Source organism: Emys orbicularis, chromosome 8 (genome assembly GCF_028017835.1).
Source record: "Emys orbicularis isolate rEmyOrb1 chromosome 8, rEmyOrb1.hap1, whole genome shotgun sequence".
Classification (NCBI taxonomy): domain Eukaryota; kingdom Metazoa; phylum Chordata; order Testudines; family Emydidae; genus Emys; species Emys orbicularis.
The window spans coordinates 93,987,331-94,131,509 of NC_088690.1; the positions used below are offsets into that span (position 1 = coordinate 93,987,331).

The following is a 144,179-nucleotide window of genomic DNA, read 5'->3' on the forward strand; positions in this document are numbered from 1 at the left end:
CTTTCTTCACAACCATGTGTGCTAGAAACTTACTTTAAAAAAATGAAAGCTGAGATTCTCCAGAATCGGTGTATAACATTATCATTATTATTTGTATTACTGAAGTGCTTAGGAGCCCTAGTAATGGACTAGGACCCCATCATGCTAGGGTCCATATAAACATGCAGTCCCTGCCCCCAACGATTTTACAATCTAAATCTAAGACAAGAGATAGCAGATGGATAGAGAGAATAGGGGAACAAATGAGACAATATTGCCTAGGGAGTGAAATCTCCCATCACTGGAGATTTTTAAGAGCAGGTTAGACCAACACCTGTCAGGGATGGTCTAGATCAGGGGTTCTCAAACTTCATTGGACTGTGACTCCCTTCAGACAATAAAAATTACTACACAACCCCAGGAGCGAAGCCTGAGCCCCTGGTTGGGGGGTCAAAGCTGAAGCCCATGGGCTTCAGCCCCAGGCAGGGTCCCGGAGTCCTGATGCCTAGGGCTGAAGACCTCAGGCTTTGGTCCCAGGCCAGAGCAAGTCTAAGCCAGTCCTGGTGACCTTATTAAAATGGGGTCCTGACCCCTTTGGGTTCCCGACCCAGTTTGAGAACCACTGGTCTAGATAATACTTAGTCTTGCCATGAGGGAAGGGGACTGGACTAGATGACCTCTCGAGGTTCCTTCTAGTCCTATGATTCTATTCAGATATAAATTTCCTGTGTTGGATGGGTTGATAAAACACTTTCTTACATTTGTTCCTATAGAAATAACTATTAGACCAAGACCACTGACCAAGCTCAAAACTAGTGTGGCTCTTGCTATTCCCGCTATGGCATATATGTAAGTGGCTGCAAGCCTAAGCCTCAGACCCTAAGCACAGCTGCATCACTGATGCTTATAAACAGCGCTCTGCTCCGCTGCTGCTTCAGCTGAGTTGATAATGCAGCCTCCAACTAAAAGAGGATGAAAGAGCTCACCAGAGCAACTGTCTCCCAGCTGGATGCAGCCATCATGCTACATGGAGTCCAGGATGGCTGCAGTTTGCATGCATGTACTAAACAACTCTCCACACCGCTATGATTCCTGCAGAAGAAAGATCCCGTAATCTCAGTTGTGGGCTTTCCCCACAAACACTGTCAAATGGTAACTAGTTAGATGGAAATTACTTCACTGAAATTTTTTGGCTGAGAAATAGTGATCACAAAACATGGGAGTTTGCACTGCTCCCATATACATTAGCAAAAAGGTTAGTGAAAACCTATGCTATACTAGAAACTTAGGAAGGAAAAACAATGGTTAAGAACTAAACACTAACAAAGCCCCTTGTGAAGAAGGAGGAAATCTGAATATCTAAAAACAGGTTAGTTTTCCCACTTCTAGAGATATTGGGAAGCATACTCCAATTTCGCACCTGCAAAACTGTAAAGACTTTATATGGTATCAATTTTGCCTGCAAATAACAGCAGATGCAAAATGTGGTGCTGGATAGAGGTTTCTATCAAAATCAAGTTTGCTTCTGGCAACATGTTGGTGGGAAGGATGGATAGAACTTGTCACATGAAGGATATGCATTGGAATCAGTGAAGAATGAAAGAACAGCATAAAGCACAGATGCTGACCATACCATCCATTTGGCAAGCCTCTTATAACTGTCATCCACAGAGCTATTGAAGGGACCATAGGAGGGATGTTGAGTGCCAGCTGGCAAACTGAACTCATAGGCAGAAATATGCATCATCAAGTTTTCATGTTAAGTGTAAAACAGTTCTGTAATCAAAATGGGTGCTCCTAATGTTTATCGGTTGGGAGAAATGCCTGCTTACATTAGGACCTTTGTATCTCAGAACCCCTCCTTATATTCTCTCACCAGACAGTCTTAGATTTGCACTCTGAGATGGGAGCATTCTTAATGGAGCAGCCCTTAAATCTGGAATTGACAGAACTCAAGTTTGTTAACTCATCAGGAACTTTACTAGCCCTACCTGTCTGTCTGTTTGACGTGATGGGGAGGTATTTTTTTTATTCCTTGATAGTAGTTCAGCTGATAATTGTACTGCAAGCACATGATCTCATTTTTATTGTATGTGTATCTGGAGGCCATAATAACTGCAATTAGCATGGGAAAATAAATATTATTTTGGGCAAAATATCAGGCTGTTTCCACAGGTTGTTTCCTCTTTTTCATGCACACGTACACACACACGCACAAAATGCCCTTTATCTACAATGTATAAAATAGCAAAAAATCCTGGGTACCTTGGGGAAGGATTTATTGTCTTTAATTATTTCATCCCCTGGTTCCCACAGCAACGCTGATTTAATTTAAATGGTGTTTTTTACATAGATAAGGCTGCCATCTTGTGGAATATTTGTGACCAACACTTTCCTTTCAACTGCACTGTTTATTTTGACAGTCCAGGTGCTATTAAAATGGCTTTTTAAACTTAGGAATCATAGGCCTCATCCAAAATCCACTGAAGTCAATGTAATGACCTTTAACTCCACTGGGCCTTGGATCAGTCTGCAAGAAAAAACAATACATTTTCAACATATTTTACATTATAAGTCTCATGTCACATTAAAAATACTATGGGAAGAGTTTACCTAATATTTGTTCCGTTTAACTTGTAATTTTTTTGTTCCTGTGACCAATTAAATGCCTCAACTCTCTAAGAAATAATATTCATTGGTATTTTCAAAATGCTTACATGACTAAGTAAAAGTCAATGGGATTGTGCTTTTATGTGCTGTTGAAAATCCCATCTGTTCTGGAAAAGTCTGATAAATGGCAAAACCCACATCTGCATATTAGAACATTTTCAAATGTAACACATTCAGAATTGAATGGGAATCTTCTCAATACTGCATCGTGCAACCTTTTTACCGTGGTTGCACTGGGAAGACCACACTTTAAAACAAATTTGGGCAGAACCCTACACACACAGGTTAAATCTGTTGTAGCTAGGGCAAATGAAAACTTTGCACTAATTAACAATCACAGCAGGTTAGGGTCAAGTTTATTGGATTATACTGGTGAATTTTAACATTCTATAAAAGCATCCACAGTAAAAAAGATGTCAGTTGATACTGTTATAAATCAAAATATATACATAAATCAGTATGTCTCCAGGTGGTGGTAACATAAGAACCAGACTCGAGGTGGTGATAAACTTTGAACAAAGCCTTAAATAACATGGATCAGATTCAACGTCGCGGGATCTGATTCTAGCAGGGTGAGCAATATTTTGACAAGCGAGTAAATGATGACTAGCTTTTCCCTCAACAGCAGCATCATGGCAAAGGTGGGTGTGTGGATTTTGTTGCTGCTTTGTCAAGTTTTCATGGCAATTTTGCAATACTGCTTGCACTGAATTCTTCCCTTAGTCACCATGATTCAACTGTGACCTGTTATTACATGCTAACACACTTGTTACCCACGTACAGTTAAGAAAATGGTTTATTGTCTTGCGAATCTGCAAGCCATAGCACAGAACTTGGAACTGAGTCCTATATGCACTTGATAAGCTGATTGTCCAGTCCCCCCAGTAGCACAATACAGACTCCAATTCACCACGTCTTACTGCAGGACACAGAGCTGAGACCTGGCTCAGCGCAGGAAGCAGCTGTAGACCACAGGTAAGTGCACAGTATAGCTACCCTGCCTCTCCCCACCCATGTGAATGGGCTGTCTCAGGGGCATCCCTCAATTTCTAATGGACTCCCCAGAATTCCAGCTTCCCCCTCTGAAGGGGACACTACCACTCCCAGTCCCAATGGTCTTCCTCCCCCCCCCCCCAATTCCTAATGGGTTCTTCTAAACGAGTCACTCCCAATCCCAGCGGCCTCCCGCACCCCCCCGCATCCCAATGGTCTCTCTCTCCCAATCCTAGTGGGCTCTCCCAAACAGGTCTCCCTCCCAAATCCAGTGGGCTCTTCCAAGCGGCTCACTCTCCCCCAATGGTCTCTCGCACGCTCTTCTCGGTTGGTTTGGCCTAGAGCTGTCCCCGAGCCGTGTGTTAGAAGAGCGAGCGCCCCCGCCACAGTATCCCTCAAGCTGCCTCGAGGATGAAGCCCCGTTCTGGCCGGGAGCGCATGCGAATAGTTTACGTGAACAGCTTCGGCACCCACCGCTGCGGCTCCGTGATCCAATATGGCGGCGGCCACAGGCGCCGTGAGGAGAAGGCCGCCGCTTCCGGTGTCGTAGACAGAGATATGTCCTCTACTTCCGGTTTGAGCCGGAGGCGGGGGGCGCCTTGTGTGGGGCTGAGGGGCGAGGCGGGTGCCGTTTCCAGGGAAGGTCGCGGAAGCCCCAGGTTCCCAATCCCGCCTGGCACCGGTCCGAGGGGAGCGGAGTCGTGTGCTGCCGCCCAGGGACCGAGCCAGGGTGGCCAGGCAGGGGGAGCCCCCAGTCTCCGGGAGAGCGGGCCGGGGCTGCGATGCACACAGAGCAGAGCGGGCGGCAGCGCGCAGACACCCGGCAGCCCTGCCCTCGCGCCCCCCGCCAGCCAGCGATACGGTACGCGGCACGCTGGAGAAGGGACGGGCTGAGCGCAGGTGCCCAGTCGGCGCTGCCCCGTGTGCCTGTGGGTTGGTCCCTCGAGTTACGTGGCGATGAGGGTCATCGCCTCTGGCTCTTTGGCTGAGTCGGGAGGTGCCAGTGTGTGTCCCACACCCCGTTGCGTGGCTGGTAACCGCCCGGCCCTTCCACACGCACTGAGGGACCCTCACCCTGCGCCAGGAGCAACAAAACTTGGTGCTGGAGGGTGGGAGGGAGAATAACGTTCTTGGCAGGTGACCGGAAAGTGACAAACCCCAAAAGGGCTTTTGCTCCAGAGACCCCGTGCACTGGTGAATGGCGAAGCTCCCGCCCCCTGTCAGGGGTGAAGGCAGCTTTGTCCTCTCACTGTTCAGCCTTCCACATTCCTCACCCAGCAGAACGGGGACCAGAGCCACTGAAATCCATCCCTAGGAGTTGGCGTGATCTGTCTTCAGCTCCTGGATCCTCTCCGGCCTTGCCTGGTAGACCCCAGATGGAATAGTGCCGTTGGAATACTCAAGCTCACATCCATGCATGTCTCACTGTTATTTTTCTTTGTGTCTGGGCCCAAATGAGATGGGGATAGGTGTCCCTTTATTCACTTTTTAAAAAAAAAACTTTTCCTGGTGTGTTGCTAAAAAGATCAGTTTTGCTGCACAAAATAAATTGGAATGAAAATTGAGAACTTGTCTCCGCTCCCAAGATGAGAGCCTGGGCCTTGAGGGAGATTCTGCGGAGAACTGGGAGGCTGTTTCTTAATTTTACAGAACTGTTAACCCTAGGAAGTTTTACAATGTCCTTGAAAAAAAAATTAAAAACCTTTAAGGATGAAAGATCCAGATTATCCATTACTTTGTATTTCAGAAATAAAGACAACAGTTCTACTAGTTTATTATCTAGTCTATTATTTACTATCACTTACCACCAGTAAGAGCAGTTAATAGAATTTGTGAGAAAGCTCAAATTAGGTTGATTACCAAGGTGAAATCTTCATTGAATATATTTGTACTGGTCTGCCAAAATAGTTTTAGTACTAGGAGCAAGCGAGATATCAGACTTCGGTATCACAGTACTGATTACCATCTTCACTTCAGCTCAAACAGGATTTTAGTGGATACTATCAAGAAAAATGAGAACTAGAAACCAATGGTATGTCACCTGAATGCCTGTCTACACTTTCAATTGTTATAGAGTATTAATCTTTTTCTTAAGCAGTTTGAGATATCAGATGCTAATAATTGTAACGGAAGAAAAAACAAGGTGATAATCAGAATTATGTGATATGAAAGTCTGCCAGTGCCTAAAATGAATAATACTGTTTAACATGGAAGGATGGAGAATCCTCACTAGTTTGATACATTCAAGCTCTTTAATTTTAATTTTTCTTTTAGGTGGTCTTCAAATGAATCAGGCTGATAAGTTTGGATTCCCTTTCACTTCTAAAGTTGTTAATAAAGTAATAAAACGGAAAAAGGAAAAGGTATAAAATATGGGACTAAAATGAATGAAAGCGTTAGCATTTTAGAAGATAAACTCCTGCTTGCACTGTATATGTGTGTAAGAAAGAGTAGGTGTGAGAGATGCAAAAGGATGAAACAATACTCTAATGTTATAGGAAGTTTCACTTGTAGGAATGAAAAATAGCATTATCTTCACCCCTTTAGATTTAGAGTTTAAATCTGCAAGATCTGAGAATTCTGGCCCCAGTCCAGGAAAGCACTTCAGCATGTGCTTAACTTGAGCCCCAGTAGTTCCTTTGATTTAAATGACCCTGACCCAGCCAAGGGCAGCAGGTTTGTAGGAATTTTGGTGGTGCCCAGAACACCCAGAGCCTGCCCCCCCCCCAAACTCCACCCCCCACCTGCCTAAGGCTCTGGGAGGGAGTTTGGGGGAGGAAGGGGGAGCAGAGGGAGGGGGTGCAGGCTCTGGGAGGGAGGTTTGGGGAAGGGGTGGGGGGTGCGATGCTTACCTGAGGCTCCTCTGTGTGCTGCTACCCCCAGGCATTGCCCCCGCAGCTTCCTATTGGCTGCAGAGGTGCTTGGGGTGGGACACACCCACCATGCCCAGGGGTCACAGGGAGGTTGCCGACAGCTCCATGGAGCGAGCAGGTAGGAAGCTGCTCAGCTCCGCTGTGCTGCTGATGATGAGTGGGGGCCCCAGGACATTTTAAATGGCCCGTGGGATGGGGGGGGCTCGAGGGCGGAAGGCGGGGCCGAGGCCTGTGGTGCCTGGGCACCAGGAATATTCCTGGTGCCCAGGCACCATGGGCCCATAGAACTCGCCGCCCATGGACCCAAATTCTGTCCCTACTTATATATTTTAGGTAATGGGGTTGCTTAGGGAACAGATAAGCGAGAGCAACATTTGGCTATTAATATTATATTAGTAGAAATACAAAATTACATTCTGTGTCACAAATGTATTTCTGGTATTGTTGACTAGTTCACCCAATGCTTGAAGTTAAAAAGACACATTTTTTTAAAATGGTAACTCATGAGATTTACCATATGTGAGGTACAAATAACCAGCTATAATATAATACAGTAATGTCACCGATACATGATTTAAAACAAGGAGAAAACAACTGACTTCAGAGGTGAAGCTAACACTTGCTACGCTGTCTCTTCTAGTTCATTAAGTGTTCTCCAAGAAGAACAAGGAATGTATTTTACATTTTAGCACTGAAGCTTGATGAAGAAGGAATTATTAGATTTAAACCAGTGTCACAGTGCATGGTCCAAATATCACCATAACTTTAGCATGTTATAGCAATTTAGATCCTGTAATCTCCTATTTTTGATGTGTTAGCATATCTGAATTTGTTAGTGCTTCAGTTTTGGTATTTGTTATTATGCCAGTTTGAAATGTGCCAGTTACAGAGGGAATTTTGTACATTTTTCAACTGAAAAGGTCAGTAGATAACATAAAAGTAATTAATATTGATATATCAGAACAGGTCAGGTCATTGCCATGCTGGAGTCTGAGTGCTAGGTCTAAATTGTACTGCAGGCAAGGGACTGGAAGGGAATGTGCTTGACCCCTGCTGGGGAAGAGGGGGGAGGGATAGCTCAGTGGTTTGAGCATTGGCCTGCTAAACCCAGGGTTGTGAGTTCAATCCTTGACGGGGGCCATTTAGGGATCTGGGACCAAAAAAAAAAAACCTGTCAGGGACAGTATTTGTTCCTGCTAGTGAAGGTAGGGGACTGGCCTCAATGACCTTTCAAGGTCCCTTCCAGTATCTATGAGATAGGTATATCTCCATCTATTGTAAAAAGGATCATCTTGCATCTCTCTCATGTATTCCCCTTCTGGCTGACCCTGAAGAGACTTTAATGGCCCCAGAGGGAGTCACATCCAGTTCTCCTCCTCTGGAAGGACAGGATCACAGGTGCTGGGTAATGAGAGATCCAGGGAAGAAAGGTGAATGAAAAATACAGAGGAATAATCCAAACACTGATTTTAGACTTGTAAAATAAATGTGGTTTATGTTCATACATCTAGTCAATTACTAGAGTTGCAAACAAAGCAGATTGACTACCCTTGAATGTTCAACACTGGAAAATTCAAAATCCTAATTAAGAGGAGATTTTAAAAACAAACTTTTTGACACTGTTCATTGAGAATGTTCTTCCTTTATTTTTAGTCTGAAGTCTTTCATGGAGTGTTGAAAGTAATTTCAAAAATGCTTGAAGAAAATGAAAAGTTTAGAGGCAGACTGTTGACTTGCAGTCAGTTTAATACTGAAGGTAGGTAATGAACCAATAACATATTACATTAGAGAATACAAATAGGTTCTTAATACATATGCATTGACTTAAGAGCTCCAGATTTGGGGTCCATTAAATTGTTACTTTTGGGTGACATGCTTTCACAACTCACAAATTATGGATTTTATTGCATACTTGGTCATTGTTACCTGTGTTTGAACTTCCCTCTGGTTCCATTGAGAGTCTTGTAGTAAGTGTGTGTAATTGGAAGGGGGTGGTGGCAGTAGCTCTTTACTACACAGTACAATATGAAAAACATGAATGTAAAAGCGAGTGGAGTCTGCACATTTTTCTGACCATGTAAAATATGTAATGAAACTATTGTTCACAGATGCCTGTACTAGTTAAGGGAAATACTTGAAGATGAATAATTTTTTTCACCTGCAGTATAAAATTGGAAATAGTTTGACTTCATGTAACTCATAAGTAAATTAGCTCCCACAAATGTGAATTGTAACCTAATTTAACATAACTAACAACATTCATCCTCAAGTTGAGGCCTGACCACAGCTATTTCATTAGTGGAAAATGACTCAGGAATTAAAGCTGACACACTGAATAGATGCAACTTCAATTAGAGTTGTTGTAGCTGCTACTACAATTTAAGGCAATACAGTATATGCTTACAAACAAAATTGGAATTTCCGGCTTGTCAATTTGATTAGTTTTAGGAAAGAGAATTTATCAATCCATTAAATATTATCAGTTAAATTAAAAGTGGCATATTCTCTCAGTGTGTCTGCTTAGCTCACATTAGTATTAATAGACGTTTTTCTCATGCTGTGAGGACAGGGTATATACTAAAATAGTTGTAAGCCATTGTTAGTGGCTTCTGTTAGTAAACCTTTGCATATTTTATCTATATGAATTTTACACATATATGGTTCCAAAATGCTTCCATAAGACTGTACTCAATATAAAATGCTGCCTTACCATTTATGTGATAAGACTTATTGATGTGTCTGCTTACTTGTTTGCATTAATGTAATGTACACAATAAATATACAACTGTAGGATTGTATTTGACTTATGCCCACTGTCTCTCCTCTTTGAAAACACATGTAAGTGGGCATTGAATATGGGAGTTCGGCAGAGGTCAGGCATAGAATCCTCTTTTCAGGCCTTTGCATTCCCTTTCTGTGGGAGGGGTTTTGGAAGATATTTATTGTTGTTCCACTGGCCATGTCTGTGATAGCTCCATCTTCTGTAGACTTGCCATCGAGGCCAACATAAACCTGTGCTCCTTAGCATGTGAAAGCTGTGGACCCCATACATAGCTTTTCCACACCTTGTCCCTCCTTTTTCACCTGAATCATTGTGGGTGTTCATTTGCACAGCCCTTATTTGGGCTGAAGGATTTGGTACTTATACAAGAAAAATAACTTCCCTAGTTTAATTTTTTTTTAAAAGATGTCTTACATAACCAGGGAGAAGGAGAAATTGAGCATGTAGTAGAGCTTTGGGAGGCAGTCATATGTTAGAGAAAGATCTTGTTGGACTTGGAGCCTTTTAAAATTATGGCTGCTAATTTAGTCTTCCATTTGTGAAGGGGGTGGTGTTGTGAGTTTTCCCAAGAGGCTTGTGTTTATTTCAGGAATGAATGGATATGGGCTGTTTACTTCTCACCTGTGTTTTCCGTTGCCTGTCTCTTTTATCATCCGGGGTTAGAGAACATCATTTATCTTTAGGTATAATTTGCATCCACTGAAACAAACTTTATGCTATCCTCAGTCCTAACTGCAACTTGTTTTTCTTAAGCTTTAATTGTGATTCTCATTAAGCCACATTTAGCTGAAATTCCTTAACCCTAATACCTCCTTTTAAACTAGCAGATTTTGCACAATATTGCCTCAAGGTGGTAAGTCTCCTATTGATCTAAATTTTTCATTAAACAAATAGCAAATATACATTGAAATAACAACTCTGAATCAACTAGCTTCAGTTTTGCTTTACAATTTTTTAAACTAGATTAATACAACCAACAAATTAATCTTGCATTTTATTATCTCTGTGGATAGTTTTATTGAAAGATGAAAGTCTTTTGAAGTTTTAATGCTACATATTTCTTCAGTGGAAAACTAGCAATCAAAATCAGATACAGTACAAATGAAAATGATGTCCCTGTGCCTACACATTGTATTCTTCCACAGGCAGTGATGTGAACCAAAGCTCACAGAATGAGGCTTCCTGCATGGACAGAGTAAGTAGTCAGTTAAATGCCAAACAAGTTCAAATGGCAAAATAAGTTTTTAGTAAAATCAAAAATATATGCATAAAGATATTGTTAAAAGATACAAAAGCATGACATCTTTATAAAATACTGTAGTCTATTAAATATAAAGCTAAAATATGGCTTTTAAGGGTCTAAACCATGCTTGGGAAGAGGAGTAGGAGCATCAGCCACCATCAGCAGCAGTGCTTTATACCTCTGAAAGACTGGGAAGCAGCTCTTGCTATACCTTTTACTGCCTGGTTCATTTCTGCCAGTGTGTGTGTGTGGCAATGGCTGTGACCCATTCTGCTCAAACCCTCTCTGGGACTTCTAGTTTGCTGGTGGTGCTTGCAGCGACCCAGCTCTCTGATGCTGTTTATACATGTCCCTGTGCAGGAGCATGGGAAAGGTTTCATTGAGCTCTTTCTCCTTTAGTGCACCGATAAAGAGTTAGCTATAACACGTTTAATAAATATGGGTCATTGTACTTTTTAAAGATCCGCTGAAGCACATATTTGTAAATAGATAATTGAAGTGCAGAAGCCAGAATTGTAGACATTTTGGAATTATTTTGTTTTACATATTTAGGCTCACTAAATTAATATGAGTTGTCTCTTCAAGGAATTACCTGGTATATAAATATAAAAGTTAAACATTATCAAATGCCATAGTATGTAGTATCAGTATTTTGAATAACATAAGTGCAGTGTCATATAAATATGTATGTTTGTTTTAGTCATAATATTCGGGCCATCAGTTAAATAGATATAATTCTAAACAAAGTGGACTAGACTGTTGGTCTGATCTAGCTCTGTGTAGTGCAGGATCTGATTGGACGGGGTGCACAATGACTTTATCCATATCACTACACCCCTCTAATAATCCATTCTTAATCCCGGGAATGCCCAGAGGTCAGTTTGGCTGTGCTGCAGCTTTGAGCAGCCTCAGAGTTGTTCTAATTTGCATCTGTCTGTAATAGCTCCAAGGGGCCATTCCAGTAGCCAATGATTACAGGAGCATAGCAGCACTCTGGCCATGCTATGTTTCCCCAAACACAACCCCTAGTTTGGGGGCTGTGAAAGAGTGAAGTATAGTGACAGCTATGCTAGTTATATAGCACTGGAGGATTTTAATACCAGGGGAGACCTCAGCAGACCACTTAAACCATATTTAAATCTGCTTTGTGCTGCTGGAGCATTGCAAATGAGACTTAATGTGTCTAGGGATCAGAACCAATATGTATGTGATAAGTCTCTTTATGAACTGCAGCATTTTTAGAATTCTCAAGTGTAAATTAAAGGAATCTGAATAAAGCCTTTAGCCTTTGTCATGTACTATAAAACTAATCTAACTGTTGCATGTATTTTTATATTAAAAGAAATTGCTTCAGTTTTGTCATCTTTTTTTCTTTAGGATGAGTCCATCTTTGGATGGGTGTAGCAAAAAAAAAAAGAAGATTCAGTTTCAAGTGTTGCATTGAATTAGTGTTCATTTTAGATCTGATCTGACATTAATGAAAAGACTAACAATGATTTCAGTGAGCGTTGGATCAGAGTATATAGTTTGTCTGTCTAGCATTTTAGCTTGAGAGCTACATTTTAATATGGGTTCAATTAAACTTTTCAGTTACAGAGTATTGTTTTGTTGAAATCCTTATTAAGCATAATATATCACTTAGTCATTGTTAATTTTTGCAGGCTTTTTAATGAACATAGTGATGGTTTGCATTCAAAAGAATAGTAATATTTTATGTTAATTATATTATGAATATATATGTTTTATAATCAGCAGCTTGTCAGAATTGTTAACAAATGTGTGTTTAGTAAAATAAAATTTCATACAAGATATCTCTGTCTAAAATGAATGAACCACTTTCATTCTATTGATTTAAATATTTTTTATTATATTATATTAAAATAACGTACAATCACCTTTCTGTTCATTCATCCATTAATACACGAATCTCAGCAATTATTTCAAATAAGAATCCAGGTGAATCCTCTCTGCCTCATCATTCATCATCAGGCACATGATGATAGTTTCATAATCAAAATTTATTGTTTATGTGGGTGCCCTTAATAGTAACATGAGGTGATTTTCTTGTGTTATAGAACCTTAAACTTGGAGTTTTGATTGACTGGTGAAGCCTTTTTAATTGGTGAATTGTGTAAATGGAACAAGGAGATTGCACACATAATTTTTCTGTGTGTGTATTTCCTCTCTATAGATAAAACATTTATCTGTCATTCTTAGACCTTTCTTGTTCTTATGAAAGAACAGTTTTTCATTTCAAAATGTCTCAGCATTTGCAGATATTATGACTAGAATTTCAGCAGCATTGAGCTTTAATAACATGCTAGTGGTTGCATCATCAAGCAGCAAAGCACTTGGGAGGGTTTAAGCTCAGTTTTCCTAATGATAAACTGCAAGTAAATAACTAGACTGTACCTTTTTGATTGAGTACTCTGGCATTAAAGTTCTCATTATGAACAGTGATTTGTTGTATAATAATAATTTAATGTTACTCAAAATAGTTGACATTTCAGCTTGGGGAAAGAAAAATATTCAGATAAGCACATGATCATTTTTTCAGGAAGAGTAAAAGTTTGTAAGTCCCTTGATATTTGCTAATTATGCAGTGGTGTTGTAGCTGTGTCGATCCCAGGATATTAGAGAGACAAGGTTGGTGAGGTAATACCTTTTATTGGAACAACTTCTGTTGGTGACTGAGGCAAGCTTTTGAGTTTACACAGAGCTTGAATCTTTCCTCTCTCACCAACAGAAGTTGGTCCAATAAAAGATATTACCTCACCCATCTTGTCTCTCTATTTGCTTAATAGACATGTAGGGTCAGAATTTTTTTTTTATTGTTTATGAGTTGGTCATTCTATTTCTGCAGTTCTGATAATATGAAAAGCTGTATGAAGCTTCTTTAATGTAAATAAATCCCAGATTGTGAGCTCTAGAGTTGAGGTTATTTCTGAGTAAACTACTACTAACAGTTAGCATCCTTAGTGGCACAGACTGAATGGGTCCTGGAGATTAAACCACTCTTTCACCTTTATGATTGGTCTTTCTTGGGGAGGAGAGAAATATATTAGCCTGGTAATGTGAAGGAAGAATGCCCATGCTATTCATGTTCTTTGGATAATAAATATAGGCTTCACTCTCCACAGCTGTGCTAAATTGACTTTAAAAGGAAGAAATTACACTACATAACAATGGATCTGATTCTTCACTATTTTGCACTTTGTGTAGTCATTTATACCTGCCTGAAGTGGGTGTAAATAGCTGCCGTTGTTATCCCCATATTGCACTCACTGTGCAGAAGTGTAATGACTACACAAGATGCATGGTTAGGGAGAATCAGGCCCAATGAGACAGATCGAGCCTTTTGCTGGCACAGGTGTCAATTCAGGGACCGGGGGAAGGTAGTTTGAACCTGCCCTATTCAGGGGCTGTTGGGATGAGCTAGTTTAGCACCCAGTATTATATACCAGTTTTAGTGTGGCTTCTGTGGATCTTTACAGTGACACTAAACAGCCTGGGTTGATGTTGGCTATGGCCTCTCTACCTTCTCTGGCATGCCTTCTCTCTACCTTCTCTGTGCTCTGCTTCCACTCTACTCCCAGATCACTCCAGAATGCCCATTATGCCCAGGGTGGTATGTGGGTGTAGAGCACCCTTGCACTGAGGGTATTCTCTGGGGCACTTTATGCTTGTTCTACAGCCTCTTTGTGTCAGCTTGGCTAGCACAAAGGGATTGCAAGGCAGTGCTGAATATGGCCCAGTATCGGAGCAGTAATGAAGTCTAGCTTCTGACACTAGTGGCCTGATTTCAAATACACTGGTGTAAACAGGAGTAATTCTACTGAAATCAAAGGAGTTAAACTTCTGAAAAACAGGTTTAAAGAAGAATCAACTCCAGTATGTAGACCCAATGCAAAGTGAAATCCACACCATGAACATCAACTCAAACACCTAAAGCACAGTGAACAATATTCCAGTTATAGTATTTTATGTTTCTTAATTTGAAGTGCTAAACGTAAACTGTAGATGAGAGAATGTGTATTGTGTTGAGTAATAACATACCCATGTGAACCAGGCAAATGACATCTTCAACAAGAAAAAAGAGTTGCCACCCACAAGAAATAAATTATTTAAAATAGATTCATTAAAAGGAACAAGGAATAAACAGTGAAACCTCAGGGCAGCAGATCAGAGTTCAGAAATCAAATGACCCTCCCCTGAGATCCCTTAACAGTTACCCCAGAAAAGAGAAGCAAATGCCATTTCATCTTGTCGTTTCTGGGTAGGAATAGCATTTTTCAGTTTTCAAACTACAAATCAGTTACTTTGACTTTTTAATAATAAATCTAGAATGGCGCGTGCTCAGTGCAAGGTGATATATGAAATTATGGGTAATTATCCATATTTGTGTATTGAGAAGCTTGATGCTTTGTAAAAGTTAGCAATTTGTTTTAAGATGGTATAATTCAGGGGTTGGTCTGAGCAGGTACCCCTTTGCATTCAATTTATACTAGTGCAAATGATTACAATAGTTACAGAGCAATGGATCAGTCTTTTGCATTCCTGAGTGAAGTTAATGGTACATGTCTGTTCTGGCTACTAGGGTCAGTCAGCAGGATTCCTCTGAACCTCCATACATGATTCTACAGCCTGAAACCCAGTCAGGATATTAACACTTAGGCATAATGATGTTAATTAAAAATTAACATTGTTAGCTGTTTGCTGATTATTTCAGCAGAAGCATTCAGCTGTTATGGGATTTTGAGCAGACTTTAGGACTGTGAGCAGAGCTTGTGATCTTAGGCAGAGCTTGACTAGAAAAGCAAGGTGATTTTCAACTACACTGGACATTAATATACAGTGAACCATGCATTTAGGGAAACCTCCGGTTGGCAACCTCCCTATTTTAACTTTTAAGTATATCCTCAAGGTTTCCAGTACATTTTGTATGACCTCTAGTTTAGCAGGCGATTGAGTTTTGTTGCTCCTTTCGAAGGTGGCTTAAAGCTGATTTAGCAGTGTATGTAATTTTTTGTGTATGGGTAGGTCCTGTAAGTATGAAAGAAAACAGGATCCAACTATTTATAGTTCTTATAAATATATTTGCAATGACATAAACAAAGTTTGTATTTTGGCTAGTATTGTAGTTGCATAAGTATTTATGTAACTATGATGATAGGATACTGGTTGCACAGTAACCAAGACAGCATTGCCTTGATTTGTTGAGCAGAATAGGTTTTGCTATGGAACCTTATATTCTGGGGAAAAGAGAAAAATCTCTGGAAGAGCATTAAACCCAGTGAGATTTTTCCATAAGTATTCACAAGCAATCACTAATCAGTTGGTGACAGTGCCATGGAGATTAGATCTGATGAAGACAATGCATGTATGACAGTTTTACTACTGCCATTGTAGCCTGTAAAAATCAATACATATGTTTACATTTTCATTTGGCAGTGGCAAAAGATAAGGACACCTCTGAGGAAAAGGGAATTATTATGCCTTGATCCTGAGAGATGCAGAGTGCCTCCTGAGGCCTAAGAAATTCGGAGTGCTTTCACCTCCTATTGATTTCAGCGCTTCTTAGATCTGGACCCTTTTGCTTCTTCCACAGTGTATGTGGCATGTCAATGAGATGCTCTGTTGTATTGCGCTAAGTGTGTCTGAGTAAAATAAGTGGTTTTGCTCAATAGTGGATGTTGCTGGGTTGATTATGAACATGGCTGATTTGTGCATATTATTGGTGTTCATGATGAGAATAAATTATTTTAACTATGAAAGTGTGGAAATTACCGCACATTTGTCATTGTTGTACAGACAAATAATGGAGAGAGATTACAAGAACAGAACTGTTGCTCAAAGGTTCATCAAAGCACTGAGAAATGCTGCTGCTTCTCCAGAATGTTGTCATCTATATTTTAAAGTTAATAATAAATGAACATTTAAAATGGCTTTTATTTCTGCTTTGTGTTTTTCCTTGGTGTCATTATGTGTGTGACAAGAAGTCAGCACTGTTGCTGTAATTTTGCATGCTGGATGAAATGCTCCATAGTTGGGACCACCACTAGATAAGCCTTACTTAAAAACATGTATATTTACTTTTTACTTTAATTGTTACACTGCATTTAAACTAGTGGTGTCCCTTAAACTAATGACAAGGTAAATCTTCCTGACTATAAAACCAAGTAGGCTGTGGAATAAGCTCCCAAGGAAAATGGTAGAAGCCCCATCACTTGGGACGGTTACACTAGACTGGACAAAACACTGGGAAATGTGCAATAGGGAACAATCTTTTAGCAAAGCTTTTTCCATCTATAACATCTGTGGTCGATGAGATCATTTTAGCAGAAACATTCAACTATTCTGGGATTATTATTTTGTTTACATGCTGAATTACCACTTATTTCAGATAGAGGGCCAATTTCATATTTGGCATAAATCTGTTGACTTCAGTGAAATCAGAACAGGGAAGGGATACATTTGGTCTATTCTGCCTCCAGAAGTTCTGTACTTCTCACCTTGTTTCACTTAGCCTCTTGAATCTCTTTCAACATTATTCTGTGTGGATGATTTAGAAGCAAAACTAATAATTCAGTAGAATGGTCTCATTTTTCCCTATGAATTGTCATGTTCTGGCTTGTCTGAAGTTGTTCTACATTTTCAAGATACTATCCTAGGCATGCAGAATTGTGGTTCTTCAGCTCTCAGAGTGCTACAGTGGTTTTTCCTTTCCCTCTCAGGAATTCCTGTTGCCTGTCCACACACCTCCAAACTCTTCCATTGGTCTAATGTGCTCCCAGATTTCCAATATATATTTGATGGAAATAATGTTGCTACATAAAGTAGTGTGCACAACTGTGAAGAAATTGCATTTGTGCATGAAATATATTTAATGAAAGAGAAAATGTGCTTAAACATTAATATATCATAGACCATGGGGGAAGATGGAGATTGAGAGTAGAATGATTTATATCTTGGGACTCTTAAACTGTGTAGAAGTTGGGCTATTTTGTAGCTATCACAAACTTGTTGACAAGTTGCAGAAATTAAAAATGTAGTGAAATGCTACATCTGAGACCCAGTTACAAACCTTAGGCTTCCTTAGTGTTAACTGGTAATGAAAGCAGTAATTCTATTCTGATTTGTTTAGCTGGAAATAGAAAACAATAGCCTCTGGGTCTCTTATTAAAGGAATAAAAAGGGGCACATTTTCTATTGACAGAAGAATTGTCTTGTGTACCCATGGAATTTCCTGTTGATCATATTGCTGCTTTCTCTTATTGCCAATCATTGATCTGCTTTGTGTGGGTAGAAATGTTAGACATTGTATTCACTCTGTAGTAAAATCTGTAAGTTACTGTTTGCTTTGTTGTTTTCAGTTCGCTTTCCCTTACACTGCCTTAATGGTGTCTCTCTCTTTGGATCTTGCTGACAGCTTGAAAATGTCAATTTTCTATGAAGCACCCAGTTTTATAAGCTTATTACTGCCATTTCATATCTATTTGTGAAGATCAGAGTTGCCGATTTTCAAAGAAACATTTTCAAATGAAAATGAGGCTTTTACACTTTCTAAAGTAGCCACAGAGATTTCCTCTGTCTTGTGGAGGAAATTCTGCAATTTCGCTTTATCAGGTTGCCACATTTTTCAGATGATGGCACTGTGGAATTTCATTAGATGCATTCCCTGTGTATATTCACAACCATACCTGCTTATTTTTAGTGACAAAAATGTTTTTACACCTGCCAGTCCTGGAGAGCTAAGGCAGAATGAGGGGTTCTATTCTGTCATGTATCCTCAACATAATTCTTTATTTAGTTCCAGTCAGTTACCTATGGTATTGCAAGGTATAACTTCATGGAATTTAATAAACAATACTATTGGTAAATGCACAAGAAGGAGTGGAGTACAGTGTGCTGCCCCTTATCTGTGTTGGCCCTGATGGGAGTAACAATCAGGAAAAATATTTTAATACTAAAATGTCTGAATATATAAAAAGGGTCAATATGCTGAGTAAGCAGGTTCCATTTTTGTATCTGTATTCTTCATAGCACAAGCACAGTCTCAATGGGTTTGCAGAGGTGGTGCTGAAGGCACAATTTGAAAGGCATAGATATGCACAAATGTCACTAAAGACATCATTTGAAGGCAGTGGGGCTGCTCAGGTGTCACTGAGCACATAATTTGGCTTGCAGGATCTTTACTGGTGTTGATATACAGTGGTGCTGGAACACTTTATATAGTGGGGGTGCTGAGAGCCATTGAACCAAACTGTAAACCCTGTATATGATAGAAACCACTTCAAGACAAGGGGTTCTGCCATACCCCTAGTTCCCTCACCTATGCTGATATATTCAGGGCCGCCCAGAGGGGGGGGCAAGTGGGGCAATTTGCCCCGGGCCCCGCAAGGGCCCCCATGAGAATGTCGGAGGCTCCCCCCCGCTTTCCCCCATCCCCCGGCGCCTCAGCGCGCCGCGTCCAGGAGCCGCCCTGGACAGCGCTGCAGCCATGTGGCCTGAGCTCCTGCCGCTCAGAGCCACGTGGTAAGGGGGCGGGGCTCCAAGCTCCGGGCCGAGCGGCGGGAGCTCAGGTCCCGTGTAGCCACGCCATTGCAGCGCTGTCTAGGGCCACTCCTGGACGCGGTGCGCTGAGGCTCCGGGAGAGGGGGGAGGCGGGAGTAAGCAGCATGGTAAGCCCCTCTGAGCCGGACACCCCCCTGACCTCCCCCCACAGCCCTGACTCCCAGCTCTGAGCCCAGCCCCTCTGAGCCGGACACCCCCCCAACCCCATCCCCCCACAGCCCTGACCCCTAGCTCCGAGCCCAGCCCCTCTGAGCTGGGCACCCCCGACCCCATCCCCCGCAGCCCTGACCCCCAGCTCTGAGCCCAGTCCCTGTGAGCCAGGCACCCCCCGACCCGAGCCCAGCTCCCCACGCTGCCCTGGGCAACAGCAGCGCCACCCCCAGACAGCGACAGCCCATTGGCACCAACCATCACCCAGCGACAGCCCATTATGTAATTGCAAATGTATACATACCATTAAAGCATTTAATGTTTTTAAATAATGTATTTTGTGTATTTTCAAATTATTAAAAATTAATTTTTGAATGTATTTAATTGGTTATTTTTTACATTTCCAAATACATGTTACTATAGTATTGCAACTTTTTTTTATGGAAGGGGCCCCTGAAATTGCTTTGCCCCAGGCCCCCTGAATCCTCTGGGTGGCCCTGGATATATTTGAAAGAGAGGTTTGACTTTGAGATCACAGGGTGAATTTGCAAGCTTGGAAGTTAGAAAAACATCTGTTTGCTTCATAGTACTCTTATCTGGAAATCACTGACACACACTAAACATGGAAAGCCATGATGCCATTTTAAAGGAATTGCTTCTTATAGTAGAAGTGCACAAAAGTTGGTACAAAGTGATTACATTGTTTCATAACCATTCACTTGAGTACGTGGAGTGACTCGCTGGTAGAGGAGCTGTATAATTCCAGTGTGTACTCAGCAGCAGATCATTGCACTAAGCATCTTTAATAATATAATGAGATACAAGGTATCTTCTTATATGTTCAGGTCTGGAGAAAAATTTCAGTGGGCTTTGGATCAGGCCCAGCTATGCAAAATAGTCAGGATTTAACATGAATTCAAAATTAAGGAAAAGAAATGGCCAATTTCTTTTTAAAAAGTATAACTCTTATTACTAGGTCAAAAAAGGGGCATAATCTCTCAGCATGAGAGATTTTTTCCTTTTGCCCCATGCCTTGTTCGTGCACACTATTTAAACCATGTTCTGAAGACAAAATTATTAACTTTCTCATGGGCTTGTCAGTGGTACTTATCACTATAGTATCTGAGTTCTTCACAAACAGTTTATCTTCACAAAATGCCTGTGAGAGGAGGAGGTGGTATTATCCTCATTTTACAGATGGGGTGAGGTGCAGAGAGATTAAGGAAAAAAATATTCAAATTTTGGTTATCTAATTTGAGACACCCTAGGATCTGATTTTTCAAAATACTTAGAGCATTATATAACACTTCATATGTTTGAAGCACAGCTCCCACAGACTTCAGCTGCAGCTGTGAGTTCTCAATACTTCTGCACATCAGTGCCCAAAGTCACAAGGAAAGCAAGGAAATACAGTTAGTGACCGCCTCTGAAAAGTTTGATTTAAGTGACTTAACTAAATTCACACAGGAACACTGTGGCACCGACAGGAATAGAATCCAATTCTCCAGGAAAGCATTCAAGTTGCTTTACTTATTTCACTGTCTTCTCTTCCTGCAATCTGCCTTATTCACTATGCACCTTCCAACTTCTGCAACAGACGGAGGGGTCTCACAGACCCTAGTAGTCTTCACTACATAACCCTGATTCATCCCCAAAGCAGGTCCATCTTGTGCACTGAATGAGGTGGGCATCCTGTGGAAAAAACAGATATGATCATGTATTTAAAACTGCATCATAATGCATATGCACAAAGGGCTGAACTGGGGTTGCACAGACAACCTAATTCTGACATTTCCTAACTGAGGAGTAGGGGTCCACCTAAATTGCTGAGAAATCACACAATTTTCATAGGTTGGTCATGGCATAAATAGCATATTTCGCGGATGTGTTACACAGCCGCAACATTTGCTATTTATGCCACGACCAACCCCCCAAAATGTGTGATTTCTCCTCAGCGTTATTCAAAATAGGGGCCTGGACCCAAAACAGGGTTGCAAGCCTATTAGGAGATCATGTTATTGCCACCCTTACTTCTCCGCTGCTGGTGGGTGGCGCTGCCTTCAGAGCTGGGTGCCTGGGCATCACCTGCCACTCTCTACTCTGCCTCCACAGCTGGATGGCTGGAGACCAGATTTCACAGTATATGATGCAATTTTCACAGCCGTGAATTTGGTGGACCCTGACTAATGAGTGCTTAACTTTGCAACCTTAATAATGTTGTTTAATGAAGGGTTATGTGTGCATAGTTTCCTGTTTGTTGTTGTTGTTTTTGTTTTTCCTTTATAAAAGCAAACTGAGAAAAACAAATTCCATCATGTGGCATCTTATTGACTGCCACATGGGCCATCAGCAGGTTTGGAACCTTTAGATCCACCACATAGACTTCTGACTCTTGAGCTAATGGAGTGGCTGATAGCAGTAGTAGGTTGTCATCCTCTGTGTGGACCAGAACTAGATGCAAATGGGACATTGCCACTGGGTTTCACAGATATTTGCTAACAGCAGAAGAATAGTGAGATCCAGGAATTTGGATTTCATTTCAGCGTCTGGAAAGCAGAGTGCTGTAGTGGGCATCGATCTTCTCTCCTTTCCTCCCAAGCATTCCCTTTTCTGCCCACTCCCCTCCAACCTGGTCTCTGTTCCAATCCTCTCTCTTCACCACACCTGACTCCTCACCCCAGTCCCAGTCTCTTCATCTAGCTGGCCCCAGTCTTCACTCCTTGGACTACTCATCCTAGTCTGCACCTCCTTGCTCAACAAGTCTAGGTCTCTCCCCTACATACTCTCTGCCTCAATCTCAATCTCCCCACAGCTTTCCAGTCCCAGATTCCTTCCTAGTTGCCCTAACCAGCCCTCCAGCTCTTTGTCCCAGTCTCCTTGCCCAGCCAGTCCCATTTGTCCCTTCCTGGCTTTTCATCCTATTTTTCTCTCTGTTGGCCTCCAGTTGGATCCCTCCTGGCCCCTGTTCCCTGACCCCACTGGCTCCCTGTCCCAATCTCCTTCTCCAGGCTCTTCACCCAATCTCAGGGTTTGTGCCCCTCTTCCCCCTCCACCCCAGCTCCTTGTCCCAATCTCTTAGTCCAGCTAATCCCAGTTCTTCCCCTGCATTCTGGTTCTTCATCAGATCCCCACTCATCTCCTTCCCCCTGCCCCACTGATTCCCAGTCTCAGTCCCTTTGCCCAATCAGTCCCAATCTCCCCAAAGCTCTTCATCTGATCTCAGTCTTTCCCCATCTACTGACTCCCAGTTTCCCTCCATATTTCCTTCCCCAGCTCCCAGTCCAAGTGTCTTTGCCCAGCCAGCCCCAATTTCCCTCTCCCACCTCAGCCTCCAGTCTGTCTCCCTGTTCCAATCTACCCTTGCCATCTCCCCAACAGTGCTGGCTCTTGTCTTCTCTGTATTTAAATCAGGCAGTCCTGGGCTCAGCTGGGCAGGGTGCGGGGAAATCATTGATAGCACAGGTGAGACAGGCTCCCTACTCTCAGGGAAGGTGTCTGGACCCAGCAAGCCTTGCAGCACCCCAGAGATACACTTGCAAGGAAAGTCCTGCTTAGTCCTAGGCTTGAGCATGCCCAGTGTGGATGGAATCCTCTAGGAATTTAGCTGCTAAAATCCAAGGAGTGTCGACAGAAAATGTGTGAATTATAATTTTTCAAAAACTTTTTTTTGTCATATTTGGGTGATTTTTTTCACATGGACAGCAAAAGGCACATTTTGGACACGAAGGCCACCTCCTGTCAAATGTCAAGTCCCTGCTCCAAAGCATAGGGGCATTACAACTTTTTGAAGTAAAGGAGGCCAGAATTTTTCATCATGGGAAAATAATGTATTTTCCCTTGCATGTTTCTCAGAAACTGAAATTAAAATAAACTAGAATACAACACAAAAAATTATTCAGCCTGAAGCAGACACCCTGCATGGAAAATTTCAGCCAAAACAGTTGAAGTTTGGTAAAGTTATAAGCAACTGAAAACAGGCTCTTATCATGGGAAGTGTTGGGCACCTTAATAATAGATAGTACTAACAGCCTTGTCTATAATAATTCCTCCCTCAGGGCTTCTTGCACTCAACAGCCATACTTAGCACTTGGAATGAACTCACAGAACTGTAATGAAAGACTTTGTCTTGCCTGTGCCAAGGTGTCACTTAACAGCATTATCACAACTGGGCTCCAAAAGGCCTTCGCTACACAAACAGTTCACATCTTTTAGAAGTAAATTTAGTACTTGTAAAAGATGCCAGATTGAGAGCCCTAGAGACAAAGCTTTATATTTATAATCAATCAGATAGGACATGTCCAGTAACAGGGTTAGATTGCCCCATGTTACTCTCTGCTCCTAAGCAAAGTGCTTCAGCCCTATCCTACAAAGGCCACTTCTTATGATCTAAATATTGTGGTGATGGGTGTATTTGAAATGTTCAGTGTCTGAGCTCAGTCAGTTCTTAGCCTTTGTGCCTGTTAGTACCAAATGAGGTGGTGGTTATGCAATATAGAAACTGAATGAGACCTCCCATCATCTCATTTCACAAAAGGTTCAACCAAAAGACCAGCGGTAGTTATAACTTTCACTCAGTTCCAGTCCTGACTGGATTCGATCCAAGCACTAAGAAGTGAGAGGCGTTGCATCCCAGCACTAGTCCCTTTCTTGTTTCTTTAGGGGGCTAAATCCTGCAACCTCCACTCAAGATTTACTAATTGGAGCCAATAGAAGTTTCCCCTAATTAAGTCTGGAGTGAGGGCTGCAGGATTTGGCCCTGTCTAGGAAAACTCCTTATTGTTAGCGTCCCATACATGAAATCACAGTTGCACAAACAGCAGTTTCCGGGCTTAGGTACCGCCGCGCAGCATCAGGGCACAAGCTGGAATCGTTGCTCCTGATTGTATCTGAAAACTCCCCTCTCGTTCCCTGAGCAGGCTCCAGGTGGCGGTGGTGGGTAAGCGCTTTCCCGGCTGCCCTATATGACTCCAGCGGATTTTTTTCTGCAGCACTTGTGGCCATGCACTGAAACAGCAGGTGGTGCCAGATTCCACATGGAAGCTGCTACCCTAGTATTTGTGTGTGTGTGTGTGTGTGTGTGCGCGCGCGCTGCAGGCTGGCGCTGCTCTCAGCACTCCACTCCCCGCTTCGCCGTCAGTAGCGTTTGGAGCCAGGCGTCTGCAGACCGAAGCGCTGTCCCTTCAGCACCACCTTCCTGCGCTGGGAAAAGCCCAGTCCTGCACAACTCGGCCCGATCCTCCCCAATAAAGCGTGGTTTGCAGTAAGTACAGGGAGATTTGTGGCTATGGGGGAGGGGAGGTGTTTGTTGCTGGTGTGTGTTGTACAACATCCCCGGTGTGCCTGTATAGCTTCACCACCAACAGCAGACAATGAGAGCTCAGCCTGAGTTGCATTGTGCCACTGTTTGGGGGGTGTCTGTCCCGCTCTGACAGGGCTCAAGCTTGGGGGGGTATATTGAAAATCAGAAACCCATTCTCATATAAATATTTTGTCTTCTTTAAACAAAAATAGCCTATAGGAGAGCAGCCTCCAGCCTGTAATAGCAGCCCCATCATCTGATTAACCACAGGACAAGGGGAAACATGCCAGTTTCAGCAGCATTCTTTTCTGTGCACTTTTTATGTTGTCTGCTAACAAGGATTTTCATAGCTCCAGACACCAACAATATACGTGATGAAACAAATACTGGGCCAAGTTTATCCCTGGTAGAAGTCTATAGGCATCAGTGGATTTACAGCAGGGATGCATTTGGCCCGTGTGCAAGGGCTTTTTGCAATGCGGTCCTGATCTGTAACAATATTTGTGGTGTTAGTGGGATTGTGAGAGGTTTTTATTTGGACTCACTTTGGGCCTTTTGAGCAGTTTTTATTTGTTTAATGTACCTTAAAGTGAAGTTGTTCCAGATTTGAGATGCTTTGTCTCTAGCAATCCAGTAAAAAAGCCCAAATGAGCAATGACTGATATGCAGAATTCAACAGAGCAGTGTCAGACAGAATCCTCTTCTCCATCTCCTTTCCCCTTCACCCATCCCCATCCCCTTGTAACATCAGTCATCTTGATTTGTTTTAGGTCTGGAAAGTGAGGTCCAAGAATGGTGAAGCTGGGGAGTAATTTGAGTGACAAGAACAGCAAACAACCATCCAATGAAGATGGTTTTCAGACAGTTCCTTTGATCACACCCTTGGAAGTAAATCATCTGCAGTTCCCAGCTCCGGAAAAGGTAACCCCCCACCCCAAACAAACACACAAAAAAACCTCACAAAGAGCAACCAGGTCTCTGCTTTTCACTGCCCTGTTCCATTATTGGTCTCTAACGGACATTAAAACGCAATCCTTCTACCTTATCAATGCAACACAATAAAAAAGGGTTTTCTTTGTTGGTGTTTTTTTTTTTAACACAACAGACTGACACGTGCAAACTAGAAAATGTTTCCTTGTGATTGCAGGTTGGGAAAAGGCTTAATATATTTTTCCTAAAATTGGCATTAAAATTAAATAGGAAAAAGCTTAGAATGCATCTGAACAACGAAAGAGGCATCATGTGAGCAAGTGAGTCTGCACCTGCATTGAGAGTGATGAGATGACTCTTGTGTAATAAACAAAAGTTGAAGGGTATCTCATTTTAATTACGCAAATCAAGATTTGTTTTCTTAACTGTGGCCTTTCAAGGTCCATTTGATTTTAATTCAGTTTGATTTATCTGACTAGAACAACTGAATTCCCCTACAGAAAATGTGGTAATGGGTCATTCCATGTATTCTTTTTTCCCCATTGGCTTCTGTGAGGGAGCAGCTTTTTCTCCTAGCCAATCAACACTCACAGAATTTAAGTGCTGCACTAAAATGTTCAAAAATGGGCACCAGTGATTGGATGGTGTTTATCAGCTGGTTTCTTTTAAGGTACTGTATGTACTATGAAATCATTTTGTCTGTTTATATACAGTGATGATATATGTCAATAATGTTACAAGGAGATAATGTGGGATACCATTAGGATATTCACAATGAGATCAAATGTCCAAGAGATTCCACTGTCACTGCTCCTTTTGAAAAAAAAAAAAAAGGCTTGCTGCAGTGTGGTGCCTAGATAGCACAGCGATAAATGCCATGTCGATACAAAAGACAGAGTGAAGGAGTAAATCTCATGAGATAATGATAGCAGCAAAATTATATATAGAAAATACATAACAATGTGTATGCATATATTTCTAATACATACACATATGTTACGTATTTATGTTTGTGTGTTTATATATTTTTATATACATATAAGCAGATTATTATTTATTTATTTTCTATAAAGAACCATATATATATATATATATATATATATATCAGAACCGAATTAATTGACACGTTGGTGGAAACCAGATCCATGCCAAAATAGGGATAATGGGCTTGATTCTCCTTCCACTTGTGGCAGCGTCAATGCACCGGTGTCAAGTAAGAGTAACATAATTGAAATCAATAAAGTGATGCTGATCTGAACTGGTGTAAATGAGAGGATAAACTGGCTCTTTACCTCTAGTGCTGATAAACAATCTGAAAATTAATAACAAAATAACTGAAAAAGATTAACATGATTTTTCAGAAATGTCTGAGAGGCTCTAGGGGTAATCAAGGATGCATAAGAGCAACTCATTTTGATGCTACCACAAAGCAGCCGGTCAAGTTCAGGCACTAATTGCCATACAGTGTGGGGTTTAAATCGCTCAGGTAGTGGCTACCACCTGTAAAATTAAAAAACAACATTAAAACTGATGGATTGATAATGAAAACTCTGATGATTACCATATTAAAATTATCTGTTGGTGAAAACCCATTGTAATGTATTGGTCTAAATGGATTCCCAGGCACTCTTTCTGTTTAAATGAATGTGCCAATAATGTGTATTATCTCCATGCACATGTAGTTACTGCACTTGTTAGTTGTGGCTCATACCCCTATGTCTTTTGTCCTATCCTTGCCTGAGGGCTGGAGCACCTGCCAAAGGACAAAGGCCCTGATCCAAAGCCCATTGAAATCAATGCTATTGACTTCTATGGACCTTGAGACAGCTTTTAGGTGTATTATAGCAGGAGTTAGCAGTAACAGAAAATCTGTTATAAAAAAGGAGAAGGTGCTAAAAATCCCCAACAATCCTTGTTACTTTATTATTTATAGGACAAATCCTGAAGGGTGAAAGTCACTCCATAGCAGAGGGCCTTTGTAAGGCCCTATTAATCAGCTGAACCTAAGGTAAAGAGAGTGGGGGTTAAGTGGTAAGGGTGAATTCCACCTTACTCAGTGTTTGCGCAAGCAAAACTCTCACTGACTTCAGTGAGACATTGAGCCTGAGGAAGGACCTTGGGTTGGCCTATATTTATGTTTGAATTTGTTTTGCAATCAGGGAGCAGGAATGTTTTCGATTTTATTTTAAAGGGAATTTTACTTTCTGTCTGTAACAGACGCAGTCTTGCCAGCTATGGATTATGGCTTCTGAGACTCAGAACATGAGCCAGGCTGGCTTTTGATGCCTCTTAAATGAGTGGTCAAAGGGGTCAAAACTAGTGTGCAGTGGGGGCTTGTGCAGCAACAGACAAAAAGTCACTGCTCTCCTCTTCTTAAATGTAAATCAGTTGCTGCTTATTTTTAATCACAAGGAGCAGTGTTCTAGACCTCTGCCTTCCTTTGTTTGCCCATCAGTGCCATTAATCACTGCTCTGTTGCCAGTGTAACAGAGAAGGATATGTTTCGGCATCTTTCCTTTAAGTGAAGTCCTGAAAAACTTCTTTGGTTAATAAGCTCGCCTGCTATAAGTTCTCCTTCCTGAGCTTACCTAGGGTACTACAGTTATTCTCATGTAGGGCACCACAAGTTCTAAGGCTGACCCTGAACTCAGGTCATTGTGCACAGCCTGCAGGAAATTGAGGCTATTTTCAAAGCTGATGGGATTTGGGCACCCAATCCTGTTCAGACCAAGACTGGATTTCTTCCTGGAAGACATGCATTAGCCAAGCACAAGTTATTGGGCTCAATACAGGGCTAACTGGATGAAATTCTATGGCCTGTGTGACACAGGAGGTCAGATTTGATGATCTAATAGTCCCTTCTGGCCATGAATTTCTTTCCCTCCCAAATTCAAGGGGTATCATGGTTTTGTGGGACTACATAGGTCAGCTCTGATGCTGGAAGAAACCTTTCTCCTTGGCAGGAGCAGTACATTTTATTTATCTGTCTTGCCAATACCAAGGCCTCTCAGAGTGAGAGACTCTCCATTATTAATAATCCTGGAAAGTAGTATTTTAAATTTTCATGATTTGCACTTTGCACCACCTGAACTGTAATATATTACATGTGCCTTGGCAGTGAAGTGGGAATTACATGAGGGCTGTGTGTCCTTTTCTAAATGAATAATTTAAAGTTTTCACAATGCCAGTTATGTTAAATGTTATTACTCATTTCTTTGGGGAAAATGCAGAGCTGAAGCACAAATATAAAGTGGCAATAAATGATATTACATTTAGCCAGGCAAAGAAAAGACTTAGAATTCATATCAATTCATTTTCTGAATCTCCTACTTCATCTTTTACAGGAAAATCAGATTTTTAAAAGTTTTAGTAATAAATGTAATGTTTTTCCTTGTTACATTTCACATTTACCCCGCTCCTGCTTAAAACAAATGGTCAAATGGTTTTTAATTTCTTTCTTTCTTTCTCCTTCATCAATTGAACATTTGGAATTCCCAACATTCTCTCTGCTGTTTATTCCCGCCCCCCCCCCCCCCCCAGGATGTAGGTTATAGTTTTTAACATGCACACATAGCATCTGATCTGTTGTTCCTCACCTCAATATACCCATAATCTACCAAAGCCAACACACCATTACGCACAAAGGGCTTGATTCTGGACTCATTGCTGACAAAGATAATTTTGCTTTTGACTCTAGTGGGATGAGGAATAGGCCCAACATAGCAGGTGCATTTAGTTATAGACCTCTGTGACTGTTTTAATAAAAGACCTCATCAGCCAAAATTCTGCTTGTATGCAAGGATGAATATTACCCACAGGAAATGGAACTGCATAGCATATATGGCTCATGCCTACCTACATTGTCACTACTTTTAAAGGCCTAATAAAAACCCATTCTAGAGGGTTATTATTGATAGGTGTCACAGAAGAAATGTGTTTTAAGGAGGGATTTGAATGAAGAGTGAGAGGGTGATTGGTATTCATGCACAGTATCCAAACATGTATGCTTCATGAAAGGATGCACAAAGATAAGAGCAGGGAGAAGAGTCATTTAGGAAGGAGGTTTTGGCAGAACTTGAGTAGCAGAAAGAGGAGTAGGAGAAGCGGAGGGCAGAGATGTCTGTGGGAACTGTGTGTTGCAGGACAGGAGCAGGTGCAGGAGACATTGCAATGCTTCAACAAGGTGTGAAAGGTGATAGGAAACCAGAGAAAAAGAGCAGACTCTGAGGTGACCTAACAGAGGTTTCAGATTATTGAAGCAATTGAGAGGTGACATTTTTCATACTGGTCAAGATGTCAAAAATTAAGGGGAAATAATTCAAATATTAGGAAATGAGATGTAAATATGGCATTTAAGATTAACTAAATTACACAAAGGTTTCTATGGAATAATGGCCATTTGTCCTCTACCTAGAAATAGGGCCTGGAAAATCAGTGAGTTTGAGCTCACAGAATTCCCTAAACAATGTTCCATTTGAGGAGCAGAATTTATTGCTTCTGGAATGGGCAGGAAACTTGGCCTTCTGAAGACACAGACTGCTTGACATCTGCAGAGAATATCCATGGATCTTGGGACAGCTTTCGAGAGATGGGTCATTGGCATGGTGTCTCAGTACCCCCCCACACTGCTTCTAAGCCTTCCCCGCCACACACAGAATAGATTCATTAGGAATTGTGATCCCATGAGCTTCTGTAACTCATATTGCTCAAGTGAGACTCTTTGTCCCCTTCTAAAGGCTGATCTTTATAAGAAGCTAATGAGGATGCTGCAGCTGTCAGCCAGTGGACTTGGTTCTTTAGCTCAAGAGGCAGAGGTTCATGCTTTTAATGGGAGAGTTCCTGGGTTTAATCTCTGCTGGTGACCCATGGTGGGCAGTAGCCATAATCCCACCATGTTCTTGCCATAAAATCCTCCTTTATTTCAATGTGTGGAGGGTGATCTTACACTGCAGTATCCCAATCGGCTTAAGGGGGGCCATGCTATGGAGAGCCTCCGTCTCCCTGGTCTAACTTCCTAGTTCCTGATTCCACAGCATACCAAAGGCTTCCATGTGCTCAGATGGAGTGTGCCTTGGAGCCATTGCTATCCCATAATGTGCCACTGTCCAAGCTCTGCTCCACTTAGCTTTCTGTAGTGGGGGAACCTGAGAGAACATGGGGTGTTTAGAGTAGCAGTGTGGTCAAGTAGGTAGAGCATGGGCCTGAGAGTCATGAGAGCTGGTTTCTATTCCTGTCTCAACCATTGACTTGCTGGTATGACTCAGCAAACCACTTCCCCTTCTCTGTTTCTGATTCCCAATTTGGACGATAAGGAGAATGAATTATGTGCTGTTATGTAAAGCTCTATGGATGAAGAGCATGACAGGCCTGGTAAGCATTATTATTATAAATTGCTGAGTGAAGGTGACTGAAGCAATAGTCTTAGGCTCTGGTCCATCAAAGCACTTAAGGATATGTTTAACTTTGTACATTTGAGTAACCCCATTGACATTAATAGGACTACTTATATGTGGTAAGCACATGCTTAAGTACTTTGCTAGAGTGGGGCCTTAAAGACTGCAAGAGATAGCTAGACTTTTTTCTGGAGAAGGGGGTGGGGTGTGGCAGACGGGATCCAAAGAAAGAGAAGTGCTTCCATGTTGGGTTTGGCAGCTTTCTCCTCTTCCTAAAATGTCTTACAACCTATTTACAAACTTCATTTTGGAAGCAGCTTTCACAGGACAGTTCTACCATGGACACGAAGTGAAGCAAACACAGAATACTTTATTTCTGTCCTCTTTATTGCCTTTGCTATAAACAGCATCGTTCCTGTTTAGATGAAAGATGGGGCCTGGCTGGGAAATGTAGTAAGGGGTTTGTAAACAAGTTATAGCAGCAATATCATTTTGCCTAAAGATCCTCTGAGTTGGCATTTGTCTAGACTCCACCTAGGGCACAGAGCTTGAAAGGGTCACAAAGCCTATAGATAAAGGTATAGCCAGCAGTAAAGCTACACTCTGCAAGATTTCAGTGGGATGAACACCGTGTGTGAAGTTAAGCACATTTGTAAGTCTTTGCTAGATCGGGGCCTAGGCGAACACACACAAAGGCTGACAAGTGTTAAATGGTACTTATTCAGCAATCGCAGAGGCTAAACTGATCCCACTGATTGATAGGCTGAAAATTATTTTTCAGTATGACATCGATGTGCATGTTGCTTTACAAAATGGATAAACATGGATCCTCTGCCACAAAGAGCTTAAGCCCAGATCCTCAAAGGAGCTTAGGTGCCTAACTCCCATTGATTCCCATTGATTTAAATGGGAATTAAGTGCCTAAATGCCTTTGAGAATCTGGGCCTTAGTCTAAGATGCTGAGCTGCAAGCACAGACCCTCGTGACCATGCTGAATCCTACTGAAGTCGAGGCCAGAATGACAGAAGGAAATGAGAACACAGGGAGGCATGTGAAAGAAAAATGAGAGACAGGACTGTGTGGCTTTATGGGTCACTCGGGAGACTAATGCACGTTGACAGGGTGCAGCGAAGACATTATTTATTTCTCTAGCTAAATGAGATTTTGAGTGAATGATTTTTGTATTATAAATGCACAAAGGGCCATAGTTAAGAAACCTCCTAAAAGAGTGGTAACCCAGTGCAGGGCAATGCTCTCTAGGGAAGTTGCCTTCCTCATAACAGACCATTTCCACTGTAACTTCACCAGAAAGAAGCAAGTAGGGAGCCTGGGAATTTCTTTTGCTTCATTTTGTATTGAGATCAAATACACTTTGGGGCCCAATTCTCTATTCCTGGTGTCAGTTAGGAGTAACTGTTGGAGTCAGTGGAGTCAAACTGTTGTAAAATGAGTGAGGGAAGAATGAGGCCCTCTATATTTTCTGTGTTTTATAACAAATAACTGGTGAGATATACGGTGCCTTATTTTTAATTCAAACAATGGGATCCTGGTCTTATGATGGAACTGCTTCAAGGACATGTACAAATAAATGATCTCTGATTACTGTATTGATTGTGGAGGTTCCACTGTGGGGATTTTTTATTATTACATAGTTCTACAGCCATTCGGCTGTAGATTCTTATAGAGTCTGCTGCCATTTAGAGAGAGAGAGAGAGAGTGTGTGTTCAACAAACAAAAATTATAAAAAAAAAAATCACAAAGAATTTCGAATAAACAAAAATCACTCCATTTCTAAACCGGCAGAATGAAAATGATTTTCCATTTCTTTGTGAAAAATTGGTACCATGTTTCAACCAGCTATAGTTTAGACCTGCTCCAAAGACATCACTATAGAGATAGATGCAGAGAGAGCCATATTAGGCAGCACTTGGTATGGTCTGTGGGAGGATTTCCCTGTGACGGGTTGGATCACAGAAATCCCTTTGGGGCTGCCAACTGATGTGCCAAGATTACTTCTGCCCCTGCTTTCCTGCCCTGGCAGCTTGGGACTTCAGTGCCCTGCCTGGTTTGAGCCAGACCCGCTAGCCTGCTGCAAACCCAGATCCAGGTCTGAACCACGTCCCCTAACAGCTGTAGGCTTAACTGAAAGCAGCTTAAGAAGTATATAGAGTGAAACATATATTAAGGAGATATATATATACACACATACAGAGAGCATGAACAGGTGGGAGTTGTCTTACCAACTCTGAGAGGCCAATTAAGTAAGAGATTGAGCCATTACAAACATTGAATCTATCTCCCCTTGTAAGTATTTTCACACTTGCTTCTTATCAAACTGTCTGTACTGAGCTATCTTGATTATCACTTCAAAAGTTTTTTTTTTCTCTTACTTAATTGGCCTCTCAGAGTTGGTAAGACAACTCCCACCTGTTCATGCTCTCTGTATGCGTGTATATATATATATCTCCTCAATATATGTTTCACTCTATATGCATCCGAAGAAGTGGGTTGTAGCCCACGAAAGCTTATGCTCTAATAAATTTGTTAGTCTCTAAGGTGCCACAAGTACTCCTGTTCTTTTTGCTGATACAGACTAACACGGCTGCTACTCTGAAGCTTAAGAAGTGTTCCTGTTTTTAACACTTAGATGCCCAACTCTCAATGGGATCCAAACCCCAAATAAATCCGGTTTACATTGTTTACTCATACACTGTTCGCCCTCTATAACACTGATAGAGAGATATGCACAGCTGTTTATACCCCCACCCCAGTATAAATACATACTCTGGGTTAATTAATAAGTAAAAAGTGATTTTATTAAATACATAAAGTAGGATTTAAGTAGTTCCAAGTCGTAACAGACAGAACAAAGTAAATTACTAAACAAAATAAAATAAAACACGCAAGTCTAAACCTAATACAGTAAGAAAACTGAATACAGATAAAACCTCACCCTCAGATGTTTCAATAAGCTTCTATCACAGACTGGATGTCTTCCTAGTCATCCTTTCCCCTGGTACAGCCCTTGTTCCAGCTCAGGTGGTAGCTAGGGGATTTCTCATGATTGCAGTCCCCTTTGTGCTGTTCCACCCCCTTATATTGCTTTGGCACAAGGCAGGAATTTTGTCTCTCTGGGTCCCCCAACCCTTCTAAATGGAAAAGTACCAGGTTTAAGATGGATTTCAGTACCAGGTGACATGGTCACATGTCCTGTGAGACCCCAAGCCTTCATTCCTCCCAGCCTGACTCACAGGAAGGCCTGCCTGCCAACAGAGCCATCCACAGTCAATTGTCCTGGTTGATGGGAGCCCTCAAGATTTCAAACCACCATTAATGGCCCACACTTCGCATAATTACAATAGGTCCTCAGAGTTATATTTCATATTTCTAGTTTCAAATACAAGAGTGATACATTTATACAAATAGGATGACCACACTCAGTAGATTATAAGATTTGTAATGATATCTTACAAGAGACCTTTTGCATAAAGCATATTTTAGTTACATTATATTCACACTCATCAGCATACTTTCATAAAATCATATAGAGTGCAACGTCACATTCCCTACCACCTGATGGAGCTCATTCGTATTGCTGGATACTGCTAATCTAACCCGAACTGGGTGATTTTTTTCCCGTGTGACTGGGCACTTGGTGAACAAGGTGTTAACTTCAGCTCAACGCTCAGCACCCCTTGCATTGGCTTTAAGAATGGCTGTTTAGGACTAGAGTGGGGAGATTACCCTTACAATGATAGGATCCACACTCAGCCTCTGTCTTTTTTCTGTCCAGTCATTTCACCAGCTGCCTAATCAAGATACTTTTGGAGAGCAAATATTTGACCTTTGGAATCTACCAGGTTGTATGTAATAGAAGAGCACTCCTAAATGCCTCTGTTACAGCTCTACCACACCCCTGCGAATTAATCTGATCAGTGGAGCAATTAGGGCCCCACCCACACAAAGGTTAACTGCTAGAGCAACTAGCAAAGGGGGCTCAAGTAGTTTCTCTGATAATTGAGGACTGGGATTTCTTTTCTTCCTCCTCCTGAGAAGACTGTTACAAAATGGTGCAATGGACTGTTCAGTAGGTAGTATGGGCCTGGCTAGAATTATTTTCAACATCACACTTGATTCCAGGTTGTAGCTAGCACAGTTAAACCCTTATTATGGAGAGGTCCTTGGCTGAAGTAAAGCCGTGAGTAAGAAAACCAGGATGAATAACAAATGTGCAGGAAAAAATATAAATTATACATAGAAACAAGTAAGGTTCTTAATATTTTATTTTCTAGCTTTATAGCTCTGCATTGAGGCCTACTGTCCGAGCATAAGGGAAAACCCTCTTACCTATCATTATGGAATTTATCTACACACAAAATCTACATGAAACAAGTGAAAGGAATTTGAAAGAAGTCAAAGGGATTAAATTGAAAACAAATCAGACACTATGGAAGGAAAATGAACACTGTTGCATTACTTCTGCATTGCTGTCTGCAATTACATGAAAAAATATACGCAGCTGGAAACAGCAGAGTGGAGGGGATCTGGGTATTGTGGACGGTTGGTTTAAAAATAGAACAAAAGGTATTTTCTGAGCACTGGTGTGCAGGTGCTTATAGGTAGTACTCTATCATCTACTGTAGAGGCTTTACAAAGGGTGAAAAGGAAGAGTGGGAGTTAGGGCCCAATCTGGTGTGGGTTCGAGCATTCTCAGCTCTGTTTTGGCCAAAGCCTGAGAGCCTTACTTATTTTTAACCCCATTCTTACTCAGGCACATTCACACTAACTTCAGTGGGAGTTTTGCCTGAGTGATAACTGAGTAAGGACCACACAGGATTGGACCCTTACTCTACTTAGGGTAACCAGACAGCAAGTGTGAAAAATCGGGACGGAGTGGGGGGTAATAGGCACCTATATAAGACAAAGACCCAAATATCGGGAGTATCCCTATAAAATCGGGACATCTGGTCACCCTAACTCTACTCTCCACTGCATAGAAGATGCAGTGTCACTTCAAACCCGCCAGGCCAAATTCACCCCTGGTGTTGCTTCACCAATGTTCGTGTAGTGCTGCCAGGACTCAGTTTGGGCTCACTATATTTTAAAAGGCTATTTTAATATAAATGTGTTTGAATCACTTCTTCTGACTCTTTTAAAGGCTGTTGTGATTGCTACTGTAGCAAATAATATGGAAAAGGATATTATTCAAGGGTATAAATATTAGCTATTAGCTACGTGCTTGGCATTTGAACCCAGAGGGTGGTTTCCTCCTTTTCCAAGTTTCACATGATTTAAGTACAGAAGGAGAATCCTAGGGACACTTCCTGGACCAAATTAGGCTTGATATTCTTCATTTTACAATTACTGGCCAACTTTCTTCAACAGCTTTTTAGGGATTGCCAAGAAATTCCCATACTTTGAAAGACCAAGTTCCTCAGAGTTCCAGAATTTTGTTCCTCACATGTGTCTTTTGCCTTTTTGTGGAAGCCCTCCTTTTAGAAACTTTATGTGCCATTTCTCTCTCCAATAGTGTTTTAGGGTTTTGTTTGTTCGTTTGTTTTGTTTTGAAAGGGATGGAGATGACATCTTCTCTCAATAGCTGTCAGGTTTCAGAGTATGTCTGTCTGATCTTCTATTGGCCAACTCTAGGTATAGTCATGTGTTCAGTGTGTAACATTTATTTTGGTAGGTTTAGTACAAAATACTTCATTTATCTAGTTATTCTTCCTAGATTTATAAAAAGGTTCAATATATCTCAAAGTTGCAGTGTTATTAATTTGACATTGTCCCTTTAAAAACCTGTAGCTCTAGCACCTTGGATTATGTCTCATCATTCTTAAAAGCTAAATAGGAACAGGATTGGTCAGCACTTTATGTGAGAACTTTTCAGGAAAAGGTGGAAAGTGATATTGGTGGCTCAGGGCCTAATTGTGAGTGCTCAGCGCCTCACAGATTGGGCTCTTAATAAATTATGCTCTTTCTTTAGAGGGGCTAATGGGCTGTGCTGTTGCAAGTTCTGTCATTTGGGTGGGATAGAAAAGTTATGTCTTTGGTCCTGTAGCTATTAAAGAGCAGAAGTGATAACCTCAATGTCCTAGCACAACGTAAGTGATTATATATAGTCCATTGGAACGCCTTTTGCAGATTCAATTGGATGCGGTATTCTTTACTGTTGTGTAGTGCTGCAGTTAAATAGCTAATGTTTCATCTCAGAGGTGGCTGCATTTCAATGATGGATGAAGTTATTTTATCTAATCTAATCTATTTTACCTAGTTCTCAAATTGTATTAATGTTTGTAACACATTTGAGAGTGGCCAGTGAAATGGCATATAGAAAAGCAATTTATTTAAGATAACAAAAATGCCTGCTTTGCACTTAAAGCTTAAAAGCGTTGACATTTTTCAGGTGATTGTGAAAACAAGAACAGAATATCAGCCTGACCAGAAGAACAAAGGAAAACTCAGGGTGCCAAAAATTGCTGAATTCACAGTCAGTTTCACTGATGGCGTAACAGAAAGATTAAAGGTAAGAAATGGTCATTGCCTGCTACCTTAAGATGTCAGTTTTATATATTGCAGAATAACTGATACAATGCAACAGTGAAAAATCTCAAAACTTAATGCTGTACTCACTGCTGGGGGCAAAGAGAGTTTTGCCTTTATAAGGATTAGGCTTTGCAGTGTTGTTGTAGCGCGTTGATCCCAGCATATTAGAGAGACAAGGTGGGTGAGATAATATCTTTTATTGGACCAACTTCTGTTGGCGAGAGAGACAAACTTTTGGCTTACACAGAGCTCTTCTGTAGGTCTAGATTTAGGCTGTTATTTTAGGAAAGAACACAGAAATAGCCCAGAGAAAGAGTTTTCCTGTCCTGGGAAAAATTTTGAGATTTCAAACATTTTTCCCCTCTTGAATCATGACCAAATGTCAAAATCTCAAAATTTTTTGCAAACTGACAACCCCAAAATGTTTTGGGTTCAGGTCAATTGAAACATTTCGGTTTTACATTTTCTAAATGTTTTGTTTCTATCTTTATCTTTTTAATTAATACTTTAAAAAACTATAACGAGCTTACATTTTGAAACAAATCACTCTGAACCGAAAAAAAATAATTTCAATGTTTCAACACTTTTGAAACTTTCCCCCCCAAATTTGGATAAACTGAGAAATTCGTCGAAACTGACCCTTTCAGCGAATTGACATTTTCCAATGTCAAAAAAAAAGTCTTTTCAAAAAATTACCAACCAGCTCTACTCACAGCCAAAAAAGAGCCCCGTCTGGTGAGGTACTGAGTGCCCTCAACTTTCCTTGACTGCAGCTGAATTGGGGAGACTTAGCTCCTCCTAAAATCAGACCCAAAATGTGGCACAAAAAACATTAGAGCTGCTCAGAGGAAATATTTGAATTAAGCACTACACAATATGGAACGCAATCTTATAAGGTCTGATCCCGCGTCTAGTAAGGTCAATTACAATTTTGTCATTAACTTACATGGGAACAGGATCTGGCCCCAAAGGGAGAAGACTTGTGTCTGGTCCAACAGCCCTTGTCCCTGAAAAGCTAGGACTGGGCTTGTAATAATGTAAGACTTTGTTTAATTCCTTGCTGTAGATTTCTGGATGTTACGTCACATGCACTCTCTGCAGTCCATTATTTTGCCCAATTGCACTTGTTTCCATAAGATACTGAGACATGAGTGTCTCAGCAAAGTCTGAAACTAAGAACAATGCAGACTACAAGTAGAAACGCAATTTTGTTACAGCTATCCTCACTACCTCAGGAGACAAACATCACTTTGGACATCCTGGTATGTGAAAATGTAATACACAAAAACACGATCCAATACAAATCAGTTTAATTGGTCTTTATTGCAGTTTGGGACTTGATGGTTCAGCTTTCTAGAATGTTCAATTTTTTTAACAGCATTTTTGTAAAACACTGTTGAATTGTTTAATTTCTGCTTTTAATCAACGCACCAAGTAGCACACCTGGGTAACTCCATTGATTTGATCTGGTACATTTAAATCCGTGACTCATTTTCAAGTGGTCTATGAATAAATGTTAGCGGTCTCATTTTTTCAGGAGGCATGTTGCGCTTTGATCTCAGTTAGTTACATGGGGCCATATCATGCTGTTGATTTTTACTGCATTGATATTATCAATGACACAATTGCCTAGAACGTTTCATACCCATTTTCCACCAATGGTGCCACTGCAGTGGTCCCAGCAACAGTGTAAATGCTACTATAAACAGGGCTCAGGAGTTTAAAATCCCGGGTAATGGAAACCACAGCATACATATCCCAGTGTGCATTATGCAAACCAGCAGTAGAAATAGATACTGTACCCAGGAAACAGATTTACGGAGGAATAAAATACAGCATCCTGTTTTCAAGATGTGCATTGTGCTAGAGCAGTGGTTCTCAACCTGCGGCCTGTGGGCCCCTTGCAGCCCAATCAGCACAATGCTGCGGCCCATGTGACATCCTCAGGACCATACAGGTAGTATTGGATGCAGCCCACATAACACATTGTGGGCAACATATGCGGCCCACAATGGTAAATTAGTTGAGAACCATTGTGCTAGAGGCTCCTAATAAATGGAATTGTTGTCATTACTGTAAGTAACTATGTGCTACCATCTATTTAGAGCTCAATCCTGTAGTCCTCAATCTGGAAACAGACAATGCAAGATCAGATTTTAATTCCATCCAAGGATCTGGCCGTATTATTTAAAAAGAAACCAAGAACATTCGATCCTTCTGTTTTACACTTGTTGGAGGCCCATGATTTATTATAATATATGGTTAAAAATATAGTCCGCCTAAGTGTATAAGTCTTGTTTCATCTTCTCCTGTTATGGGTTTCTTATTTTTCCAATTACTCAGTCCCCTGGCCTGCTTCTATAGCTCAGATCCTCCTCTTGAATTTTTTGTGCTCTCATCTTTGTATTTCTGGTCCATCTCTTTCCCTCCCCTTGCCATCTGCTCTTGACCTCTTCCCCTCACATAGCGTAAGTAGCCTGGCCAAGAGACTGGCCATGGGGAAGCAGGCTGTGATACCAACGCCCATGTCAGACACATCAATGTAAACGTTTAAACTGGCTTTCCTTTTGTTGCACTGGAGAGTTGCTGTGGACCCACAGCTTTTCCCATGCAGCCTGGCAGTGCAATGGTTTCTTTTTAAAGCTATTTCCTTTCCCTTAAATCCATATGATTTTCATTTTGTACTTTTCACTGTCACTTATTAATCACTCAGTGGATAAGACTATAAATCTCTACCCGCCTGTTTTTCATGAGGCTTCCACGTATTGTATTAGGTTTGTGGCATTATTTCCTAACCAAAATGAGCTGAGATAATAGATTATATTTTATTGCTTTTGTACTGGATTTTTTTCTATTATGCTTCATTTTTACATGGATGCATGTTTTAGGAAAGTTATTAAAAATACCTCCCTCTGGTTATAGGCAGGTCTATTATCTGATACTGATGAAATCATTTTGCATTTGCTTTCTGTAAGAGAAAAGCACAGTAAATGCTTAACTTTTATTATCTCAGTTTTGGCTAAATTTTTAAAAGGTTTTTTTCCTCCTTCTTCCTTCCTTTTTTTTTTTTTAAAAGACCATATAAATGAGATCATCATTTTCTGTTACTGGCTAGTTGCTCTGTACAGCATTCCAGTGAGTGATGTCTTGGAAATATCATCCACATGTTCTCATTAATGGGCCAATTAAAATTAGAGTATTTGTATACACATGAACCAGATCCTCAGTTGTAAAACTGGAGCAGAATCTGGCCATATGTATCCTAGGCCAAATGAGTCATCCTATTGATTTCAACAGGATGAATGGGGTGGGGAAGGTGAGCGAGCTGTGGGTCAACAGCTGATGTGTGTGAGTGGGGTGAAGGTGAGGAAACAGGCAAGAAGGTAACCAGGAGATTGATCTCCTAATGCTCATGTACATGTCATTTTACTGTTGGATTAGGCACTCGGTAAATCAAGCGTCAACTTTAAAGGATAATAAATGAGGTGTATTGCTTCTTGCTTTCCCCCCTAAGGACAGTATTATCATCAGTTCAGCCAGAAATAAATGTTTTGATAATAAGGCAAAGTGAGACTCTATCATTAATAACCATGAGTGGAAAGAAGCTGCTGGAATTCCATGTGTATGATTGTTACCCACCTGCTGCTGCTGCTGCTTCTCCCTCTGCCTCTTAATGTTCCTTATCTAGTGCAGAGGTTCTCACAACAAATTTTTTGGTGGCCTCAGAGTGTGGCCACCAACACTTGCTGGTGGCTGTGCTGACAATTTTTCCTAAATACTCAATTAACTTTAGGAAAAACAAATAAATATATATTAATGGAGATATCCCATCTCCTAGAACTGGAAGGGACCTTGAAAGGTCATCGAGTCCAGCCCCCTGCCTTCACTAGCAGGACCAAGTACTGATTTTGCCCCAGATCCCCAAGTGGCCCCCTCAAGGATTGAACTCACAACCCTGGGTTTAGCAGGCCAATGCTCAAACCACTGAGCTATCCCTCCCCCCCATGCACATATACATGTCCAAATCATTGTAATTTGTTTATGTAGGGTTTTTTCAGACTCAGTAATAAAAATAATTTACAGTTGTCTCTATTCTTTACTGGACCTACACAGAATAGAAACACAAATAAGGCGCTTTGCATGTTGTCTTTTTGTTGTTTTTTCTTTTGCTTTTTTGGTTGCACTTTTTTTTCTTCTAAGACTTGCTAGCTGGTAAGTCTTCTGCTGTGAAAAGTGATATTTGTATGTTTGTTCATATCACTTTTCACAGCAGACTTACTCAGCCCCGGCAAGCTCTGGGACAAGTTTAAGTCCTGAATGGGGAGGTGGGCAGGGAGGCAGCGGCGCCAGGGACAATGGCAGGGGTGGTGCCTGGGGCCAGAGCCTGGAACCTGAGCCTACCACCACGTGGACAGAGCCTGAAGCCCTGTGGCCGAAGCCTGCCTCCCCTATCCCTGGAAAAGTGGGGAATTCACCAGCTGCCTGCACCTCCAGAGTATTTCTCTCTGGAGGGGGGCAGGGCCCAACCGCTGCTGGTGGCCGTGGGAGAGGGGCCACTGCTTTGCCCCCCCATCCCATCAAAGCCCAGATGACTGTGGCCGCAAGGAAAGGCCCTGGTGGCCACATGCGGCCACAGTGGTCGCATTTGAGAAACACTGATCTAGTTTGTCAACTCCTTTCTCTGTGTTAAATTCCTCTCTGCCTTTCGTCACTTTGGTACGGGAAAGTTCACAGGGAAAGGAGGAGGTTTTCTGAAGGTTTTCATTTTTTCCGAGCCATGTAGTTACATCACACAGAACTTTTTTCCTTCTCTGGGGAAGTTTCAGGACCATATGTACATGACAGTCGAATCCTCAGATGCCCTTTATTTTGCCTTACTGGATATCTTTTATTGAAGACGCTAATAAATTATTAGACAACCCTCTAACATGAGCCTGCCAAAGTCAGAATCGAAGCTTATATATGTGTATCTTTCATCCATCTAGAACAGTACAGATCTGATCTCTTTAATTATCATAAAGTCTGACAGCAGCAACTGTCCCCAGGCGATGATTCTTATTTCAGTCTTACCTCTTCCTGGAATTTTAGATAGTTTCTGTAGCTTGTCACTTCTAATCTATGAGATTGTGTTTCTTTATAGCTCAGTACAGTGTGTCCTGGAACTTTGACCAATTAGTCTTATTCTTCAGCTAGATGAGTCATCTCATCCATAGTTTGACAAATGTTTAAATAGCTATGTGTAGACAGGTTACAAGAAAATGATGTTAAAATAGCATTAAGGTAGAGCCGTCTATACACAAAAGGAATTTCTTTCCTTATTTTATCCTTTGCCCCTCCAGAGAAGAAATGACAAAATGTTTCTAAGCCAGTTGGCAGTGGTTTATGTGTCTTATCCCTTCTGGGCTGATGTACGTTTATAGAGTGCCTCTCTAGGAAGTTTTTGAACTGGCTTAGGCTGCTTTCCTCTCACTCTGTGATACTGAGGTATTCCCAGCCCTCCACGAGATCCCACAGGTCCATCAACGAGGGGCGGGGTGAGGATATAGTGATTACTTTGAAATACATTGCAATTATTTGCCATGCAGTCAGAGTTGTGCTTATTACTATCCCTTTGGTTAGGTAACAAAGCCATGGTGCAGTAGATAAGATCCGGTAGTTAAATGCATGATCATAGAGGTGCCTTACGGCCCTGCCAAGACAGTGTATTGCTTTCTGGATGGTCAGAATGGATCCAGGCCTAGCTATATCTGGTGAGGCTCACCTCTTCTATAGCCTATGACATTGCAGATGATGGCTTTTGAGAACAAGCTGGTGATGTGCTAATATTGTACAGTAATTCTGAAGTGGCCATGTTTGCATCTTTCTACCAAACTCAGGACATGTCAAATGTTTTCCTGGTTTCAAGGCACATTATTCTTTGAAGGTTTTTGACTATTCAGAAGGGCAGTGTCTCCAATGGTTCCTTTTGCCTTTCTACCTTTTCAACCTTCCAGTTAATATAGAAGCCTCTGATTCAGTTACTGTTTGTACCCCATCTCCTCTCTCCCTTATTACAAGCAAGTAATTTCACTGTGTGACCAGTGTGACTTCAGTAATCACTAAACTCTTTAAAAGCTGTGGAGCACTGGCCTTCATAGCTGAGTGGTTTAGTGCATCAGTTGCGGGGATGGACTGTAGATACCATCTATTGCAAGTCTTCCACATTTCTTTGCTTTTTATGGATCCTCCTCGTGAGAAAGCTAAATTCATTGGTCTCCGGACATTGAAGTAATAAAACCACACTCTTGTATCTAACAGAACAAGGTTGAGAGTGGATGGATAGGGGAGAAATGAAGATATTTCAGATGTTGTTTTCTTGTGAGCAATTTATCTAGCTGGAAAATCAGTTGCACGTATTGATCATTGCTTCACTAAACAAGATTGGAAACTTCACCCTTTGCTATAAGGTAGCGAGATCCATTTTCAGAGTTACTGGCTGTGTAATCCGTTCCTTTTGAGAATGCAATCACAATGCATTTCTTATCACTCCAAATCAAAAAAGGTCCAGAGATTGCTTGGAGGAAGGTATTTCTAATATGCAGTGAGATTAATGATTCAACTCACTTTTCAGCAGGTTCCCAAAGTGCAATGGAACCCATTTAAATATGCCTGTTACCTGAATACACATACCAAAGCAATGAGTTTCCTCTGACCCAGAGTCAAAGAAGCGAAATGAAACCACAGAGTCTATTTCAGAGTCATGTTTATTCACTAAAAAGTAAATTGCAATAAAAGCTTTTCCCTCCAAAGGAGAGAGCCTGGGTGCCTCAAGCCAAACCCTGCAAGGCAGACGATGTGATAATCTCTTGCTAATCAAAAGTGTGCATCTATTTAATGCCTTTGGCTCAGAATTAAGACTGGTTTTATATTATGGATTGATGACGGGGCAGGGCCAAACATTCTGCTAGTATAAATGGGGGCAGCTCCATTGACATCAAAGGAGTTTCATCTACTTACACCAGCAGAACATTTGGCCCCTCCATGTCCAAGAGGTAGGTAGATTTTGCAGTGCAAGCACACTCATTTTGCAGGCACAGCATTTCTTAAAGAAAGAAAGAGTGCTTGGCTCATTCTCCTATTGGAGTGAATGGGGGAGTTTTGCCATTGACTTTAGTAGAGGCACATTTGGGTCCAGAATCTTTATTTATATATTTCTGTAGCTGAAATCTGCTGAGATTCCACCAAGAGTTTCTTACACTGCGTGGTGTAAAGAATTTGCTGTGTGAATTTTTGCCTGCCAGAGGCATGTCGTCCAAATTATTGCACCTTGATTTGTATGTTGATTTTGTAACATGTTGCATGGTAACGTGGACAGATGGATGGATCAGCTACACATCCATCCACGCATTTTTAAAAGGGCACATCGCCATTGCATCTGGGATACCAAGCATGGTGCTCTATTCTCCCCGGTGAAATTCTGCTCTGCTCTTCTCCCTCAGAGGTGTGGCTCTCCCACATTGCCCTCCCCCACAAGCGTGTCATTCTTCCACCTCCCCTGCCGCTGGGTGCTGTTCTGCAACACTCCCAGTAAGACATTGACCTGCCATGCTCTCCATGTGCATCTCCATAGGATGGGAATGAATGTGCTCTGCTTCTCCATACGTTGCTGTTCTCCCACGCTTGCCCACAGGGTGCTGGTCTCCCACTCTTCCATGTAAGGCACCGCTTTTCCACATTTCCCTGTAGGACTCTGCTCTGTGCTGATATTCCATTCACTAACCTGCAGACAGATAATCACTTAATGGTCTGGTGTGTGTCCTTGTACCCATTCACTGTAGATCTGTATTTTTAAATAAAAGGATCCTTTAATTACTAAGTTGCCACAGGGCAGCAGTTGGATGGGGGGAAAAGCTTGTGTGCGGGAGCTGTGCAGTTTCCCCTACTTCTTTTTAATAATAATAATAATTAATAATGATAATTAATAACAAAGTTACCATAGCAACTGCCACATCACGTATCAGATATCTTTGAGATGCAGGATGCTGCTGAAAGATCATATTACAGTCCCTAATGCAAATGGTGCTTCGAGGAGGGAACATGCTCTAATAAACAGAGATTTTTCTCACTTTAGTGATAATTGTTAATGCAACTGGATTATTCTTTCCGGGCTGCACACTACACATCGTGCTCTAATGTTCTTTATCTTCCAGGAAAGCCAGGGGCAAAATGAAGAGTTACAAGTGGAGGTGAATGGGTAACATGGAGACAGGGGAACAGCCGGAGTGAGTGTGATAGGAGTGAAATGCAAGCTGAAGTGAAAACTTGTTGTTACTCGGGGTACATTCAGCATAGGTAGTGGCGATGTGCTTTCCTGATTGCTCAGACTGTATAGAATGTCCTGGGTCTCATTAAGCTTCAGGATGTTTCTCTGTTAATCTGAGGTGAAAAACTTGAAATGTTAGAAGGTTTCGCTGCTTAGTTATCCATATTCTTTGGGAGTACTCATCTACTACCAGACTTAGCTGCCTGTCTTTGCAGATAAACCTCCTACCCCAGCAGGCTCTGACTCCCTTCTACTCTATCTGACATGGTGTTGTCTTAGGGGAATTGGATGGTTGCCTGTTCACTCCCTCTGGCATATTCTTTGTGATGGGGAGGCCCCCTACGAATTTGAGTCTTCTTAAGAAGGTGACTAGGTGGCCTTTTCCCCAGGGCTCCAGCCTTAGGCTTTCTTCTAGGATGGCCAGGAGGAATTCTCTTCCACTCCGGTGTGATGGGTTACAGTGCCTCCTTATTGAGTTGGCTGATTCCATCGGCCTCTGATCCACTTTAAGCTAGTGCAAACTAGATCCCGTGCAGCTCTGGGATGAACTTACACTCACACTCAAGGCACATGTACAAGGAAATAAGAAATGTTGCTGATCTCCTTTTTGCCTGAGACCAGCCATCATTCTTCCCCTCCTTTCCCCCGATTGTGAGGGGGACAGAAGAAGACTGGCATATGTGTCCCAGTTAGGGCTGCCAATTTTCTAATCGCACAAAACCGAACATCCTAGCCCCGCCCCTTTCCCGAGGCCCCAGCCCCACTCACTACATTCCCCCCCCCTGCAGTGGCTCACTCTTCCCCACCCTTACTCACTTTCTCTGGGCTGGGGAAGGGGGTTGGAGTGCGGGAGGGGGTGAGGGCTCTAACTGGGGGTGTGGGCTTTGGGGTGGGGCCAGAAATGAGGGATTCAGGGTGTTGGAGGGGGCTCCGGCCTAGGGCAGGGGGTTGGGGTGCAGGGAGGGTGAGGGCTCTGGGCTGGGGTGCAGACTCTGGGGTGGGGCCGGGGATGAGGGGTTTGAGGTGCAGGAGAGGGCTCTGGGTTTTGGGGGGAGCTCAGGGTTGGGGCTCGGGGCTGGGGCTTACTTGGGCAGCTCCTGGTCAGTGGTGCAGCGGGGCTATGGCAGGCTGCCTGCCTGCCCTTGCCCTGACACCGCGCTGTGCCCTGGAAGCAGCCAGCAGCAGGTCCGGCGCCTAGGCGGGAGGTTGGGGGGGGGCAGGAAGCTCCGTGAGCTAGTCTTGGCCGCAGACACTGCCCCTCCAGCTCCCATTGGCCAGGAACCGGCCAATGGGAGTGCGGAGCAAGTGCTCAGTGCGGGGGCAGCCTGTGGAGCCCCATACCCCTCCCCCGTCTAGGAGCCGGACATGCTGGCGTGGCGTAGTGCGGTGTAAGGACAGGTAGGAACTAGCCTGCCTTAGCCCTGCAGCACCGCCGACCGGACTTTTATTGGCCCGGTTGCCGGTGCTGACCGCAGCCACCAGGGTCCCTTTTCGACTGCGTGTTCTGATCGAAAACCGGACACCTGGTCACCCTAGTCCCAGTCATTCTCACACCAAGCACAGAGACAGAATGGTTTAGCCAGTTGTGGCGGTGACAATTCTAAGCTTTGAAGATGAGTTGAATGGGTGTTTGTGACTCACTCACTAAAAAGTAAATAGCACCACTTTTCATATGCTCAGATATGTTAGCCTCATATAGTACTATCAGTCGGGCAACTTTCCATTTGTCTGCATATCCATTTTTCCATATGAACACTTCCAGCTAACACCTAGCTTCCTGTTACAAAAAAGCCAAGCCAGGAACACCCCCATAAAGGTTCTGAGACTAAAATACACAAAATAAACACATTTTGATTTGACTGGATTCTTAGATAGAAATAATTGGGGGCCGCCTTACAGACAAAAGAAACATAGCTCTTTGTATCAAAAGTAAAAACCCAAACAAACACAAGAGTTTACCTCATTTTCATGCCCATGTTCTGCACATAAATTCTCTTGTACCAAAGTAATACTTAAATACCTCAGATGTAGTTCCTGCTTTCAGTAAACATGAACAAATTAATCAGCTGAGCAGATTTAGCTGAAGAGTTTTTTGTTTGTTTGTTTGTTTGTTTGTTAGCAGAATTTTGTGGGGGAGAATGCAATTTCTGTTCAGACAACATGTATGTAAATTGACAACCACTGAGATCAGTGGGACTACTCACATGAGTAAGTGCTATTGGCATGAGTAAGAGTTTGCTGATTTGGTTCCCTGAATCTGCATTCTCTGCAGAAACAATGGAAATCTCAATTGACCCTTCACTACAGTGTCACAAATACAGTACAATTCCTGAATGGGTTTATGTTAAAGGCGAGGGTTTCTGAGACTGGATGGGAGCCCACACAGGGTACAAATTGTAGAACATAATAGCAGCTTCAGTTTAGTTTGAATAATTTCATTAGACAGGGTCTCTTTGTCTTTAACAACCAAATGTAATATTTCCTTCTGGTATCTTCCCCTGGTTATGGCCCCTATTTGTAGAGTAATTTTCTTGTCAGCAGCTAGGGTGGAATAAAATATGTTTGAGGCTGGCTTAGGTTTTTTTCACTATTATAGCAAGCGAGAACTAACGTAATGAAAGGGGCAGAGATGTTTGTTGACCCGAAGCCAAGGCAAAGTTTGTTAACTCTCGCAAAGTGCGTTTCAAGTGCTGTATCCAAACCTCAGAATGCTCAAAATTGGACAAGGGAAACACTTCACCCTAGCTTTTCTGTACAATTTCATTCTACTTATCATAAAGCAGCACAGGCTGCTGACTGAGTCTGGAATAGAACTGAGCTCCCTCCTGTTAACACTTGCAGGCATATTAAACATGTTGGCTCAGATCCTCAGTAGGTGTAAATTGGTGAAGCTCCTTCGAAGACACCAGCTGAAATTTTTTAAAGTAACATTTGTATTTTAATACAGTAATACCGTACTCATTTAAAAGAAAAGAACTTTAAATTCTCCTATTGCCCAGGGGACGCATTTGTGGCCCAGCCAATTTGTAGTAAATGCAGGAATGTCTCTACACTATGTACTATTGTGATGTGTCCACATAATAAGCATAGTTTTGTGAGAGAAATGGGTGAATTGGACCATGAATGCTGGTGCTCTATTAGTTTTATTTCCTGACCCATGATGACACATACAGATATGGAAATACATTTTAGTACCTCAGCCTTCTCAAAGGAAAAAACTATCAATTGATTTTTTTAAACCACCAGGGCGCCCCAAACAAAAGCGCTTTAAAATATGCAAGAGTGGCCTTTGATTTCATTTCAAGTGAAAAGTCCACTGGCTTGGGGTGGGGAAAGTCATCTCATGCATTTAAATGTAACAGCTCGATTGTTCCAAGGATATTTAAATCGTTAAATCAAGGCCTCTGTTGCTATGGAGGATGTGCTAAATGTCAGAGTTGAGTGCAAAATGGAAATGTAAAAAGTGACGGGAGCACAAACAAACAGGAAAAGAAGCTTAGAAGAATATCACTTTGTGATTCAGCCCAGTGAAACAATACTGAGGCTGCAAACCCTGCTTAGGTAATTGCACTGTCCACACATGGCTTCAGCAGGTAAGTTGTGTGAGGTTGCAATTTCTCAACTCGAAAAAACGGTGCACGAAGCAGCGGAGCAGTCAGATTAAACTGATTTGAGGCATTTAGACATGGCCCCAAATAAGGGGTAGTGCTAGGTGCATTGCTCCAGGGGGCATAATCAAGCAAGGATTATGCCTCAGAGGGTTCACTTAAACTAGGGGAATTTTTAAAAACTAGTTATAGCCTTAATGTAAAGCTGCTTTTAGCTAGTTTAAGGATACTGGATCAGAGCACCTTAAACTGAGTCTAAAGAGTGGGGCACGTTCTGTCTTGTGCCAGAGCTTCACTCAGTGCAGGAGAGGAGGAGGCAGCATCAGGGAGCAGGTGCTAGTGCCCAGCTCTGAGATTTGCCATTGGTGGTGGAGTGGATCTCTGCTGCTCCCCCACCAGGCTTTCTACCACTTGTATTGTGCTCCTACTCCTGTAAGGGGGTGGGGGCAGAGGCACCAGGCTTGGGTATGGCTCATTTGTGTCAGTAGGGAGTTCCTCTCTGAGTAGGGCCTTCTCGGCTGGCAATTTGTGGACAGAATCCAGCCCCTTGGCATGTCTGAATTGCACAAAGGATTCAAATCTCAGGAGAGAATCTGGTTTATTGTCTCTAACCATTTTAAAAATCAGTTTAGCTGATCAGGTTTTAACAGCAGTTAGAAAACTTCCCCAGTATCGAAAGGTCCATAAAGCTCTGGCATCATCTCTCTCTGGGAACAAGACAGCTCTGCACTCTTCTAAGCCAGGCTGTCATTAAATGCATGCTCCCAGCAGTGTTGGCCAGCTCCAGAACTGTGATTGTCCCCTGCCCTTTGTGCAGGGTGAGCCAGGTTGTTGTGGGGAGGCTCCTTGTGTTATCTTCCTACCCTGCGCACCTCCGCACCCAGTCCCCATGACTTTTAATCCAGTGAATGCTTCTGTATGGCTTTCCCACTTAGTTATTTAGTTTAGTTTTGTTAAGTATCACCAACAAATTTGCAGGTTATGGCCTGGTTTTCAGCATTGCGGAGCTCCCAAAAATTCCATTAGGCCAGTGGGAGTTGCAGGTTCTCAGCATCTTAGAAAATCTGGACACTGCCTACTAATATCAAATCATACACACATTGGGCTGAAAGGGACCTGGAAAGGTCATCTAGTCCAGCCCCCTGCACTGAGGCAAGATCTTGTAAACCTAGACCATCCCTGACAGGTGTTTGTCCAACCAGTTCTTAAAAACCTGCCACAACGGGGATCCCACAGCCTCCTTGGGAAGTCTATTCCAGTGCTTAAATACCCTTATAGTTAGGAAGTTTTTCCTAATATCTAACCTAAATCCCCTTTCTGCAAATTAAGATGATTACTTCTTGTCCTACCTTCAGTGGACAAGGAGAATAACTGATCACCATCCTCTTTATAAGAGCCCTTAACATATTTGAAGACTGTTGTCAACATATTCTCCATTCCATTATCCAAGTCATTAATGAAAATATAGAATAGTACCAGTGTCAGGACAGACCCCTGCAGAACTCCACTAGATACATTCTCCCAATTTGACAGTGAACCATTGATAAAATTTCTCTTTAAGTATGATCTTTCAACCAGTTTTACACCCGCCTTATACTAATTTCATCTAGACCACATTTCCTTAGTTTGCTTATGAAAATGTCATGTGGGACTATGTTAAAAGCCTTACTAAAATCAAGCTATATCACATTTACTGCTTCCCCCCATTCACTAGGCCAATATCCCTGTCAAAGAAGGAAATTAGGGTGGGTTGGCATGGTTTGTTCTTGACAAATCCATGTTCCTTTTTACTTATGACCCTTTGTCCTCTAAGTGCACTGATTGTTTAATAGCTTGTTCCAGTATCTTTCCAAATATCGAAGTTAGACTGACTGGTCTATAATTCCCCAGGTCCTCTATGTTCCCCTTTTAAAAGGTTCAATGTTTGTTCTTCTCCAGTCTTCTATGAAGTGGATCATGGTGTTTTATGGGGAGAACAAAATTAACATCCAATAGGGTTATCCCAAGGCCCAAACACCATCTAGGTGCTGTTTAGCTGTGCACGTCAATCTATTTTAGGTACATATATAGTCCCACTCACTGTAGTGTCTGAGCACCTCCAATACCCCTGTGTGGTGAGGAAGTACTATTATCCCATTTTACAGATGGGAAGTGGAGGCACAGAGAGGCTAAGTAACTTACCCAAGATCACACAGACCATCTATGGCAGAGTCCTAGGCTAGTGCCCTGACCACTAGACCATTCTTCCTCCATATGTGATAGCCACCATTTTGGCTGACACACTGGGGATTTAACTAAGGACCACAAAAATTAAATGCCCGAGCTGCTACAGTTTGATCTAAAAGGGCAAGACTCCCTTGATGGGGCTGTAACAGACTAAGATCCTCTGTGGATTAGGAACAGAGGGGGACCTGTTAAACATACTAACCAGTAGGTTATGTATTCATCAAACTCTTTCACCTGATCAAATTAATGTTGTTCTCTTACTATTCCTCAAGTGCTAACTGGGAGGAGCTCCTTTCCGAGTGGGTTTGAAATTGAAAATGGTGATTCTGTTTTATAGACCTGATACTGCAGCCCTTATTCATGTTAGCAGATCCCTGGTAGGTTTGGGTCCTCAGTGAATAAGGGTATATGAGTGGGAGTATGACCTCCATGTCTACAGTAATGAATGCTGCTGACAGCTTCACCATGCACAATCCAACACAATATAAACAGGGAAACCAGAGAGAAGATTAAATTCTTGAGAGCGTCCAGTGAGAGATTGAGTTCTGTCAATCAAAGGGTTGGGAGAGAGACATTTTGTTGGTGATGCATCACATTCTCTCTTGCCCTCCCACTGCATTTAAAAGTGCCTTTGGTGAGCTGAGGCTTCTACAGTCAAGTCCCATGTGCAATAAAGGGAATGAAATGTCATGGATGAGACATTGCACAACATGATGGGATGTTATAAGATGCTCATAATGAAAGGTCAGCAATGGAAGGAAGTGTCCTTGTACAATAGTCCATTAATTGAATAACCTACTCATATTAGTGATTTAGAAAGAAGTCACTTCCACTCTTGCTCAGCACCTTTTTCTGAAGGTCCATTTATAAAAACTGTGCGCCATGTGTTAACTGGGAATTTGGATTAGAAAATAAAGTCATTACAGTTGGCATTCCTGAGCAACCAGCAAGTGAGACTGGAAAACGGAGTTAAATTTAAGAGGAGAACTTCATGGTTTGATCATTAAGAACCCTAAATCTGACCTTGGCTGCACTTGTGTAGCTTGCATTGAAATCATCCTGTCCTCTGCACATGTCACCATGTATCTTGCACCATGTATTTCCTGGTGCAAGTGCTGGAGGAACCAACTAGGGGCAGAGCTTTTCTTGACCTGCTGCTCACAAACAGGGAAGAATTAGTAGGGGAAGCAAAAGTGGATGGGAACCTGGGAGGCAGTGACCATGAGATGGTCGAGTTCAGGATCCTGACACAAGGAAGAAAGGAGAGCAGCAGAATACGGACCCTGGACTTCAGAAAAGCAGACTTTGACTCCCTCAGGGAACAGATGGGCAGGATCCCCTGGGAGAATAACATGAAGGGCAAAGGGGTCCAGGAGAGCTGGCTGTATTTTAAAGAATCCTTATTGTGGTTGCAGGAACAAACCATCCCGATGTGTAGAAAGAATAGTAAATATGGCAGGCGACCAGCTTGGCTAAACAGTGAAATCCTTGCTGATCTTAAACGCAAAAAAGAAGCTTACAAGAAGTGGAAGATTGGACAAATGACCAGGGAGGAGTATAAAAATATTGCTCAGGCATGCAGGAGTGAAATCAGGAAGGCCAAATCACACTTGGAGTTGCAGCTAGCAAGAGATGTTAAGAGTAACAAGAAGGGTTTCTTCAGGTATGTTAGCAACAAGAAGAAAGTCAAGGAAAGTGTGGGCCCCTTACTGAATGAGGGAGGCAACCTAGTGACCGAGGATGTGGAAAAAGCTAATGTACTCAATGCTTTTTTTGCCTCTGTCTTCACAAACAAGGTCAGCTCCCAGACTGCTGCACTGGGCAGCACAATATGGGGAGAAGGTGACCAGCCCTCTGTGGAGAAAGAAGTGGTTCGGGACTATTTAGAAAAACTGGACGTGCACAAGTCCATGGGGCCGGATGCGCTGCATCCGAGGGTGCTAAAGGAGTTGGCAGATGAGATTGCAGAGCCATTAGCCATTATTTTTGAAAACTCATGGCGATCGGGGGAGGTCCCGGATGACTGGAAAAAGGCTAATGTAGTGCCCATTTTTAAAAAAGGGAAGAAGGAGGATCCGGGGAACTACAGGCCAGTCAGCCTCACCTCAGTCCCTGGAAAAATCATGGAGCAGGTCCTCAAGGAATCAATTATGAAACACTTAGAGGAGAGGAAAGTGATCAGGAACAGTCAGCATGGATTCACCAAGGGGAAGTCATGCCTGACTAACCTAATTGCCTTCTATGATGAGATAACTGGCTCTGTGGATGAGGGGAAAGCAGTGGATGTGTTATTCCTTGACTTTAGCAAAGCTTTTGATACGGTTTCCCACAGTATTCTTGCTGCCAAGTTAAAGAAGTATGGGCTGGATGAATGGACTGTAAGGTGGATAGAAATCTGGCTAGATCGTCGGGCTCAACGGGTAGTGATCAATGGCTCCATGTCTAGTTGGCAGCCAGTTTCAAGCGGAGTGCCCCAAGGGTCGGTCCTGGGGCCGGTTTTGTTTAATATCTTTATTAATGATCTGGAGGATGGTGTGGACTGCACTCTCAGCAAATTTGCCGATGACACTAAACTAGGAGGCATGGTAGATACACTAGAGGGTAGGGATAGGATACAGAGGGACCTAGACAAATTAGAGGATTGGGCCAAAAGAAACCTGATGAGGTTCAACAAGGACAAGTGCAGAGTCCTGCACTTAGGACGGAAGAATCCCATGCACAGCTACAGACTAGGGACCGAATGGCTAGGTAGCAGTTCTGCAGAAAAGGACCTAGGGGTCACAGTGGACGAGAAGCTGGATATGAGTCAACAGTGTGCTCTTGTTGCCAAGAAGGCTAACGGCATTTTGGGCTGTATAAGTAGGGGCATTGCCAGCAGATCGAGGGACGTGATCGTTCCCCTTTATTCGACATTGGTGAGGCCTCATCTGGAGTACTGTGTCCAGTTTTGGGCCCCACACTACAAGAAGGATGTGGAAAAATTGGAAAGAGTCCAGCGGAGGGCAACAAAAATGATTAGGGGTCTGGAGCGCATGACTTATGAGGAGAGGCTGAGGGAACTGGGATTGTTTAGTCTCCAGAAGAGAAGAATGAGGGGGGATTTGATAGCAGCCTTCAACTACCTGAAGGGGGGTTCCAAAGAGGATGGAACTCGGCTGTTCTCAATGGTGGCAGATGACAGAACAAGGAGCAATGGTCTCAAGTTGCAGTGGGGGAGGTCTAGGTTGGATATTAGGAAACACTATTTCACTAGGAGGGTGGTGAAGCACTGGAATGCGTTACCTAGGGAGGTGGTGGAGTCTCCTTCCTTGGAGGTTTTTAAGGCCTGGCTTGACAAAGCCCTGGCTGGGATGATTTAGTTGGGAATTGGTCCTGCTTTGAGCAGGGGGTTGGACTAGATGACCTCCTGAGGTCCCTTCCAACCCTGATATTCTATGATTCTATGATTCTATCTTAGCAAATCAGCACTGGCACTTGACATATGGCGTAGGATATGTTACTGCGTGCTTCAGCCATATGGAAGGCCAAGATTGAAACCATCTAACACTGACTGATAAGCTTCTGCACATCAGTGGGATTTGCAGCATCTTGGTGCCATTGCTGGGTTGATAAGAGGGCAGAAAGGACTCATTTTTGTCGGAAGGAAAAAAATTAGTTATTTTCCGCCTGATGTACCTGCAGTAAGCTATTTCTTTTGGGTAACAGAGGAGGAACTTTCTAAGGCACTCAATGCAAAATCTTGTAATTAAAGTGGAAATTAATTAGCGTTCAACATTTCAAGCCTCTCCATAGAAAATGGAATTTTAGAACTTCCATAAGAAACAGGGGCTTGCAAACTGAGCAACATATTTTCCGTTCAGGGCCTTTGACTTAGCACAGAAATATGTCATACAGACCGCAGCTGGCACCATGCACATCTAAAGAGATCTGAGGCTATTAGTGCCTAAACAGGCACTAGAAATTATGTTACATGATGGAGACTAGCTAATGTAATTGAGCCAGCTAGTTATTGTGTACATAATTTAATTATTTGACAAATTGCTTGTAATCATGGCGTTCTCGTTCCAAAACCCGTGCTGTGCTCACAGTATAACAAGGCACAGGGCATGGGCAGTTATTGGTGGGAACACATATCTCAGTAGATGGGTGCTTCTTTCTTAAATTACAAAATAAAGAGAGGTATGGCAGCATTAGAGATTGTGGAAACCAGAGTGGTGGAGCCAGGAAAGGAGTCAGAGAGGACTTGACTGAGATGGAAAATTGGTACAGAGATGGTTGATGTTGCTTCAAGTAGATATACTTGCTATTTTAGGGGATAATGTCATGGACATAGTCTCCTCCCCTTTCGTTGGCCCCACCCCATAGGATCTGTGGAGCATTTGCTGAGGGGCTTCCACAGGATCTCAAGGGATGTGGAAGAATGATGGAATAAGCATGGCACATTTTCCCATCCTCTTGCATAGCCGTGTGTCCTCTCTGCTCACAGAAGCCAAAGGGAAGGTAAAGATAATCAAATCTTACGTTTTATGACATAAGTTGACTGCCATAGGGGTCAAGAAGGCTATTTTCCTCCTTGCACTGAAAATTGGTTAGATTCATTTTGGGGGATTTTTCCCTTATTTGAACGACCTGGAACCAGATCAGCTGGACCAGAGGTCTGATTCTGTATACCGAACTGTATATTCCTAAACAGCAACCAAGCAAATAGGAAGAATCAATTGTGGCCCTTCTTATTTATCTTTTTAGTCTGATCCTTTCTTCCTTTCCTTCTCAGAGGCTTCATGTAAAGCAGGAGTAAAATGCAGCTTTTAAAAAATCCTGATAAATGCAGCCAGATCAGTTTTCGCTTACAGAGCCGCTCAGATCATGTGACCAAGAGCATGATGCTGGCCATGGGGGTAGGTGGTTTCTACGTGATTGGACTAGATGTTGTATTAAAATCTAATTATCGGCTTGGAGAAGTTATGGGATGAAGGGAAAAAATTACACTCCTAAATTTTTCAGCGTTGACTGTAAATCCTTGTAATGAAATCATCCTGAGTTTATAGCGAGATGTCTTCATAGCCAAAAACTTCCTACTGACTAGAAGAAGCTCTGGGGATTGGTAACAATTGATTAACAATTTTTTGTGTGTGTTTGTGCAGTGAACGAGGTTGTCAATTGACTTCATAGGTTTCCAAATGGAATGGCATTAATTTGTCCAAAACTCTCATATGGGAAGAGACTTGGGGTTTTTTTGGCATTATGCCCCTTCTGTTAAAATTATCTTGGCAGAAATCCTGCAGATCTAAGTGCTGAAAGTTCCCCTATATAGATTCTTTGTTCTTTCATAAAGGGAGATTCTCAAAAAAAATTAGCTTTTCACGGCTGGGATTTCATGTGAAATATCACATTAATTGCCCAGTGCTGAGTAATGTCATATACTCAGTGTCTTGAAGAGTTGAAAGCTCTGCTTCTGTGGTGGCCCCATTCCCTGGAAAAGTGGATGTGACGAGAGAGATTCAGAGCAGGGTACAGACTAGTAATACTAGGAACTATTCTGTAAGGGATCGCAAGAGGTGTGTGGTCTCCAAAACCCACTGTTCCCAAATCATTCCCACCATGGCTACAAGTACCAGGAAAAAACATGCAGAATTTTCCTTCCCACTTATCCCCCTCCCAGCGACTCTTCCATGGAGGAATGTTGATCTTTCCCCAGGAACTGAATTCTGGTCTGCTGCATAGCAACACGAAGCTCTATGCACTATGCTGGTGTTAACTCATTTATCTGTGATGCTTCAAAGGCTGATTAATTCTATAGGTGGCAATTTCTGTTAATGGCCATTGTTCCTTCCTAATCTGACTAATCTCTGGGCTTTCGTAAACACAAGATTCTGAACATCTGGAAGGGTGTAGGGAATAGGATATCTGTTTGCAAGGTTTAGAAAAAAGTTCTCTTGGTAGGTATATCAAATGGCAGAACAGGTGTTAATAAAGGCCATACCTTCCTCACACGAGTGGAGATGAGTGAATATGTTTTTCTGCACATTTTTGTTCAGATTTAACAGTGAATTTGCTTCAACCACATTTAAGCTATGTGATCACGTTTTACTAGAGGAGCATAGGATTTGCCGTACAGATCAAACCAGTGTCCATTTAAACCAGAATACTCTTTTGGTGGCCAGTGCCAGATGCTTCTGAGGAAGGTGGAAGAAGCTCCATAATGGACAATTATATAACAACCTGAATACGGTTAATTACTGGTTTATGTCCTAAAACATGTTATTTTACCCATTATATTTTCTTGATCCTAGTTTATGCCATTGTGGATAGTATCCATATCAATGTCTAATCTTTCTTGAAATCTTATTAAGGGTACACCAGTGATATCTTGTGGTGTGAGTTCTATGAGTATTTACATGTTGGGTAAAAAGAATTTCCTTTAGTTGTTCAAAAATTGTAGCCTTTCCATGTCACTGGACCATTAGATATTTTGTATCTCTACTCATGCTGATTTAAAAAATTATTAAAGAAAGTGCATTTGAAACGTGACTCTAAGAGCTGCATGCAGTGGTGTTGTAGCTGTGTTGGTCCCAGGATATTAGAAAGACAAGGTGGGGGAGGTAATACCTTTTATTGGATCAACTTCTGTTGGTGAGAGAGACAAGCTTTCGAGCTTACATAGAGCTCTTCTTCAGGTTACAAGAGGAGCTCTGTGTAAGCTCGAAAGCTTGTCTCTCACCAACAGAAGTTGGTCCAATAACAGATATTACCTTCCCCACCTTGTCTCTATAAGAGTTGCAGTCATCCATTCGGGAATACAATCATTGTTACATGACGTGTGTGAAAAATCTGTAACTCCAACACAGCTTGGATGTGAAATGGTAGTAGTGAACAGTCTGTGTCCAGGGCCGGCTCCAGGCACCAGCCCAGCGAGCAGGTGCTTGGGGCGGCCAAGGGGAAGGGGCGGCACATCAGCAATTTGGAGGCGGGTCCGTCTCGGAGGGAAGCACCTGCCACCGAATTACCGCTGAAGAAGAAAGCGGCGCGGTGGAGCTGCCGCCGGAGTGCTGCCGATCGCAATTGCGATCGCGGCTTTTTTTTTTTTCCCCGCCGCTTGGGGCGGCAAAAACCCTGGAGCTGGTCCTGTCTGTGTCCAATCCATAGAGTAAAAACAACATTCAACAAATATTTGCTGGCTCAATTCAAACAGCACATACATTTGAGGGAAATCCATACGGAGAGAAAACTAAATTGTCTGAACAAATTCTTCGTTGTGAATATCTGCCCAGCTCTACATGCTAGTAATCCTACCAGGTTTCATGAAGTTACTCACTGGAGTAAGGCGAGCAGGATTTGGCCCATACTTGGTATTTCCAGTGAGCTCAAATTTCCTAAGTCTCTAAGACCCTGATCATGCAATGAACTCCATGCAGGTGAACAGCTGTGCCCAGCTGGAGCCCCATTGCCTTCAGTGGGGTGCTGCACCAGCCCAGGGGCCAATCCGCAAGAGACCATTGCAGAATCAGGGCCTATATAAGATGCCAGGATGACTCGCAAACCCCCACGCCCATTCAAAAACAAAAGATAAGTAGCCTGATTTTCAGAGATGCTGAGCACACTCAGCTCCCGTTGATCTCAGTTGGGGCTACAGGAGCTTAGCACCTCTGAAAATCAGGCCAAAAGATGGAAGAAGCCACTGAGGAAAAGGCAAGGAATAAAAACATAAGAAATCTTGAAATGTAACTGGTTATTAACAGAATGCCCTGCTGTTTAAATCCAGCAGTATTCTGGGTTTTGCTTTTAAATAAGGCTTTTCACTGTGACTAAAGAGGGACAAAGGGAATTTTTGGTGAAAAATCATGGGCAGCCAGCCCTGGAGACCAGACACAGTACAAAGGATGTTCAGACTCATGGTATGAGAGCCAGGTTACCAGAAACACCACCACAATTAGATATCATCTCACTACGGTAAACCCAATGGAAATCTAGAACGGCTTGTTTGTATTTGGAGGCTTGGGATTCTTTAGCTTTTACACAGGATCTTGGGAAAATGAAGCATTTGTTTTGTATTTGGAAAGGGAGGAGGGAGAAAGTGAATTTAGACATTGATCCAGAGCCTATTGAAGTTGATGGGAATCCTTTCATTGATTTCAGTGGCTTTGGATCAGGCCCTTAGTTTCCAGGGGAATTCTGTGTGTGCGCGTGTGTGTGCACACATGTGTGCATGTGTTTTCTCCTACTTCTATTCCAGTAGAGTGATCTCCTGCCAAGGACCCCTTTTCCAACAGATTTTTGGGATACACGTGTGAGGTGTGTGACATGCCCCAGGGTACAAGGTGAACTGTGGAATTACTGTGCCCTCTTAATTCTCTGACTCAGGGTACCTCTCACACTGCTTTGCTAGTGACAAGTAGCCTCTTCAGGCTTTGTTCTCATACAGCCATTAGCATGTGAAGGCATACCCAAAATTACACAGATACTCTCCCAAGCCACTCATGAACTGAATACAGGGAGACCCCCGGAAATTCCCCCAGCCTTGCATCCCAAAAATGTACATCTTACACTGCTCAAGACCTTCTTGATCAATGCAAGCTCATTAATTAGTTCGCCACTCCATCAAAGAGTAGCAGACATGCACCAGCCTCTGCAACCTGAGCAGACCCCGCAAGCACTTTATACAAACTCACTGGTTGAGATTAAACATCAAAATAAGTTTATTAACTAGCAAAAGATAGATTTTAAGTGATTATAAGTGGGATGCATAAAGGTTAGAGTTGGTTACATAAGAAATAAAAAGTAAACACGCATTCTAAATCCTAAACGTTATCAGGCTAAACAAGATTTGAATCAAACAGGTTTTCTCACCCTACTGGACATTGCAGGCAGTTTTCAGTTCACAGTTCATACTAATTAGAAAGCCTTCTAGTTAGGATCATCAGTCCCCACACCCCTGCAATTCGAGACTTTTCTTTGTCTTCCAAATGGTCTTGCTTTCAGGTGTCGAGATAGGGGAGGAGAGAGAGGCCCCATTGTGATGTCACTGTCCCTCATTTATACTTTTCTCCAGGTGCTGGAAAAATCAATGCTGTGTCATGGGGTTAGGCAGCCCCCATGGTATACGTGAGTTGCTGACCATCCTTCATTATGAATTGCAAATTTTTGCTTGCACCTTTGGACTACGTGAGGTTTGGCACATAAGGCCTCTGTGTTTACAGTTTTTTTGTCCTCTCTGAGGGGTTAGTCTGTGGGTGTTTCCCAGCCTCTCAACATTTCAGTAACAAACATGTAGCAAAATCTCATAACTGCATGGACACTGATGATACATTTCAACAGGACAGTAGTGGTCACTAGATTATGACTTTTCCAATGAGACCTCACCAGGCATACTTTGCACAACATGTATCATAATTTGGTAAAAGCAGTGACCATAATAGTGTAGACTGTTTCACCGCTGGTCAAAAACTTCTCCCATTAGCCCAATCCTGCTGCCACACATGACAGATTCATGCCTGCAGTGCTTGTAGGTTTTGTCAGCTCAGTACATTTTATTTCCCCTAAGTGAGTGTTTATATTGCTTTGAGACTGCTGAGGTTCATGGTATTAATTTTTTTTAAAATGTGGAGGTTTATTAGTTATTGCAGCCCTGTGATTCTTTGGTATTTGAATGTTAATGAAACTTTGTATTTTCTGAAATAACTAGGGAGCTGGATCTTAGCTCAGGCTTGGCAATATATTTGTGGGCGGATTTGTTCTTCTCTTTTTCCCCTAGGTTTTAAAATCTTATGTGACATTTCATCCCAGATCAATTTTACATTATGTATCATCATGTATAATATTGTGTCACACTGTAATTTTGCAAGTGCATGAAACTGCAGCAGAGAGGAAAGTGGGCTCATTTACGCAAGGGAGGGAGAGAAAGGCTAGTACAACTGCCTGGTTCTAGGAGGTTATGAATTGGGTGTTAGCATTTTGCTGCTACAATAGAACGTGTCTAAGGAGAGCCGATTGTCATGAGAGGCTCAATTGGCAGAGAGGAAAGGGACTGGTAATGTCAGAGTATTAATGATTTCTCATATAGCATATACATTAACAGGGCCCCAAAGAGCTCAGATACTGAGATTGGTCTTTCACCCTTAAGAAAAACAAGTAATTTGACCACCTTAGCTGGCTCAAAAGGTTAGAGAGGGACTTTGCCTCTGCCATCCTCATGGCCAGTTTCCAATGTTAGTCTCTAGACTTGGGAGATGATGATCTCACAGTTTTCGGACTATCCCCCCACTCCCATTCTCTTCTGAAGCGGCAAATTAGCCCAGATACTAGGACTGGGCTTGAGAGAGCCTGGTTGGTCTGCCCTGTAAAAGGAGGGTATTGTGCTGTAGACATGGGAGGCAGAGACTGAATGGGCTTTGATGTAGTGAAAGTCCAATGAATGATACTATATCCCTGGTGGGGAAGGTTGTGGGAACTGAAAAATAGGTCAGAGGATGAGTAACCTCTTGCTATGTAGAAACAGCAGGTTGGTTTTTTGACAAGTATGGTTGTCTTAGGTGTATTGATGCACATATTCAGTGTAACTTTGTGTCCTTCTTTGCTCTTACACTTACCCTGATCCCCCATCAGTCCCCTCCAATCAACCCAGAGTAACAGGCTTGGCAAGATTCCTGTGCTATACACTGCAAATAGTGCAGAGCAACAGCGCCATATAGTTCAACACTTCATTCTCAGGACTTCTAACCAGCATCTAGGGCTGCCCTCCAAACACTCATATTAGCATAGCAACATATAAGTCTTGCCGTAGTGCCATCTCGCCAACTTCCAAGGGAGCTCAGTCACCATCATTATCAAACTACCCACCCTCAACACACTGGCAGTTGTGATCATCAGAAGTGCAGGAGCTGTTGTAATGCCGTGGCTTGCCAGAGCTGGGATTTGGTGATTTTTCAGGAAGTGCTGTAAGAGTGATGTTTTCCCAAGCCTCTTGCTGGAGTGGTGGGTGAGGGGAAAGTGGTGGGTTGCAGATCTTTAGTGGATGAGAGTTTTTCTCAGGATACACATCTCTTGAGTATTTATTTGGATGTGTTTTTGTTTCAAAGGTACTGGTAGTACTTTTACATTGCACCTGCAGAATCTGACAGGCAATTGAAAAAGCCAGTTAAACAGATTAGATAGTAAACTTTGGGGCAAAGACCACGCCTGCCTCTGTGTTTGCACAGCACCTAGCACCATGGGGCCCTTATCCTGATTGGCTACTATGATGTCAACCTTTTCTATGCTGCGTCTTCCTTTTCCACCCACTTCCTTCTAGCTGGGATATAGCCCAGACCCCTCCTGTTTAGCAATATGAAAAGGGCAGAGTGGCTGTTTCCTCCAGGCTGAGAATATCTGGGCTACCAGAATATAAATATCAAATAAATTCCCATTGAAATTCATCTGCAAATCCAATTCATCATATAGTAAAAAGAGCCAACATCTTCATAGCTGTGGGTAGTATTTTTCATGCGAACGTGCTGCGTTTCTACCAACCACCCCTGGTGCAGTACTGAATTCCCTACAAGTGATATTTGATTAGGGCTGGCAATAAGTATCTGAATCTCGCCCCCACAGACACCTTGTGCTTACATGACCCCCTTTTCAGCACATCAGGCCTTAAGGGGAAGCTTAGTTTGAAAAGTTCATTCTGGAGGGGGCTATGGCTTAACTAGATTAGGATGCCAGAGAAGGCTGCAGAATTCACTGCAATCCTTGTGTTTGAGTCACCAAACAGTCACTCTAGCCTCTATCTTGCCTGGCCTCATTATCTCTCTACATTTCATTCTAAAACTCTCTAATTTAACAAAGGGATAATTAATCACTGCAGATGAGAGTATTCTTTCCCTCCCCTCTCTCCCCTTTGATTTGGAGTGGACCGAGTTAGATTCCGCAGGGGACATGTGACATTAGCTGTACTCTTTCCATTCAACATTCTTACAACATCCATTGAAAATGTAGCTTTGTATGTCTCGGCCATCGTAGGTGGCATTGCCAGGTTTACTGTAGCAGCATTTAGTATAAGTAATGGACCAGACACTGTGTGCTTGGGAATATACCTCACCATGTGGCACATCTTTCTGGAGTATTTACTAGGCCAGAAGATCTGTTCCTGATTTGCAAGCAAGTCCAACAGCCTGTCTGAACCCAGGTATGGATTCCTATCCTACTGACCCTGAGAACTGCCAGAAAATTAAAGCAGAATACAGTGTGATCCAATAGTCACTGAACGGAACTGCATGGTGCTACTATAGATTCTGAATTGCACAAGCCTGTGCTTTATTGCATAGACTAGCTACCTTTCCTGACAATTCTGTCTATTTTGCCATAGCAAACAGTGCTGTATTTTCTCCTTTCTTAACATCACCAGGCTACTGTGAATAGGTTAAGGGAGCAGCTTCTAGGAGTAGATACTATGGGTGTGCATAATTAGTGGGGGCCCTATAATCCAAATAATAATAAAGTATACAACTTGCATCATTGAAAGAGAGAGATCTGAGTATGTCTCTGTGTCTCCCTTTGCCATAGTAGTAAGCAGGAGGGCAGAACAAAGCTAATTATTGCCTTAACCCTTTGTTTCAGCAATTTCCTTACCCTAGGGTCCCACATTTGCTTCACAGAACACAGAATCTGTTCCTGCAGCAAGAGCCTTACAATCCCTCACCAATGCAGGCAGCCACTCTGCAACCTTGGACAAGCATTAGGCCCCATTTGAGAAGCTGCTCCTGCCCTTTCCAGCCAGCCAAGCAGGTCGGGGAAGTGGCCATACACGCTCTGCCTCCCAGGGGTTTTAAGCTTTAACTTCATTGCACTCCTCACCCCTGTCGTCCCACAGAGCAAGAATGTGACCTCTGCTCTCCATAGTAGTGCAGTGGACAGGGCCAGCTCCAGGGTTTTTGCCGCCCCAAGCGACAGAAAAAAAGAAAAGAAAAGTCGCGATCGGCAGCACTTCGGCGGCAGCTCCACTGCGCCACTTTCTTCTTCGGCGGCAATTCGGCGGCAGGTCCTTCCCTCCGAGGGACCTGCCGCCGAATTGCCGCCGAAGAGCCCGACGTGCCACCCCTTCCCCTTGGCCGCCCCAAGCACCTGCTTGCTGAGCTGGTGCCTGGAGCTGGCTCTGGCAGTGGCCTACATCTGAGCTCCAGGGATGATTATTTTTTAATGCCAATCCAGTCAGCATGATGCAACAGTCTTGACAGAACTGGATAGTCATAGTATTGGCAGCACAAAGGCAGACTGCAGCGCTGAAGCCTTGTTTTGCTTTCTGCTGCCCACCTGCTGAACCCCTGCTAGGAGAAGCAAAACCTTTGGGGGATTAGTGCTATTGCTGAGCTGGATGTTCACAGGGAAACCTGAAACCACGAGAATTCCCCCTGATTTTGGGTTTCATTGCAAACTTGAAACTCACATCCGATTCGTCAGAAGATCGGGGAGCATTTCAGGGCCCAATCCAGGTCGCAGTGGGAGATTTGCCTGATTTAAGACAGCAGAATCAGGTCCTCTGAATGAAGCTGGTAACTCCATTTCAAGAGAACCTGGGTGGTTTGGAGAAAATGGCATTGCACCAGGCAAGCAGAATGGCTCAGGTGGGGTAGCACATTCAGGCATGGGGGAACAGAACACTCAGTTGGGTCCAAAGAGGAGCATTGTGTGTGCTATCGTCAGTGACCTAGCCAGGAGCCAGCAGCCACACAAAGGGAAGAGAAGCATTGGCCTGATCTCCACCAGATCCTCAATCTGCCTGAGCACACTCCCTGTGATCATCACTATACAGGACGTGTTAGCTGGTCCTTTGCCTGGCTCTTAAAACAAAGGGCTGGGTCACCATTCTGCAGCTATGAGCGGTAGGGGAAGACACCCCTTTCCCTCCCACCAGGAAATCTAGGCAGAATTTAACCATGTAACATCAGGCTGAATGTAACTTAGAAGGCATAGAAGTAAAGTGTGTCACGGAGACTTTATTCTTGTTACCCACTCACCTGCCCTTGGTAAATGGAAAAAATAGGATCTTACCAGGGCCAGGAGGCAACCTTGGCTACAGCTGGTTAGACAATGAATATTCCCCTAGTTTGTGACCTCTGATTGACACCAGCGGGCCCTTATGCAGATACTTTCTATTGATGCCAAGATCAGAGTGTGAGAACACAAAGCCTTTTAGAGCACTAAATCTCCTAGCGAATATCTAGAAATGTGTAAGGGATTAAACGTCGAAAATGCAACATCAAAGGTCTTGGGTCGAGGGGGGAAGCATGACAAAATTCAGGGATATTGGATGTAGCACTCATTCAATTACTACGCTTAGTTAAATACAGCACAGGGGAGTGAAGACTGCAGGCCATTCGAATGGTTGTTAATATATGTCATTTAATTGTGAGATTGCTCATATGCCATTTTAACATATGTAGAGTAATATTATCCCTCTTTTGTAGGTCACTATTCTCATAAGTCTGGCTCTTGCGTTCCTTGCCTGCATAGTCTTTCTTGTGGTATACAAAGCCTTTACTTATGATCACAGTTGCCCAGATGGATTTGTTTATAAGGTAAGAGATTCCAGCCAGATAGATTCTATCATCTCTGACAATTCAATTGACTTCATGGTCAGAGTCTAACAGAGCATTTACAAGAATATGTTGAAAAGTGGTCAATGTTTTGGAAAATGTGAACTTCCATCTGCTTCCATCATTTTATATTGTAATCGTCAGGATTAGATCTCTGTGAATGCCACAAACAAATGTTCCTAAATAATCCCTCATGTTTTGGAATGAATGCACTGCAGCTGAATTTTGGGTTTGCTTCCCACAAACATTCAAGTGATTAAGTTTTTCTGGCATAAATGTTCATGCAAGGCAAATTTCAATGGTGCATGCACGAGCGTCCACTGATACTGATTTTGAAATTTGCATGTGCAAGTATTTGAGAGGCATGCTTTTGCACCTCGTCCAGTAGGCCAACAGAAACAAAACCATGTGACTTATTTGACCAATCACAGCTAACCAACAGAGTTTGACTATCAGATAGTCATTGAGAACTGGTTGCTCAGTCCACAGAGTTAAAAAAGTTTGCAAAACAAGTCATTGACTAATTATTTACAGTGAATAAATTCATAGAGGTCCTAATTCTTTGGGGATATTCTATGAACAGGAAAAGAGGCTCAGTTAATTGATATATTGTTCGTTGTAAATTATTCTCTTAGCGTACATAAAATCAGAGAGGAGATGAGTCATGACTTTTGAATTCTGAATGTGAATTTCCTCAGAGTTCATGCACTTTGGATTTAGTGTTCTGCTCTGGTCTTGCCCCTCTTTAATCACACTAGAATGCGGGGGGGGGGGGGGAGAAACTGGATGGCTCAGGGGCATGCTAATTATAAATGGGGCCCTTCACCTCCAGGTCACCACTATCAATCTGAGCAGGTTGGACCAAAGGTTCTTACAATTTGTTGGCTCTTCTGTGGCCTACACAAAGCAAATTGGTTTTCTCAGTACAGTTCTTAGTGGACAAGGGTCCACATTGCAGCAGTAGAGACTAGTTGGCAGCCTCAGCACAGAGGAGGAGCACAGAAAGGGCCATGGAGACTGAACTGGCCACCCATCTCTAGGGCTGGTCTTCCTGCAGGTCAGAGATAAGGCACGGCAGCAGGGTAGCACATAAGAAGCTTACATTGCTTCTGTCTGGCCTGTATCTGTTCTATGGATTAATAGAGAACGTCAGTCTGCAGGGCTGTCAATCCAACGCTTTGTGAGCTAACCAACGTCCTCTTCCAGTACCGCTGCCAGATGCCTGATCTTAGTGCGTTCCAGTGCCGTGCCAGAGCAGCAGGATCCCATTCTGTAATTTTGGTTCTGTTTCACAGAATGAAACCAGTCTTAATCAGGGCTGCCAATTCCAGCAGCTTTTGACATCTGTTGAGCCTGTCTCAGTGCCCCGTGCTATCTAATGTTTCTGGGCATTCCCCAAGCTATTTGTCAATGGAGGAGCACATGTTTCCATTGGCGCAAGTAGCCCAATTGCTATGAACCAGTGAGATGAGTCAGTCATCCACGTGAGAACCAACTGGGAGTTTAAAATAAATGTTAAGTAATGTGACTGCTACTTACTTGTCCTGCTTTTTCCCTCTCTCCAGCATAAGAGATGTATCCCAGCCTCCCTGGATGCCTATTACTCAGCACAGGATTCCAATTCCCGGGGCAGATTCTATACTGTCATAAGCCATTACAGCATGGCTAAGCAAACCAGCTCACGGTCTGTATCGCCCTGGCTTTCTTCGGGATCGGTAAACCATGAAGCCAAGGCTGCCAAGACAGAAGGCCATTAAAACTACTCAGTGGTGACGGGAGGGGTTGGGAGTAGGGAAACAACACCGTGTCTATGAAGTATCGCTCTGCCTCAGAGAGGGCGCTGTGCTAACAGCACGACAAGAAGAAATGAAACTCAAGTGCAGGAGTCATCTCAATTGATATTTCTTTTTGTGCATTGTTCTCGTTGATTTGTAACCGGGCCAAGCTCTTGTACAAAGGCATGTTTGATGTTGACTGTAACTTTACGATGTAAAAATATTTTTAAAATCATTGCTTAAATATTTGTTAGAAAAATAAATGAAAAAACAAAAAAAGCAAATTCAGAAAACAACCAGAGAGGATGGAATCAAGCAAAGAGAATCTCCCAGAAACTGTATCTTTGGTAGAAAGTTGTGACCCTAGAGCAGTATATAATGGAAGAACATTTGAATACCTTGTTTGACATGCAGGGGTAGAGGGGAAGTCTTTTACAAATCACGTCACTGGGCAGTTAAACTTGCCAAAGCAGGGTCCTTCTACTGGCAAACTGAGCTGCACAAAATACAGTATCAGCATTAGTTTGTGGCTAGAGAAGTACACACGCATGTGTGTGCAGTCTGAGGCCTGAATCAAAAACAGAAAGATCTAGGGATTGGGAATACACAGTCATGGTACTGGAGATCTTCAGTGGGTTTGTCAGGATTAAGTGTTTTGGACATAGAGCAGGAGAAGGAAGCTGTTGTGTTTAAATATCTTCAGCACAGGACCGGGAGTCAGGCTCTATTCCCAGTTCTGCCACAGATTACCTGTGTGATCTTGGGCAAGTCACATGGGGCCTGATCCTTTGAGATGCTGAGCACTTCTTTGGAGAGCAAAGAAACAAATAACTTCATTGTAAATCTAGGATGCTTAGCACCTCACAGGAGAGGGTTAGCATTTTAAAGGATCAAGCCCCCTCTGTGCCTCATTTTCCCTTGGTCCTTATTCCATGGACACTACTTATGTGGGGATTGTGAGGGTTTGGTTTGTTGGTGTGTAAAATATTTGGAGAGTTAATGATAGAAAGTGCTATCAAAATTCAAAGTATGAGTTGACTTATAAACCCATGAACATAAAAACAAACCCCAAGCCGAGTCCAGCCCTGTACAGTGTTCAAACACAGCCCAGTATCTAGCATGTAAGTTGATCTGAGCAAGCATGTCTGTTTTGTAAGACTTGAGCAAAAGGAATTTTCTTTTCCAGAGCTGCCACCCAAAACATAGCAGCGTGACAGTTAAAATACTTGTGATCACAGTCAGCTTGAGTTCAAAAGAATAAGCACCAGGAGTAGGACAAGACAGATGTTTGGGTTTGGAGTTTAAGGTTTGCATTTCACCAAGCCTGCTGATCAGATTTGTGGGTATTGCGGGCTCGAAACTGGGAGCCAAACCCACTGGGCAGAGTTTTGTCCTTCATTATGCACATACAGCTCCTAGGGGTTTGAACGGGACTAGCCTGGTGTAAATGGGGGCAGGACTGAGCTGACAGGAGTCATGTTAAGCAATTGTATAGTATAGCTAAAACTGTAGTGCCAAACCCCATCGTCTGACTCCCCCCCCCCCCCATATTTCACCTGTAAATTCATTTCTCACTTGAAATGTACAAACCCCACCACAGAAAAATCAAAACTCCGACAAACGACTGGACAATTTATAATTTTGTGGTGTGCATTTTGTCAGTAGGTAGCAGAGACTGAAGTATTTTTTGGTGTAATTCTTGAACTTTTCTGACAGGAAAAATAAAGCTAGATGTGTCTGAGAGTCTCAACTGCCCTGAAGGGTTTCTTTTGTCTGTGTCCTGCTGTCATGCTGTGAAGAGGGAGCAGTGGGAATGTTTGTGTGCATGGACCTGCTGGGTGTGGTGGTGGCAGAGCCGTCTACTCTGTATTGGTGGAAATGGAAACGTTTGGAGGCTTCAGAGGTCGTTCAGAACTCGCTTGCATTTATTGCTGGTGGGAGGAACCTCACACACTTTTATTTATTTGTTTGCTTGTTTTTCAGCTGAAAAAAACCCTTCAAAACAAGAGGGGCTTGAATCCTTCTGGCTTTACTGTGGGTGCATCTACTGGATCATCTGATTCTCAGTTACATAAGGCCCCCTTTTCACTGCTCTGGCAAAATAAAAGGACAGAAATATCACCTAGGACTGCTGCAGCCTGCATGGAGCTGGCATACGGGTTCAATACCATCCCTGATCCTAGTGTAGGGGGCAAGTCAGGGAGTATAGGCTGGAGGTGGGGAATAGAAAGTGGGGAGCAAGGAGGGGTTGTAGCCAGAGTACACTGTGCTATGGCTATTCTTTGGTGGGCCCTGGGAAGGATTGTGTACTTTAGAGCAGCCCTGTGGCTACTCTAATCTACACCAGGGTTGGGTATGCTGCCAACTGCTTCAAGTTCAGGGAAGGAGAGCACAAAAACATAAACAACCTCCATCCCACTCACCCTGTCCCTCTAATTTCTGCCCCAAACACAGAAAGGAGGAAACTGAGGATAGGGTACAACAATCTCTACAGGTTTGAAAGATATTACCCCCATTTTAAGTATGGAGAACGTTTCTCAGATTGGTAGAATCTTTCAAGGAAACTTTGTCAGTAGTGTACTTTGGCCATCCTTCCATGGACACCTGGGAGAGTGTTGTCTATGTATGTACTGCTGTATTGGGCTCAGTAATAATTAGCAATGTTATAAGAGAATGGTACATGAAACCGTACATACACACATTACAAAAACTAGAGATGGGCTGTACTAAGAGCCTGGATCTGGCCACCCCTGAACTTTGGATCTATAGCCAAACTTTGTGGCTTGGTTTCTAGCAAAAACATTTCCTTAAATTCACCCAGCAGCTCTTTGAAATGGAATGACACTGTCTTTAAAGTTGCTAGTTTCTGCAGGCTCATGAAATGCTTTATAATGTTCCAATAAAACCTCTGGATGACTTCCCTTTTTGAAAAGCTCGGTTGTGAAATTGAGCCACTGTAGAAGAGGAATCACTGGTATTATAGGTCACCACAGAGAACCTGTGAAATGCATTAAAAAAGATATAGTGCTCTCTTCCAAACGGAGTCACATCGTAATTTGACTGGTATTTCTATTGCATCTCTCATGGTAATACCTTAGTCCGCTGTTTACTTTGATCAAAATCCCAGGAATCAAATTATTTGTATTCTAGGGTGGAAGGTATAATTGGGTAACTGAGTCAGTGGCGATAAAAAGTTTTTATTTAATAAAGGAAGAACCAAAATTGTATATGGAACAGAACAAAAAAGGGCTCAAGGGAGACACAGGGGACAGTAAAAGACAACTACAGCTAAAAGTTTAATCATTCAGCTCATTGCCATTGACACGATTACCACAGTCTATGTTCAAGCTGCAATATAAATTCTAAGTTCAGCCACTTATTTTAGTCACAGGAATGGGAAGAGACTCGATTGCAATTGCAGCATCTATCCTCTTGTGTTTTAAACAAAATGTTTAAAAGCTGCCACTCCTTTAGTTTCAGGGGCTGGTTAGAGCATCTTGCTCTGCCGGGGTCAATGGGCTCTCCTTGTCTCAGCACCACACTGCTTGCTGCCCTTCATGAAGTCCAAAGTTCCTAGCATATACCCCGTGTCTCTGTAGAAGGGTGCTTTGTTCTGGGGAAGACCTCCTATGAAAGGACTAGGCCTGCTTTAATTTGTTATGGTAACCTCCACTGTTGTATTTACGCACACAGTTATTTACCTGGGGCATATGATCAGCATATCTGATGCTGCCAAAGTAGCACTGCAGTTACTCTTATCAGTAAACCTGGACTAATTGCCTCCTGGCTAAGTCAGCTGCTCAATATACTCCCCTTCCTGCTGCTTCCTCCATTTGACTATTATTTTTGTGTGTGTTGATTTCTACACAAAATCCTCATTTCTGGGCCCTCTCTGCTCCATGTCCCCAGGCACCTTGCTGGCTACTACTGGGGGGAGGGTCAAATCCTCAAACAAAAATCTTCCTCTGTGTGGGCCTTCAGCCAAGTCTGCCAGCTGTTTGCTGACCCCAGTGATCACAGGCTCAATCAGCAGGAGGTAGGCTCAGGTTTAGCATAAGCCCAATTTCCTGTGAAGTGTCTAGATTTTGGCTAGCAGGGCTCTTACTCTCTCCTGGAGAAACAAGAAGTGGCTGCCTCTGCAGTTCTGGGGAAAGCTGTTGGTTACTGTTTTCCAGAGGGAACTTAGAGACAAGTACCTCATTTGATAGCAAAAGGTGTTTGCAGTATCTTGCATGAGGGCCAGAAAAAGTGGAGGAAAATCAGATGTACCTTTAAAAATGAAAATTTCCCACATACCCTTCTTATTCTCATTTGTTTTGTTTTGCACGTCTACCCTTGAAAGCTTTTTCTAGTTTGCAATAGTATTCCAAATACTAAGTTTAAGGGGCCTACACTGAAATTTCTATAGTCACACTTTATATGATTAGTGTTTTTAAAACACCTGAAGTATTATAGTCAAACTGGATTAGACTGTTTATATACTCGATTTTTGTTTTTACAAAATGGAAAGACAAAATGACAAGGGAAAAATCCTCTAGCCCTCTTTTGGCCTCAGTAATTTTTAAACATCTTGCACTGTCAGTAAGGCTGAATTCTATTCCTTTCAGCTGTATTTCATGACTATGTAATAAAGTCAGAGTTCCTTAGTATTCACCTCACCTGCTGCTGTGGGCAAGTGTCCTTCAAAGAGGCCTTTTGTTCCCCCCCCCCTTGGGCTTCTGACAGGGAGTGTGCAGACAAGTTAAGGTAAAATTATCCTTCTGCCAAAGAAGTTGGATGTTACTTTACTCAGGATTGTCACTGATGAGAAATCCATGTGATACTATCAGGGATAATAATCCTTTGCAGGTTCAAGTACAGGAAGGAAGTGAACTCAGTTAATAGCATTATGTCCTAACTCACACTCACTGGCCAGAGTCTTCAAGAGGATGGACAGGATTAGTGCTGAAGAGGCTTTTGTCCTGCAGTAGACTGAGTATCAATGGCAAAATCAAAGGAGATAGAAAAGGCACAATCTTTTACAGTAGGTCATTCAGTCTATCTTTGCCATGCCAGTGCCTGTTGTTCCACTCCAGAGACGACTGCATTTCAGTGGTAAGTAAAGGGATCCCTTTATGTTGTAATGAAGTGGCTAGGGTGGACCTGCACAACTGTCTTCTACTGATGCAACGAGAACTGCCCAGCTGTGTGAAGGGTGTGTCATAGGACCTAGTCAGCTAACAGAAATTCTTCATTAGCGCAAGTGGCTGAGATCTGTGGATCTGGAGCACGAGAATCCATGTGCACTGACCTTGTAAAGATGCAAGTGGCCATGGTGTGTGCTCTAATGAAGACCCTGAAGATTTAGGTGGCCATTCTTAAGACTATTTACAGCATTTTGCTCACCTAATTTTCAAAGACTCAAGTGATGAGGCTTCTACTGAGCCATCTACGAACGATGATGAAATTATTACCCCTTTCCTGCATGTATATCATGTGAGGACTGATCTCCAAGCACAATCTGCCTTGCCCTGGGTGTGAAAAGTCATTGAAAAATAAATTCTATTAGAATCTGCCAGGTACCTACCCAAACTTACAGGGTTCAAAGAGCAGAGTTCACGCTGTAGGTAATTGTGACACTCCAGTAAACCTGGCTGTCTAGTAAAGTTATTATACAGTAAGCTTTCATTTGACATGTGCCTCATTGTAGCACACACTATCCCTAGTACCCAAGCCAACCTTATGTGAATGGGTGGAGGTAGTAGTTCAGCAAGACAATAGGCTTTTTGGAGCAGGGACCCCTGTTTGTTCTGTGTTTGCACAGCAGATAGCACAGTGTGGGTCCTGGTCCTTGACTAGGGCTCCGAGATGTTAACACAATATAAATACATTTTAATAATGAGGATTAACACTGCCTACCAAGACATGCACTGTGCTGTGGCAATCAGTCGTACCAGCTTGTGCTGCCAGAGCCCATCAGACACAGGTAAGTACTTCGGTGCAAGACCTCCAAAGAACACCTTGCTCCTGCAGGAACCGGGGGTGGTTATTCAGTCATTGGTAATCTTCCCCCAGATTGAGTATTCAGCTACTGCTCCAGGATGCTTTATGGGTGCTGTGATGTCTTTTGAGTGACCTATATAACCAAGGTCATAAAGATCTCAAGGCACTTTTCACAGAAGTATGGGTTTTATCCTGGCTAACTACCAACTCAGGTAATTACATCCTCCTCGCAGCTTCAAATGGAAATATTATACTTCATGTCCTGCCTTAAACTATTGCACAATCTTGCAGTGCAGTTGAAAACGGTTGCTGCGTTTCACGCCAGTGATGGCTGCATTTCAACAGCAGGAAAAGTGAGTTCTGTGTATAGTTTGTATGCCATGTTATTAAAGCACTTTGGGGTTCTTTGGGATGAAAGGCAATTACGTAAACATAAAACCATTATCAGTAAATGCAAAGGGTCAAAAATGCCCTATGGAAATGTATTAGAAACAGCTTCTCTTTTGGTAATATAAATATAGCATTTGGCAGGGTTAATGGACCAGCTTGTCATGTGAACAAGATCCCTAATCCATTTGGAGAAAAACGCTATTTTTATAGTAGGGCTTACAAGTACTTGACCCAATTAGTTCCCGTTCAAGGTTACAACTCCCAGGGTTTGAATTAGGGCAGGTCACATCAGGGCAGTGACCCAACACTGTCCTGTGTCTGCCATCTTGTTCTCCAGAACCTGGGCATTCATTTAAAAGGAAAAGTACGTCTCTAGCTGGCACGATTTCCAAGAAAGCCTTGGAAAAGTAAAGCAAGTGTAACCAATGCAGAGAGATCTGTCAGCATCTGCAAAGCACCAGAAACAATAGCGGCTCCGGCCATCTCAGTGGGGTCAACTCAGATGCCTCATGATGATATTTTAAATAGCAACTTTATTAACTGTTTCACTGTTGATCAAAGGATGTTAGAAATGAGAGGGAGCATCACAGATCTACATAATCTACTATGAATTACATCTCATTTTGGTACCGGAAGTGTATTTTTTTCTTAGTCTGACTCATGGAGCCAAAGGGGAGGTACAGAGTGTGGGGAGCATCTGAGCCTCTCCAAGGGGGAGCCAATCCCACAAAGGCAAGTGACATGCCGAAGACTCTCAACTAGGACCACCACCTTAGAGCAGCTGGGGTCAGGTTGGCTCTGGTTGTGGATGTGGGGTTAAATGGCTTCTGTAGTAGCTGCTGCTCCTGCCTTTGCTGAAGTCTGTCTGCAGATTCAGGCAGACATTGCTGCATCCATGACACGTAGGTCTAGTTTTAAGCTTTTCTTGGCAACCATGATGGCTGGAAACTTTTGTTGTTATTGTTTTAAATGAAAACTGAGGTTATGTCAGCACATGACTGGGGAGCCGGGGCTCTGTTCTGTCTAGGCTTGAATCCAGCCCTGCCTAAGGGTGTATTGGGACCCTGCTGAGAGAGAGAACCACACCTGAGTAGCCCAACAGAATATGCATGATCATATGTTCACCATCCACCCGCTCTGCTGTGAGTGGCATTTCGTTTTGCCATCTCAAGTGGGTGGAACTTGGCTTGTGGATGGAGCATGGGAGTACCATCAATTCCTTCTCCCACATTTCAATCCCTGGCAACTGCAGTCAGTGTTGGTTAGCTGTGTTTTACCTCAGGTTGGTAGGGACTTGGAAAGTATTTTGTTTTTTGTAGACAAAAAACTTCACGCGAATCCTTTAGAAGACATTTTGCTGTCACTTTAAATTAGTTTTCATAATCATTGGAGAGTTAAGATATGCCAGTACATGAAACCCATGATAGCATTAGTTTATACTATCTATGCTTGTCATATGCCATCATTAAAATGTGTGGCGATGATAGGCCACAACCTTAGCTGGTGTAAATTGTCATAGCTCAGTGGAGCTACATTAGCTTATGCCAGCTGAAGCTCTGGCCCCATGATGATAATGTTTTGTACCCATACAGTGCTTGTCATCCGAGGTTCTTACAACAGTGGATAGATATTATTCCCATTTACAGATGGGTAAACTGAGGCTCAGCACAGGCCAGATTTGGATCCCTTTGCTCACACTGATACTATAATTTATTATTTGTATTGCAGTAGCTCCTAAGAGTGCCAGTCATGGATCAAGACCCCATTGGGCTAGATGTGGTACAGACACAGAACTAAAAGATGGTCCCAGCCCCAAAAGATTTACAGACTAAATAACTAATGCCCCAAGTAGCCCCTTAGAAGTCAGTCAATGAACTTGTAAAGCAAAGTGCTACTCACTGTGATCACAATCTGGTGCACAGCAAGTAGTAGAGCGAGGAATAGCACTCGGTTCTCCCAGATCCCAATACTGTTCTATCCCCATGAAACATCAAAGATCATTCTTCACCATCACAACGTTTCAATTAACAGTGAGTTGATAAAGTAGCACAGTAGAAATCATAACAGAGCTCAACCAATAAATGAGTAAACTAGACTGAAAAGTATATAATTCATTCTTCTTCAAAAACTGCAAATCTAATTTAACCCTCCCCCAATGGGTTAACAAAGAGCTTGTTTAAAAATGTCTGACCTAACCTTTAAAAAGAGACGTCGCTTTCTTCTCTTCAGACTAAGTAAACAAAGGGGGGAAAATATCTATATTCTGTTTTCTATGCTGCACCTTTGTTTTCTGGATTTTTTTTCCCCCTGCCAGATTCAATCTCTGTGGCCCAGTGGTGATGGTCTATAATATTAAGAGGGATATTTTTTCTTCTTCTTCTCTTTCCAGTAACATTTTGGATTATTTGTGTTCCAAGGAGAAGGTTGTTGACTTTCATCTGGAGCCATATTAATAATTTGACAGACAGACAGAGCAGGGGAAGAGGCACAGGGGGGAGAGAGAGAAATAAAACATTCAGGTCCTTGCAACAGCTGATATTAGTAGGTATCAGAGGCTGCTTCTGTAAGAAGTTTGAGTCCCATTAAAAATGCAGAAGGATTGGGAACCCTGGAATATTCTATCAGTTAGTCCGACAGAAATAAATTAAGGGTGGCCTACTTTCCTTGGATAACATGTGAAAGGGCATTTGGCCAACCTGTTACTGATCCATTTGTCACACACACACACACACGCGCGTGTGCAAAATTGGAAGGAGACATCTGAAGAAAACACCCACCCCCATTATTATATTAAAGGATATTGGGCCATCTGCAGAGTGCTATAGCCAAGTCTCTGAAATGGATTTCCTGTTACCAGGGAGTCTTACAGCTATTTTTATGGTATTGATTTTAAAGCAGCAGGCATTATAATGTTTCATTCCCTCGGGCCCCATATATGGTATTACCATATGTAACAATAATACCTAGAGGCCCCAGCTGAGATCAGGGTGGGCCCCACTGTGCTAGGTGCTATACAAATAAATTGTAAGAGAGATCCCTGCCCCAAGGAGCTGATGTTTTAAATAGACAAGACAGCTGTATGAGGGGAAACTGAGGCACAAGAGGGGGACGTGGTTGCCCGAGGTCACACACCAGGACAGTGGCAGAGTCGGAAATAGAAGCCTACAGTTGTAGTTTACAGCCCTATCCACTAGAAAACACTGCCTCTCTAAAGTATATGACTCTTTAAACAAGAAATAGGTATCTATGATCTATTTAACTGCCTGATTACCTTGGTACCCAAACACCTATTCCCCATATGTTTTGTTATGGAATGTGTGCCTGAGTCTTTAGTGGCACTTGAACACAAAAGCCAATGTGGTTTACATGGGGTTAGGAATCCATAGGCCTGTTTCTCTTCTCTCACCATTTCTACAATGGAATAACACCACTGATCTCAGTAATTACTATGCTGGTGTGAGTATGATCAGCATCAGGCCCATGAGTTCTAAGCCTTCCTTTGCCAACTGATTTGCTGTGGGGCTTTGGGCAAATGTGTTTCCATTCCCCACAGCTGTAAAACAGGTCTCACAACACCCCTCTGCCTTACGGGATTGTGCGGAGCGGGGTACAGAGGGTTCATTTATTAGCAGACTTAAAGAGCTTTGAAGATGAAAAGTGCTAAGTATTGTTTTTATTATTATTCTCTTCCACAGGCGGGAATGCCCCCAGCTGAGCCATGGTGCTGAACGTGCAGAGGCCCTGTCAGTTCATATTTTGAACCATCCTGGGAGGCTGGGCTTTGTGCTGGCAAATCTGTTTCAAAGTGCAGCTCACCCCAGTGCTAATGATGCATGACGATGCTGGAGTTGTCCCTTTGTTGATGTATACGTTCTTTGCCATGCACTTAGGAACCAGCCAGAAGGAGGCAGAATGGCAGGAGTAGAAATGGCTTCATTATCTCCCTGTTTGCTGTAAGAGGATGTCCGGGTGAAATGCTGTGCTGTGCCTCTAAGCCCAGGACTCTCACAATCAGAAGGGAGGCTATGGCGGCTTTAAGCCACCTTTGTGCCCTTCCGATCCAGGATTGTTCAAGGTGCTGCAGAGCCTCCTTGGGTAGTTTAGACAGCCTTGGAGGCTGCCTGTAATTTCCAAAGCATTTTGTGCTATAGCCCAGCCCTGACGTGCCCTCCCAGCACCCATACCAGGGCCTGGAAAGGGGCGTCCTTGGACAACAGCCATACGGCTGTCCCTGGAGTGCATGTGCAGGGGAATCCTCCCCCATCTGGAACCACAGCTTTTAGGGCCCCTTGGCACCTCTCCAGGCTTTTTTACCCAGTGTAAAAGGGCCAGAGCAGGGGTGAGAATCTCGCTCCTGGCGTTTAGATGCTCAGAATGTTTTCCATTAATAACACGGATTATTCAGAAAAGGCTGAATCCTGGAAATCTGCCCCAATAGCCAGGTGGGATGCCAGGGTTCTCTGTGGGATTGGAAGGAAGACTCTCGCTCCTTGATCTTCTCCCTGTCTGCTAGAGCAGCTCCCTGCACCTGCAGTGTCTCTTGTGGGAGAATTAGGACTTGGTTGAAATGAATAATAAGGGGTTTCCTTCACTGAGGCTGCTGGACACAGACCGATCCTGTGGTTCACTAGTTCCCTGACTGATGGCCTGGGCTGCTTAATGTTCCCATACAGGGTCTTCCTAAATCCTGGATTGAACCAGACTGTCATGGAAGGGATTGGTGTCTGCATCCCCCTGCTCCGCTACTGGTGGAGTAATGTAGAATGCTAGGGTGATGGAAGCAAACGTTGCTGATTGACTGAGCATCCTCCCCAAATCCATCCCCTTGTCTCTCTGCATATGGAGGAACTGTACCTGTTTCTCTCCGTCCGGGGACCTCCTTACCTGGGGGCCAGCGGGCAAAATCTATCCCAGAAAACAAGGCTGAGGGAGTTATTTGCTTTAGTCCAGGAGTCGGCAACCTTTCAGAAGTGGTGTGCCGAGTCTTCATTTATTCACTCTAATTTAAGGTTTCGCGTGCCGGTAATACATTTTAACGTTTTTAGAAGGTCTCTTTCTATAAGTCTATAATATAGAACTAAACTATTGTTGTATGTAAAGTAAACAAGGTTTTTAAAATGTTTAAGAAGCTTCATTTAAAATTAAATTAAAATGCAGAGCCCCCCGGACCGGTGGCCAGGACCCGGGCAGTGTGAGTGCCACTGAAAATCAGCTCGCGTGCTGCCTTCGGCATGCGTGCCATAGGTTGCCTACCCCTGCTTTAGTCCTTTGCATGATTGGCGATCCAACATTCTGCCTTCTTCTCCTTAAAACACCTTGGACTTGACTGCACTGTCACTGCATGGTAAATCAGAAGTAAGCTCCATTGAAGTCAATGGAGCATAAACACAATGTAACTAAAATCAGAACCAGGCCTTTACGATAACTGAACTGATGCATCAGTTCGGAAGGTAGATGACATTCAGAAACACTTTACCTTGCTGCTTACTCCCACTTCTCCCAACCAATATTCCACCTGATTAGAATACACAGAGCTTAATTAGCTGTAACAATTTGTCTTTGTTTATTAAAGTAAATAAATAAAAGGGGACAGAGGAGATGGAGTAGCCTGCTAATTGGTTTTGAGTTGCTGGGAATTGTTTTGGTATGCTACTGTCTGACAACCAGCAAGACTGTACTGCACATGTACTTTGGTGTTGCAGCCAGTCCTCAACACCAGAACATCACTCAGCAGTACAGTAATTAACAGCAAGATGCATTTCCCCCCACTCTCGACAATAATGAGGGAGAATCTAAATACAGCTATGAGTGTTTTTTTTTTCTTCTTCTGACAAATAAAAATTCTGTTGTGAGACTTAAAACCAAACAGGGCTAAGGAGAGAGGCCCGGGGTGGTGGCCAGACCCCAGGACTGCATCCAGGAATTTCTGAGTTCTAATCTTGGTTATGACACTCAATCCCCATGTTACTTTTAACTTCTCTGCCTCAGTTTCCTTATGTGAAGTATCAAGATAACTATTCTCCTCTACCACACGGGATTTGTAAGGAGGGTTAATAAATATATAAAGCATTAGGAAGATGAATAAAAAAACAGAAAATGTAGTGAAGTGAGCCTGGTAGCACATCACTGGATGCCACCTTAAGGTGGAATGAAATAATTGGGACATAGGTCATTTTAGGAGGGGCAGGGACCAGATTATTGCCTGCCCAGCAGTGTGCACAATGTGACACACATTTGTATAGGAAAGTCCTATAGAATATAAGAAAAAAACCCTTTTCTACAGGTGTTTTGGACCATCCTATAGAATGTAACCGAAAATTGTATCTCCTCATACAGAGTTCTGTAGGGTGGCTCAAAAATGTATAGACAGAAGAGATTATTTATTTATTTAGTTGAGTAGATTTGTATTGTAACTTTCATGAAAGCTAATTGTTTTGTTCCCTGTTCAGTTCTATAGGACTTTTTCATAGGGGGAAGTGACAGAGGGTAGGGTATATAAGCAGCAGGATGGTGGTAGCAACCTGTGAGCTACACAGCTATACTTGGCAAGACACAGGGGCTGGGGGCTTCTGGTTTGTGACCAAAGAAGAAGCACAGGCTGTATAGCAGCGGATGTAGGCCCATAAGGCAGAGGGGAGGCTGACAGACAATAGGGAGACCCATGACTCCGGAGGCAGATCCTAGCTCATGCCTAAGGCTTAATGTCTCTCCCCCTCCCCCCCCAGAGAGGGATGGACTTGAAGTGGCACCCTTAAGGACAATGGCAGCTTTGTACTTTCCTATTGGACAGCCTATCTAGGGGCTTAATGAGGAATTATTCTGTACATTCAATAACTACCCACTCAACCTTTGTTCCTAGGGTAATATTACCCTTTGTTTCCTAGCCCTAGTAAAGATTGCCCCTTTACTAGTAGCTGTTTATTGGGACCCACCAAGGGCTGGAGCCCAATGTTTGGAGGATCTGCTAAACCTGTCTTGTGGTACATATAACATGGTAACAGCCGTCGGAAAAGAAACAACATACTATGAACTCACAGTGACACACAGTGAAGTGAGGGGTTGTCTGTGTGTGCGAGAGAGAGATTCTGAGGAATAACAGAATGGTCTCCTCCCCTCCACCCCATGCTCTAATTTCTAAGGTTCTATGACAAGGACAATGTGTAACCCACACACCTCCTGAGTGTGGTGTTCTGTCCCATCTAGTGGCACTGAGACCACTTAGAGAGAGATTAATGAATCTGCTCTACAGCCTTAGCTAAGGGCCATATGGCTTTTAGCTCATGCAGTAGAGGCTCATACACTAAGTTGCAGAGGCCCCAGGTTCGATCCCACCCACCAATGACTGGGGGCTGTAGGCATTACAAATAGGAAGTGCTAAGAATCTGGAGTCCTATGTTGCCTAAGTCAGTAACCCACAGTTCTTCCCTCCCCGCCAAGAAACCTGGGCCATTAGGGAAACCGGTGTAAACAACCCTGCCAGCCCTATGGAAGACTGTTTGGGTAATATGAGTCACAACCCCTATCTGGTGGCTGGACTTTGTCCTCACCCACAACTATTTCACATTTGGGGACAATGTCAGCGGCACTTCAAGTCAGCGGCACTGCTATGGGTACCCGCATGGCCCCACAGTATGCCAACATTTTTATGGCTGACTTAGAACAACACTTCCTCAGCTCTCGTCCCCTAACGCACCTACTCTGCTTGCACTACATTGGTGACATCTTCATCATCTGGACCCCTGGGAAAGAAGCCCTTGAGGAATTCCACCAGGATTTCAACAATTTCCATCCCACCATCAACCTCAGCCTGGACCAGTCCACACAAGAGATCCACTTCCTGGACACTACAGTGCAAATAAGCGATGATCACATAAACACCACCCTCTACCGGAAACCTACTGACCGCTATACTTACCTACATGCCTCCAGCTTTCCTCCAGACCACATCACACGATCCATTGTCTACAGCCAAGCTCTAAGATACAACCGCATTTGCTCCAATCCCACAGACAGAGACAAACACCTACAGGATCTCTATCAAGCATTCTTAAAACTACAATACCCACCTGCTGAAGTGAAGAAACAGATTGACAGAGCCAGACGAGTACCCAGAAGTCACCTACTATAGGACAGGCCCAACAAAGTAACAGAACTCCACTAGCTGTCACATTCAGCCCCCAACTAAAACCTCTCCAGTGCATCATCAAGGATCTACAACCTATCCTGAAGGACAATCCCTCACTCTCACAGACCTTGGGAGACAGGCCAGTCCTCGCTTACAGCAAATACTCACCAGCAACTACACACCACACAACAAAAACACTAACCCAGGAACCTATCCCCGCAACAAACCTCGTTGCCAACTCTGTCCACATATCTATTCACGGGACACCATCATAGAACCTAACCACATCAGTCACACCATCAGGGGCTCGTTCACCTGCACATCTACCAATGTGATATATGCCATCATGTGCCAGCAATGCCCCACTGCCATGTATATTGGCCAAACCGGACAGTCTCTACGCAAAAGAATAAATGGACACAAATCAGACATCAAGAATTATAACATTCAAAAACCATTAGGAGACACTTCAATCTCCCTGGACACTCAGTAACAGACTTAAAAGTGGCAATTCTTTGACAAAAAACCTTCAAAAACAGACTCCAACGAGAAACTGCAGAACTGGAATTAATTTGCAAACTGGACACCATCAAATTAGGCCTGAATAAAGATTGGGAGTGGATGGGTCATTACACAAACTAAAAACTATTTTCCCCATGCTAATTTCCCCCCTACTGTTACTCACACCTTCTTGTCAACTGTTTGAAATGTGCCACCCCGATTATCACTACAAAAGTGATTTTTCCTCCTGCTGATAATACCCCACTTTAATTGAATTGTCTCGTTAGAATTGGTAAGGGAACCCCCAACTTTTCATGTACTATGTATATATATATCTTCCTACTGTGTTTTCCACTCCATACATCCAATGAAGTAGGTTTTAGCCCACAAAAGCTTATGCCCAAATAAATTTGTTAGTTTCTAAGGTGCCACAAGTACTCCTCGTTGTTTTAACCCCTACCCAAGTGTATTTAAATCTGCCTGCCTTCTGCTGCATACAATAAAACGACTGCAGAGATAGCGCCTTAAAACTGCCTTGAGACAAAGAGGGTGAGTTTGGGTAGTTGGGGAAGAAGGAGGGGAGAGAGAAAGCAATTGAAAAACAAGCAGAACCTGTCTACTGAGAATTCCAGTTCAACAAAACAAACGGTCTCTTTACTGCACCTACTTAGAAACAATTACACACAAACCTTTACCGCTACAAAGCCGGAAATGCTGCTGCTATCGGTAAACCTTGGGTTGTTAACGCTGTATCGATTCTGTAAGTGTGTGTGTGTGTATGCGTGTAGCAGTCCCAAGTCAGGAATAAATATACTGAATGTTATAGTTATACAAGGCAAAGGAATAGCCTGATACACAGGGTGCAGGCCTATCTGGCTGCTGTTTGTATTTCACGGTGCTATTTTTGTTCCAATTTCAGTGCCCTAAGGGGCCAACTTTCAGATTTGAGAACTTAAATCAGGATGCCCAAGTCCACATTTCAGATCCTAAATGACACTTCTATAGGGCTAGATCCGCCCCTGCATTAAGGCAGCTGTGCACCGCTTCACCAGAACTAAGATGCCCCAGAGCTGGCTCCCCAGCTTCAGGGGGCTCTCCCCAGTGCAGAATGATTGCTGTGGCTCCTATGTGAGTGCAGGGGGTGTGGCTGGTGTTCCCCCACTCCCTGGAGCGCCCAAATTGCCATTATGGCTGTGTCCCTGTCACCCTTGGTGATACTGACAAGAATAGGGTTACCATATTTCCACACAGGGCCGGCTCTGGCTTTTTTGCCGCCCTAGGCCACCCGCGCCGAGCCCGGCCGTGGGCCCGCAATCCCCGACCGGCCGGAGCGCCGGGGGGAGGGCAGCGAGCCCGCCGTGGCTCCGCTCTCCCCGGCGGCCAGAGCGCCGGGAGCAGGGCGGCGAGCCCGGCCGGGGCTCTCCGCTCTCCCTGGTGGCCAGAGCACCGGGAGCAGGGCGGAGAGCCCGGCCGGGGCTCTCCGCTCTCCCCGGCGGCCAGAGTGCCGGGGGGAGGGCGGCGAGCCCGGCCGGGGCTCTCCGCTCTCCCCGACTGGCCGGAGCGCCGCAGGGAGGGCGGCGAGCCCAGTCGCGGCCCCGCTCTCGGGCCGGAGCGCCCCGCCATGCCGCCCCCCTCCAGGCGCCGCCCCAAGCACATGCTTGGTGGGCTCGTGCCTGGAGCCAGCCCTGTTTCCACAATCAAAAAAGAGGACACTGGGGGGGGGGAGGAGCCCCGCTCTAGCCCCGCCCCTGCCCTGCCCCGCCCCCATCCACTCCCTCCCACTTCCCACCCACTGATTGCCCCCCTCAGAACCCCCAACCCCCCTGCTCCTTGTCCCCTGACTGCCCCCTCCTGAGAACCCCCCACCCTAACTGCCCCCCTAGGACCCTACCTGTCCCCTGACTGCCCCGACCCTTATCCACACCCCCACCCCATATTCACACCCCCGCCCCCAGACAGACCCCCAGGACTCCCATGCCCTATCCAACTGCTCCCCGCCCCCTGACAGGACCCCCAGAACTCCCTACCCATCCAACCCCCTCTGCTCCCTGCCTGCCTCGACCCCTCTCCACACCCCTGCCCCTCTGACAGCCCCCCCAGAACCTCCGACCCATCTAACCCCCCTGCTCCCTGTCCCTGACTGTCCCAACCCCTCTCCACATCCCTGCCCCCCTGAAAGCCCCCCCTGAACTCCCGACCCATCCAACCCCCCCTCCCTGTCCCCTGACCAGGGCCGGCTTTAGCAAGAGCCCAGGAAGTGGGCTGCACTCCGGCTGGAGCTCCGGCTGGGGTCGCGGGGCTTGGGTCCGGGCCGGAGGTGCTCGGCCGGGGCCGGGCCGGGCCGGCACGCTCGGCTGGAACCGGGGCCGCCGCCCTGGGGCCCGAGCCAGGCTGGAGCCACTGGGGCTGGAGCCACTGGGGCCGGGGCTGGGGGTGCTCGGCCGGCACCGTTCAGCCGGGGCGGGGCCGGGGGTGCTCGGCCGGCACTGTTCGGTCGGGACTGGGCCGGCGCACTCGGCCGGAACCGGGGCCTGAGCCGAGCCGGGCCGGAGCCGCTGGGGCTGGCCGGAGCCGGAGCCGCTTGGCCAGGGCCGGAGGGAGCCGCTCGCCAGGGCCGGACTGGGCCGTGCCGTGCCTCCCCGGAGCCCTCGTCCTTGCGTCCCCCCCCGCCCCAGCTTACCTGCTGCTTCCCGCCTGCCCCTGCTTGTTTTCAGACTTCCCGCGAACATCGGATTCGCGGGAAGCAGGGGATGGTGAGGAGCAGGGGGGCGGAGCGTTCAGGGGAGGGGAGGAGAGGGAAGTGAGCTGGGGGAGGGGTGGACAGCTGCGGGGCCAGGCGGCGTGCTAAGGCTGCAGGGGATGGGGGGAGCTGGGAAAGGGCTTTGGCTGCCAAGCAGCGCTTGGCCGCTGCTTTTCGGTCTATAAATAGCCGACCGGGGGGAAATCCCGGACATTTTTAGATTTTTAGAAATCCCCCCCCGGACGGCTATTTAAAGAACGAAAAGCCGGACATGTCCGGGAAAAACCGGACGTATGGTAGCCCTAGACAAGAAGCATAAGTAAGAGCAGCCTGACAGAGGTTCTTTGGCTACATAAGCCCTGTGGCTTGAAGCCTGAGAGTAAGGAGCTCCTAGTGACACCTGTTGGTGGACAGGGAGAAGAACAGCACAGAGTTGCTTGAGAACTCAGATGGACAGGGGGCCCATAGGGAAGGGAGCTGTCTGTTGCCATCTGTTATTGGGCAAATGAAAATAGCTGAATGGGCCAGGCCTCATTTGCATATCTGTGATGTGACAGTTTGGGGAATTCTGGTGAAAATTCAGTTAAGTTTTAAGTTTGGGAGCAGTAAAGCATTATTATCCCTGCTGGGTAATGAAAGGATAAAAGAACTGCACCCGACACGCCCGGGGTGAGGGGTCGCTCTGAGCAAAACTCATGTCTGGCTCAGATGGGTAGAGAAGCCTGGGCAATGCTAGAAAGAGGTAAAAAGTGGTGGTTGTTGACTGTAGGAAGAGTTTCTCTACAGGCAAGAATACTGCTGAGGATTCGATATAGCACTAATTTCTCTTTGAAGACTCAGGAGAGCATGATAGTGGATGGAGTGAAGCGATATACAACAAAGAGAGAGTTTCAAGCTGAGTAATGGTGCTGAGTGGTTTGGGCTGAAACAGACAGCAGTAGTAGCTGCCTAGCTTGGAGGACTCTGGTGAGAGCCTCCCTTACCAACAGGACCAACAACGAAATCACTTGAGCTGGGTCAGGTGATAAGATCTCCTGGAGCAAGCTAAGCAACACTTCCCCTAGGAGCTGGAGATGGGCCTGCCTGAAGTTTGGACTCTGTCAACCCTGGACAACAAACTGTGAGTGGGGAGTAGGGGTGGAAGAAGTGGCTAATGTGAGAATGCATTGCTTCAGTAGCCACTGACAGCCATGAGAGAGGGGTGGAAGTGAAGACTATTGACAAGACACCCTGCGGGGGGGAATTTTCTCTAATAGATATTGTTGGTTTATTAATTGCTGGCTTTCCCAAATTTATTCTGTGCCTTCTCCCTCTTAGCCCCCTCCCCCATGAAGTTATTTGTTTTGGACTCAGTGCTTGTGAGGGGAAAGTATTGCCTATCAAGTGTGTAGGAGAGGTAAGTTAGTTTCCCCAGGTTTCTGGATGGGGCACAAGCTGGTGGCGTTTTCAGAAGGAACCCTTAGATAATTGAACCTGGCACTTTTTGCTGCTGACAACAGGTGGCAGAGGGGTTATACATTCATTATCTTTCAAAAATGGCTTTGTTGTTTGATCTCCCTAACCTGGTATGAATTCATGAGTCAAAAAATATGAATTAGTGATGGGAAGAAACTCATGTGTGTGATAGCTCAAGTGTGACTGGCAAAGATGGTGTCTTAAGATTGTTGCATTGCCAGGGAATGCTGGTTATCTGATTTATCAAACCTGCAAGTGTGAACAAAGTCTTCCTCAAAACACTTCTAAATTTTGCAAAGTTCCTTGATTGGAAAATAACATTGATATTTAACTGGCAAATTTTTGATTGCTTAATGTCAGTTGCACCTTTCCTTCTACTGTATAAAATGTAACGAATAAGGAAAGTTTCTGCAGTATGGACTTGGGCATTTAAAACAAATCAATTTACTGTCTGGTGTGCATTTAAAACCAGAAGGCAAAAACGAAATCTTCAGTTATGTTACTATTGTATCAGGGCTGCCCTTTTATGTTGGATTTATCTGCTGTGGGTATTACTGTTATTTTCAGTAGAGAAAGTCTATCCATAACAACTTGTATAGGGACTAAACGAAAACAGCCTCATTACTTGCAGAGAGAGCCTTTTTCAGCATATAATTGAGTAGAAGGATGGGGGGAAGTTTGATCTTGTTGTTAAAGTGCTGGATGGGGATTCATGATTATTTGTGTATGTAACATATTTTGTGTCAGGGATATACATGCTGTGTGAATAAAAGGTATCACAGTAACTTCAGTGACAGTCTGATGCCACATGCTTTACTGTGGTCTGATGAAAAAAGGACATCTGGGGTGGAAAGGGAAATGTAAATGAAAGGTGACTCTCTGAGGGAGCATTGCTTATTTCCAGGGGGGCTGCAGGACATACTCGGCAATATGCCGATATGAACTCCATGAACCTAGTCAGTTGCAATGGGTGTGGGGAAAGAGGCATGTGCAGAGTCTCTCTCACTGCTGGTAGAGGGTCTGTGTTATTTTTACTACAGTGTCTATAGCGTATTGCCTGCAGGGTGCTAGCGCGTGATATAAAATTTCAGTTTGAATTCTCATCTCTGGACTGTTTGAAAACCATTAGATTCAGCTTCCGCTAGAGAGAAGAGCATTGTAATTGAGATGAAATCGTCCTTTTTTCTGTTTACAGCATGTGTTCATTTGCCCAGGCAGAAACCATTTCCACTCTGCTTTCCGCTTGTTTCTAAGGTCAGTTCTTTATTTTCTTTTTCTGTATTGGTGGTTTATAATAAGACAAGGAGCTCAAGGCAAATAACATGTTTCAAAAGCAAATAGACACTCCAGCCAGTTGAGGATTCCTTCAGAGATATGGAAATGGGGAAGCAAAAGCCTGGAATCTGTGGAGAAAAAAAGCCCTTCCACCTCTGGGACAAATGATCCTGAGAGGTGCTGAGCACCCTCACCTGGAAGGGGAGCCTGCTCGTCAGCTTGCATAGGGCCAGATGAAGCTATTCCAATTATACCAGCTGAGGGTCTGGCCTATAATGTCTCGTACAAAGATCTCACTCAGTGCTGGGCCTAGGACACAGCCTAATGTTTATTTTCAGTACCTTGATTAAGACATGTAGGCTGCATTCCAAGTTCCATGCAGGTTACCTTTTATTAGCAGTTTTCCATCCCTCGAATCAAACAGGAATTCTCTAGGTCTTTTTCCATACGTTTGCACTGGTCCATCTAGCTGGCTAGAGGTCCTGGAGTCCCAACTCTACTCCCACCTTAGGATAAAAAGGGAGGGGATGGAGGTTATGCTCTCATTGGGGGAGCTCTCCTCCAAAGAAGCCATCTCTCTCTTGGATTCTATGTTTCTGGGAATACCACCTGCAGAAGGAGGAGTTACAAAACCCATCTTCCTAATAAAAGGGCCATTTCTTTTTATTTGACCACTTAGAATTTCACCCGCAGTTTAAATCCAGTTTTGGTTGGAAAGAGACTAAGGGCTAGTCTACACTTACCGGGTAGTTCGACGGCTGCGGATCGAAGTTCCGAGTTCGATTTATCGCGTCTGGTGTGGACGCGATAAATTGAACCAGGAAGTGCTCGCCGTCGACTGCGGTACTCCAGCTCAACGAGAGGAGTACCGCGGAGTCGACGGGGAGCCTGCCTGCCGCGTGTGGACGGCGTCTGAATCGCGGTAAGTTCGAAGTAAGGTATGTCGAATTCAGCTACGTTATTCACGTAGCTGAATTTGCGTACCTTACTTCGACTTGGGGGGTAAGTGTAGACCAAGCCTTAGTGACGTTCACTGAAGCTTTTGTGGCAACTATAAAGACAATGTATGGTTAACAAACCTCCCCATTCACTGCTCAGGTTCTGTGTTACTGTGAGATAACAGGAGATGTATAGGCATTATTGGATTAATTATCAGTTGACTCGATCTGTACTATAAAAAGCAACAGCTACTATATAACCCAGAATGACTGTGAGCATCTGCTGACAAATGGCTCTATTCAGAAATAAGAGGATGTTAGTGTCTGATCCCCTTAATGCAGGGCACACCAAGGCTATCAAATTTCTCCAAAAGTAATCCTACCTTGAGACTGCTGTAATGGAAAATTAGGATTGGTGAGGCATATAGAAGGGAATGGAGCTCTGGTGCCCAATGCTCTGAAGAGACAACATCCATAACATATGCGATCAGCTGGTGTTGTGTTCTCGTTTTTGCAGTTTAAATTTGGTCGGCAATTTCTAGGAGGGTTGAAAGACAAGCATTTCAGATCAGCTGTTTGCTGTCTCATGCTCCATGTGGAATTAGCACATAAAGTTTCCTGAGATGAACAGATACAACTAGTGTGTTTCTTTACAACTAGTTTGGGAAGGACGTTCATTTCACACTCAGTATAATCCCATTTACAGGCCTGCTCAAATTGATTTACCTTCATGAGCAAGGCTGCAAGGAGAACTTGGGCAGGGTTTAGCCCTGCACCAGTGGCACCTTTGTGATACAGAAAAAAATCCTCCTGGCTTTAAAGCTCGTGATCTCTCAGCCCTACTGGGTCTGGAAATCAGTGGCCAGATTTTCAAAAGAGGTCAGCATCCACTAATGGGGCCAGGTTGTAAATGGGAGCTGAGCTCTTTTGAAAATCAAGCCCAGTAGCTTTATCCCACTGGAAAGAGAATATTCTCAGCTTCCCCGTGGAACACACGGCGTTTCCTTCTAACGTTGGAAGGGCCCAAAATCATGATCTTTTGTCAGGGGGTGAAGTCCTAGCCCCACTGAACTCTGTGACAAAATTCTTATTGACTTCAGCGTGGCCACCATTTCACTCATGATGTCTTTAGAATAGAGTTTATTTTAAATCTTTGTTAGATGTCTCAATGGCTCCCTCTGAGCCCTGTGAGACTGTGCTCGTGGTAACTAAGAAACCTGGCTTTACAGATGCAGGGATAAAAATAAATAGTACCAAGAATATTTTTAACTCTCTCAAACATTTTTCAAATTTGTTTTTCTGTAACATAGGTAGCACATCCAAGATACATGATGGAGTAAGGTGGTATAAAGGTATTAGCCTGAATTTTGAATAACTCCCTTCTCACCAGTACTGAGTAATACACCCATTCCCAATTCATGGTGATAAACTTTTGTACCACCTTGCATTCCATACCTATTTGTCTCTCCCACCATATCTATAGCGATCTACATCACACAGGCATAATAGGCCATGCATCAATGGAGGATCTGGCCCTATATGTTTTAATAATTCACATCACTGTGTTTTGTTTTGTTTTTTACCTTGACTCTGCATTCTTATAGTCACCTGCAGGTTTTCCAAATTACAGTGTAAACTCTGAACAGCTGCTTCACTAGACTGTAGTAAGAGCTATTATTTTAATGCTACTCTATTGTGTTTCTTTCTTGGAGAGAACGGGAACTGTTTATGCCAGTTATAGCACTCTTTAATAGTCTTGTCCATTTTCAGCAATTTTCCCACTCTGGCAGCTGAGCAAACTGAAAGAAAATGATCTAATTTAGTGAGGCATAGAATAAAGAGTAACTGTATTTCTAGTGTCCATTAATATATTTTCTGCTGCCAGTATTTAGATTTTGTCCAAATATCAATGAGAGATACTAGAATGGACATTTTTATCCCCTGCCAATTATACTAATGTTTAAGTTTAAATCTGTGATGCTCTAAAGGTTAGAGTGGATCTTGTTTATTTAAAGGAACATTGATGAGGCCTGAAAAATGATCTTGTTTCCCCTGATCTTGTATCTGTTTGCTAAGTTCATGTGACTTTTGAGTCCACCGTCCCACGTTTCATTCCTGAGGGAAAATAATCCCAGTTCAAGTAGCCAAGCATTCATGAACAGTCCTACAATAACAAAACTGTGTGCAGCTTAGCACTGCTGTAATAACTGAGAGACGGAAGAAACCTTTGGGTAAGAAGCTTTCATTTTCAGTCTGAAGCTTCCTAAAGATCAGTATGAACAGTGGAGGAAAAATAGGATTTTAAAATTGAGGAAGCTGCTTTGACAGTATCCTTTTCACATCACTTTTTCCAAGTTCAGAAAAGTTTAACACTTCCACCCACCCCTGGAGGGGTTTAGAAATGAGTGAAAGATTTTTTTTCGTTGCCTTTGTTCTTAGTTGATGTGCCACATGACTGATATAAGACTTAATGTCTTCCAGCTGTTAATCAAAATGATATACAGGATATTAAAGACCATTTGTGCTGCTGTTAACTACAGGAGGCTCCAAATGCACTGGACCACTGTCTTTTCCAATTAGACTCAAGAGAAACTATGTGCATACAGTATTTCTATCCCAGGATAGCCAACTGATTCAGTGGGTCACAAGGGTTATGGAGGAAGGAAGCCCATTCCATTGAGCTCTGTGCTGTGACTCTGGTGCAGCAGAGAACTAGAAAAGGCAGCCGTGCTGTATCCGTTGCCCTCTTCACCGTCAATTCTTGCCAAAGAAAGCAAGGGGCTTCCTGCCCAAGACTGGCTCTGCCTTTGAGGCTGACAAAGAAGTTGGCTTCAAGTGGCCTTGTCTCTGGGGTGCTATTGTAGCCCATCCATACTTGATGGAATCACCCCACGGAAAAGCGATGGGGGTGTTGCAACACATGCTACAGTAAAATGGCCACCGGAGTTGAAACTTAAAGGAGAGAAGAGGAAGTGTGCCACAACTCACATCTAATCTTCCAGATCGCTCACGTGAAATTGAAAGGTTTGTCGCATACATACAAGGGACAAAATATATCCATGACGTACGGCTATGGAAAAACACACTCAGAACCCACCCCAGGAAATGAAAAAATGATTACATTCTGGTAGCAGCTAGAGACCCTGACTCAGTGATGCTGGAACAATTTATATAGTGGGGGTGCTGAGAGCCTTTGAACCAAACTGTAAACCCTGTATATGATGGGAAACCACTGCTGCACCCCCAGCACCCCCAGTTCCAGCATCTATGCCCTGACTGAGATCATATCCTCACAGCGCTACACACACACACACAGCAACTGACCCAAAGGGCTTACAGTCTTAATAGACAGACAAAGGAAGTCCTATTATAACCATTTTAAGACGGGGTGCTGAGAGACAGAGAGGTTAAGTGACTTGTGCAAAGTTATGTAGAAAGACTATAGCAAAGGCATAAACTGAACACAATCTCTTCAGTCCCAGACTAGTGCCTTAGCCACAAGACCATCCTACTCCTCCATGCTATAGTCAAACACCAGCACTGCACATGCTCTATCCTGCAGTCAATATGACACAGCGGTGTGGAAGCGCAATAAGGATGCTAAGTAAAGCCCTCAAAAACCAGGAAATGCCCAAGATAAGGTCCTGCACAGCCCCAACTGTGCCCTCTACTTACTGCCTATGCAGAACAATACAACCTTTGAGTGCATTTTATCCCCCCCGCCCCGATCTCATTCAGTATGCAGGCAAGATGGTGCATAGTAAATGAGGTAGCTGGTCAATATTTAGGGCTTGTCTACACAGGGATACTTAGGAAAGTAAATCTGAATTAAGTAAAGATGTGAATTTAAAGTGGATTACTTAACCTCCATTAAATCCCAGTGTGAACACTCATTCAAAATTAAAGTGGCCTTACTTTGGCTTAGTTTAATTCACTTTGATTAATTTGGATTAATTCACCTTTAGTTAATTTAGATTAATTTTCCTGAGTGTCCGTGTGTAGATAAAACCCTTATATTTATCCTCAATATTCCCTGTACATCTCCTAACTTATGCAAGGACCCATTTGTGTAGTTACTTTTCAGAATAAAAATGCATTCGGTAGGGAAGTCTGGGCCACATGTGGACAGGCACTGACACTGTACACCTAATTTGCATGCACCGTTATTGGACTTGTCGTTATAAATCAGGTATTTGTTCACATCTAATGGGCTGCTAAATATGGATTTGGGTGTGTGCTGCATTAATTGCACTAGCAAGTGTGATGTGCATTTTTGAGCATGGCACTGGCCTTCTGGTCTTTGAAAATCAGGCATTAGTAGCTGTTCTAGAAAGTGGGATTATCATAAATGGGCAACATGGGAAAATTATTATTCTCATGAGACCTACATATTTGCTTTTCCTGATTTCTTCTGATTCAAATCTATAACATTAATATTACATAACCATAAAGTAGAATTATTATATTTTTATTTTATGGTGAGCAAAAAGAATTCCCCCCCCCCGCCCATTCATAATAATTGCACCATTTAAATAGTTCCCAAATAGTCTTGGATGAATACACTTTTAAGTGATTGGCATGGGAGCTAGTATAATGAACACCATAATAAGCTAACAAAAATAAGAAAGCATATGTACATGCATTTCATGGCAATGCATCTAGTGATTAGAACTAGGGACTGAGAACCCAGGAATCCTGATTTCGTTTCAATCTCTGCCACTGATTTGCAGTGTGAACATTACCAAACCACTCAAACTGCCTGTGCCTTTCTTTCCCCATTTGTAACCTGAGTATAGTGATAACGTATACATGGCTTAATAGAGCTGGCCCCTTCATTAGGATTTTCTCTGGGAACTGATTTAGCCTAAATAATTGTGAATGGTAATGAGTGTTACACTCTGGGGACAGCACTAACAAATTCCACTTTGCAAGGACATATTTGGATAGTGCCATATTGTTGAAGTGGTGTTTAGCCACTTGTTAAAGGACGAAGGCACAGATTCTCACACTTATTTCACATCGTTTTTGGATGCCTGTCATGCAGCATCTAAGCACTGTACAATAAACAACACACAAAATGTTAAAAATAAGTCCGAGTAGCCCACCCACTCCAAAAGCTGAGCGACAGAGATCTCCAGGCTGATTTTTTAAAGGAATAAGAAATTAAGATGAAATGTGGGATTATTTTTGTTCCTATATAAAATATGTAATTTACTCAGTTTAGTCATTTTTTTTCACCATTTAAATAAAAAGATCATTTTAAAAAAAGGTGTAGTCTTTTGGCCCCGATTCAACAAAGCACTTAACCATGTGCTTACGTCAACCTGGAGTCCATTTAACACATGCTTAAATGCTTTGCAGAATCGGTCCCCTAATTCAGATGATAAACTTTGACATAAGTGGGTTCTCCTAACTTAATAAGGGTTCTTTGGGGATTAGTTAAGTATAGCTTGTAAAATGCTTTGAGATCCTCACAGGGAAGGTGATACCAATGCACAGAATATAATTACTCAGAGGCCTGGGGGTGGGGGAGGAGGGGGATAGTTTCTAGCTGCTTGAGAGCGGGGGAGGAGGGGTAAATCAGGTCAGAAAAATAGCTACCCTGGTGAAGCTCACTGTAAGGCAGTGTTTCCCAAACTTGGGACGCCGCTTGTTTAGGGAAAGCCCCTAGCGGGCCAGGCCGGTTTGTTTACCTGCCGTGTCCGCAGGTCCGGCCGATCGTGGCTCTCACTGGCTGTGGTTTGCCGCTCCAGGCCAATGGGAGCTGCTGGAAGCAGTGGCCAGCATGTCCCTCGGCCCACGCTGCTTCCCGCAGCTCCCATTGGCCTGGAGCAGTGAACCGTGGCCAGTGGAAGCCACGATCGGCCGGACCTGCGGATGCGGCAGGTAAACAAACCAGCCTGGCCTGCCAGGGGCTTTCCCTGCACAAGCGGCATCCCAAGTTTGGGAAACACTGCTGTAAGGAAATGGGGAGCTGGGATAGAGCTCCAGACCTGAGGCAAACCACTTGGGTAGTGCTGTGTTGAACCTCACCTCGCATGATTAAATGCAGGGCACAGCCATGCAATCAGGAAAGCATTGTGGGACCAGAAGTGAAGCAGAGATCTGGGAAGCAGCAGAATGTTTCAGAGCAACAGTGTCAGAGGCTTATGGAGAAAGCATTGCTGCCTCTGCCAGTCGTGGATGATGCAAAGGGGAGCCCAGGAAACAGTCCAGACTTGTCTGTAAGGGCCTGCTTGTTTGGTGACTGGGAAGAAAGTTGCACAGGAAGCGCAGATAAGCTGCCCCAAGGAACGCCCCTGCAGAAGTCTTTCTTTACTCCATATTTCCCATCTGCAGCCACGGGCAGTGTGAAATGCAAGCAAAAGCAACAGAGTAACAAAGTTATTTATGTTAACTGAGCCCAGTAAAAACCCAGAGGTGACTGAGATCCATAAGTATGTAAAGAATGTCCACACTGATATTCGTGCTTGTTTGTATTATGACAGCACTTAGAGGCCCCAACCAGGATTGGGGTTCCACTGGGCTAGGCGCTGTGCAAACACACAGTAATAGAGATTCCCTGCCCCAAAGTGCTTCGTCTAAACGTCCAAGACAAAGATGGGGAGGGAAACGGAGACAGTTTAAGTAACTTGCCCAACGTCACACAGCAGGACAAAGGCAGAACTGGGAATAGAACTCAAGTTTCCTGACTATCAGGCCTAATAATTAAGTAACAGAGCTACTAACACAGCTGTAACAAAAGTGGAGAGGATTTGAAACAAAATTAACGGACATAGTTGACATTTAGGGTGTCCCATCTCTCCATCAGTCGGGCGGCACAACTCACTGCTTAGAACACCTGAGTGTCATATTGAAAAATTGTTACCACTGAGGAAATGATTGATTGTCGTATTGTCCTTGAAATGGTTGATTTCATCCATGTAGAAACAGTTTTTCTGGCAGAGCCATTTTGCTGTGTCCATAGATGGCACCCTTTGCAGCCATGCACCCTGAGACTCTGGGAGCAGCTGCCCAGCATTGTTGTAATGAATAGGGGCTTTTGGATAGATTCTAAATTTGAGACATCCCATGCTGGGCTGAACTTAGGAAGAAGGAATACTGTCTGAACCAGAGGAGCTGCCATGCTTGTGGCTTCTGGCCTACAGTATAGGAGAGCACAGCAAGACTTGAGATGAACATCTCAGAAAGACTTGAGCGGAAGACTTCATTGCAGCCAACCAGTGCTTATAAAATAGCCCGGACAGTTGCTGTTTGAAGAGAAGGTATTGTACAAGCATTGTAAGCTCAAAGCACTCTAAGCAATAGTTTGTTGTGGTGCCTTTTCATCTAGTGTGGACAGGGCCTTTGAACAATATCCTCCCTCAGTGAAATATAATTCACTCTAACCCTCTTCCTGCCCATGACAATTTCCCTGTGTTAGAAAGAAACCATATGATCTTTTCCCTCCTCAGTTCCGTTGTTACAATCTGTCCAGCCCATCAGAGCCAAGCACCAGGATTGTACTTGCAAAGACACTAAGCATCAAAGTTAACAGTGGAGCTTGGAATTTCAAAATGAAAATGTAAAGCATTCCCCTGAAGCTTTCAGGATACTGAACTAGGAGCATATGGGTTTATCTCATGGTCACTTTGATTGTTTTCTTTAGAACACCCAATCCTGTGAGGTGCTGAGTGCATTCTGCTAGGAACTGAGGGTCTTAAACTTCCAGTGAAGCTGCTAGGAGCAGAGGAGATGCTCAAACACACATAATGGGGTCCCATAGTAATAATTTTGACATTCTAAAGAATTCTTATAGAGAAATAGCCTTACAAGGTAATTGACAGATCGTAGGACCTCTTGCGTATTAAAAGCTCAAAGTACCTGATAGACCAAAGGGCTATAAATTCAGCCACATCTAACATAAATCTGGTGCATTAAAATAAGAACCGAGAATAGCAAATGGGTTTACAGTCTCTCACACAATACCTCTGTGCAATCTTTCCCCCCTACCTTCTGAAATCTTATTAACCTAGAGATTTTTCTTTCTTTTTGATTGTTTGGTTCCTACCAAGTCCAAATAAGTCTAGGATGTGCAATGTCCCAGGAAACCCTTTGGAAGTATTTCATATACGCTGTTTAAAATACTTGCATAGAATAACTGCACAGGGCAGGAAGAAAGCATCTGCTGGCTTTCTCTGATTTTGATTGTTCACTAGAAAACTTAAATTTATGCTAGGCTCACTTTGCATGAAAATATTGAAAGAGAAAAGAGAAATTCTCCCATCCTTTGTCCTGCCTATTTAGATTGGGTGGGGACCGTCTCTTACTATGTGTATGTACAGTGCCCAGCCCAACAGAGCTCTGATCTCCGTTGGGCCTTCTTGGCATTATTATAATAATAATAATTTCAGTTACATTGAGATAAAAGTAGCTTGTTGAAATTGTCAAGGAGCCCGACTTTGCATTGCAACACGTAGCCATAGTTCCACCTGAGGGATTCTGATGATATCATGGTACCCTATGCAGATAAGTGATGTGGCATTCCTAGCTACTCAGTGGCTGAGAGAGGTGCTATTCCAGTGCACAGGCACCCTGTAGCAACACTATAGTCTATTTCCACAAGCCCTAGAGGAGAACTGCCCTGATCTACCCATAGCAATGTGTCTGAGCACAAACAGGAAAGCAGGGCGTGAGTCCATATGCCACCAGGTTCCCAGTGTGGCCTGACCTATTACTATATATTTTGCCTCCCACCATGCAAGTAGGGATTGCCCCTCATTTATCCTTTCCCCAAGCTAGTTCCCCAATCTTCTTCCCCCACCCCACTTTACTTTGTATTGCCTCTTGCTGATGTTCCCCCCGTACCCCTTCCTACCAACCACACTGTAAGAAAGCAAAATCATTCCAGGCAGTCGGAGTTTGCGCACCATTGCTGCACAAGGTCACTGAGATGGCACAAGCTGCCTGCAGCTGTTATGCAGGAGCGCCGCCAGCTTTTCTGCCGCCCTAGGCGGTGGAAGGTCCCACCCCGAAATGCCGCCCCCACAGAGGCGGCGGAAGGTCCTGCCACTGAAATACCATCGCGGTCGCCGCCCCCCAAATTGTAGCGCCCTAGGCGACCGCCTAGGTTGCCTAATGGGTTGCGCCGGCCCTGCTGTTATGGGGACATTTTGCAACAACCTATTGTAAAAATGTCAAGCCAAAAGGAGATTTGTTGTGAATGTTTTAAAGTGGGCTAAAGGACTTTTCTTAGGCAGTCTCTCTGGCAGCCATGCATCCAAGTCATGAAGTTCAGATCCTGACCTGTATCCAAATTATGACTTTCCCCAGAGTTTTTAAGATGTTCTGGTTCAGTCCTTTGAAAAGGTCCAGAGGCTCTGCTTGTTTTCCAGCAAGTAAGGAGTTAAGTTCCTGCTAGGTCCCCTCTTAAAGACAGTAAAAAAGCCAGGGCTGATTATGGAATATCAAATGAGGCTTTAGCAGAAAATACAGGAACTCTATTAAAATTGGTTATTATTTATTTTATTTTATTTTATTTTATTTATTTTTATTTTATTTATATTATAGTAGCCTTTAGAAACTCCAGTCAAGCTCTTTTGTGTTAGGTAGTGCTGTACAAACACGTAAGCCTGATTTAGTTGGGGATTGGTCCTGCTTTGAGCAGGGGTAGGACTAGATGACCTCCTGAGGTCCCTTCCAACCCTGATATTCTATGATTCTATGATAAGCCAATAAGCTTACAGTCTAAACAAAGGAGACAGACAAAGGGCAGAGGAAAGGAGATATTATCCCCATTTTGCAAATGGTGAACTCAAGCACAAAGAACTTAAGTGATTTATTCCAAGTCATGCAGGAACTTTGTGATAGAGCCAGGAATTGAAGCCAGATCTCCTGACTCCTAATCTAGGGCCTTAAGCAAAAGGACATCTTGTCCTTCCCTGATTTCATTCCATTGTCCCCCACACTCATTGCTAAAATAGGCGCAAGTTATGAAATTCTTACTTAATCTGGACTCCCCTGTATTTCAAAGGGGATTCAGCTCCAGTGCACCAAGATCTCTACTTGGGACTAATTATGAAGTCATTACCATGCCTCCATCATAATTATAGGTCAGAGCATCTGGGAAAAACTCCCCATTGATGTCAATGGCAGTTTCACCAGAGTGAGGTCAGAAGGACTTGGCCCTACATTTTTGTTATCAGTAATTCATAAATGATGTATTGTTGTTTGTGCCATGGAAATATTTTTCTATTACTCCGCAGAATCACTTTATCCTCACACAACCAGAACCTCTGCTGCATGAGTGATCTTTGCATGTGTACACTTAAATCTGGAGCTGTGACGAATAGCTGGGAGGGCAACCGGATCATGGAGGAAATTGGTTTTCTTTCCTGACATCTCTATTTTCTTATCAGATGCTCTGGCAATCTTGGTGCATTCAGTGAAGACATCTGTTTGCATGAAATGCTACAGCATGCACCTGTCTCCTGGAATGTGAGTGCGCGCAGATGTCATTCGGATTTGCTCTGTCTCTCCATTAATGGACATTTTGTCATCCATGTGGGGATGAACGATATATTTTTCCTATTACAATGTGCTAGAGATTCAGGGCCAGATCCTCAGCTGATATCAGTTGATGTAGCTTTGTTAGAGTCAGTGGAGCTACTCTGATTTACACCATCTAAGGATCTGGTCCTGTGTTTGGAACTGAGTTTCCAAGAATGAGCAATGAAATAATGGCCAGTTGGCTGTAGAGTGGCAATGCTAACTTCAAAATTTTTGCTTTGATTTTTATTTTTGCTATCTTGGTATTTAAGTTCCAGCTATGGCATTACATACAGGACCTGGATGTAACAAGATGGAATGAGCAATGCACATTTAATCTGATAAATAACCTAACATTTCCGTTTCCTTCTGCAGAATGAAAATCATTAAGAGTTTTATATTTATTTTCAAATGAACGTCTCCTAGGCTTTTCTAATACTCCCATCACTTATTTTAGTATCCAGAAGCCAATATAAATAATCCCTTCTGCACAGTATCTTCATCAGACTCCAAACATTTTAAGAAATGAAGAGAATAAACTAGTTATTGTCTGAATAATCACTGGCTTATTGATGGAGACAAGCACATTCCCATATGATGATTTTCCTTGCTCTGTGGTGATTAGATTATGATGAAACGTGACATTAAGTGATGAATTTGGTACGGCTTTAAAAAAGTGGCTATTCAATTATTTTATTTTTATGTGCTGGTGGAATGCATTAGCCCCATATGAAGGATGCTGAAGAACACTTGAAAATCTAAATGCTGTGAGAGATGAAGGGGTCATGTACACACCCTCAGACATGCATGTCATCTTTGTACCTTGTCCTTACTTTTTGGAATTCATTGGAACCTGAAACTAAAGGAAAGTGGTGAATGAAGGCTGCATTTTGAGTGACACTGGGGTGAATTTACAGTGAATTTGGGATAATTCGTGGGTTCAGGTCAAGTGGATAATATATAAGACTGAACTGATTTTGCATAGTACTGTCAACTACATGTGAGGCCAGATCAAAACTTCAGATTAAGCCACCACTGGGGGGGAGTTCACAATACAAATTATGCTCTAGATCTGAATTTTGAAAATGGCTCATTCCTTTAACCAAAACCCTGGAGCTGATCATCCCCAAATGTTGGGGTGTTAGAAGTTTCTACTTTCAACCAGAAACCAGGACAAATGTGGCCATTTTGGCTGAGTTACACTTTGCTTATTTGGGTTCATTTAAAGTTCAAAATGAAACTCGCAGGATGAAAATTCCACATGGGTCAAAGCCAAAAAAAAGGCTTCCCAGGAGTGAGGCCTTCTGAATCAAACCCACTACATTTACTGAGTTCAAATAAATGTTTGAAAAAACAGCCAGAATCTCAAACCCAACTTCCCTTGAACATTAGGGGTGTTCAAACCCTGATCCAGAGATTAACATCACGACCAGAACACTGAATCCAAACCCTTTTGATGAGCCCTGAACTTTAGGAAAGCTCAGTTTTTGATCTGAGCTTTACAGCCTAGTCCAGTCTCTGTAATGGAACCCTGAATTAGGGGACGTACAGACTCAGAACCAGACTCTGTGCCTCAGGCCAATCCCCTGGAATAGTGCGATTCTATTTAATCTCCATGCACCGTTCTACTTCGTGCACATGCTATAGTCTTGAGATCATCAGTCATGCACTAGTCGCTACAATAATCCTGAATCTCTCACCCCCTTTTTGCACTTTTAAGCACAACACATAAGTAGGGAGACAGCAAAAAAGAGAACAGGAGAAGAAGAGAGCTGTTATTGGGGAGCATTATTCCCATCCCTTTACAATGGCTTCACCGGCTGTGTGCACCATGCTTTTGGAGCTGGATGTTTAATCAGTTCCTGTATCATGCTTCCAGAACTTTTAGCACCCCTCCCATTGGAATTGCTGTCTGATCTGGTGGGGGCTGCCAATCAAAAAGCTCTGTGTTGAACGTAGCAGGTGCTCTGTATGGACCACAGATCCACAGGCAGCCCACATGAGCCACTGGATGAACCACATTGACTCCTCCCCTTGCAGTCCTCTGTCTCAAGGGTGGGTAATCAAGGAATCCTGATGTAATGAACCAGGAAACAACTATTGTGGCCTCCAGAAGATCTCTGCAGCCATTTCCATCTAGTCTGCAACTAACTATTCCATCAAAGAACCAGGCCAGCTTTTCAGACATGTTCTTGTCTATTCATGTAATTATTCTATTTCCCAGCTCTAACCGTTTGGAACAGAAACGGGGTTCAGGGCCAAGCTACATGTTTGATTAGCCAGGAAAGAGCCTGTTAGAGAGCAAAATGCTCAGTCACGGTAGCTTAGCACAGCAGGCTAGAGAGAGACCGAGGGTGTTGGTAACTGGCGAAGGCCTTCATGCTTCTTCCTGCTGCACAGTGAGGGGGGAGAAATATAGCGTAAAATGCCAAAGGCAGGGCAGCCAATGCTCCCTCTTCCAAGCTGCTGCCACTGTACCCTCTGCATCCTTTGAGCTGTACAATAAAAATCAAAGCCCCATCAGTGCTAACAAAAACAAAGGCAAAGTCCTGTTAGAGCAGCTGTTACCAAGAGCTTTAACCTGTATATTCCCATTAGCAAAAACTTCATTTGAAACCAGCTGAAGTTGTTTATAGGTGATGTTCCCACAGTGCAAATCCTGCCAAGCAAGGAAATGCCAAGTTAAGGGCTGCCTCTTAACCATAGTCTGATGCACAGTCAGCACATTTCCATAGTCCATGGCAGACTGTGGGCCTCTCCAAGGCATGTCCTTTTGTCTCCAGTGGAGAAGGAAACACACTGCACACAACACATTCATCTCCCTCAGACTATAGCGCAAAACCTTAACTGAGAGATCAGCAGCATTAGAAGATATTCCACAGTGACACACACATATAGGTTATGTATGTGATGTATTATGAGACTCCAGGGGAAGGCTAGGATCTCCTTTATTAAGGAGGCACAAAATGCATTTGGTGGTGCTCTTCTCCTGGCTTGCCCTGATCTGTCCTAAGCAGCTCTGGCAGGGTGGCTCCTGACCACATGGATGGATGGTACCACTATGCATGACTTTCTGTGATAAGCGCAAGGTTTCACCCACAGTTAGTGGATACTGTGGTAAGAGAGGTGCTCTCATAGGTGATCGGAACCTCCTTTTCTAATAAGCTGTCCCATTGTCTCTTCTAGCATAGCCCTGTTGCTTAACTCCCACTTATCCAATTGCTTAATGAGTCAATCAGACTTGGTGTCATCTGAGTGATTTCAATCATCAGGATTCTTCTGTGTATAAAATGTGAGCTATTGGAATGCAATGACATCATAGCAGAATGCAATGCTGTAGCTGGGGAAGATGAGCCTGTGTGACCAGTACTGCGGGGAACCTTTCAGAAAGGGACAGTTCAGGCATGTCAGGGCACGTGGGCATCCAAGGGAGTTAACACATGCAAACAAGGTGAAACTGTTTCTTTTAAATGAGGGAAGAAATCAAAGGGAACAAGACATGAAATAGATTCTTGATAAGGCAAGTAATTAAATTCTTGGCTGCTGATTGACACATTTTAGAGAAATGCTGTTCCTTGGTTTTCTCCGCTCCTTCCCCTGGCAGGTGGTTGGTGGGGGAGCCAGGCAGCCCGCATCAAGACTTTGAGGTATAAGAGGTGGAGAGACACAGAGACTAGGATCCTTTTGGGAAAGTCTCCTTGTTCAGTGTGGCCCCCCTGCCAATCCCCATTTGCTGATTGAGTTTTGCTCTTTAGAACATGAATGCACAGGACCTGCAGCTCATCATCAAATATTAAGGTACCCCGTTCTTTCAGATTTCTTGGGTATTCAGTTTTTTCCTGGATACCCTGCCATGTCTCAGCTCTCACTCCCCTCTGTTTTCTGCTGGCAGTTCACTGACTGCAGCATTGCAGTCTGCTCTGCTGCAGGGGTCTTTGACTAATAACTGATTACACTTAGCTCCCTTGCTGTTACACCACCTGTGCTCTCCAGCCTTCAGCCTATCAACTAGAAGCTCATACATAACTCCCTGTCTGCAGGGAACTGCCTCTATTTCATGCCCAAACCTCCCAGCACAACTAACCTGTAATTTGCTCAGCCTGTAAAGCTCCCTGAAACATGCTCTGCTCTGCGCTCTTTTGAGCCCTCGGAGGGGCCCCCCATTTTCTGCTTCCTCCACTCGTCAACAAGACCCTGTTCTCACTCTTCAGCCCTCAGCACAGGGTCAATTTCATCTGCTGTGTCCAGGAACATCCTTCTCCTCAGGGCTATTCACAGGAATAAAGGAAATGTGCTAATCAGCATCTGTGGATCCCTTGACCAGTAAATATGTTGCCCTTTGAGTTTTTAAAGTAGCTAGAGGTGTCAAATCCCCTGGAGAGGACAGTCTAGCAGCCATGGCCTTCAGATATGAAAAGCAGCTAGAAGAAAATGCATATTAGCAGTGTAGGAAACATGGAAGGCTGGCAGGGTTTATTTTTTTTTTTTTTACCATAAATATTTTTTTCCTACCTCACTTAATGTTTCTGATGTCAGAAACCTACAGTAATAAAAATTGAATCAATAGCGCATGTGTGGGGAATTTGAGTTGTAAATTACAGCTACTCCTTGTAATGAAGGACAGCCGAGAAGGATGCTACAGTATAGCATGGAATGTACTATCTCTGTCGGCTGCTATAGCATAGAATGTACTATCCCTGCAACTTTCATTGCCCCATGGAATGTACTACCTTGAAATGTATTATAGCATGAAGTATACGAACCCCGTAGCATGTGTTGCCGTATTACATTTGCTATTCCTGTAACTTGTATTAACACATGTGAATGTATCATTCCTGCAACAATATAGATATGGTATGAAATAGCTACCCCAATATGTTCTGGCATGGAATATATGAACCCTCTAACGTGTTACAGAGCATAAATATTTCCTGTCTGATACTATTTTTTCTTAACCTCTATGTTGATTTGAAAGAACAGGAGATACACAGACTCAGAATGGAACACATACTGCCCATCTATGAATGCTGTATATTAGACGTAGATGGGTGTTGATACCTGACTTGATACTATCAAAATACACTATGGGTAATGAGGTATCCCACTTAGTATAGTATTCCAAAGAGCTACAGCTTGGGTGTACTGTTGTGATGCCAAAAGCATGGCTGCATGGGGTTTGAAAAAGTCTGATCTCATTAGCATTCATCACACATGGCCAGAGCATGAAGGAGAAGCGATAAGAGGAGAAGAGGCTTGTTGTGCTCCCACAAAGAACAGTTACTTTTAATACATAATAATAATAAAAAAACCCATTTCCATTTGCAGGTTAGGGAAACAAGAAGCAGGTTGTAGATTACAAGCCTGTTCTGACTGACTGGGGAATTAACTCACACTTAAGAAAAGGGAAAAATAGCGCCTTTTGCTTTTCATGTCCCAATCCCCTCTCTCCAGTTTACAGGGCTCATGTCTTAATTTTAATTCTGCAATCCCCAGACACTTTCTCCCTCCTTTTTAAATATAGGTCTTTTTATGCCTGCTTTCAGCTTTGCATGCATTCCTTGCCCGATCTATTCCCTAGACTCTCTCTTTTGCAGACTTCTCACTGTTGTTAGCTTTCCTCCCAGCTTCCTTTCCTGCAGAGACTCCCACAAGCCCTGGGTTGCAATTCAGGAAATCATCCCTATTCAGCAAAACACTTAAGCACATGCTTAACTTTAAATATGTGTGTAACTCCCACTGACTTCAAAGTAAACCTTTTGCTTCTCTGACTAGGAATGAATTTAAGCATTTGATTAAGTGCTTGCTTGAATGGGAGCCCTTGTGCATTGCAATCATGGGCCAGACCAGTTTCAGCCATTCAACTGGTGATATTGCTTCTCTCTCCTTTTTAAGAGAGATGTGATATAAATAATCAGTCCCCCAGTAAATGAAGCTAAGTGGCAAAGCTTTAACAGTCTCGTGCCAGGCTCAACAGTCCAGTGAGGCACAACATGAGCAATTTAGAGATTATAGTAAACAGAGAGACTGGTAACAACTTTACTGAGCAGACCGGGCTAATACAGCACTGGACTCCGAAGACCTGGGCTCTATTCCCAGCTCTGCTACTGGCCTGCTGGGACACTTTGGGCAAGTCCCTTCACCATTCTGCTCCACAGTTTCCCCATCTGTAAAATGGGGATAATGATACTGACCTCGCTGTGAGATGTACTGGTGAAAAGCTCTAGATAAAAGTTGGTGGTTATTGTTGGTGTTAATAGTGACACTTTCCAAGGATCTCTAGTTGGCTGCTAGAGTATGGGAAATAGCTGAAATACAGAACTGAACTAAGTTTCCAGTTCTGTACTTACAGAGGTCTGTATAGAACTCCTGCAAACAATGAGTTTACCCCGCTGTGTCTATTAATCATAAACGGTGTACTCAGCAAGGAACACATTAACAAGAATAGAAGGAACCAGTGCTGAGTGACCAGAAGTTCCTAGAACTTGTTTTAAGCCTTCTTAGATTATTCCAAGAATTTGTCAAATGTTTATGGCTGTCTTCAGGTCTTCCCAGTTCATGCCTGTATCCAGTAAATTACTTAAGCATGTGCGTAATTTTAAGTGCTTGAGTAATTCCACTGAAGTTAGTTGGGCTACTTAGTTATACATTTGCTAAATACTAAAGATAAGCCAGAGCTGCAGAAGTAATACATGCGAGTATAGTGTGTGTGTGTGTGTGTGTGTGTGTGTGTGTGTGTAAATTCTCTGGTTAATCAATCAAAGCTCCATACTATATAAGGCAGGGGTTCTCAAACTGGGGGTCGGGACCCCTTAGGGGGTTGCGAGTTTATTACATGGGGGGGTAATGAGCTGTCAGCCGCCACCCCAAATCCCATTTTGCCTCCAGCATTTATAATGGTGTTAAATATATATAAAGTGTTTTTAATTTATAAGGGGTGTTGCACTCAGAGGCTTGCTATGTGAAAGGGGTCATCAGTACAAAAGTTTGAGAACCACTGATCTAAGGACAAGAAAATATGAAGTTCTGCAGTCTTCACCAAGAAGTAGATTTCTGTGACTTTTGCATTGAAAATATATACTTGAAATTCATGTATTATTTCATCAGGGTCCTGCAGCTTGCCCTGTGGCAGTGCATGATAATGACAGTGGCAGATCAGGAGAGATTTGTTTAGTCTTTTTTGGAGGAATTTGTGCTAGAGACTTAGAGTTGGGAGGTCAAAGGAAAACCAGCCAACCAATAAATACAACAAACAAGTTACTTTAAGTAATTATCTGCAGAGCTAGGAACACAAAATCTGAGAATGCCTGTGAGTTTACATTGAGCTCTTAATGAGGGGATTTAGTACCAACTCTAGAGATCGTGACACATAGCCGTTGAGAATATGATTAGGCTCAACAGCTACTGTACCTGAGATGCAGAAATTGATATTCTCCACCTATTCAGAGTTATTATCTAGATTTCATTTCATATCATGCCTCTGACCAGAATTGAAAGAATAGGAAAAAATGCTGTTTTAAAAAAAACCCAAAATGAATAAACTAAGTCTATTTCTGATCAGACTGTTGACTCTCTTTTATCTAAATTCCTGTTTATCTCATAAAAGCTGTAGGCTTGGGTCTTAGGAACCTCTTGAAAATTAAATACAGAAGGCTTTGGAAGAGTCTTACCAATTATTTAAATCTCACAACCCTTTGCCTTGTAGAGGGGCCACTGTTATCTCCATTTTACAGATAGGAAGACTAAAGCACAATAAAGTTGATTATATATTTAAAAGCGTACATGCTGGAACTGAGTATGCTAAGTGTTGGGGTTCCCCGGAGACCTCTTCCACTCGGCTAAGTGCCTAACCCAGATGCATAATTCCGAGCTGTGCAAACCTGCAGAGCAAATGTGCACCTCAGACATGTAGTGAATGGCACTGAGGGGTGCACACTTTTGTGCATGTACTTTAACAATGACTTGCCCCAAGTTCACAGAGGAAATTGATGGCAGCTAAGGGAATAGACCCTGACTCCCTGGTCTAATCCACCATTGCACTGCACCTGGTGTAGTCATTTACAATGGTGCAGAGAAAATAATTTGATGGCATTTTACACCCACCTTGCATTCATTCACGCTGGAGTAAATGACTACACATAGTGCGGGGCAATCAATGGTGACTTGGTCCTCGATCTGCCGCTAAAACTATTGCGTAAGTTTCTTTGTGGCGTTGCACTTATTGAGGTAAGAGCCTTTAGAAGAAAATATAATTAAGGTAACATCCATAGGACATCTTAGGCAGTCAGAGGGATGTAAGAAACAAAACGTTGATGCACGGTGAGCTTATATTGTCCTACATTCAAGCTATGGACTCTTCTTGTAGCATTAGTTGTCATGGACTATTTGGTCAATGAGATGTATGACTGCCAGTGGAATGACTCAGTAAGTAGCTGCCAGTTAACTCCACTATCTCTAAGATGCCAATAAAATGTATTCTAGGTTTTAGAGCAGGTGGATCATCTCAGGGGAAAAGGCAGTGTTCTGGGCTTTGTTAGTTGTCTTGGGAATGGAAGCTTTTTCATTGAGCCATGAGGAATAACTGTGGGTGAACACTAAGATGGTGCTGCACATTTAGCCTAGGATTCCATAGAGGCAAGAATATCTAGTGTTTAATGGCCTGGCATTGCCCTTAACGAGAACAGAAAAAGGAGGTTTTGCAGAGTTCTCAACAGGCAAAACAGAGTAAGTACTTTCCAGTGCCTGACTCAGTATCAGAAAGGGGAGATAAAGTATCAGGTATTAGCTCTATCATATTGTAAAGCTCAGTATTCTCCTCTAGGACATTGGCCCTGATTCTGACCCATCTTACTTATGTTGGGAGAAATCTGCCAGGGTAAAACTGTTGTATGTGAGATCAGAATCTGGCCCATTGTATTGAAGGAGAGTCTGATAAGCTCCTACTAGCAGCAAATGGGAAGCAGAAGGGAAGGAAGAAGAGAGAACTTTGTGAGCGATGACAGCAGAATGGGTGGATAGAACTATATATTATGGATCAGTGTGGTAACTATTTTTTTTATAGCACCTTCCACTTGAAGATCTCAAAGTACTTTGCCAACACTAATTAATTCATCCTCACAGCACTCATTCGAGGAGGATTTTATCTCCAATTTCCAAATGAGTAAACTGAAGTACAGAACGTTTAAATGAATTTTTCATTATCACACACTAAATCTGCGGCAGTTAAAGATCGAATCCAGATCTCCCAGTCTTGTGCTTCAACCACAGGATCATCCTTCCTCTATAGTATGTAGGGTATCTTGTAATCCGTATATCCCTAGTTTTATTTCATTTGTCATTAACCAGATTTGTTTTGAGTTCAGTCCCAAGGGATTTGTGGTGCACCTTTTTGAGTACTTTCAAGTGTTCTGATTTATCATGAAACCAACCTTGCTTGAATACAAGCTTCTCCTAAGAAGGCACAGAGCATTTTCTTTAAAATACATTTTCCTTAGGAAAAATGGGAAGGAATCAAAGGAAGCAAGTGAGCAGGGCACTTAATTTGTTCCTGTGAAAACAAGATTCTATGGAAAATCAGAGTCACCAGGAAATGGTACTTTTTTGGACCTTCATTGATGTTATGATTTTCAATTAAGCTTATGGAAAAGAAGGTAAAGAGGCAATTTAATCATGATCTATAAGTGCCTATATAGGGAGAAGATTTGATACTAGAGGATTTTTAATACTAGAGGCATAACATGGCTGGAAGTTTAATTCAGCAAAGATATAATTAGAAATAAGATACTTTTTTTTAACAGCAAGGATAATTTACCATTGGAACAAGTTACAAAGGGATGTGATAAATTCTCCATCATTTGGAGTCTTTAAATCCAGATTATGTTCTATAAAACAAACCAACAAAAAACCCCTCTCTCTATTCATGTTCTTTCTCATCTTACTCTTAGATTGTAAACTCTTTGGAGCCATCTTTTTGTTATTTGTTCTTACAGTGTCTAGCACAATGGAACCCTGATCCATGAATGCTCCCCCCCCCCAGGCGTTGCCACAATACAAATAAACAAACAACAATAATACTATTCAACCACAAATAGCTGGGATCTATACACGAGTCTGGGGGTGAAATTCTATGGCCTGTCCTATGCAGGAGGGCAAATTAGATTAGCTTAATGGTCCCTTCCATCCCTAAAATCTATGCCTTCATAAATCTGTGTTTTTAATTTGGCTATTGTAATGGCTGACCTATGGGTGTGCTGGAAGACTGGAAACAAATAAACCTAAAAGACTTGTTGAATTCTTCTTTGTTAGATTTTATTTGAGAATGGATTGGTACTAATGAAATCGGGGAAACCCAGGAGCGGCGCCAGGGTTTTTGCCGCCCTAGGCGGCAGCACTCCTCCTCTGAGCATTCAGGGGGCCTGGTGTCTTCAGCGGCGGGGGTCCTTCCGCTCCGCGTCTTCGGGGCACTTCAGCGGCGGGTCCCGGAGCGAGTGAAGGACCCGCTGCCGATTTCTGCCGAAGAACCCGGAGTGGAAGGACCCCCCCCCCCACCGCCGAATTTCCGCCGAGGGCAGGAAAATGCCGCCCCCCAAATCCTGCCACCCTAGGTGACCACCTAGGGTTGCCTAGTGGAAGTGCCGGCCCTGGGGAAATCGCAGTGTACATAGAAGGTTGAAGGTTTCAGATTCCCTCTCTATTTGTGTGCTAGCCCTGTCAGGCTTAAGACACCTCAGCATTATCTATGTAGGTGGTTCAGTGGGATGTTAGAATTTAGGAAATGAACTTCTGCCATCATCTCTTCTCTTCTCTGTCAGGAGATTCTGAGGTGTGAAAAGACCTGCTCTACAACTTAGTCAGCCCCCTCAGAGAGGTTATGGAGGAGGCCAGTTGAAAGATGAAGGTGTGAAGTATCTTCACCCAAGCTTCAGAGCATTCTTTTTGTATTTACTCCATTTTGACAGTCTCAGAGCAGTGGGGAGAGCATGTTGGTACAAGTCAGGATCCAGAAATCCAGGTAACATGACAACAGTTTTCAAGTCAGTGTTGCAGTGTTTTACGCTCTTTCTCTCAGTACCCTTGTGAGCACTGACTGATAGTATCTCCCAGAACCTATCCATGCAATGGTAGAGAATGTCCTCTTTAAATTCATCGTTGCTAAGCTTTAAGAAAGAGTTGGCTTTATCCCTTTGGGACCCAGTTTGGAATCCAACCTGAGATTATAAATAAAATGAATTTGGTCGAGTTCAGTCAGCAGGGGACTCTAGCTTGATTGTGGAGCTATCATGCTCCATTATGGCTGGTGGGCAGTCTGAGAACTAGAGGAAGGTTTGAATCCAGTTTGTACAGAAACTGAATTACCCTTCATCTCCTTAAAAGAAAATGGCTTCACCATGTCAAAAACACTGTCTTTGATTGAAGGATGCCACTTTCTAGCATTACCAATCCCTGACCTCTATCAAACACAAATATTTACTTCAGGGGAATTAAAAAGAAAAGGACAGGCTGAATATTTTTTAATCAAGATCTAAACATCTTAGATCACTCTCTGTTCAGAGCTGTTTAAAAGTAAGATTGAATTCCCAAACAGTAGAAAACCACACCACATCAGTGAGTAATTGGGAGCTATAAATCTCCTCAAGGACTTTTTTCCCTCCTAATTCTACTCTCTTCCCATTACCAGTTCTGGCATCTATGTATAGTAGTGATGTAAACACCAATATATTAATGTCAAAGAAGCATACAAAGTGAAATTGAATGCCAACAAGTATAAAGGAAATGCAACAATAGCTTTCCCATTGAATCCTCTGCAGATTCCAGAGAATGGATAGACTGTCAGCTCATAATCAGGAACCCATTTTCACCTGAAATTTGAACTATTTCTCTCTTAAATGGTGATTATTTTCTGATTCCATTACCAGGTTCAGTCTTGACACACTAGTACAATTTCTTTATCTCTCCTTTAAAATGTGACTGTATTATACAGTGTAAATGAGAACAGACACATTTTCCACTGGTGGCTTTTTATGCATGTGATTTATTAAAAGTCCAAGTAATTTTTCAGAGGACAGCAAAATGCTGCTGAATGTGAAACACATTTGTATTGTGCAAGTGCTCCAAACAGATATCCATCAGCATTCCTTGGGCACACATAACAATGTAGCACATGTTAATGGTTAATTGTTAATATGTAACAGAAGCATCTATAACGCTAGGAACAGTTATACAGTTCCAAGAGGTGCTGAACTTGCCATTGACCACCATCTTTTTCTGACAAAAGTGCACCTATAACTTTGAAGACAGACCGTTAATGAGCTGAAACAGAGCTTTCCATTCTGAATTGCTTAAGGCCATCAAACCATTAGAGGCTTAAGTCTCACTCCTTCTGACTCTGATGTGGAATGGTGTTGTTTCAAGTAATGAGAGCTGACCACAGCCAGCTCAGTGAAGGACCTCAGCCCTTCGAATGCCATTCATGGATCAATGAGAAGAGACTCTCAGCAATGGAACTAAGAACAAAACAAGGCTACAGTTTGAGTCTTCAAAGATGTGTTTACTGGGAGCAAAAGTAAAGGCTCAATGAGTTTGACTTTGGAACATCATGAAGTCGTTTTGTAAAAAAATAAAAATAAATAAGGAATCCTGATGGTCGACTCAGCCAGTCAGTTTAGAAAAGGCTGCTGGCAAGCACGTTCTCTGTGTCTTTTATTCAACTTTGTGTTGTTTTTAGGGAAAGGTGGCACCAGCTTGTCCAGTAAAGAATTGGGATGGCAGCATCAACCAGCATCTGCAAGATCAGTTGTGTCAATGGGAAGATCATCTCATGACACTCCAGCTCGGTAATGGAATGGAAAGCTGCGCTGGAGTTAATGGCAGATACACAACATGGTTTCCTATCTCCATGGGAGTTTGGCCAGGCTGTAACCATTGTTAAATATTGGCATTGATTGGTTGATGGATAGGCTTAAGGAGGCAGCTGTTGGTGGTATTGAGCTGAACACCTTGCTGCTTTGAAGTCTCTAATACACCGATGGCATTGTCATGTTGGCTCAGTTTGGTGGATCGCTGAAGCGGATGGCCGATCTGGCTGGGCAAGAAACAGCATGCATTGGTTTGGTTATTAATCAGGATAAAACTAACCCCCTGGCCATTACCATCAAGCAGCCTCCAGTTCCAGAGTACAGCCAGCTCAATATTAATCCAGCCAGATGGGACATTGAACAGGTGGCAACTGTCAAATATCTGGGCATCATCCTAGACAGTGCTGGAGCATGTTTGAAAGAGGTGGATGCTTTTATAGCAGCAGCTGCTGCCATGTTTCAGGCCTTTCAGTGGCCTCTGTGGAGACTTTGTGACATCAAGTATGCTACATAGCTGCAGTTCTATAGAATCACATTTATATCAATTCTGTTACAGGGAAGTGAAACATGGATGCTGAGGAAGGCTGAAGAACCCTGGATCGATGTTTCTGGTTCTTTTTTTTTAATTTGTCAGCTGCTCCATATCCAGTGAAGGACAAGATCAGAAATAAGGATTTTTGAAGCTGAACCCAGTGACCACCTCCATCAACACAGGGTTGGTTTTGGCAACTTTCTTGGTATGGACATATTATTAGAATGGAAGGTTAATGAAGTGTGTATTAAATACTGCTATGTGACTGGCAGTCACATGGGCACTAAAAGCTTCGGTGGTATAAGATTGCTAGTGATGGACCATAAACTGAATGTACAGCCAGACCATCTTAAGGACCTAGCCAGAGATTCATCCATGTGGCACTTGATCCTTTTGGAATTTGCCCTGATGATGATGATGAGGGGAGTTATGCGCCCACCTCCAATTGAAAGTCAGTGCATGGATAGGTACTGATTCATTCATGTCCATCAAAATCCATATTTGAATGCCCCATATATTTAGATCTGGGGCTTTGGTTACCCCTAGTCTAGGGATTAGGTGCCATTTCACAAAATTTGGATGTAGGTTCAGATTATAACCATCTTGAAGGATCAGGGATATTCAGATCTGGAGTTTTGCTCAGGCCCACCCATAAATGTTGTATCCTGTGTACATTTTCTGGGCATAGAAAGAGAGATGACAGGCTGAAAGCAGGTGTGGAACACATCTAGTTTAGGATTGTGTTAATTGAAAGGTTCACTGCAGATTGCCAGCTCTTTGACAAACCTGAGCTGTTTAAAACCATATGAAATTCAGGATCCCTCTTGTCAGCTGTGGAAAGCTTTAATGTTTTGTAGCATGTAGAATTTCTTTCTCAGATCAAAATGTTTCTTAATTTCTCCACCTGATACAATTTCCCTTGTTTATAGAAATCTTTTCTTTTTCTAGCACCTTTTAGATATAATTCAACGCTACTGATTTGGTTTCTCATTTGCCATCATACTAAAATTACCCTAATACTTGGGATTAAAAAAATATACTGTACAAATGCTGGATAATTGACTTTGGGGAACAGTTTTGCATTGGTGGGGAGATGGACCGAGTGGTCTCAGACATTTTCCCATCTCTAATTTTTATGATCCTTTGCCACTGTCTTTCTGGTTGGCCTTGGGCAAGTCACTCAACTGTTCCATGTCTCAGTTTACCTACCAGTGAAATGGATATAATAGTTCAGTAGGATGTTGGGAGACTTAATTAAATATTGCAAAATGGTGAGATCTTTGGATTAAAGGTACTATAGAAGGGCCATTTATGATGATAAAAACAAAGTCTCTCAAGAAGTATGTTTCCACTGAATTCTTATTGGGCACCTGCTAAGAGGTTTGGCTATCTTTACTGTATGTTTGCAATCCTGCGGTCCTCTTTGATGCTGATTATCTGTTAGTACTGCTTTCAGAAAAAGTGCAGCTAAAACAATGTTAGCTGGGAATAAGCCCTTGTTTAATGGCATGTTCTAACAGCAATGACTCACTTAGCTGGAGAACTCTAGCACAAGATAATTGACCTTGACAACACAGTCATGCACCCTCGCCTTTGGTTTGGGCCACATAACTAAAATCATGGTCAATTATAGAGCCTGCAAGAGTGAGCATAAAGACTTAATTAAAGAGTAGCAAGAAGTGGACACATAAGAAAGATCTTTGAAATTAAAGTCCAATAGATTGAGTCCAGTTGCGGTGAAATAAACAAGCTCTTAATTACATAGAGTTGGAATAACGGTCTCCACTGGACTGACAGAGAGTCATTACTTTCTAGTGCCTGAGATCTCCAGGGCAGCGAAGGTAGAGCAGCTCTTTAAATAAATAAATAAATAAAGTAAACAAATTAAATCTGATTAGGTTTTCCTTACATTACAAACATGTGCATTTGCTGAGTACAGAAGATCCGTTTTTGCAGCTACATAGTTCCCTCAGGGTGAGCTCCAACATATGGGTTACCAATGCATGGTTTGGGGACAGCTTATGGCCCTTACATTGTTCACATGGCACAGGAAAAAAAGAGATCAGTACAGCAATGCATCTCTCTATGGGCAGGAGAGAGGGTTTTGTGGTTAAACCAGTGGACTGAGAATCAGGAGATCTGGGTTATACTGATTTCATTTTATTCCTGCCACTTCAAGAAAATTCCTATGTGATTTTCGGCAAGCCACTTAACTAGGTCTCAGTTTCTCCATCTGTAAAATGGGGATAATACTAATTTACCTCAAAGGAGGGTAGCAAAGCTTCACTCTTTAATGGTAGTTTTGAGATCTTAATTAGGAAGGTGCTATAGAAATGCAGAGCAATATGACAATTCCACAAGGGGTTGGTTTTGTTGACTCTGTTACAGAAGATAAAAATTAATAAAATGCAATTCTATCATGCACCAAATGGCCTATAGGTACAGCATTGGATGCTTACAGTCCATGAAAGTGACGTGAAGCATGAAAGGAATTTCTGGATCCAAGCCTTCTTGCAATATTCAAGGGAGAGAGAGAGATGATTTTCTTTATTCAGTGTGACACAGAGATAAATATTCAACCCAAATAATTACAGTCAAAAAATTAAAGTCCAATGTAAAGGCAACATATATGCATGGCAGTTTCATGGAACCATTTTGATAACAATAAACATAATGTGTTCTGGGAATTACAATACCCAATTATTTCAACCAACACCTTTTCAAGGAGAGTGATTTTAATTTTTCCCTGCATCTCCAAACTGTGGCTGACGAATGATAAATATAAAGCAAATGACAAAATTCTGTGTTGTATTCTACTATACTTCTTCACCCCTCCAGCAAGTGAAAATATTCACTACAACTGAACTCAGATAAGCTAGGATCCAGCAAGCCATACTTTTTACAGAAAAACGTGGCGTGTGGGAGGCTACATACAGCATAAGGTGCTACATAATATGAGTAAGAGTGACAGATATTAGCTATGAGTAAGAATTTCAGGATTGCCCCAGTTTTGCATTAAGATGGTGGAGACTGGTTCAGAGTGCTTGAGAAATGGGAATTGTGTAAATTACCGGTATTTTTGCCTGGCTGGAAACAGTATTTAATTGTGGCTATCAAGGCAAAAATACAGGCCATTTACCAGACAGGTCTCTTCTGCTCCTAGAAGAAGGGTGGCTGTGGCTGCCACCCCCCCCTACTATAACTAGCAGGCCAAACCCTCTAAATCCCAGCCAACACCAGAAAATCTATCTCTGTGAAATCTTAGTGTTCTGAATGATCTGATGTAGCTTAGTGTGGGTATTGTGACAAATAACTTTGGTCAGACCCTATTATGCCACCTTCTGGAAGCTTTCACAATGCAATATAGATGGCATATGTTCAGAAAACTCATCCTTGAGTGACATGGTACCAGTGGAGTTGAAATTTGGTGCAGAACAGCAGTTGGGCTTTGACACATAAATATCAGAAAAATGGGAGAATGCCAAAGCAGCGCTAATGAGATCACATGTCCTTCCCTATAAACATCCTCTTCCTCTTACGGACATTCTTGTCATTTTTCTCTGTAACAAAAGAAATAAAAGTTTGCTGAAGGTCACTTTCTTTGTTTACATGGACTAGTACTCTTCGTTTGCTGTATAAAACGAGACACAAGTGTTGGGCAATTTCCATGGAAGAGTATAAATTGCCTACATGTGTGACACATCACCTTCACCTTTTGTGAACCAGAAGACAGACAATGTAAGCCAGACTCCCAGTGATATTTCAGCACTACAGGAGATGTTACTAGGTACTGGGCATTTTTTTTCTGCTATATTAATAAAGCCACAGTTATTAGCCAGACAAGTCAGCTCATATACCAGGCTTGACTGCCAATGCCACTAGCTCCTTCCCCTGGGTTTTCCTATGTCCTTAGTTCTCTCTGGACTTTTTCCAAGGGGCATCTAGATCTTGATCTCTAAAGTGCCAAGTGCCTTCAACCTGTGTTGACATTATTGGGAGTTGAAGTCACTTGGCATTTCATGAGACTGGGTCCCTACTTGCACAAACCCCTTTTCTGAAATTAACATATGATCATGTTTCTTTCTTTAAAAAAAGCCTATGTTTAGACTGACAAGATTTATGTAAACATCTATATAAAGCAGCAGGAAGCCATGCTCCATCCCAGAGGGGTCACGACTGCCGATAGGGTAGTCCAGTCTACTCTCATTTTACATATTAGTTTTTGTTCACCTCTCCTTTTACTATATTATGATCTCTAATTCTGTAGCAGAGAATCTATTTTACCCAACATTGTAGTGAGCATCCTGCGATGCACAAAGTGGACAAGGTCATTACTTTATGTTCACCAGTTTGTCTTAAACAAATATTAGCGAGCACTGCTCCCCTGGGTAACATTACAGCAAGCAGCAATTTTCCAGCAAGCTTAAGAGTAGATTGTTCCTGCAGCATCACTGCGCACTGAGGCACTACTGTATTTTATATGATGTAGGTGATACATTTACTGCATTCAAAAGGGAGGGGAAAGAAATATCCTACTGATATAGTACATGCATAAGAATGTATTAATCTGATAAAGCCTATATCTCCTCTGAACACCTTGCTTATGGGGGTGGTGGTGGTGTCGTCGGGGCTTCCTTTTTTCCTATATCCTTTTATGGAGATTCATGAACCCCCCCCCCTTTTTCATCCCTTATCTCATTTCTTGAAGCCCTTTGTCGTTGCTAGTATCATTCTGGTGAATTCCTCCATTGGGACTCCCTATGGAGCAGATCAAATTTTGCTCCCAAGAGGGTTTGCTGTTGAGAGATGCAAGGCACAATTCCCTTCCAGCTCCGGTTGTATAAACTGAGACTGAATCTTTGGCTCCTACATGGACAATGCAGAGTCCTAACACTAGGCCACAAAAGGGGCAAGCCCATTAGTGCTATGGTTCCCATATCCTCCCACCCACTGCCACATGTGACAAAGTTCCTCCTCTACCTTGGTGGGTCCTGCGCTTATTGGTGGATTTGCTCGCTTCACAGATTCACCCTGTGGGTCAGGAAACAGTCCAGAGACCTTCCCCTCTGGTAGAAGCTATAGTCCAGGTCAATTCCTCCTGTGTTTGATCAGGAGTTGGGAGGTATGGGGGGAATACGGGCCCGCCCTCTACTCCGGGTTCCAGCCTAGGGCCCTGTGGACTGCAGCTGTTTAGAGTGCCTCCTGGTACAGTTGCACGACACCTACAACTCCCTGGGCTACTTCCCCATGGCCTCCTCCCAACACCTTCTTTGTCCTCACCACCAGACCTTCCTCCTGATGTCTGATAATGCTTGTACTTCTCAGTCCTCCAGCAGTACGCCTACTCACTCTCAGCTTCTTGCACACCTCTTGCTCCCAGTTCCTCTCACACACTTCTTCTCCCTGGCTTGACTGGAGTGAGCCCTTTTATAGCATCAGAGGGGCCTTAATTAGAGTCAGGTGCTTAATTGCCTCACCTGACTCTTAGCAGGTTAATTGGAGTCAGGTGGTCTATTAGCCTGGAGCAGCCCCTGTTCTGGTCACTCAGGGAACAGAAAACTACTTATCCAGTGGCCAGTATATCTCCCTTCTGCTACGCTGCTGTTCCCAACTGGTTTGGGTCTATCACACAGGGAAACAAAATCATGGTAAAGTAGGAGACTGCATGGATTGGGGAAAAATTATATGAGATGTTTTCTCTCTGCATAGTTGTTTTCTTCTGTACAATATCATCCAAGCCCACTGTTCTCATGGAAGAAAGCCAGAGAGCAGAGGGGCTGGATAGGTAGGATGCATTCTAAACAACATGTTCCCCCTCCTCCACAGACTGAACTGTGCATAACATTGAGAATTAGTTAATGTAACTTGAAATAGTCAAAATGGGAATCTTGGGGCATTCAGAGAACTTTCTCTGTGCTGTGCTGATTGGCTGTTTGTGCCAACCTTCTCCCTCAATCTCTTCATCTCAGTTCACTCCACACCTGCCCTTTTAACCCTCTTCTCCCTACCCTTTTCCTTTCACCCCCTTTCCTTTAGTGTCCCCTCTCCCTTCACTTTCTTCCCATTTAGCTGATCCCCCTCCTAATTAAATAACCATAAAAACAAGCAAACAAAAACTAACATACCCTCTGCCACCCTGACATAGTTCACTCTGCTCTGTTTAGTCTAAGTAGATCGTAAGCTCTTTGGGGCAGGGATTGTCTGCTACTCTGAGTCTCTACAGTGCCTAGCATAATGGGGCCCTATGCTTGGGTGGTGCTTAGGTAGTATAATAAACATGATAAATAATCCTTCCCAAGCTGTGATGCCCAGAGCACAATCCCACATCCATCAGCTGTTGCTTGGGAACTGGGATGCTGAGGTGAGGTATGTAAGGTTGGCAGGGTATTCACGGGTTGGAGCTAGGGTTTATGGAGGATCCTCAGCCTCTAATCATTTCCCTGTCCACACCTGTTGTCCCTCCTCATGCCTGCCTGGGGACTATGGCAGGGGTGGGCAAACTTTTTGGCCCGAGGGCCACATCGGGGTTGCGAAACAGTATGGAGGGCCAGGTAGGGAAGGCTGTGCCCCCTCAAACAGCCTTCCCCCCGCCCCTATCTGCCCCCTACCACTTCCTGCCTCCTGACTGCCCCCCTCAAAACCCCACCCCCTATCCAACCCCCCCTCCCTGCCCCTAACCGCCCCCCTGGAACCCCACCCCCATCCACACACCCCCGCCCCTTTCGGAATGTGGCCCTGCAAACATGGGCGGAGGATTCAGGAGGAGCAGGGGCAGCCACGCAGCCGGAGAGAAGCGGCGCTTTGAAGGGGAAACCGCCGCTTCTCTCTGGCTGCGCAGCCTCCCGCTGCTCCTCCTGAGTCCTCTACCCGTTCTCCCCTGCCCCCGCAGTGCAGCCCCTCCCCCCCACGGGGGATGCGCCAGTGCTGAGCTGCCCGAGTTCCCGGCCCTGGGTCCCCTTGTTGTTGGGGGGCCCCGTGCCAGGGCACCTTGTGTTCACTTGTAAATCTGCCCCTGAGCCGCGCCACCCGGCCGGAGCCAGCCACGCCGCCGCGCTGCCGGCACGGCGAGCTGAGGCTGCGGGGGAGGAGGGACAGCAGGGGAGGGGCCGGGGCCGGCCGGGAGCTCAGGGGCCGGACAGGATGGCCCCGCAGGCCGGATGTGGCCCATGGGCTGTAGTTTGCCCACCTCTGGACTATGGGGTGGAGGTCAGAAAGCAGCCTATACTCATGGCTTCCTTGTGGTTTTGGATGATCTTGTTTTATGTGCACTCTTTATTATGCAGTAATGGTTAAAATAGCCATACAACACTGTTTTGTAGCTGTTTACATGCATAGATTGCAGCTAGGGTTTCCCTTGCTGCTTAGAGATGACAGACTGATCAATTAGGAGCTGGAGTTTGGTTGCTGCAGAGATACACATTTCACACTAATGAAAGGATCTTCAGGGAAATAACAGGATGTTTAGCAAGACAATTAGTATGAGAGAAAATGAGCAGAAGTAACTGTGACGGTGCATCCCATAAGGCTTTATGGAAATATGCTTATCAATGTATATATATGACATAACTGGAATATGTTTTATGCTACATATGCCATGTAACATATGTCTGTAAAGGTTATGATCTACTGAATCTATCATCCTCTTTGTATGCATGTGTCGTTGTATTCAAAGTTATGAATATTGGCTGTGTACTTGCTTGATTTCTAAGTAGCCTTAATAAAGCATTTGGTCAGCTTCTTGAGAAAGGAATGTGCAAATTAAGTGCCCAGTCAAGAAGCAATTAACAGACAATGAATCTTGGAAGGCTCCAATCCACAGAAGAAGTCTACCTGAGGACGTTTGGGGTAGCATGTAAACAATGGCTGCTGCCTTTAAAAACTGAGTCATGCATGGACATGTGACTTGCCCATGTGACTCCAAAACTCCATCTTGGAGCTGGACTTTGCTTAGGAGAGAGGAGGGGGTCTCCACCCACAAGAGAGAGTCTATTTAAACTCCTGGGAGACCCCTCCATTTTGTCTTCAGCTGGCTAAAGAGAAAGCCTCTCCACCCCCAAGGGTACCTGAAAGAAACTGGAACAAAGGACAGTAACTACAGGGGGTGTGAGTGATTGCTGGACCCAGACTAAGAGGAGACTAGTCTGTAAAATAAAGCTTACTGGAACTCCTCTGAGGGTGAGGTTTTATCTGTATTCAGTTTTATTACTGTATTAGACTTTAGACTTGCGTGTTTTGTTTTATTTTACTTGGTAATTCACTTTGTTCTGTCTGCTATTACTTGGAACCACTTAAATCCTACTTTCTGTGTTTAATAAAATCACCTTTTATTTATTAATTAACCCAGAGTATGTATTAATACCTGGGGGGGGGGGGGGGGGCAAACAGCTGTGCATATCTCTCTCTGTGTTATAGAGGGCGAACAATTTGAGTTTACCCTGTATAAGCTTTATACATGGTAAAACAGATTTATTTGGGGTTTGGACCCCATTGGGAGTTGGGCATCTGAGTGTTAAAGACGGGAACACTTCTGAAGTTGCTTTGGGGCACGTGGTTCAGACCCTGGGTCTGTGTTGGAGCAGACTGGCGTGTCTGGCTCAACAAGACAGGGTGCTGGAGTCCCAAGCTGGCAGGGAAAGCAGGGGCAGAAGTAGTCTTGGCACATCAGTTGGCAGCCCCAAGGGGGTTTCTGTGATCCAACCCGTCACAGTAACGATCCAGGGAAGGAAACAAATGACATTGTTATAAGAGATCTATCTCGCTATCACGTGGATGGCCCCAATCACTGAGGTATCTGATCTCTGGTTGGGGGAAACTTCCACTGTCTAAGATACTTACATGTCCCCCATTACTGTAATATCTGATACCTCACCATCTTTTAACAAATTTATCCTTACAACATCCTTGTGAGACAGGGAGGTGCTGTATTCCCGGTGTGCAGATAAGAAACTGAAGCAAGGAGAGGCTAAGTGACTTGCCCAAGGTCACACAGGAAGTCTGTGACAGAGCTAGGAATTGAATCTCTGGCTAGTGCCCTGCTCATTGGACTCTCTTCCCTCATCTTTCCTCTTCAAAATGCTAAAGATTAAGGGAAAAGATGGGTGTAAGAAGGAGGAGCTTGTGATGGAGGGATATGCTCTCTTATGGGATTTGGAGTGTGGTGCAATCAGACAGCGATGATCAGTCAACTGCTTTTTATTCCCAGACTGCACTCCTTGTACACCCGGCCGAAACTCCCACTCCCAGGAGAAATGAGTGTATAAAGGATGCAGGGTCGGCCACTAATTCAAGTGGGATGTCTTAATACTAGTTTCTAATCAGCTCTGACTGTACGGATGATGATTTCTTGTTTTCAAAGCTTGCAAATCACAACAGGAAAAGGACCCCCAGCATTTCAGATTCATCGTTCGCAAAAGAAAACCCACAGAGTGACCAGATGTTCAGTCATGAGTTAAGTAATGAGTTTAGGTAAAATTTACAGGGAGCTTTGAAATTGGATGGTGCTATATAAATGCATAGTCTTACTGCTATTCAGACTGCTGCCTGTGCACGCTGGCAGACAGCAGCAACTTGCGCATATTTTTGTTCAATACGGATCTTGGTAAGCCTGGGGCTGTGTGTATTATGGGGAGTGGCTGAGCATGTACAGTAGGGTCTGGGTATTGCTTAATACTGGATTGGACCAGTTTGAGACTAGTCTGAGATCAAGTGTGAGATGTGCCTCATTAGCATTCACAACTCATCTGGACTAGAGACTGCACTTTATTTTCATGTAAGAGTCACCAACTGAAAAAGAGAGAGAGGGGGGAACTTTAGGGGCATTTGTAACCCAAGATCCTCAACTGTGCACACATACCACCTTGTCAGCCTTTAGAATGCACCAAGGGGAAAGCTGAAATAAATGGGCTACTAGGACCAAAAGCTCAATCTTGGCAAAGATATTTCATGTAAAAGGGCTTCAACAATATGGAGTCAGTCCAGTTTAAGATCTAGGGTGAAGGATCTCCTATGATACACTCCCAGGCCAGCCTATGTTTATGCATAAGCACATAAAACCTGGGTATCATTCGAAAGTAAGATTAGTGTTTCAAAGCTAGTATGTCTGACATGCTGAAATGCTTCCCCTCCTGCCCTGCCCCCTCACACCTATACCTGCTAGTGGACTGACAGACATGAGGCTTAATTCTGCCAGATTTGTCTGCCCTGACCAAAGAGTCTGATCTTCATACAATTCTATCCATTGCTGAATAATTAATGCCCAGGCAGCCATGCATTTTTCATGCTAAGGTTTTTAAAGGCCACTGGCGTGGTGCATGTAAATTCAATTTCATTTTCTCTGCCCGCTAAACAGCGAAATAATTATTAACATCTGACTCTCAGTATGTTGAGCTGCTGCACCAGCCACAGAATCTGCTGCTGCTTAGACACTGCCCCTCCCGCCCCCCTCCCCGATAAAGGCGAAAAGGGAGTGAGACGATCTGACTTTTTTTTTTTTTTGCGCTGTGGCACAGCACACACATGAGTGCATGAAGCAGAGCAAAGTGACTGGCTTGCGGGGTTGATATTCTTCTGGAAACGTGCTAATCCCTTCCAGAAAAGCAAAGGTGGGGTCTTTACTTGTAGCTGTTGACTAATCTGGATGTCAGAGGCTCAGAAGGGGCTTCTAGGGGCAGCTTTGTCAGGCAAGGGAGTGAAGGGCTCTGAGGGAAGAAGCGAGAAGCTGTGCTGTGAAACAGGAGCTCAACAAACAAGGATAGAAAGCAAATCCTGCAAAATGGGGCCAAAGGTGTGACTGTGAAACCCTCCAGGTTAACTCCCTGGGTCTTGGCGCCACTCTAGCCAGCGTTCCCTACTAGAGCCGAGTTCTTTATGGCGAGGTAGCACTGAAGCACAGAGTCGTGTTCAAAAAATATGGGGAACTTCTTTGCACTAGCAGGGTGGTGGGAGAGAGGATAGTGCTGGGGGTGTTGGGAATAGATGGCTGGTTAGTTTCTTCCATCTCTACTAGAAATCATTCATGAGAGCTCATTAGGAATAAGTGCCGAAGGGGCTGAGTACACCAGGCTAAGCAACCTTTTCCTTGGGAAATGGGACGTAATCCCCACCATCCTGTGGCATGAGATTTACCAGACAATTATGCTTCTCTCTTCCATGAAATGTACCGTCACATAGTCTGCTCCACGTGTCCATTAGACTTCCCAAGCAAGGAGTGCGACTCTCCCGGAGACTGTCACTGTATATGGAAAATACAAATGACCTTAAATACCTTGCAGTCCTTACTCCCAGTGAACTAAATGGGAGTTTTGATTGAGATGTCAGGATCTGGAACAATATAATTGAATGGTTGACAGTTACCATCTATGTGATAAGGACTTTACCCTGTGACATAATATATTAGCTTTTATTCTTTCTGTTTAATATTAACAGGCCTGGTTTTTAAGCAAGTTAGGCAAACAATGGCAGGAACAAAATCCATGCACAATTATGTCTGCAAACTAGGTAATTGCACCTGCCAGGGGCTAATGGTGTTTATTTGTGCATTCAATTTCCTGATTTGTCCCCACAAGATCAGTAATTATATGTGTGAATTGGGGCCCTGATCCAGCAAAAAAAACCAACAACCCCAAGTGCATGATTCCCACTGTAGTACGTTTCAAGGTAAGCACAGGTTTAAATGCTAGGAAACTAGGTTTGCAAACACAGGCCTAACTTGATGAAATTTGAAGCCTAAAATCTGCTTTTAAATCATGATTTAAAGAGCTTTCAGATTTTTCTTTTTTTCTTTTTTTACTCCACTTCTTGTTGGGCCTTTTCATATGAAGTGAATGCATGAACTGACCCCAGAGGTCAACAGAGGTGACATTCTCTTTTTGCATAGAGCTGTGGCTATTGTCAAGGAAAGACTCAGGGTTGTCCATTTGCACGGAGAATCAAATAATATTTATTCAATACTAGGAAGAGGAGGAGGTCCATAGAGATTGAGATCACTGAAGGGATGAATGGAAAGGGGACTGCTGCTCATCTGTCTTCGTTATGCTTGGCTTGGGGAACTGGGAATAAGCAGGAGGTCTCATTTACTAGCAATCCGAGCATGGTATAATCTGGTTTTATGCACAGTTATTAAAAGGAGTAAAATGAATCCACCCATGTAAGTCTAATTTAGCATTTATTCTTAAAGGAGCAGTCCAAGTTTAAAGATTCTGGCTAAAGCCTTGTGTATATATAGAAGCCTCATGTAAATTCATCTGTCCAACTGAAAAAGATCTGAAACAGCTAGTTGTACTGAATGCAAATGCTTTTAAAGGACTCAGAGACATACTCAAGATAAATTATGGGAACGAATTGCTTGCTTTTCCAGATCAATGCAAGGGAATCCCTTGGTGAACAGTGCATAGATCATTTAAAGAACCTCGAGCCCTAAATTCAATAGGATTCTGCTGAAAGGTACGCTGGCTGATGTGAAGTGTTATTAGTAATTTTGGGATCAAGGAATGAGTCATTTGCACATATTCCATGGACTTCCATTGCCCCTTTCATCTGAGACTTTAATTTATGGGCCTGTTTAACTGTAATGTGAATTTAGATGAATTTTAAAAAAATCTGGGGTAAGGATGGAAAAGGGAAAATGCCGCCTATTGATCTTGACAACTCCATCAATGGCATATTTTAATTGACAATGAAAATGATGAATCAACAGATACCCAGGGCCTCCCCTCGATGTTCTGAAGCCATGTGTGAGGTTTTGTACTGCTCTATTCGCACTGGGGTATCCACATCCCTGACTCGCTGGAGAATTGCTTTAGTTGTTCATCTCTAGCAGGAGATTTTGTTATATACTGTGACTAGTTCAGAGCAGTCAACATCATGCAACTCCAATGGTCTCTTTATTCCAGGAACTTCTAACCAGCATCATGGATCATACCCCGGGATGAATATGTACACATTCCATAGGCGGACAGTGGGTTACTATACCTAACTTCCTCTTCTGCTGAGACCTGGTTTCATGTCCCGGCTTAGTACACAAATGAAATACTCTGAGAGAATGCTCTCAAACTAGTCTCGTGAGGGCTGGGTGGTGGTCCTATCTGAATTCAGCACAGTTGTCAATCTGTGCAGTGAAGAGGCTGGGGACTGGGCTGGAAAGGCTGTTTAAAAAATAGCATCATGATGCTTAGCATTTTTTATTGGTACTTTTCATATTTAGATCTCAAAGTGCTTCACCAAGGGAGGTAAATATCATTATTCCTATTGTACAAAGGAGAAAAGTGAAGCCTGGTGAGATTAGTGACTTGCTCAAGGTCACACATTGATTCAATGCCAGTGACAAGAACAGAACCCACGTCTCACTCCCGGGCCTATGGTCTAACCACTAACTACACTACCGCAGTTTGCAGGTAAGGTCTGAACAGGCTGGTAACGCAGTTGAGGCAGTCCTGGGCAAGGTGCATTCCAGGTAATTCATAGTCACCATTCAGTTAGGAGGCAGCATTGTCATGCTCCTCCTAAATGAAGGCTCAGTCCTGCACCCATTGAAGTCAGTGGTGCAGGATCACACCTTAAGTCCTGTCAGGCAGGTTCTCCTTACTCTGAACGTGGAGCTTCTCTGTGTATTAAGAAGGTGAGAGAGACAAACCATTCTGTTAGTGTCCAGTATATATGGATCATTACAAGCGATACTGAAAATGTAGGCATTTTTTCCCCTTACCATAATACCATGCAAGCCCCGCTTTCCCTCCCACTCATGCCAGTGGGACCTCAGCACTCAGGAAAATCAGACCATATATGCTGTCTACATGTTGTACTGAAGAAGAATTGAAAAAAGAAACAAAGTGTAGGTGCTGATATAGTCAATGTTTTACCGTTTTCTTGGGAACAGAATGATACCCCCCCTCCTCCTCACAATCTCCACCCCTCTCCTGTCAAGAAAAGCATGAGTCCTCTCTTCTTCTTTGTTTTGACCAGTGACAGCTTCAAATAGCTGCATCCTGTTGCTAGGTTACCAGTCTGTGTTCTGCAAATCCCACATACCTTTTGTTAACCTCACATTAAATTGCAGATCACATATTGTGCTATTTTTAGTTTGGGGGGGAGGGGAGGGAAATGAGGAATGATGCATATACCCATTCAAGCGCTAAGATACCTCTGGTCATTTGTGTATGTGAGTGGTGTTCCCTACTTAAATAGGTAGCGGGTATGCGGTACATTAATGAAATATCTGACTGGCTAATGAACATCATCAGGTGACACCTTTTGTGCTGTTTAGGGTCCTTGATAATTTGTCTTCTGTTCAGTTAATAGCCAGAATGGGCTGGAAACGGATCTTTGTTATGCACTGATCCATCAGGAAGTCCATAAAGACCTGGCAACAGTGGCTTGGCATTTACACATCCACAAAATGCTCATCCATTACTTGGATTCTGATTCTCTCTCTCTCAGAGATTGTGCATGTGTGTGAGAGAAATGGCTGCAGAACGAATAAAAATTTTTTTTATAGCAAAGGCTGAATTTAATTATCAAATCCCTTTAAAACCTTCCACAGTCAGTAGCACAGGGCAGTGCAGTGATGCTGTTGTAAACTGTAGTTTCTGGGACCGTTGCTGTGGAATACTATAGCAAATGTAATACACATCAGTTAATTAATAGGAATGACAATAATGCCTACCACTTACATATTACATTTAATAATGTTTTAAATCAGAATCTGTCTGCTTGCTACAGATGGTGAAACCGAGGCACAAATAGGCAAACAGATGACTTGCCCAAAGCCACACCCTGAGTCGGTAGACTAGATCCCATGGGCAAAATCCTGCCCCATCAAAGTCAATGACAAAACTCCCATTGACTTTAACAGAGACAGGATATCACCCCATATCTCCCATCTTCCTGTCCTAGGCTCTGCCCACTGGACCAGGTTGCTGCCGAGAAGATCAGGGATAGACTTTGGCGAAACTAATTTATTCTAGAGCTTTCCTCTTCCCCTTTCTACCCCCTGGCATGTGTCTTCTGTCTTTCATATTTTTTTTTTTTTTTTAGAAAAGGGTGCAAAGCAGTGTACAGTAATGGGGGTTGTGCTACAACAATGGGGTATTGTAGAAAGTCTTCTGATCAAGGTGTCTTCAACTCTTTAAAAATGAAAAAACAGCATTATTTTTTAAAAGCCACCCTACCTTTCTTTTGTCCACAATTTTTGCCCAGAGGTAAGTGTGGTCAACATTCTGGATGTGCAAACGAGGCCACGCAGCATCAAATGATCTCATTGTGATTTCAAATCGGGTAGATAGCTGCTTACACGACATCAAGAAGTGGGTGAAAAAAGGGAGCTGGTGAAGGCCCATTTGAAGCTCAAAACCAAAAGGCCAGCTGAAACTCCCAGTAAAGTCAGTGGGAGCTTTTCTATTGGCTTCAAAGAAAGCTGGATTCACCTTTAAGTATTGCCAATTATATGCAAAATAAATGTCTGGCATAAAACTGAGGGACAAGCCTAAACAAGATCTCCTGGCCTCATTCCCTCTGTTCTTATGAACATGAAACAACTTCCCCAGCTTTAGAACTGTCCCCTCCACCTGGCATCAGCAGGAGACTTAATATTGGCAGTAGCACTAAGGGGCTCAATCCACAGCAAAGGGATTACTTCTATTTTCTCAGCAGCGATTTCAAGGGAAATAAAGGTGGAAGCACCTAAGGAATTAGCATTATGAAAGATATCTGAACTAATGAGAAGAAGAGGGAATGGGCTAAGGAAAAGGACTGCACTGACTCTGTGCAGCATTCAGGGAAATGGTGCTTTTTATTGGCTCGCTCTCCTTTTGGAAATTCAAAGGTCCTTTTTATATAGCAACTTATCTCCTGTCTGATTGAAGAACAAAAACACTGACATACTGTACCAAATTGTTTTTCCTCTTTGCTTTCTTGTTTTCAATTGAAGAGATGCTCAAATCTATAATGCGTTTTCCACCTCCCTCCCCAACCCCACGACAAAATAATTAGAGACGAGTTAGAAACAAAAACAACCCAGAGTTATAGACTGTGCTGTAGAGCCCTGGTGGAATAATAAAAAAAAAATCTTCTCTAGTTCTCCCAAGATCAAAGTAGCAACCCTTGAAATTTAATGGTTGGGAACTTCTGAGAAAGGAGGTTGTTAAACCAGTCCTGACTTCTATGTCTGTTTTATCAGCCAGGAGACAGCGACTTTTTTTTGAACTAGATACCAACTTTTCCCCCCACTAAGATGGTGCGTGATGGTTTCTGAACATGTTCCCCAAGGCTAAAGGTCTGTTCTGAGCCTACTAGTGCACTTAAAACGGCACATGCCTCCACAAATACAGGCCCAGGTTTCTCTTTCTGTATTGCTTAAGTCCACTGCCTTTTGTTGGATCACATCCAGCTAAATTTGCACACATTGCAGGCTAGTTAACTAGTCAATTCCACACATTTTCCTAACCTTGTTCTTTGGTGCTTTCATATAGGCCCATATTCATTGTTAGCTGCTGCAGTTGCCTTCTCAACCCTCGTTATTCATGTTTGCTTTCATGCAGATTCAGTTGAGGTTCCAGTGCCAAATTCAGAACTGGGGTAGGCAGGTGTAAATCCATTGGGTCCTTTTACTCCAAGGCTAAATCGAGCCTGGCATCATGTCTGACACACCCATTTTGTGGATTTTTTTCTCCCCACCCCCATTGTTCAGAACACTGTCTTGGGATCTGGAGAACACAAATCTCTTCATGCTGATCTTGTCCCTCTCTACATGGCAAATAAACCTCTTCTGTTTGGTTTTTCTGCTAGCACTGAAAAAGGCCGCCTTGTGTTTATTCCCCCGTGCATTAACATTGGGTGAGTGGAGATGATCGTAACCTCAGTAATTTGCGGGAGAAGGGTTTGAATAAATGTCTCTAATCTGAACTACTCTGGATTTTAGAGACACACTGAAATTAGACATGAAATAGACCTATTGGCCATTGAGTTCCTCTCCCTGAAAATGGTGAAACGCTCCTCATTTTACATTGATTCACTAGTCCTTTGTCTAATCCTATTCTGAATGTGCCAAACAATGGGGAGTCTCCCACTTCCCTGGGGAGAGTATTCCATCAAAACAACCCTCTACCCCCTTTTTTTTGGCCTGACCTATTTAGCGTCCTATAGTTTTGGGAGGGCTGCAAGAGGGGAGTGTGTTTGGAGAAATGGGACCCAAATCTGAATGAATTCTGGTAGTAAGTTCACAAAACCAAAACCCAACTGATAAGGTGTCTCCCCCCCATTCTCGCCAACTCCATGAGTGACTTTACTCCATTAGCTGGAACCTGCACATCTCTTTGGAGCTGGCCACATGCTAACAAAATGCCAGGCACTGCTTCATCTTTGTATTCTGTCCCTGTGGTTGGGAGCTCACTGCAGAAGAGGGTGTTACAGGCAAGCTCTGCTGCACACATTGTATTTTTATGTGATACAGCAACACCAGAATGGAGATTGTTTAGGTGTCTTTTTAAAAACAAACATTTCTCAGTAATAGAAGATGGATTTTTAAAATAAATAGTTGGATTTTTTTTAAAAGTGGGTATTTCAAATGTGGAAACCATTATCCTTTAGGTTATTACAATATACCAGCAGATCACATTTGATCTTTAAATGGGTTGATAGTTTCCTTGTAAATTCAGCTAGCAGCACCCATTCTAGGCCAAACACTTTTTGAAGGACACTAACAAATAGTCTTAGATTTAGGGCTAGATTCTCCTTTGTATTTTGGCCCCTTTGTGCAGAGGGGCTGGAAAGCATTCAGATCTGGCTAGCTGATAACTTCCCTGGCATGGGGAAAATTGTCAGCTGGCACAGAGCTGGTCAACTCAGCCCTGTGCCATCCCCACTTGGCCGTAATGCAGGGTGTTTGTTGCAGTAGGTGGGGGCATAGCCTGAGTGCCCTGTGCTTTAGCGCTGCGCAGTTGATATATGTTCCCTTAGGCACTGTAGCCAGATGGTGTAAATTAGCGCATCCTCTGGCTGCTGTAAAGAATGCCAGGGCTCAGGGTGGTACAGCTCTGCCCAGAGACTCAGGGATTCATAATTGGTGCCCCATCTGCCCTTCTCTCCTGCTGTAATGAGAAGTCTGGGCCTTAACTTTGGTTTGGATTTTAGGATCAAATGTCAATTTTGGGGGGTGGGGAGCCCTCAGCCAACCAAACAACCACATTGACACCCATAGACACACAACAACACTGCCCAGAAACCAACCAAACACAAACAACGAAAGGGTTTTTGCAAAGCCTAATTTGAATCCTCGTTCTTTGGATTTGTTTTCATTTTAAGGAGAACAATCCTGTACAGCACTGTGAACCTACACTACAAAAGTGCTGAGTTAATGCATGAAAAGCAGAAAGTGGCCAGTAGCCTGCTACAAACAAAAGCACCACTGACCAATGTAGTTTAATTGCCCATGACAAGTGAAATGTAAAAAAAAAAAAATGAAGAGGACAAATGGTGAAATGTAAGTCATATTTTTAATATTCTTTCCTTCGTTTACTAATCTGTGGTGGGGTTTGTAACAGAAGGAAGGAATTTGTTGAAAAATAGATGAGTTTTATGTTCCCTGGGTCTCTAAAGTGTATATGAAATATTCATGGGGGTGTGGGGGAGGGAGACTCCAAGCTTGCACTGCTGTTCAAATAAAATGAAATTAAAAAGACAATAACTAGCCAGAGATCTTTTCGTCCCCGTACAGTGTTAAAAAGAAAATAGTGCTTTTCTGTACTCAGTTATTCCAGTGATGAGGGCCATATAAAAACCTAACCTAGATAGAGAAATTTCCATCCTTTTAAAAATTCTCTGCAGCTTGCAATTACACATAGTCTAATTTATCACAGATGCCAGATGGCACAGCTAACATATTGACAATGACTTAAACAAAAATAAAATAAAAATGGCTGGCCCGTTCTGTTCCTCACATCCCCTCCTCTTTCCCCAGAAAACCTTCCCTTCCCTCAGTTTCCCTTATGGATGGTCTTTATTTAAACCTGATATTTTGAGAAAGTCAATCTAGAAAGACACTCGCTCTGGTTTAATGACTTCAGGATCCTTCAATAGCAAAGGGGTAAAATAATTCAGTTTAGGACCTGATCCTGCAACAGACAATACTATCAACTGCACTGGAGTGTACATGGAAATGTAGGGTACATGAGCACTTTGCAAGAAAATAAACACTTACACTGCAGATAGAGCATAGAGGGTGGCATTGAGGTTAACAATTATTGCACGAGCTAAGCTATTTCTCATCTAACCAACAACATTTTTAAAGATCCAACATCAAAAAGAATTTTTAATTTTACCTGCTTCCAGCTGTTGGTTCAAATTTAAACAAAACAATACAAACACCCAGAAACCAGTCGTTACAATTGTGACACTTGTGGCCAGACTTCAGGTCATCTCAGTTCCCAGCAGGCTGAGCACTGTTGAAAATCTGGCCACTTATTTTGGTACCTAAGTGGGAGCTCAGTTCTCTTGAAAGTCTGTCCCTAAACAGTGTTTGAAAATCTCACTCAATATCCAGAAATTAAAAAGAGAGCCATACTTTTATGGCTGAAACTCTGGCCCCCCTTGAGGTCAATGGCAAAACTCCCATGGACTTCAACAGGGTCAAATCAGACCTTATATGTCTATTTAGATTTCTATGTAGACCTGGTTCCAATCTACCTGCTTTAGTTTATTTGATATTTCATCATCACTGATTTGATTTAATTTTTTTCATCTATCATTGTCACAGCTTTTCCTGTTGCTCCTCTTTGATTGATGCCGATAACCCTACCTATCAGGCTATTTCAGGTTAAAAGCTTTCATCTTTTTTCTCTCTTTAAATGCACATCTAAAGGGAAAAAAGAACGAATGATGCAATCACTCTAACAGCCTTTAATTTCACCCCTTGTATACACTGCTGTTCAGAGAATAAACACTGAGCCCATAGTAACAAAGCTATCACCTAGCCTCAGGTTGTTTTTAGTTTGTCCCCTATTCTGTGTGTGTGTGTGTGTCTGTGTGTGTGTGTGTGTCTGTGTGTGCGTGTGTGTGTAATGGGGAGTGGGGGAGAGACTGTACAGACAAAGAAAATACAACACCTTACACTAGCAGTTCTGTATCACTCACAGGGACTGTCACTACCATAGCTTGTTGGGTAAATGTTGGCATATTAATTCACCATTCCCTATTTCACCATGTCAAAGCATAACCAATCGATGTTCACAGATTTATTTTTAGTCCTATTCTTTGAAAGACATCTCCCCCTGCCTCTCAAAGACACACACATTTTCTTTGCTCCTATAAACAGAAAGCATTTGCTGCACTGAGAGGTTTTCCCCTCAATAGATTTAGGGCTAATGTTTCTAGGACTCTCTGAAAGGCTAATTTCTTCTGGGGTCTTTTGTTAGGCACTGAGGAAGGAAGCTATGGGGAGCATGTTATTCCCAGGCTGCTCTGTGCATTTGCAATAATTTGCAGAAGGGTGCATGCGTGCGTGCGTGTGCACACATGGAAATAACTTGCAGCCTCATAGTATGAAATGGGAAATTGACACAGCACAGTGTTTGGCTCCTTGTAAGCTGAAATAAAGCAAAACAAAAGAAATAGTTAAGAAAATAACTTGGAAGGTGGAATGAGTCAGTCATTGCTGTAACAATGTGTGTGAGACTGAATGCGTATTTGACATAAATATAACCCAACTGAGATAACATGTCCCTCCTGCTTTTAGAATAGCAAAACATAATAGTGTCTGTTGATTTCTTTATTACTCACCTGATCATACTTCATTTCAGACTCATATTTACCCCTGCCCTCTCTGTTCCAGAGGGGTGCTATATAGTTTTAGTGAAGTGCCTCCAAGTAGGGGCCCAAAACATGAGGCCCTTACTCTGGTCCTGATCATTGCCTCCCATGGGAATGTCACGAACCAGGATGTGGGTGGTTGGGACTAGTGGTTGGAGCAGGAGCCAGGCCTAGTGGTCAGAGCAGTCGTCATGAGTCAGGAGCTGGAGTCAGGAATTAAAGCTGGGGGTCAGAGTCGGAGTCAGGAAGCCAGAAGGGAAGCAGGGAGATGAGGCAGACATGGGAGCGATCGCAGCTGTGTGCATAAGCATTGAGTAGCCAGAGATCAATTGTTGCTGTTTGGCTTAAGAACAGCCTTGCTGACTTCCTCGGCCAAACAGGTGAAGTGGTCAGTCAGGGTTAGCTATGCTCATAAGCAGCCTGGAGACTGTGACAGGGAAAAAATCTAGGAGACTGGGGTATGGAGGAGGAAATCTTTACATGGGGCCCTCACATACTTCCTCTATGACTGTTAGGGGGTGCAGGATTTTGCACTCCTTTGGAAAAGGCTCTGAGTCTTACCTAGATCCTGTGGATACCAGGACATCTACATTGAGGGCCTGGTGCCTCCATACCACTGGTTCCCAGTTGGTTCTTTTTTCTCATGTGTAGCTCCTTTGAAGCCAGACTACAAGGGACTCCCAAAGCCATGGTTGCTTCTGGGCCCCAGATGAGGGCTCTGCAGAAAAGACAATATTGATGCAGCATATGATATCTTTCCCTAGGAATCTCTGCAGGGCTGGAGAGTCAGTGTGCATCTGCATTGGCCCCACCCCACCCCCCCTCTGCATGCTCCCCCTATAGGGTCCCTGTGAAACATCCTTTGCAAGATGGATGGATTGGGAATGGTGTAGAGGTGGCTGACCTCCATTCATTGGAGAAGAGGGGAAATATGCATGCAGTGTGTCCCAACTATATGCATATCGGGTCTGGGGGGAGCGTCAACTGACCAGAGTTTGCAAAACCAAATCCACATCCTAGCCTCCAGAACCCATCTTTTGTCTTAAATAGAGAACACAGAAGTGGAGATGCTTAGTGGCAGATTAATAGTGGTTCTTTTTGGGGGAGGGGTGGGGGAGGATTTGGTTTTTGCACTTCTACACTTTCAGTTTTACTTAGTGTCACCAAGGATGTGAGCGATTTTGAATATTGAATGTATTGGGAATTTGTAATCTGCTCCCGGACCTTCCCCAAGCAGAAGAAGAGGCTAAATTCACTGAGTGAATAATTAGCTTAGCTCTAATGATAAGCCCTTTAGCAAAAGCAAGGGTGACGTGGGCCAGCTTTTCAGTCTGTTTAGGGAAGGAATACATTTCTAATTGGTGCACATACCAACTGCATGTGCAAAGGGCTAATCAGATGCATTTATACCTGCACTCATGGTTAGGGCTCTGTGTTTATCACAGAGGTCGTGGAAGTCATGGATTCTGTGACTTTCCGTGACCTCTGTGACTTCTGCAGCGGCTGGTGTGGCTGACCCCAGAGCTGCCTAAGCAACTGGTTCCAGGGCCAGCTGCTCAGGTAGACCCGGGTACAGCCACACTGGCCGCTGCTCAGTGGTGACCACCTGAGCAGTGGTGGGTGCGGCTAGCCCCAGGGATTGCCCAAGCAGCGGTCCCTGGACTCAGCGGCCTCTAGCAGCTTCAGCACCCCTCCCCCCCAAACAGCGACCTCCCAGGGTGTCCCCCCCAGCAATGGCACCCCACCCAAGATTTAGTCAGGGTATTTATAGTATAAGTCGTGGACAGGTCACGGGCCGTGAATTTTTGTTTATTGCCCATGACCTGTCCATAACTTATACTAAAAATACCCACGACTAAATCGTAGCCTTACTCATGGTAACTGCGTGTGCAAATGAGATGCACAATTTATACAGGTATTTGCACACCTCGTCTAAAAATCTTGTCTCCAGTTATCTGTGCTCCTAATCTTAATTTCCTCTTGTTCCCAGATATTGCAGGGAGCATATGTACAGCTAATGGCATTACATACTTTTTTGCAATACTCAGAACAATGGGGTAAGAGACAGACAGATCAGTTGCTGTTAAACTATGAATTTTCCTGCCTTTTCTTTGTTTTCTTTTGTTTGGGGCACAGTATTACTTAGCAGTAAGTAGGCTCTTCCCCCTGCCCCCCATTGAGCTTGTTGTTGTTTTAATAGTGCAATACTCTAGTTATTAACTTCTGCCACCATAACCATGCTGCGAATGTCAAGGCTGCCTATGTAATGTCTGCATGTGGGTGGGAGAACCCTTTGAGAGAAGGAACGAGAGCGAAGAAATAATGCCATGAATAATTGCCTTGGCATCCTAGAGAAGAGAGGAGGAGGTTTATGCCTGGAAAACAGCTTGTCATTTGCCTTTAATAAGGAACAATTGCAAACAGATTTCCCGGAGACACTGGCCACATATTGAACTCATTAAAAATCATGTGCTTATTGATCGTTGCTTCCTTCCTCCTCCCAGCTGCATTTCCTCCTGTATTTGGAGGCCCAGGAGCTTCCTCCCAGAGCTCAAGCTTGCAATGCATAATCAAGGGCCAAACATCACCACAGGGAATAGGGCTGGGGAGGGTGGGTAAGGCATGCGTCAGTGGATAGAGCAGTCAGGAGAGCTAAGTTCTATTTACAGCTCTGCAACTGATTTGCTGTGTGACCTTGGGCAAGGAACTTAGCTCCCCTGTGCCTCAGTTTTCTCATCTGTTAACAATGGGCTAATGCTACGTACGCACCACTGCCAAATTCTATGAGGTTTATGGCTGAAAAGTGCTAAGTGTTACTAACCCTGTATATGAATTGCTCCTCGTTGATTTAAAAGAATTACTGCTGCAATCCAGACTAATGGCTACCGGGAATTGCATGGTAAAAAAACACGGAGGGTTAGACTGAGAGAGAAATTATGCCACACTCTTCCAACTTGGGACTTAACATTCATAGCTTGCTCGCTCACTCTCTGCGGAAAGGAGTTTTGGACACCAGAAGGTGATTGGCCCACTTAGAACTGGTTTTGTTTTCATTGACCTACAGCCAGGCTGATGTTCCTGGACAGCATAAAGTACCTACTAGAGCGCCATCTATTGGGGTTTGGAGGAAATGAACCCTGGATTGGGCCCATATTGATGTTTCTTTTTCTTGTTCTCTCTTTTAAAATGTTTCCTCCTAGCATTGCTTTGTAACTTGCTGGATGCACTGTCTCCTGCTGAGCAGAAATGCACAATCATACCCTCCGTCCCTCCCGCCCCTCCCACCGAAGCAGGGAGTGTTGCACTTCGGGATTGAGGTGTGCTAGCAGAGCTCTGTTGGGGATAGAAATGGAATTAAAGGGAGCATCAGCCTGGAGGCGCATTGGTAGGCATGTTGAGGCTACACAGAAAGTGTTCATGGTACCGGGGATACGTACCGGAATCTAGCCAGTTCTGTGAATCTCCTCACTTTCTTGAACACTAACAAGGCCAAGATTTTCCACGACTAGTGGTTTTGATTCAGTTTCTGAGACCCATTAAAGGGCCTGATTTTCAGAAAGTGCTGAGCAAATCAGGCTCCTTTAAGGCATCTAATTGGCATCCGGAAATGAACCCCTACCCCAAGTCACTAGTCTCTTGTGAGAATCTTGTTCTAAGTTCACTCCAAAATATTTTAACAAGAGAAATAAAAAATTAAAATGGGAAGGGGTAAACCTTTTCCTTATTGGCTTTCACCTGCAGCAATTTATCGCTATCAAACTGCAGATTAAAGTGTCTCTGGAAAGAGTTAATTTTGTTTTCATATTTTTTAAAAAATAACAATTTGTTGCCACAGTGAAGAGTGATTGATAACAATAATTACTGCAGGAGGATAGTGCTCAGTTGCTTTCAGTCAGACATGGAGAGCACAAATCAGCTAGTCCAGTTTTTTTGAGAGCTCATAATTAGGTTCTTATAATTACCCACCCTGCTTTTTTACAGATGGGGGAAAAATGGGTTTCTGAAGTGTTGGGGAATGTTTTACATATTCATGGAAACGGACACCGGAGAGACTGGTTTGAAAGTATTGGGTGGGGAGTGGGAAATATAAAACAGAAAAATCCATCTGAAGTTATCGCCCCTTATGTACCACATTTCTTTGTATTTCTCTTGTACATGTGGATTTTTCCTCCTACTTGCCATATACAAAATTTTTTATTGATCTAAAATTGTATTTAGTTTAATATTGTCCAGATCTCAACTGTGTATTCCTGGAAAGGTGGGTGGGGCTTATTTATAACCTTGGGCAAATCACTTAATTGCTCCATTACTCAGTTTCCCATCTCTATATTTGTCTGATTCTCCTTTCTCCCACCCTCTGACTGTCTTGTCTATTTAGACTGTAATGTCTCTGAGGCAGGCACTGTCTCCTACTCTGGGGCTCTGATCTCAGTTGGGACCTCTTGGTATTACTGTCATAAAAACAAAACAGCAATGATTATTATCATCATCATTATTAGACCTGGCCTGTACGCGCATGCAAGTGAGGTCCAGGGAGAGAGCACAAGCAGATGCCTATGTACAAGAGAGAGGCAAAATTTCAATGGGGAAAGGAGCACAGCAAAGGTCCTGTTTGCAACCACATGACCAAATGGTATTTCAGCAGTGTTGGAGGAACTACCATGTTGTAATGTGGCCTGCCCCTTATGGAAAAATCCTTCAGGATTTTCTAGGGAGTGACAACTTCCCATAGTCGTATGCAGTGTTGTTGTAGCCATGTCAGTCTCGGGATATTAGAGAGAGAGAAGGTGGCTGATAAAAGATATTACTTCACCCACATTGTTTCTCTAACTTCCAATTGACATTTTTCAGGACCAGCCTATATAGCAGGGGTGTAATTCTCTATTCTGTTTAATTCTCTGTTAATATATGGGCCAGATCCTCAGCTGCTGGTTTGCTCCAGCCAAGGATCTAGCCCAGGGATTGGCAACCTTTGGCACGCGGCCTGCCAGTAGGGTGACCAGATAGCAAGTGTGAAAAATCAGAACGGGGTGGGGGGTAATAGGAGCCTATATAAGAAAAAGACCCCAAAATCGGGACTGTCCCTATAAAATTGGGACATCTGATTACCCTGCCTGCCAGGGAAATCTGCTGGCGCGCTGGGCCAGTTTGTTTACCTGAAGCGTCTGCAGGTTTGGCCGATCGCAGCTCCCACAGGCTGTGGTTCGCTGTTCTAGGCCAATAGGGGCTGCGGGAAGTGGCGCGGGCCGAGGGATGTGCTGGCCACCGCTTCCTGCAACCCCCATTGGACTGGAACGGTGAACTGCGGCCAGTGGGAGCTGCGATCGGCCGAACCTGCGGACGCTGCAGGTAAACAAACTGACCCATCCACCTGCGGATTTCCCTGGCAGGCCGCGTGCCAAAGGTTGCCAATCCCTGATCTAGCCCATAGATTTTTAGAGTAGTTTCTGTAGAACTGTAAGGGATGTGTTCCTATTAAACTCTATAGGCTTTTTCCATGAGGTCCCAACATAGTAGGCTTCCTGGAATAGGCAGGCCCTAATAATCAGCGATGTGGGGCTTTGAGTACTAGTGTGAGGATATCTAAGCTGAAAGAATACGGCTTAGTCTCCCTTTTGTCCTGGTCTGTGAGTAGGGAGGGTTCAGGATTAGTGTTGTACAGAATGTTCCCAAGGAATCTCCAAAACCAGGCAAGTTGCACGTGGTTTGGGTTTTTCGACAATCCCAAATCTCACCCAGTTTTGCTGACAGGCCCCCCCAGACTGACTGGCTGGTTTTTGCATTAAAGCCCTGAGAAATTTATGGCCACCTTAGCTGAGTTTTTTTTTCTCTGAGATCTTGCATTGTGAGCTCATTTCTGGTGGAAAGCCATTCAGACAGTAGAAGGAGGTGGCTGGATGGTAATCATTTGTGCACTCAACTGTTTTGAGAGAATTCTACAGAATACCTAGAACAGTGGGTCTCAAACTTTTTTACTGGTGACCCCTTTCACATCGCAAGCCTCTGAGTGCGACCCTCCTAATAAATTAAACACCCTTTAAAACATATTTAACACCATTATAAATGCTGGAGGCGAGCGTGATTTGGGGTGGAGGTTGACAGCTCATGACCCCCCCATGTAATGACCTCATGAGCCCCTGCGGGGTCCTGACCCCCAGTTTGAGAACCCCTGACCTAGAAAGAAAAAAGAAGTCCGGGCAGTAAATAGGGGTGACAGAAAGCATTCCTCTGTTGGGGAATGAGTGATCAGTCAGGATGGCTGACAAAAACACGGTGTGGGGGTTTAGCATGATAGAGGTCTATAAAATCATGATAGGTGTGGAGAAAGTAAATATGGAAGTGTTATTTACTCCTTCTCATAACTCAAGGAGTAGGGGTCGCCAAATGAAATTAATAGGCAGCAAACAAACCAAAGGAAGTATTTCTTCGCACAATGCACAGTCAACCTATGGAACTCTTTGCCAGAGGATGTTGTGAAGGCCAAGACTACAAAAGGTTTTAAAAAAAGAGCTAGATAGATTCATGGAGGATAGGTCCATCAATGGCTATTAGCCAGGATGAGCAGGGATGGTGTCCCTAGCCTCTGTTTGCCAGAAGCTGGGAATGGGCGACAGGGGATGGATCACTCGATGATTACCTGTTCTGTTCATTCCCTCTGGGGCACCTGGCGTTGGCCACTGTTGGAAGACAGGATACTGGGCTAGATGAACCTTTGGTCTGACCCGTATGGCAGCTCTTATGTCTGTGGGATATTGAAATGCACTGGAGCTCAAGCCACCTCGAGAACCACAGCACAGTTGAACCAGGGGTACCTATGTTGTTTATGTGGTACTAATATTGTTATTGCTGCCAGTCAAAGGAAGTTGAAGTAGTGAAGGTGACACTGAAGTAGCATTAGGATCCTGTCTTAAAGTGAGAAGAGAAAATAGATACCACTCTGTGTTAAGGCTGCCATTCACTCCATCATGCCTAAGTACTGGAGAGCTCGCCAGTCAGGTCTCAGAATATTCTGGACAATACCTGCTTCAGTATCTATCAGGAGTACAATCAACAGGCCTGAGATGACCTGAGCTCCCAATAGTTCTTGGTGCCTGGTCTCAGGGCTGTCAGAAGGCGGCGGCGGCGGCGGCGGCTGCTGTTGTTTTAAATGCTGCTTCCGTGTATTAATTCTAATAGAAAGATTCATCTGAGAATCTGTTCTTGCCTTGTAGGTGTCACGTTAACTTTACATCAGAAATGTTCTGTCTGTTCAGGCCTCAATGGATGAGTGTGCTTGGGGTATAGTTTCAGTATGGTGTACCAGGTTTATCTTGGCAATTGAAAGGTACTGAGCACCCTCAACTCCCATTGATTTCAGGTAGGCTTTCTCTAATAACAAGCTAGTTCAAGGCACATTAAAGCTCCATGGCTACCTTAAGACTAGATCCAAAGCCCACTGAAGTCAACAGGCTCTCAGAAAGGACTACATAGGCTTCAGTTTTACTTTAGGAAACCTGTTTTGCTCTGACAAAGAGTTGAAAACAAACGTACGTTACAAAGTCACTTAAAAATTCAGATTTCTCCTTGAATTTTGCTGTCAATGAGATGCTGTAAATCCCTAGCTTCATGAGTCTGCAGTCTAGGAGATGCAGGAGAGGGCAATGCTAATAAGGTGGAACTTTTCCCAGAACTCCTCTCTGAACTTGCAGATGAGTCCTGAACAAATAATCTGTTTACCTTTGTTGCTTTGGGTACTTTGCTGATACAGTTTAGCAAATATTGGCCCCTTTTTGGAATATGCATTAAATTATTTTTAAGTTCTACAGCCACTAGTCCCAGGGGTACACCGAATAGAGCCAACCAAAAGAGCCAATTCTTTCCACAAATTTTGCTTTTTGTTTTCTCCAGTTCATGAATGAGCTACAGACAGAGCACAAAATGTTTGGATTTATTTGTTGTTCTAAATTGTCTGTAAACGTCTTCCATGAATAATGAAACTGGGTTGTAGCTCATTTCACAAACACTTCTTTTGTGAATAGTCGCAATTCGCTATTCTAAATTGAGGCTGTGGTTGTTTGGTTAGTTAGATTATATTACATGGTACTTTCTGTTCCCAGACTGGATGATTTATGTAACTCACCAGTACACCATGAATTGTGATCGTAAATGTCACAACTGCTGAGTTAATTACGAGCCAAACTGGGAAAAAAATCTAAATGTTGATGTGTGTTTATAATAGGTCTGATTCTCCACTGACATGGGTGTAATTGTGAATGGGAGATAACTTCACTGATGTTAATGGAGTTACAGTATAAAACTGGTATAAGCGAGAAGGGAATTATGGACCATCTTACTCAAATATCTCCACAGATGCTGCCTAAGAAATACTGAGCAATATATATAATGACAGACTGAGAAATGACCTGTGAGAATTTGCAGATAGTCCTGAGTGCTCGCATATCAGTAGAGATCAAACACAAAATGGTTCAAAGGGCTTGATCCAAAGGCCTTTTGCTTTAAATCTGAATGAATGGCTAGAGACCATTTTTCTCTCTCTACTTGATCAGCTGTAATACTAGGCAGATGGGTTTAGAAAGGATAAGCATTGGCCCAACCCGAAGGCCCATCCCCACCCATCTTAATCCTTTCCCAAGGTTTACAATGTCCTCTAACCCAGCTATTTTTTTGTACCCATTTCAGCTGCCCTTCTTCAGGAGGCTATCAGCTGATTCTTCCCTCTAATCTGGACCTCGTAATTTCTGTCATTGTCCACCAACTTCCCCTTCTGTGATGAATCTGCTGTTGTGGCACCTGGGCCAGTAAGAAAATAAAATCTGGGTAAATATAACTTGGTGGGGAGGGGAACAGGTAAGAGAGGTCTAGTTGTACACACAATAGGTTTTCTCATCTCGGTGTCTACACAGTATCACCAGTGCCTTTTTTTTCTCTTTGGCTTTCTATATTGGGTTTATCTTCATTTGTTACAAGAGTGTGGGGCAGAACTAGAGAGAGAAAGGGCTTTGAGGAGGAGAGGGAGGCTGTGTGTTGTATGGAACCAGAGAGCTCATTCCAATCCCAAGAATATTAAACGTTGAGGCTCTGTAGATGTAAGCACATGTGTGTGTGGTTGGATAAAGCTCCATTATAACTTCCCAGCAGTAGGTTTCCTCCCCTGGTATTTGTATCCGTCAGCCAGTCCCTCCGCTATCCAGACAGATACCAAGAATTCTCACATCACTGGCATTCTTTCACGCTCCCAAATTGGGGGTGGGGGTGGGGGTCAGGGAGAGGTGACAGCTCTGATCAGTGCATGTGTGCAAATGGGCTCATCAGAATGCCGAGCCACTGGAAAATACATGTGAGTTCATCAAATGCAGTTCCAGCTTGCAGGTTATTGATCCCGCTCCCCATGACCCAAATGGAAAAAGAGTTGCTGGCTTCATTTAACAGAATGATATGAATTTTAAAAAGTACCTTTTAAAAAAAGTCTAAAATGACTCTCTTTAAATGGAAGTGCTGCCTGTAACTTGACAGACTGTTCCCCCCGCCCTCCTATGCCCTGCTAATGAAATTCCTGAAGATGTGATGGGTGGTGGTTGCTATAGTAACTTAGCACTGGTAGAAATTGTAACCGTTTAAGACTGCAGATTTATTCATGCGGCTTGTTAGTCAAACTTGATGCAATAATAGCAAAATAATATTTCTGTCTCATCAGGTTCTTGCAGCTGCGCCTTTCTGCAGCATCTTTGGTGGGGAAAGAAATGACAAACTCTGATGTTGTCATTGACCAAATTGTACATTCCCTCCTCTGGCAAAGGGCTTGTTGTATTTAGTGACAGCTTTACCTGCTACAGAGTGAGGACCTGGGCCTGTTCTTGCTGTTAACAATGGGAGTATTGCCATTGACTCCCATGATGGCAGGAGCAGGTGCTGAGTAAGGACTGCAGGGAGAGCCATCCTCTTTTATTCCTCTTCCCAGTGGAGACTTGTCAGGATGGGTGAGGTAGAGAATTGATTCCCTTTAATCTGAGTCAGGCATCTCATCTATCCAAGGGGCTCTAACATCTTTGTGTCAAACATCCCTTTTTATGTTGTCCTATAACATAGGACAAAGCACCCTGTAAATATTAACTGATAAAGCCTCACCTGTGGGATAGATAAATATTATTTCCCCCACC

At 43.4% G+C, this 144,179-nt stretch overlaps 2 protein-coding genes across 3 annotated transcripts; both read left to right on the forward strand.

Moving 5' to 3' along the window:
* Positions 1-4,053: 4,053 nt before the first annotated feature.
* On the forward strand, positions 4,054-16,075 carry C8H5orf47 (chromosome 8 C5orf47 homolog). Its single transcript, XM_065408829.1, has 5 exons — positions 4,054-4,504; positions 5,917-6,005; positions 8,169-8,271; positions 10,443-10,492; positions 15,992-16,075. The coding sequence occupies exons 1-5, from the start codon at positions 4,054-4,056 to the stop codon at positions 16,073-16,075; spliced, it is 777 nt and encodes a 258-aa protein (XP_065264901.1).
* A 9,280-nt stretch (positions 16,076-25,355) lies between these two features.
* NSG2 (neuronal vesicle trafficking associated 2) lies at positions 25,356-67,892 on the forward strand. 2 transcript variants are annotated; one of them, XM_065409872.1, is made up of 4 exons: positions 25,356-25,484; positions 37,293-37,412; positions 66,007-66,117; positions 67,701-67,892. In XM_065409872.1, the coding sequence occupies exons 1-4, from the start codon at positions 25,356-25,358 to the stop codon at positions 67,890-67,892; spliced, it is 552 nt and encodes a 183-aa protein (XP_065265944.1). The 2 variants fall into 2 exon arrangements, with proteins under 2 accessions (XP_065265944.1, XP_065265945.1); XM_065409873.1 differs by having other exon boundaries at positions 37,293-37,376.
* Positions 67,893-144,179: the final 76,287 nt, after the last annotated feature.

What these genes read in the sequence shown, in the direction of transcription:
- NSG2 (XM_065409872.1), top strand. Translation starts at nt 25,356, where the DNA reads ATGGTGAAGCTGGGGAGTAATTTGAGTGACAAGAACAGCAAACAACCA. An exon ending in GCGTAACAGAAAGATTAAAG is followed by an intron (nt 37,413 to 66,006) that starts GTAAGAAATGGT and finishes CCTCTTTTGTAG; the next exon opens with GTCACTATTCTCATAAGTCT. An exon ending in CAGATGGATTTGTTTATAAG is followed by an intron (nt 66,118 to 67,700) that starts GTAAGAGATTCC and finishes CCCTCTCTCCAG; the next exon opens with CATAAGAGATGTATCCCAGC.
- C8H5orf47 (XM_065408829.1), top strand. Translation starts at nt 4,054, where the DNA reads ATGAAGCCCCGTTCTGGCCGGGAGCGCATGCGAATAGTTTACGTGAAC. An exon ending in CCCCGCCAGCCAGCGATACG is followed by an intron (nt 4,505 to 5,916) that starts GTACGCGGCACG and finishes TTTTTCTTTTAG; the next exon opens with GTGGTCTTCAAATGAATCAG. An exon ending in AGGCTTCCTGCATGGACAGA is followed by an intron (nt 10,493 to 15,991) that starts GTAAGTAGTCAG and finishes TTCATTTGGCAG; the next exon opens with TGGCAAAAGATAAGGACACC.